Below are 144,179 nucleotides of genomic sequence, written 5' to 3'. Positions count from 1 at the left end.
AAAGGTATAATAAATAAACTAATGGGTGTTTTGAGCTGAAACTTTACAGACGCATTTTGGAAGCACAAAAGACTTTATATATTATATTAAATTTGGAAAAATTAATCATTTCAGCATTGACTCTGTATATATGTATGTATTTATGTAGGTATACATTACATAGTTAAAAAATATATAATTGAAAGTTTTTTTTTTTTGTTTTGTTTTGTTTAGGTGCAATAAATTCCACAGTGAAAACTAATAATGTCAAATACTTTATTAATAGTAGATAAAATTACTTCTGAATTTGATTATTTGTTAAATTATTGCATTTTTTTTTTTATTATTTTAATGAGTTATTAGGCATTAAATAAGAAATTAACATCACCTAAAAGTAATGAATGTCTTTGTAGTTTTATTTGTGAGTTCAGATTCAATAAATAATGTTAACAAATTGAGCCTTATTGTACAGTGTTAATGTGCAGTATGGGCAGATTAATGTTTACAACTATCTTCAAACATTGAACTTATAAAATTTGACAATCTGAACATTATTTAAAAATAAAAAATATATATAACAGTTTAGATAATAATGTACTGCATTTTGAAGTGCCCATCAAAACAAAACCATGCTTGTTCATTATGATAATAAAATGAATCAATGAATATCAGCCTATGTCTAAGTTCCTAAAATGACTTGGATGTGCATATTTGATTATGGGTCCACCTAAATTTATTAGCAGCTACAGACATGAAATATACTTGCTCGGGTCTTTTTCTGTATCTGAATTTGAAATTAAGCAGCATAAATTCTCCATGTCACAGACTAAATATTTTTACCACTTAAATTCTGTTGTTTACTTCGCTAGTGAGAAATCCCCTCACAGACAGGAGGTTATAGTCACTTCCTGTGTGGTTGGGTTTTACGTCAAATTTTGAGTCTAGGACTGAGCGAAAAATAAAAAGAGAACTCTTAGCCAAGATTAATGTTATTGTGAAACTATAGTTTGCTAATATCAATTCATTAAGCCAAGTGGCTCAAAGTGCAAGTTTCAGACTGATAGCTTTTTGACATCATTGTCTGTGATTATAATACTAATGTTTCCGTTTTCATTCAAACCAATCATTTGACATTATAAAAGTCATTTATCAAATGTTGGTCTTTTTACTCTTACTTCTTGCAGTGTTTATCTATTATAATCCAATGTGTGAATAAGATTTTTTTGTGTTTCTTTCAGTGAAGACTATTTTTAATCCAGCTCCTGCTATTGCGTACCTGGATTCTGATTTCTACAAAGCATCTGATGTTTTCTGCTGCAACGAGTCTGAGGTGAAAGACAATAAACAGCAACACAAGAAATTACATGAAGATAGGTTGGTCTTTAGAGTCGTCATTTACTCATTTCAAGCCTATGAGTTTCAAAGAACGCAAAATAATGTATTTTTAAAAGCAAAGTAAAAGAATGGTTTGAGTCAAAATCCTAACCTGAACCACTTTCCATACACTTTGTTTGCTATAGAAGACAATGACGAACAAGACAACTAGTTGCCGTTATTGTATAACGATACAGTATTTTACTCTTTGGCCCAATTCTATTTTCTACCCCTGTGCCTACCACTTCACCTTCCCCTTGGCCCTTGAAATAGAGGGTGAGGGGTAGGGATAAATATATTCCCCTAAGAAATCAGACACCAATAATACCCACACACGTATCGGCCCAATCCCAATTCTACCCCTTACCACTACCCATCGTTTTGCGCATTCACTTGAAAGAGTAGGGGTGTCCCAATTCCCTTTAGCTTGAAGGCTTATAGGGCTAAGGGCAAGGGGTAGATAACCCTTTCAGCGAAGATTTTTCAGGACCACACTCAAAACCAAAGGGGTAAGAAAATTCACAGAATACACCAGCCACAGTAGCACCCGTAAGTAAGTACAAATTAGTATTTTTTTGTTATTATTAGAAATTTCTACACCAAACAAGCACGTTTTAATACATGTACCCAATGCAAAATAGCCTACTGTAACATCTGCGATCATATAAAATAAATATATAGATGCAACATAAATGAACACATACAGACCCTTACAGTCTACGATATATTATTAATTACAGAAAAACTACACACAGCAGACATTTAGCACTTATTTAAGCTCAAAAACACACACAATATAGCCCACAGTCAGCGCAAACCTCTCATCTGTGTCTGTAATCTTCACCAGCAAATGCAAGCTCTGCTAGAGAGTAATTTTGTCATTCCCTGTTCATAATAGTCCACAAAAGTCAAAGATAAACCTGGCAGTTTGTTTATGATTCAGGTTGCTAAAACAATTTTGATCCTGAGTTTTGTTGGGCTTCTCCTTTTTTTCCGCGCTTGTCTTTTTCTTTTTGAATGGATCAGATGATGGAGACACTTCAATAATCGCGCACACGTTATTATCATCAGCTCAAGAAGTTCGGTATATCAAATATAGACGCAATCGCAAGCTCCCGGAAGAAAGCAAATACCACTCGCACTTTTAGACGGGCTCGTAAAGCAACAACAGGTCACGGCAGATTTTTCTTCTTGACTTTTGTGTCTGTTCATCAAGATGACGACAAGGTTTGTTTGAGCTTGGATCATCCATGGCTCGTTATTATATACATATAGTATTTGCATGTAATCACTCGGCTGTGTATTAGAACATGGCGGATCCTTTGTTTACATTCTGTCTAGCTCCACGAGCTCGTGACGTATCTCTGTAACCAGTCAGCGTTCAGCTGCGTGTGTAGCTCCACCTTTGGTACCCTTTCTCATTTTTGGTAACCTTTCGAAAGGGAGTCGCAAAAGTGGTATGGTACGGTTTAGTTCGGTACGGTTTAGTTCAGTACTGAACTGTACCCTACCATACCACTGAGTGGAAAAGGGGCCAATTGACACTCGAATACCCCGTCAGTAAATGTCTTGTGGCTGGAAATGAGCTTTTACAGTATCTGCTACAATGTTAATGTTATTTTGGATGTGTTTACAAAGATGAATATGGCCGCAGTGTCAATGCACAGTATAGTTATGATCTTATTGCCACATTACATCATTATGATAACATAATATATGCTTTCAGGGATTTGAATAACTGAAGATAAGTACCAAAAAATAGCACAACTGGAATAACTCCAGCAGTCATGATCGTCTGATCTCATATGAAGCAAGAGATCGCAGTGACATATAATGATGTGTGCAGGTACTGTAATGCTGTCCCAATTCTTAGAGGTACATTTTGAAGCCCTTCAAGGGGTAGCAGTATAAAAATAAAATTGGGATTGAGCCATCATCACTTTGTGAAAACAGTGAGTGTTTATAAGTGTCAAGTCTCGTGAAGGAGCTCCAGAGGAAAAGTTTTGTTTTGTGCTTACCTTATGGTTAAAGTTGCTGCACGTCTGCCAGTTCCTGTCTCAAAATGAGCGAATTTAAGTCACTTGTACATAAGGAAGCATTCGGAAAAAAAAAAAACACCCGCGAAGAAACTCGACACAGAGGAACATAACCACCTCACTGCCCGCTAGCATCACAAACAGGATCACAAACAGTGCTCAGAAGTATAAATGCATGGCAACGCGCAAGGCTTGCACCGTGTGTCACGCTGATCCCTTGACGCAGAAGTATAATCCAGGCCTAAGAAATGAGACAGCACTACAACACCTGCACACGTCATCATACTGTAGGTCATTGCAAGCTCGCACTTCAAATAAGTCGACGATGGCGACTGTTGTAGTTATTTCAGTTGTGTTATTTTTTTGGTATTTATCTTCAGATGCCAGATGTGTTGTGGGACTACTATATAAAAGTTTTGTTATGGATTATAGATAGCAAAATTGAACTTTTTCTTTTTAAAGCATGATGGTAAAACATGAACTTTATGTTATGAATGTATTAAAACATATGTTTGTTTGTTGTAAGAATTCGTAATAATGACAAAAAAATACTAATTTGTGGATCTCCTGACTTCGGTGTGCAGCCATGCTGCTGTTGTAGGTGGTGTTTTCTAAGAAATTTTCTCATGCCCTGGTTTCTGTGGTCCTGAAAAATCTCAGTTTCAAGGGCTATGTAGCCCTTCTCCTTAGTCCAATGCCTTCAAGCTAAAGAGAATTGGAACACCCCTACTCCTTTACATGAACGTGCAAAATGAAAGGGGAAGGGCTATGGAGTAGATTTGGGATTGGGCCTTAGAGTTGCCTATTGAGTTTAATGTACTGACAAAGCATTAACGCTAATCTTCTGTATAAATGAACTGAAAACCTTGCAGTTGCAACATAAAAAGCACAGATCACTGCTCTTTACTACTTGTCATTAAAAAAAGCATTGCATCTTGCTTGTTCAACTAAAAATGCATTTGATGTGATCGGTCCTACTCGCAACATTTTTTTTATGCTGTATTTGGATGAACACTGCTCATTTTCAGCCCAAAAGCCTATAAGTCTAAAGGTTTCCTCAGGTGGTTGCAAGAAGCACAAAACTGTATAGATGTGAACACAAAAAACATGTTGTGCTGTGAAAAGCAAATTTCCTGCCATCAGGCTTTTTTCGTCTTTTGTCAAGTCTGTCAAATGTCAGACTTAATTATGTTATTGGAATATATATATTAGAATAATTTGCAGCGGTTATTATAAGGAACTATCATTAGCAAAATGTTGCTTTTTTTCATGCACCTTTGTTACATCAGATTAATAGCAGTCAGTGATAGAGACAGAGTTGGATGAAGCTGAAATAAGGTCACTAGTCAAAAATACTAGGTAAGTTTATTTGATGTATTTCTGGTGGAGTCTATTCAAGCATTTCTGAAATGATGAGTCTCACACAAATGTCATTTGCAGTACACACACACACACACACACACATTTACTGAAACTATGTGGCCGTGGTGATTATATTGGTTAAAAATTAAACAGTGATTTAACTCTCTTTATTACTAACATGCTCTGCTTTGAACTTACAAAATTTATTTTTGAGGCGCAGATGATCACAGAGAGTTGTAACATTTTTTTTATTTCAGTTTCTTTGCAAAAAATGTTCTGTGGTTATATGTATACATGTTATTATGGATACATGGCACCTGTCAATCAATTTGATGGGTGGGGAAAACCGCACTCCTACGTCACGTTGCGGTGGGCCTCAAAACCACTGGGATTTGGATCCTATTTTAACATCAGCAGAAAAAAGAGACTTACTGTGTTTCTATCACTCCAGTATGACTGTGGATACACTATTCCTACACACATTTCTGTGCAAAAGTGGGTCTTCATTATAGGTGCCCTTTAAAATAAAAGCTATCCAATATTTATAAAACTAATCTGACAGTGTTCATCTGATATGAAGTCATAAACACCTGCAGACACAGAATAGCTTGAGGAAAAAAAAGGGGGCAGTTAAATTTTTGAATGAACTATTCCTAAAAGCAAACTATTGCACACAACGTAGGCTCATTCTGAAAACGTAGCCCTACATAAATTTTCGAAGATCACAAATTATGTAGCTTGAGGAGCTGCATTTCGTCTTTAAAATGAGCGCCACTATTGCTTTTTAAAACACTATTGGTTGGGTTTATGGAAGGAGGAGGGTGGGTCGGTCGATTAGTCAGTTAGCCAGTCATTGACACTGGCCTCTACGTGAGAAGAGCAGGCGCCAATGGCTCTCGCGAGAGAAATTTGAGATCTGAAAAAGCGTAAACAGGTGGATTCGTACACAGCCTCTGTTGGATGTTTGTTTTCAAAACAAAAACGGCAAAAAAACGTAGCTCCTGGGACGTATTTGCCACTCTCCAGAAATGTATATGGGGTACGTAATCAAAATGACCCTGGGTTGCTATTGCCAGTCCCCATTGACCTCAAGAGTAATTATTTAAAATTTAATTTGTGTTTTGCTGAGGAAAACAATTTAAGAGTGAGTAAGTAGTAGGAACATTTTCACTTTTGGATGAACAATCCCTTTAATATTTCTTGATGATCAGTTTGGCATTTTGACAGAACCAAAAATGAACATTCTGTCATCATTTACTCACCGCTCACTTGTTCAAAACCTATTTGAGCTTCTTTCTTCTGTTCAATATCAAATATGATATCTTTAAGAATGCTGAATGTTTTTTCTGACTATGAAAGTCAATGGGTCAACCAGCGTTCTTCCAAATATCTTTTTTAGTGTTCAACAGAAGAAAGAAACTCATAAACTTTAAAAACCACATCAGGGAGAGTAAACAATGAGGTCATTTAAATTTCTGAGTGAACTATCCCTTTAAACTAGGCCATAAGAGTAAAAGGACACATAAAGTACAACCACTCAAAAAAAGTCATCTACCTGCCAAGTGCCAGAAATGATGGGGTTGTATGTCGTGTCTTACAGTAACTGTTATGTTTGGAGCCCGCCCTCTTTTAAATCACGGCAGGGTGAGATGACAGACGAGGGCTTGGACTGATGGGAAACAGTAAACTTAAAGCATCCACGACCAGGCAGGCAGATGCACAGATGGTGTCTCAGTGCGGCCTGGGGCGAAAGCTCCAGTGTAACTAAGAGTTTGAAACGGAGTGCTCCGTCAGGGCAGCTTTGATGTGGCTGGGTGGTTGAAGGAGGGAGGAAAAAATGCACAGGTGGGACTTAAAAGCGAGAGCCCTCAATACAAATCAACCCTTCAGTTTCAGCCTTAGTCCCAGCACATGCATTTGCGTACACGTTGGCTTTCACCCGACAACTTCAGTTGCAGGAGTGAACAATGAATCATCGGCAGTTTACAGAAGCAGATAACCACACATGGATGAGTAATGTGTGCATCTTTTTTCTGTTTTGGCAACCAGATAGGACAGATTGATGGCAAACCTCAAAGTACACAAATACAAAGGCTATACTTATTGCCCTGATTTTCTTTGGTTTCTTCACTCACTTGGTGGGCTTGTCTGAAGGTTATCCTATATACACCTGTAGTCAAGAGCCTACAAAAACTTAATAATACTGATTACACTTGGTCATTTTAGACAGAAGTACTGCACTTTAGAGAATACAAAGAGGAAATAATGTGGAGGACAAAAACAGTCAACCCAAAAAGAGCTTTGGCCATGTATAGTTGAAGTCAAAATTGTTAGTCCTCTTGTTTTGTTTAGTTTTTTTCAAAAAAAATCCCAAATGATGTTTAAGGGAGATAAAAATTTTAACAGTGTTTTCTATAATGCATATATTTTTATAGTGCTGTCAAAAAAATTAGTCTGTTAATTTTAACACATTAAAAAAAATGTATGCAATTAACGAAGTTGCAGTTTTTTTTATTTCCTGTTGGTTGACGTGTGGCAAACATGCAAACAAATATGGATAAGACCAAGGAAGCACATTTTTAAGGCAAGTTTCTGGATACAACAATTAATGTCGCATTACCAGGCTATCCCACCCTACCTCCAGAGTTCCTCCATCTAATGTTTCATTTTTAATCTTTCGACTTTTGTTTTAATGGAATTTGATATCGCATGGTGATCGGAAAGAAAAACCTCCGCATTTCGTGACTTGGTGGTCCTTTAAGGTAATCAAAAATCACTGCTTATAGTAGACTCTTAATAAGAGTATTATCTTAATCCTATTGACCTTATTCTAAAATGCGGAAGTGCGCCTGTTTTCGCGATTGTCTTAGAACTTCCGTTTCAGTCACCTATGGGAGAAATGACAAGGAATAATAAACGGCAAAAAACGGTCAAACTACTTGCTCTACAAACAAATCTTTGCATGACTATACAGACCAAGTAGAATAATATAACCAGGAAATATCAGTTTGCAACATCAAACAGCGAAACGAGCAGTTTTTAATGTCTAAAAATGAATGGAAGAGAATGAGACCGGAAGTCTCGTGCCAAAAAGATTCAAATGGCAGCGCCCACTCGTCTGCGGAGAATAAGGTCAATTAAAATTGGAGTATTAGTGTCCATATTAAAATCGGAGTATTAGTGTCCATGTAAATGAAGTCGAAGACAGCACATTCCTTTGCCTTTCAGCAAGCGCCCTCCAATGTTTTATTAAGTTTGATGTGTTTCCCCCTTAAACACAAGTTTTGTAAAGCGGCTACTTCGCGTTGTTGTGTCAGAATCCTTGTGAAAGACTTTAGAATGCTTAGTTTAAGCAGATTTGATGAACGTGATCTTGCGTGTTAAATCTGAAGGGAGTCGCTCCGTGTGTCCGTGCGTGTGCGTGCTTGACAAACCTACCAGCAACAAACCTTACTAAACGCCGTAGCCACTAAATCAAAAAATTATGAATTGCCGTAAGATTGCATTGCACTCTCAGCTCACATCATTTAAAAGAAAAGGTCCACATTGTCCCCCAATAATGTCAATAATCTCTTAGCAACTAGCTGAAGGTAAAGGAGGACTAAGAAAAATTGTTTCTACTTTATGATTAATGTTCTTTACTCACAGCAATACAACTTTACAATGAGTGCAATTGTTTGTATTCAATACTTTATTATTATTTTTATAATTTACCATTTTCTGTATCTGCAATGCCTGTATTTTGGGATTTTTTTGCAGTCCACTTAGAAAATCTTCTTGGAAATCAGTTTTTTTCTTTATTGGCATTGATTGTTCTGAAATTCAAATGGCATTAACATGCCTGTGTTTTAATTTTTGTAATAAATATGGCTGTCAAGCCAGGATCTTGATGGTTTATTGTGGGTATGTAGTTTACATGAAGAAATCTGTGTTACAAGTTCAACAAAAATTCTAATAAACAATTATATTTTGAATTTAAATAGTTTTTGTCTTGCGTTTACATTAATTTTTCATTTGAATAGATAAAATGTTTCAGTCTTTTAAATGTGATTAATCGCGATAATTTAAAAAAAAAGTGTGATTAATTAGTTAATTTTTTTAGCGATTGACAGCACTCATTTTTTAACATTGTTAATAGGGTTTTTTTTTTTTTAACACAAAGTACAAAATAATCTAAATAGATCTTTCATTCCCACACATACTGCCCTATACATGCCCCAAACCTCCGACCAGTAGTGCCACAAATAAACCATGAATAAAATTTAACCAGAAAACAGTAAGGTTCTAAGGATTCTGTACTCTTATACCCAATTAAAAAATGAAGCTTCCCAGTATTTGACAAACAAATCTTGCCACCTTTCCAACGAAACTATTTTTTGCAAAGGCATATAGGATTGCTCTTCTTTAATCCATATGGAAGTATAAGGTGGTTTAGTACCTACATATTAGTAACTACAACTATGGCAAAACCTTTAAGAACTCTTTCCAATATTATTCTAAGTCAGGGCAAGACCACAGCATATGTAGGAGAGTCCCTCTATCTGCTTTACATCAAGGACAAAGCCCTGGATAGAAGCTTTTAAAAGAGTGCAATCCAACTGGTGTTTAGTAAACTATTTGTATCACATTAAATCGGATGAGTTCATGTCGACTATTGATAGAAAAAGTCTGAGCTTTTTCATATTGTTTCCCATTCGTCATCTGTGAATGAGTACTCCAATTCTTTTTCCCACTTAAATTTTATGCCACAAATATTACCAGCCATCAGCTGTAACAACTTGGCATAGATAAAAGACACGAGACCTTTTTTTCTCTGACAAAATAGCCTCAAGAGGTGAAAGACACTATATTCAGACCCAGGGAGTGGGTCGTTTATCTAAACTTTCTTTAACTTGTAGGTATGTAAAAAAAAAAATAGAAAAAAAGGCAAATTTCTGTTGTAGCTGCTCAAACGACAAGAGTATCCTCCTCATAAAATATGTCAGATGTTTGGATGCCTTGATCATACAACTGTTTGGCTATGCCATCTTTAAGAACAGGGGGTAGAAAAGGATTGTAATAAAAATCAGTGGATCTGAACATATTCTGCCTGTGTTTAATCTTTTTCCGGAGGTCTTTAACAATTTTAGAAGTACCAACAATTAGTGGGTTAGAGGTAAATTTCTTTAAACAGTTTATAGGAACAAAAGGCACTGCGGCAAGAGTTAATAATATTTTTGCTTCCGGAGAAAGTTTTGTTTGTTTTATTTTGGCTCAAATAAAAGCAGTTTTTAATTTTTTTAAAAACTTTTTAAGGTTAAAATTATTAGACCCCTCAAACAATACATTGTTTTCAATTGTCTACAGAACAAACCATCATTATGCAATTATTTGCCTAATTAACCTAACTCGCTTAACCTGGTAAAGCCTTTACATATCACTTTAAGCTGAATACAAGTATCTTGAAAGATATCTAGTCATTATTTAATGTCATCACGGCAAAGATAAAAGAAATCAGTTATTAGAAATCTTTTATTAAAACTAATCTATATAAAACTAATATTTATAAAAACTAATATCTTCTCTCTATTAAACAGTAATTGGGGGAAAAAATTGAATAAAAATTTATTATTATATATTTATCAGGAGGGCTAATAATTCTGACCTCAAATACCAAAAATGCCAAACAATATTTTTATTATGGATAAAAATAAAGTACGAATCCAAACTGACTATGAATGCTATAGCTGATCCTTATTATTTGAATGGATGTTTCCTAAACCAGAAGATAAACCCATACAGTGAAATGCAGAATAACAAATGTGGAGAAAATATTCTGTTTCTGTCATGTTTTCTGTCATGTGTTTATAAAGGGTTAGTTCCCTTTAGCACCCAAATATGAAAAAATACCAAAACTAAATTAAAAACACAAATTTACATTAAACTAGTGTTGGGGGAAATGAAACGCAATTAAACCCATCCAAAATAAGCTTGTTTTGACCTAAAATATGTGTGTGTGCTGTGTATATTTATAATTTATTCAATCATTTTCCTTTGGCTTAGTCCCTTTATTCATCAAGGATTGCCACAGAGGAATGAACCGCCAACTTAAGGTTGATTTATACTTCTGCATCAAACGCACACATATGCTCTGGCATAGCCTTCGTGCGGTCACATAGCACTCCCATGTGGCTGACGCCGGCGCTAATGCGCACCTCTCAAAAAATGTAACTACACGTAGCAGCGTCACATAATGCAAACGCTATGATTGGTTAGCTTGGTAGCTGTGACGAGTGTGGGCGGTGCTGAGAGCTGCAAGCCCAATGGAGCCAGAGTTTACAAGTGTTGAGTCCCGTGAATTAGCTCCAGATGTTTTGAGTTTACTTTATTATTAAAGTTGTTGAACGCCTGCTGGTTCTAGCTTCTGAATGAGGCAGTTCTAGCTACTTGTACATTGAGGTAGTGTTCTAAAAAAACGAGCTCGAAGAAACTCGATACAGAGGAACATACAAACCTACTGCCAGCTAGCCTTTTGGAAGTTATGCATACATTTTAATGTCTATGTAGCAAAATTGTTAAGAATAAAGAATATAAATAAATGATTATATGATCACATAACACACATAAGCTTTTTTTTGGCACTACATTAAACCAAAGCAACTGAAAAACCAAAACCTAAAAAAGTCAAAGTTACGTTAAAGCAAAACAATCAAAACAAAAATTCAAATTTACATTATAGTGTAACAATAGAAACCAAAGCAATAAGACAATACAATAAATACAAAACAATAAAACATATAACAAGAAATTCATTCATGTATCCTGTGTTGTTCCTCTCAGGCCGAGATGTTGACAGGTCTCTCCGTTACTTCAGTGAAAGACGCTAGTCAAGTTGGCCTGGAGCTGTTAAACAAAGGTTGTGCTTCAGTGATTGTCACCTTGGGGTCACAGGGCTGTGTGGTGTGTCAGTCTACAAACAAGACCCCTAAACACATTCCCACCATTGAGGTCACTGCTGCGGATACTACGGTAAGACTTCTAGTCATTCGACCTGCAACCTCACACAGTTATGTCAATTATAGACAGCACTTCAGTTTGGTTCAGTCCTAAAAATGGTGATTTTCCACAACAACAAAAAAAAAGAAGTCCAAGTAGATCAAGAAGAGTATAAACTGAGGTCGGCGCCAGCTCCAAGCGGGCTGTGCAAACTTGGAGTTTTAATGTATTTCATGTCTTGTACATGACACAGAGTCTACACCTAAACCTAACCTCACAGTAACCTGTTGGGGTTTATTATAGTCTACACCTAAACCTAACCTCACAGTAACCTTTTGTGTTTTATTATAGTCTACACCTAAACCTAACCTCACAGTAACCTGTTGGGGTTTATTATAGTCTACACCTAAACCTAACCTCACAGTAACCTTTTGTGTTTTATTAGAGTCTACACCTAAACCTAACCTCACAGTAACCTGTTGTGTTTTATTATAGTCTACACCTAAACCTAACCTCACAGTAACCTGTTGTGTTTTATTATAGTCTACACCTAAACCTAACCTCACAGTAACCTGTTGTGTTTTATTATAGTCTACAACTAAACCTAACCTCACAGTAACCTGTTGTGTTTTATTATAGTCTACACCTAAACCTAACCTCACAGTAACCTGTTGTGTTTTATTATAGTCTACACCTAAACCTAACCTCACAGTAACCGGTTGTGTTTTATTATAGTCTACAACTAAACCTAACCTCACAGTAACCTGTTGTGTTTTATTATAGTCTACAACTAAACCTAACCTCACAGTAACTTGTGTTTTATTAGAGTCTACACCTAAACCTAACCTCACAGTAACCGGTTGTGTTTTATTATAGTCTACACCTAAACCCAACCTCACAGTAACCTGTTGGGGTTTATTATAGTCTACACCTAAACCTAACCTCACAGTAACCGGTTGTGTTTTATTATAGTCTACACCTAAACCTAACCTCACAGTAACCTGTTGTGTTTTATTATAGTCTACACCTAAACCTAACCTCACAGTAACCGGTTGTGTTTTATTATAGTCTACAACTAAACCTAACCTCACAGTAACCGGTTGTGTTTTATTATAGTCTACAACTAAACCTAACCTCACAGTAACCGGTTGTGTTTTATTATAGTCTACAACTAAACCTAACCTCACAGTAACTTGTTGTGTTTTATTAGAGTCTACACCTAAACCTAACCTCACAGTAACCGGTTGTGTTTTATTATAGTCTACACCTAAACCCAACCTCACAGTAACCTGTTGTGTTTTATTATAGTCTACACCTAAACCTAACCTCACAGTAACCGGTTGTGTTTTATTATAGTCTACACCTAAACCTAACCTCACAGTAACCGGTTGTGTTTTATTATAGTCTACAACTAAACCTAACCTCACAGTAACTTGTTGTGTTTTATTATAGTCTACACCTAAACCTAACCTCACAGTAACCGGTTGTGTTTTATTATAGTCTACACCTAAACCTAACCTCACAGTAACCTGTTGTGTTTTATTATAGTCTACAACTAAACCTAACCTCACAGTAACCGGTTGTGTTTTATTATAGTCTACACCTAAACCTAACCTCACAGTAACCGGTTGTGTTTTATTATAGTCTACAACTAAACCTAACCTCACAGTAACTTGTTGTGTTTTATTATAGTCTACACCTAAACCTAACCTCACAGTAACCTGTTGTGTTTTATTATAGTCTACAACTAAACCTAACCTCACAGTAACCGGTTGTGTTTTATTATAGTCTACAACTAAACCTAACCTCACAGTAACCTGTTGTGTTTTATTATAGTCTACAACTAAACCTAACCTCACAGTAACCTGTTGTGTTTTATTATAGTCTACAACTAAACCTAACCTCACAGTAACCGGTTGTGTTTTATTATAGTCTACAACTAAACCTAACCTCACAGTAACTTGTTGTGTTTTATTAGAGTCTACACCTAAACCTAACCTCACAGTAACCGGTTGTGTTTTATTATAGTCTACACCTAAACCCAACCTCACAGTAACCTGTTGTGTTTTATTATAGTCTACACCTAAACCCAACCTCACAGTAACCTGTTGTGTTTTATTATAGTCTACACCTAAACCTAACCTCACAGTAACCTGTTGTGTTTTATTATAGTCTACACCTAAACCTAACCTCACAGTAACCTGTTGTGTTTTATTATAGTCTACAACTAAACCTAACCTCACAGTAACCGGTTGTGTTTTATCATAGTCTACAACTAAACCTAACCTCACAGTAACCTGTTGTGTTTTATTATAGTCTACACCTAAACCTAACCTCACAGTAACCGGTTGTGTTTTATTATAGTCTACACCTAAACCTAACCTCACAGTAACCTGTTGTGTTTTATTAGAGTCTACACCTAAACCTAACCTCACAGTAACCGGTTGTGTTTTATTATAGTCTACAACTAAACCTAACCTCACAGTAACCGGTTGTGTTTTATCATAGTCTACAACTAAACCTAACCTCACAGTAACCTGTTGTGTTTTATTATAGTCTACACCTAAACCTAACCTCACAGTAACCGGTTGTGTTTTATTATAGTCTACACCTAAACCTAACCTCACAGTAACCTGTTGTGTTTTATTAGAGTCTACACCTAAACCTAACCTCACAGTAACCGGTTGTGTTTTATTATAGTCTACACCTAAACCTAACCTCACAGTAACCTGTTGTGTTTTATTAGAGTCTACACCTAAACCTAACCTCACAGTAACCGGTTGTGTTTTATTAGTCTACACCTAAACCTAACCTCACAGTAACCTGTTGTGTTTTATTAGAGTCTACACCTAAACCTAACCTCACAGTAACCTGTTGTGTTTTATTATAGTCTACAACTAAACCTAACCTCACAGTAACCTGTTGTGTTTTATTATAGTCTACACCTAAACCTTACCTCACAGTAACCGGTTGTGTTTTATTATAGTCTACACCTAAACCTAACCTCACAGTAACCGGTTGTGTTTTATTATAGTCTACACCTAAACCTAACCTCACAGTAACCTGTTGTGTTTTATTAGAGTCTACACCTAAACCTAACCTCACAGTAACCGGTTGTGTTTTATTATAGTCTACACCTAAACCTAACCTCACAGTAACCTGTTGTGTTTTATTAGAGTCTACACCTAAACCTAACCTCACAGTAACCGGTTGTGTTTTATTATAGTCTACACCTAAACCTAACCTCACAGTAACCTGTTGTGTTTTATTAGAGTCTACACCTAAACCTAACCTCACAGTAACCTGTTGTGTTTTATTATAGTCTACACCTAAACCTAACCTCACAGTAACCTGATGTGTTTCATTAATATCTACATCACCCACACCACCTCAATCCAACCTACTTGTGGTTTAAGTCCCTCCACTTGGGGGTCACCCAACCTACTTGCGTTGTAACCCCTTCCACTTAGAGGTCACTGGGCTGCAGCGATACCTGGGTAGATCAGTTACTGAAGAAAAACTTTCATTTCTGACAACTTGATTTGGCAGTTGCTTTCTTTTAGGAGACAACAACTTTCTCATTGATTTATATTTGACCTACACTTTGATCTTCGATGCTAAAAAAAAAAAATATATTTTATTGTTTCGTTTTAAATCCAGTTATGTGTAAATTCTTGAATCAACATAAATAGACAAGTAAAACAGTTTTGGTTTCGGAAATAAGTCAAAATCAAGTGGATTTTGCCTCAAAACAAGCTAAATAATTTGATAATTGGGTAAGTAAAATAATCCTGTTCTCGTTTGGAAAAAAGTAAATAATGCATTTTTTTTACTAATTAACTCTTTTTTTTTTTACTAATTAACTAATAAACTTAATTTGGTTTTATTATTTCTGAAAACAAAATATTTTTGACTTGTCAAGAAAAAGCTTCTTAATTTAAGAATTTTTTAGGCATTTGGACTAGAAATGAGACCATGGCTGCGTCCAAAACCGCATACTTCCATACTATACAGTACGCTAAAATCAGTATGCGAGTCGAGTAGTACATCCGAATTCATAGATTTCGAAAATCAGTATGCGAGAAGTACCTGTATAACTTCCGGTGAGATTCTGAAGTGCGCATCTCATGCATTCTTCACTATCCCATGATGCCCCGCAAGAAAATTTATGAATGGTAGTGAAGTGACGCAACTGATGCAGGTAGGTCATATGACTATGACAAAATGATGGATGTAGTACGTTCGAATTCCATTCATATTGCTCAAATTCATACTTTATAGAACGTACTTTTCTAACGGCCGAGTAGTACGTTTAAATTCAAATGCAGTACCTACTGAGTAGTAGGCAGTTTCGGACGCAGCCAAAAACTCTTAAGAAAAGCTTTTATTTTGCAGTACTTCAACTTTGCAGAGCTTTTACATTCACAAAAAGCTACGTGAAACTCTGCATGAAGAGTAATATTTAAAAAAAAGCATTTTATTTACTAGCTAATTAACTTTTTAAACACACTGATAACAACAAGATAGACCAAACAGACTGTGTGAATATCCTATATTCAGTCCATGATTGTAAGTCTTCTGAACCTAAAACTGTTCAGCACAATGTAGAAAATCTAAACCTTAAGTGCTTAAAGCTGCGGTCACACAGCACTTTTCTCCCTATAGACTTCCATTCATACGGATGCGTAAGACCGGAAACGCAAGCTTAAGTGGCAAGTTTTGCAGTTCACTGCTGAAAACAAAACAATATTCTTTCTTGTCAAGAAAAAGCTACTTGATTTAAAAATATTTGGATATTTGGACGAGAAATGAGACAAAAACTCTAAGAAAAGTTTTTTGCAGTACTTTGCATTCACAAGAAGCTACATGAAACTCTCCATGTAAGATATTATTGGGGAAAAAAGCATTAAATTTGCTAGCTAACTAACTTTTTCACTCTGATAACAACAACGTGCATCAAACAGACTGTTCTATGTACAGAAAGTCCATGATTGTAAGTCATCTGAATCTAAAACTGTACAGCACAATGTCTGAGAAAATCTAAAGTGCTTAAGTCAGGAGTGCTCAACCCTGCTCCTGGAGATCTACCTTCCTGCTGAGTTCAGTTCATGTTTATTAATACAGCGCTTTTACTGTGTAGACTGTCAAAGCAGCTTAACATAGACCAGGGATGTCAAACTCAATTCCTGGAGGGCCGTAGCCCTGCACAGTTTAGTTCCAACCCTGCTTCAACACACCTACTTGTAGGTTTCAAACAAGCCTGAAGGACCTAATTAGTTTGATCAGATGTGTTTAATTATGGTTGAAACTAAACTGTGCAGTTGAGTTTGATATCCTTGACATAGACGTTCTAGTAAATTAAAACTGTGTCAGTCCAGTTTTTAGAGTTGAAGTTCAGTTTACTTATGTTCAGTGTGGTTCAATTTGCACTGCTGAAAGTCCAATAACTGAAGAGCAAATCCACCATTCAGCTCCAACCCTGATCAAACACACCTGAACCAGTTAATCGGGACCTGAACAGCACTTGATGATTACAGGCAGGTGTGTTTAATATGGTTTCCAACTGAAATCTGCAGGACGGTAGATCTCCAGGAGCAGGGTTGGTCACCCCTGGCTCAAGTCATGCTTCTACAGTGATGTAAATGAATGATATTGAGTCATCAGTTATAATTTGCCTATATCATATGATCAAGCATGATTCAGAGTTGGTAAACATGCTTTATTGGGAACACTTGACATGATATTTTCCCTTTAGCTAGTGTGATGTGAGCTTTAAAGAGTGATGCGGCGCCCTTGATGTTTCAGTTCATTTCTTACTAAAGCATCTGTTGATACGGGTTCAGTTTGACATTCTGCGTATGTTTGTTAAAAACAGCAACTTGTTACCTCACATTTTTCAGAAGTCTTACATCAACCATGTGTTAATTGTGGATGTGGCTTTAATGGTTTCTCTTCTGATTGTAATCTCTGAGGACGCTTACTCATTTCATACCTGGATTTGGTAGTTCTGGCGTCACAGCAATTCACACTTCCTGTTTATTTGTATTGCAAAATCTCAGAATGTTTAAATCACAGGTAGTTCTGTGGAAAACAACAAGTTCTGTGGAGAACAACTTTAGTCACATGGATACATCATAGTGCTTTTTTATTACTTTATATAAGGGGTGCCCAAACTTTTTCCTATAAAGGGCCAAAAAGCAAACTTGATTGAGGGCTGTGGGCTGAATATATACCAAACCGTTTATATTAAATTTGCCATGGGTAATTTTCTGATTTATTCGGTAATATGGCATGTAGTCATCATCGTTAACATGCTGCATTAACACGAGACTCTTATCGGGCAATTAAAAAAATATATATTAATAATCGATAACCTATTCTCAAAGTTGGGTTGGGAGCTGGGTCTTTTTTACGCAAGCTATAAGGACTTTCACCTTGATATTTTAGCACGGATGTATATCTGACCAGTGAGCCATCTGACAATAAAGTGCCCTTCTAAATCAAATCAGCAGAATGCCATTCTGGATCTTGCACTTACCTCGAAGACACTACTGACTATGTTTATATGGACATCTGTAATCTTTTTATTTGCCTTAATAGACAATAATATTATTAGGGTGTTCACTTGAAGTGCTTTCATGAAAGGGTTTCCTATAATTTTGTGTGACTTTAGCTGTAGTTCAACAGTTTCACTCATAAACATTTCATTCCCCCTAGACAAACTGGGGTTTTAGACACAAATAAGGTGTAAGGACTGGTGAGAGTGTTATGGAATTTAATAACTCACACCAAGTGGAAAGAATTCCATGATGATGTGCGTGTGTGTTCAGTCCTTTACTGACAGCCGCATCACCTGGGTGTGTGGATCTTGTCGGTAAATGTGGCAAAAAGTCCTACATGATGGTAATAGTTTGATCGCGGTGTTTACTTCAATATTGCCACTAATATATACATAATCCACATGTCTTAATTCCATTTATGTTTAGTACAGTTATGACTTTAGTCGGATTAAGGTAATCAATAACTTGGTGTTTGGAGCTTATGTAGGCCTACAGTTCAAAATTCATGTTTAACTGAATAAACAGTTAATAAACCAATGTGTTTATTAACACTTTTTAAAAAATCTTATTGAAAATCATTTATTTTCATCACCAATTGTCATAGTAGAACAGTTTCTCAAGCAGTTTGTGATGCATTTTGGAAACAGGAGATGAGCCCCTGGTCTAATGTGCCACCTGGCTTGAGAAACCTGTTCTCAAAGACTTACTTGTAGTCATTATTTGGGTAGCACACATATTCTGAATGCCTTCAGAATTCAAATGAGCCATTTTAATCTAAATTAATTTAGATTAATTCCAAGATTACAGTGAAATTAATCTAGATTAAAAAAAACAAAAGAAAAAAAAAAATATATATATATATATATATATATATATATATATATATATATATATATATATATATATATATATATATATATATATATATATATATATATTTAAATTCCTACCTATAATTAAAAAATGACCAGAAAACATAGCTTAAACATATCTTAAAACATATTGACTAATGCAATATCATTCCTTGTTGTGGTTTAGACCACGTAAGAAAAACTTACAGTATGATCAAAGTGATTGATGAGCTTGCGATCATTTTTAAACTTGGCAATTATTTAATTGTTGGCTTGAATTTGTCATGTGTGTTATAAAAATAAGCTGTCTAATCTGCTGATTAATTACCAAATATACTAAATAGGAGGATAAACTCACTGAACAATGAGAAACTTTGATTTCACAGTCATAAATCATAGATTACAGCAGACAATAATTCACATCTAATTTATAGACTCAAGGTGACCATGTAAACTTGTTTCCTGGTGCTGAAAAAAAGAACCTCTATGTTTAGAGTACATTTATGGCTCTTTTCAATTGAATTGCAGAGCAGGAAATAAAACCCCCGGTATATTTACTGATACGCTGTCTGAAATTTTAGCACACTGCTGCTGCAAACATAACAAAGATGAAATCCCCATAGAAGAAATCCTACAAACAAGAAAGCATTGTGAATGTGCTGCAAATTGCTAATACAAAAGACACTAAGGTATTTAAATGTTGAGGGTGAAGCTCCAGCGGTGTAAAGTAACAAATTAAAAATGCTTAAATTACTGTAATCAAGTAGTTTTTACTTAGAAATTGTAATTTACTACGTAATTTTCAAAATGTGTACTTTTGCAGTATTTTTACTGCAGTATCAGTACTGATTTCCTTCAACCTGTATGCACCACTTTACTTTTTCCTGTTTATAGGGATTAGAAAAATCAGTCCTGTGATTCCTGTCCAATCAAATTGTATATAGAAAGTAAATTGCATCATACCAAACTACCTTAAGACATGCAGCAAACTGTTTGGAAGCATTATAATTTTTCAAGAAGATGTCCAAAATCTTTACACGCAATAACAGAGAGACTGTTTAGACTGAATGTCAATGATGAGAAGATGATGGATGTTTTCTGTATAAATGCACTACAGAAGGTTACGTTTACACACACACACACATGCACAAATTACATGTAAACGCATCAGCCGTTCTCTGCAGAAAAAAGCTACTTTTTACTCGTACTTAGTTTGAGGATTATCTTCACTTTTACTCTACTGGCACTACATATTTGGGCAAGAAATGGTACTTTTACTTGAGTATGACTTGTTTGTGCTTTTTCCACCACTGTCAAGCTCATTGTATTTGGTATCAGATTGGATTTAAAGGACACCTATAGTGAAAAATCTGCTTTTCAAGCTGTTTGGACAGACATATGTGTAGGTATAGTGTAAAGACGGCCATATTGGGGTGATATACACCCAGTCCTTTTATTTTTTTTTTTAATTTAACAACATAAAAACGGTGGACCATTTAGAGGGGTTTTGGGATCGACCACAACTTGACGTAGGAGTGCGGTCCCCCCACCCACCATTATTGATTGACAGGCGCGCATTACCAAATCATCAGTTTAATGTTTCACGTCTGCCATTTTCAGCGTGTGAGTCGAAGCGATGTCACCAAAGAAACACCATTGCTCTATTTTTAGGTTTAAGGCTCATTGGGCTCAACACAAGATCAACATTCACATATTGCGTTTTTCTTAAACTTCAGCCATTTGCATTTCCTGCAGTCACAGAAAAACCGTCATCTAGGTGCAGCTAGAAAGTGTGAGCGCATTGCCTCATGTAGGCGTCCCTCTATTGGAAATAACAAACTTGCCTAAAGCTGGTCGCACACCAGAAGCATCACGCAGCCAGGGCCGGCACGTCCACAGAGGTGACCTAGGCGGCCGCCTTGGGCGTCGGTATAGAGAGGGCGGCAGTATAGAGAGGGCGGCGTCCGCGACACCTCCTTTACCACCCGCGTCCTCAGCTATATTTGCGCAAGAAAGGGCGGCGTCAGCGACACCTCCATCAGCACCCGCGTGTCCTCAGTTATATCCGCGCATATGGCGACAGAATAGAGAGGGCGGAGTCCACGACACCTCCCTCAGCACCCGCGTGTCCTCAGTTATATCCGTGCATAGGGCGGCAGAATAGAGGTCCACGACACCTCACTTCATTTTCATAACCGGTCACTTTCGTTTTCACATTGAGGTTGAGAGCGGCGTGATCATCCTCTGCCTAGAGCGGCAGTTCAGCTTGCTCCGGCCCTGCATGCAGCACCATCTTTCCAAGTCTAAACATAGGTTTATATCAGGGAACACACACCGGCGCCGCAAGTCGGCACCCAGCCACGACTCAGGACACTGTTTATATTTCTGCCACGCCACAGAGCACCATCTGAACAGTTTCATTTTAAACAACATGCGAATGTGCATGAACACAGAGCAGGGGAGCTCTTGGCTCTGCCCCCTTGTTAAGTTTTTTTTTTTTTTACTTCAACATATAATCAAAAAATCTGAACTGTGTTTTGAACTGAACTTAATTTGGCACACTCAGAAGAACCGTAATATTAATATTAAATCTTAAAAAAGGGGTAAACTAGGTGCCCTTTACCAGCCTGTGTGCCCAATAGAATTTGGTGACAGATCTTCTTATTTTAATTTCTTTAAGGGAATGAAGTTGTTTGCCAAGGTCTTTGTATGATAAGCACTTAGACGAAACTAATAATAAAAAGTATTGAAACCAAAACAAAAATGGTAAAAATCTAAATTCAGACAATGTGCTATTCAAACCAATCATAAAAAATGGGGTAAGACAGCCACTGCAGAATCAAGTCTTATGAAAAATTTGTTCATTAGACTAGTCCAGGTCCCATCAGAGCAGGCTGTCTCAGGTTCCACTGCCATCTCTGGGTGAGTCAGCGTTTAACAGGGGTCCATGTGGCAGCTGGCCCATTCACGCACACTTTGATGACCCATAGACTTAAAGTTTAACTCTTTTGGATCCTCTGATCCTTCTTCCAGTAACTGTTTTCCCCCTAGTTGATGAAACCTGGAAGGAGGAGGGAATGGGGCCAAGTGCCAGATTTTATCTGAAGTGGCTAGACAGAAGCAAGGCATGTTTCCATCAGTTAATTCTCCAAGGATGATGACATATTACTTTAAACTCAAGAGGGAAACCTGGATTTATTTAACACTTGGAAAAAAAAAACTGTGAACTGAAGACTGAAGTTTTTTTTACTGTGTGTTTATTTGTGAGGAATGCTTTCAGGCTTTAAAGAATCATATAGGAAGTGTTTTCTGGGCTTCTATCTGAGAAAAAGCAATCTGAGTCACAAAGTACAGTTCTGTGCTCCTTGGCCTGAATTCAGCTTTTCTGCAGTCTTACCAAATCTCAGCTAAACCAGATTTCTAGCTAAACATCTGCTCCCATTCAGACAAGATCCATGGAATGGCCCCAGCTCTGGTATTGCACAAAGAAAATGCTGTAAAGATTAAATTCTACACTGCGCTGTAGATCATTCCTCCATTAATCTTACGACAGCCTTCATACTCCCAACATTGACCCACTCTTTCATGAGAAAGCGATTCTATCTTAAGCCTCTGTGTATTTTTCACACAGAAACCAAGGTATCTGATCAACATCACACTCAGTTCTGAAGGATTGTGGGTGGCCTCTTGTGTTCAGGGGTCAGTCTAATTCCAGAACCTTGTTTTAGACAATCACAATCAACCCGACTTCACCTCCATAAAAAGAGACATGGAAGACCCACCGCATGGATCTTTACAGGAGATGGGGGTGGGTATTTACCGGAAAACTCTGCATGCCTCCAACCAACGTTGATGTCATTACACCAAGAGGCTATAAATGAGCCCCACACTGAGCCACATTGGGCAGCAGCCATTCTTTTGAGGGAAACCACCTCTTAGCAACATGTGCTGTGGTGACTATATGTCCACAAGTGTTACAAAAAATTAGATGTTTGACCATCGACAAACACAGAAACTTGTCGGTTACATACACACTCTAACTGTTTAAAATGAGCTGAAACAACACAGTTCTTGTAATTTCTTTAGCCAGTTTATGTTTTATGTTCAGTCAACTTAAATTTGTAAACCATTAGGTTAACTTAAGCGTTTTGTGTTGGGACAATACGAAGGAATTGTTTTGATCCAGCTATCTGGTTAGGGGATTTGTATTTCCTAGCATGCTTTGCCTGTGATTGATTTAAGATAGGTAATTGTTGAAAAAAATGTGTTTAAAGTTAATAGAAACCCTTGTTAGAATTTAATCTTCACTTTAGTTTGAAGGTTTAGAAGAGTTGCATGTAATGCTTTGAGTTTTGGGATTACCAACCTAGCAGAAGCACCCGTGATTTGCATGTTCAATTAGCAAAAATGCTTATCAGACTGTTGTTGGAGACCCCCCAAACCAACATATGATCTTTTACAATGCATAATATGGGTTATTTAACAATTGTTTTGATGTCACCTCACTCAAATCGTCTGACTAATCAAACGTTCTCTAGTATCTGACGTGTTCCGCCCTCTTCAAGATGCTTCTCATATGCTTTTCATTTGATTCGCTTGAGCTCAATCACTGTGACTGGCAGAGCTGTAATAAAAACTACACACTTTTGGCTATTTTTAAAAATGGGTGATTGTATACCAATGGATTACCAACAAAAGAGTTAATAGTAAATTACCATGTTGATTGTTAGTTGATAGTAAATCACCATGTTAATTGTTAGTTGATAGTAAATTACCATGTTATTTGTTAATACATTTCAAAAAGCATTAACAATTAAACCGATTGTTGGTGTCAGTGGTGTAGTGCGTAGTGCGTTGACACATGCACTCCGGTGCTCACGGCGACCCGAGTTCTCGTCTCGCAGTCCTAAGCCGATCCTTCCCCTCTCTCTGTTCCCCATGCTTTGTCAATACTCTATACTGCCCTGTCTATTAAAGGTGAAAACCCCCAAAAATAATTATAAAAAAAAATACAATTCCATTAAATTCACAGTTTTTAATTTTAATGTGCATATTATTAAGAAAAACTTTATCTATGCTGAAGTGCCACTTCATTACATATTTGGACGTTTTCATAAAACCCCTCCTATTCATAGCTGTCAACATTGGTATGTGAAAATAAGGGATATGCTCACTATAATAAGGAATTCCCCTGACCCCCTTTAAAAAAATCCCCAAATTACTAAATATGCTCATTTGGAGCTGTTTCATTGTAAATAAACAGTTAAATGGTCAGTAATATGTTTTATTATTATTATTATTTGCAAAATAAAAAGTATACATCTGCAGCAAATCAATTTCCAAACAGTTCAGCTTATTAAAATTAGTAGCTTTTATAATGAAATAGAATCAAATCTCATTAGCCTTTTCTTTACTGTGTAACGTACACATTCTGATTAAAGAGCAACGAATTAATGCTTTATTTAGATCTTTTCACTTGATTACATTAAATAACAGGTTTTCTAACTGTAGTTACTGTAGTAACTGTAGTTAGAAAAGGAGTCTAAATACGGTAAAAATATGGGAAAAATATCTTTACGGGATCATAGCGGGATAGAACTGTAAAATACGGGAGAATCCCGAGAAAAACGGGAGGGCAGGTATTCTCCCATTTAGCCATGCGTTTTATTATTATAATTAATCTACATGCTTAGCATCTACAGCTTATTCCCTCTGTATATCTCAGTATGAGTATTACTATTAAATATGTTGTATGCGGTTTTTTGTCAGATCGCTCCACAAATGTAGCAGATAACAATGTAATTTTCATTTGCTTGACATTGGTATAAAAAGTATTTTTAAAGTATGACACAATACATTTAAAACTGTTATGTTATGTTAACCACATATAAATTTATTGTATAAAAAATGTTAAAAGTGTTGCAGTTTTTATCACCACATCCTATATCTAAATTGTTAATGATGGCCTTGCATATACCCAAACAGATGAACTGTATGGCTAAACCGGACAAGGTGGAATTCGATCATTTCATAGGGGATTCTTCTCTGCATAGTTTTATTTCATTCGGTTAAGAAATCTGTGGTGTTCAGCCCTGTGGCTATATAGAGCAGACTGAAGGGACAGTAAGAGGTGTGTAATAGAGATCGATGGTAAAGAGGCAGGCCATTAAGATGAGTAATCTGGGAGACTTGTGAGAAGCAATGACAGGGCAATCTGCGGTTAAATCTGAGCACATCACTGCATTCCTCTGTGCTTTCCCATCATAAATTGCAGTATCAACCCTCCCCCAGTTCCCAGTCTAACCCCTGCAGGCATGGCCAAACACGTCAGTTTTCTGATTAATTTAATACAAAACGAGATAAAAAAAAATAAAAAAAGAGATTCATGTGTATTAATGATAACTTGCAAACATGATCAATGGAATGTGGAAAATGCACTGGGAAATCTGTATGCATGTAGCCAGGAACTCAAAATACTGCATGCTTAAAATGTTCGAATTTTAAATGAAGGTAAAACAGAAGGCTTTTTTAATTTTTTTTTTTTTGGACTAAGCAACTCTTTGGAAAAATCTTCCTGTAACCAAACAGCACCTTCTGTATTAACTCTTAATTCATTAGTTAAACCTTGTTTATTTGAAAAAGTCAGAATGTGTTAATTTTTATATTTTTATGTTGTTTACATTTTGATTACTTTTTTTTATGCACTGCTTAATTTATTCTAGAAAATCCTTTAATGTAGTTTAGGCAGTGGTGGAAAGAGTACTGAAAAATCATAGTACCACTACCTGCCTAAAAATGTAGTGCAAGTAAAGTAAAAGTATCTGCTGTAAATCTCAATCAATGTATGAGTAAAAAGTAGCCCTTTCAAAAGCAATCAAGAGTAGTGAGTAGTGAGTATTACGCTGTTAAAAGCTGATGCATTTTCATGTAATTAGTGCATGTTTGTGTAAAAGTAACTTTCTGTAGTGCATCTAGTGATTGCCCAGCTGGCACACAACGTCATAAGACGTTTTAATAAAAGGTTAAATTTAGGTTGTGATGTAAGGAGACCAAAATTCAATGTCTAGCATCTAGATGCCAGCATCTAAGGACAACATTACTTTGCTGTCCAATAACGACGTCAAATGACATTGTTATTTGGTTTATTTTAGGTTGTTAGAAAGTGACCAAAATCTGACATTGAGCCAGCATCCTTAACCAACATCATATTGACATTCAAATACTGATATTTATTCATCAGGTATGGCAACCAAAATCCAACATCTGATCGATGTCATAGTGGTAGAGTCCACACAATGTCAAGCTGTGACATCATTAGACATTGATATTTGGTTGGTTTTAGGTTGGACATTGACGTTGGCCTGATGTTATTCCGTCAACCTGATTTTAATTACCAAACAAAATGCAACGTCCCCCTGGCGTTGGGGTACAACGTCAATTTGACATCATGTTGAAGTCTTGTGCCTGCTGAGTGTTTAAGGCCATTTCGGTCATCATACAGTAAACATCCGTGATCTTCTCATCAGTGACATGCATCTAAACAGTCTCTGAGTCATTGCGTGTAAAGATTTTGGACATCTTGGACACTTTTAATGCTCCCAAACAGTTTGCCAGTTATAAATCGCCCGTGTCTTAAGGTAGTTCATCATGATGTGATTTTTCTTCTGTGTGTGATTTAATTGGACTGATTTTTCACTAGACTGATTTTTCTAATCCCCTTAGACAAGACAAAATAAAGTATTGACTGCAGGTTGAAGGAAAGTATTGGAGTAAAAGTAACAACACTGCCAACCCAGGCTCATTCTAAAAACGTAGTCCTGCAGACATTTCTGGAAACCTCGAATTATGTAGCCGGAGGTACGTATGGATGCATTTCATTTTTTTATGCGAACGCTAAGGGGCGGTGTGACGCCGTTCCCTTTCGCACTTGCCGGCTGACCGCTTACCTTCATGTGGAGGGCTTTCCCGCTGCAACCAGTTTGTCTGGTTAGCTTGTCGTGTGTGTCAGCAGACGACTGGGTTCGAGTCCAGGGAAGAGCGGTTCCAGAAATCAGGTAAGACAAAAACAGAATCCAAAAAATAAAGCGAACAAGTAAATAAGAGGCTGAAAATGGGGTCACATCCAAAAACTTTTTAAAATTCAGACGAGGGCTTTTCTATTTCTGGACGGCTTTTTTTTTGTAAATTGTTGGTTATGTTTAGGGAAGTAAGCGGGGAGTGGGTCAATCAGTAAAACTGCTTGAGTTTAGGGAAGGAGGAAGAGGGTGGGTCGGCCGATTGGCCGGTCGCCCAGTCAATCATTCAGCCAGTGGGACAGACGGTTGTTTGTCAGCGGCCTCTTGTGGGTTTACGCGAGAACGGTGCGGATGTGAACGACGCTCGTGAGAGACGTTTGAGATGTGAAAAAGCGCACATAGTGACCTCTCGCGGATTCGCGAAAACAAAAACTGCACAAACACGTACCTCCCAGGACATATTTTGCGGTCTCCAGAAATGTCCGCAGGACTACGTTTTCAGAATGAGCCACACTGGACTAAAAATATATTCAAGTGAGATTAAAAGTACACATTTTTAAAACTATTTAGAAAATTACAATTCCTGAAAAAAAAACTACTTAATTTCAATAATTTGAGTCTTTGTAATTAGTTACTTTACACCAGCGAGTTTTGGAGTATTTATGGGAAATTTGAACCATTCTTCTAGAAGTATATTGTGATGTCAGGCATTAACGGTGGATGAGTTGGCAAAGCTGACAGTCTCTGCTCTGATTCATCCCAAAAGTGTTCATCTGGGTTGAGGTCAGGACTCTGCGCAATGTCTTGGTACTTGATTTTACACAACTGTGCCATCTGGACGCGATTCGAACACCTGAATTGTCTGATTTGGAGGGGTGACTCAAAAGTAAGGCCAGACAGAATCTGCAGACATTTTTTGCTATTTCTGCTGAGAATTTTGTTAAAAATCTGCAGATTTATGCGGGATGATTTTGGCAGTATCACAACTAAAAACTTGATATTAAAATAAAAAAAATACCTTTTTAACTTTTTATTTTATGTTTACAATGTAAATCCAATTAAATCCACTTTATTTGGTAAACAAACAACATCTTTCATATAATATCTCTACTAAAAGACAGAAAATATTACTTTACAAACTGAATTTTAAATAAATCATTTGAAATTTTATCATATTAGTCAGTAATTATACTGAAATTAATTTAAAAACTGAATAAATATAAATTGACACACATTTACTCAAGTAAATAAACAGAATCAATGATGGGCTAAAAATCTGCGGAATTCTGCCCACGCAGATTCCGTGTGGGCCTACTCATAAGTTTAGGCAAAATAAATATACATATTGAAACATTATTCATTTTCTTTTCGGCTTAGTCCCTTTATTAATCTGGGGTTGCCCCAGTGGAATGAACCGCCAACTTATCCAGCATATGTTTTACGCAGTGGATGCCCTTTCAGCTGCAACGCATCCCTGGAAAGCAAAGACATACGCTATAGAAGAATTGAATAAACCAAAACTGGCTGTAGTGTATGAGTGTGTATGGATGTTTCCCCAGGCCCGTAGACAGCCTGGTGAAAGGGATGTTTTTTTTTTCCTTAAATTGTGGAAATGTTTTTTTGCAGTTATTTACCTCATTTTCTATTTAATTGTGATGTTTATATACTCCGATAATGGGCATTTTAAGCACTATTCTTAGCTGAATTAGCTTAGCTTAATTAGCTTAAGATTTATAATAAACAAATATAAAGAAACCTTCAAGTTTTTCTTCTTGAAAATTTATCTAACAACAGCATAAATAGTATAAACAGCAAAAGTCAGTCTAATGCACTCGAAAAATGTGGAAAAAAATATTAAAAAGCCTTTTCTGACATGGCTATTTCTTAAAACTGCACCTACACGTTTTGATAACACTTCATCTGGGTAACCTGATGTAGCCACAGTTTTAAGGAACAGCCATGTCAAATGTTTTTATTATTTTTTCCACATTTTTAAATGCCTTGGACTGATTTTGATGTTTATTCTGATGAATTCCTAACACAAAGAGCACCTGAGAACTTTTTGGTTGATTTTGGGTTTTTATACAAGTAGTATTAAAATTACCTCTGATAGGCTGCTTTTGATGCTTCGGACCTTTTCATTGGTCATTTATATTCTCTCAAGAAAAAGGGTCATTATTTAAACTAAAAGTAAGGCTATCAAGTTAGTCAATAGTGAACGTTGAATTCACTTGTCATATTGTGCGTTTTCTTCAAACCTTCGATGGGTTAATTCCACAATTTATGATAACAGCAGTCAAAATAGGTCAAAAGAGAATATAGTGGCAACAATTCTGGACCTTTGTCAGTGGGGGTTGGGGGGGGGGTCTTTCGGACCACCCGAACCCCCCAGGCTACGGGCCTGTTCCCCATAGTAGATTGCAGCCGGAAGGGCATCCACTGTATAAAACATATGCTGGATAAGTAGGGACTAGGAAAATGAAATCAAATGAGAAGTGTTTGTCTTTGTCATTGACATAATTCATTAAATTTTAGAATCTAAGGTTAGATATGACAAAAACACTCCATTAGATATGTCTCCATTGTCATTAGATATGACAAAAACAAGTAAACCAAAGCTGTGGAACATACGTCAGACGCAAAAATGTCACACTCTGTGTCTCAGTATAAAAGAGAAGTCTTTCCAAATAACTTTCAGCCATGCGTCTACACTTCATTACTGACAGAGGTCAAGAAAAGCTTAAAGCATGTGTCGTTTTACTCTGACCCCTGTCTAAGCCAGACTTACTCACCATGCCCTTAATAAAGGCAAACACAAATGACTCAACAGCACTCAAATGGAGTATGAAGGCCATGTCGTCATTAAATAATATCAAGATCAAGTGGAAGTTTAATATTTATTTAGAGTTTGTACATTATGGTGCACAGGCTTTCCTTTTCTGTGCAAAGTTACTACTTTTGGACTGACTATCTTTAAAAAGAATGACTGCACCACCTACTGTCACATTTGCTTCTCCAGCCAAATCCAATTTAATGTTATTTAATTATTTTACAATTTTCCTAAAGTTAAACAGTTGAGTTGAACATTTTTAACTAAGTTGTACTATTTAGCCAATGTCCAGGACTGGAAGGAGCACTTTTAGGTTAGTTTAATTTAACTCTCAATATCAGGCCCGGATTGGCTAATCGGGAGAAACGGGAGAATTCCCGGTGAGCCGGTCTGTTTTTTGACCGCGAGGGCCAGTGTCCCTAGCTGCTTGCACTCTCAGCTGTTGCACTTTTTTCATTTATTTGTTTATTTGACCATAACCTCACTGTTTTTATTCACTATTTTGCTGCAGCTCCGTTCTTTTTATTCATTTTCTCGCAGCCCCGTGAGCAAAATGCCGCCCGCAGGTTAAAGATGATCATCATTAACCTGCGAGCTGCTCCCACTTCCACCCCAAACAGCAGCACCTTAGTGAATATTAATTAATATTAATGAATATTACACCTGCTCAATGAAAATCAGATGATTCACTACATTAATAAATCTGACATAATGATCAGAAATCTAAAAAGGGGAGAAAAAGAGTAGGGTAAAAAATGAGTAGGCATCAATAGCAGCAGATAACAATGCAGTGCTTAACAGTGCCATTGTGGTCCAGTGGTTAGCATGGTGATACAACGCCGCTGATCCATGTTCAAACCTCACCAGAGTATAATGTTGTTGTTGTTTTTTTTTTTTCATTTTCAGTGTTAAGACAGTAAAATACTGTTTGGGTTACTTATGTAGGGGTACATATATATTTTTTTTTTTTGGTGTGACGACCGTTACAAAGGACTGGATATCTATAAAGAATTAATGTTCTCATATTTATGAAAAACATTTGAAGTTCTAAAGCAGCTGTGTCCTTGAAAAAGACATGATAGTGTCATTAGAAACTCAATTGGAAATGACCTTATTTTAATATAGTCAGTCGTCGACTGAGGTGGGCCGGTCTAAGGCTTGAAACTTCAGCTAAAAAAAGAGTCCCACTTCAGCCCTGCTCAATATTATATTATTATTTTGGATTTTTCAATGATAATACGCTATATTAAAATGATCGAAGTAATGCACTCTCTACTGTTCTCCGATTGATTACTTCCAACTTAGCGCAAAAACAGCCTCATGATCGCGTCTGCAACTAGTACACGCAAGTCTGTTCACTCATAAACTCTGTGTAGTGAAAGTGAACGTCTCTGTTTGTGTAATTTTGTGTGACCTATTTAATTTATCCACATAGTTGTCTAAATGAACATCCTGTGAGTGGGTTTTAAAGGATGCGCACCCATACAGGAGAATCTAGTGAGTGCAGGTTTATTTTACATTCTATGGTAAAACCTCAATTAAGTCTCACCAGATTGATCACACGTGAGGCTCACTGTTCCTGTCAGCGATCTCCCAATAATATCCAGCTGCTTACTCAACCGCCATCAGATCGACGCGTTTCAACAGATTTAGGGTGCTTTACTGTATTTTACATTTGTCTGTACATTTTTGAATAGTAGATATTTAATAGGACAGTGGTTCTCAAACTTTTTTCACCAAGTACCACCTTAGAAAAAAATCGTCTCTCCAAGTACCACCTTACGACGCTATTTTTTTAACCAGTATTAAAAAAATAGCGTCGTAGGCCTAATTAAGCAGCTACAGGTGTGCACAGTTTAAAAACGATGCAGATTACTTCCTATTATTAAGAATATGTATTAATGTCAGTCACTTTAAACATTTTAAATAGTCTGAACATTAACTGTGCTTGCAGATAAAAAAAGTTTTAGCTAAAATGTGCTTTTAAAAATTCATTAAAAATGGCGCTGTTTTTAAAAAGTAAAAAGAAAACTGCTGTACTTAAATCTAAAGTATTCATTGTAGCCTATTCATCAAAAGCTGGAAATGCTGCTTGGACCTTATGAATATAGGCTATATGTCACATTCCTACACTTTCAGACAAATCTTGAAATATATGTTAAATGTACATATGACAGGGTTCACACAGGCACAGCCTAATGAAAATCGATTCCAGCACCTATTTTTTTTTTTTCAAGACTGACATGTATTGAAGACCTGAAATGTATTCTCAGCAACCCATAAAATATTGCATAGGAATAGATACAAATAAAAACCATTAATAATAATATTTATTAATCATATATTAATGATATAATAAACCTGCACTAAATGCTTGTGAAATCTTTTTTGTACTCAAGTAAAAATACTATTACACTGCTAAAATAACAACATTTTTAGTAAATAATGCTAATATTTGGTAAAAGTACAAAGTACTCTTTTAAAAAGTACTAGTTGGTTACTTTTGAATAAAAAAATCAGATTTTCATTATGAAATCACTTTTTTTAAGTGTAAACCTGATTTAATGGTTTGATTGCTTAAATCCAAAGCTACGTGTATAGGAATATGCACTAACAAAGGAAGTATGGTTGATTTTTCCTTTCATGACAATTAATCTTTTTCAATAGCACTGGTAAAACTACCAAATAATCTTTAAGGCCATAGAGACACTTTTTGCCCATTTTTTAAAAAAGATATTATTAAGCTTTGAAAGGTTAAAGTATATGGTAAAAAGATTTAAATTTAGCCTTTTATTTACATATTTTACACTATTTTTCTTTACAATATGGCAAATTTGTTTCTTAAATAGCTGTACATCACATGTAGATTTTATTTTACACTTGATCTTAATCTAAAATAGAAACTTAAAAAAATACAAGTACACTGTCAGTAAAAAAATAAAACAAATGGCTTCATTTTACTTGAGGTATTTGAAATATGACGACACTACATTTATCAAAGCAGTGCTTTAAGAGCCTTATTGTAAATTTTGATAAATAAACAATAAGTAACAATGGATTGCTTTGACCTGTTATGCTTTAAGACCAGATTTAAGATCAGAATACAGCTAAATGTATAAATCACACAAATACCTCATCCAGAAACATTTCCAGCATAATTTTTGTCGTAAAGAAATAAAAAAGTTCAACCTTTGCTAAAAGTAAGTTTCACTTGACAATACAGCCAAATAAGAAGACCATTAGCATTGTCATCGATCATGCATCAATCTATTTCTAAATACTTGATAACTTTAAATACTTTTGACTAAATTTAGTCAAGGAGCAAAGATAAATAATGTCTACTTTAATAGTGGAAAGATCGCGATTGTATTCAATCTGAGCACACACACGATCATGAGAGGACTTGCAGTTAATTTTATAAAAGCATATTTAAGAGCTCGCATATCTGTTTTAGCGATTTGCGTACATGAATGCGCTCTCGTGTTAAAATAAAGCACTCGCCGCATTTGCAGAAATGAGTAATTGCGCAATACCTCCATTCCCGCGCCGCCATTCAGAATGTATTTGGAGGAGTGACAGGTCAGAGGCGAGTCGACTGGCTGTCGGAGAGCGAAACGTGTATGAAGATCATCAAATAGGCAGGAAATATGTCCGCGGTTTAATTACTCTGCTAGACATCTCTATAGTGAAAACATCCGAGAAGCATTAATCCAACAAAACATTTGTTTTTAAGTAGTTTTTTTCTGTCTCTGCAACACAGAAAGCATTTGTCCCGCCCTTACGTTTCACGCAACTAGACAAGGTCGACTGTGATTGGCTACTTTTCATGTCATGTCAGTCAAATCACGTCATGTCATGTCAGTCAAATCACGCTTCAGAATCAATTCTTAAACTTCGGAAACTGATTTTCAGCAGCTTATGACACAATGCACTAAAATAAACACTCTAAGCACAGCGCTGTGATCGTACACTTCACAAAACAGCCAATGCTGATCACATCGATGTTATATTACACATTTGAGGATTAAAAGTGTTAATTGTTTCTTTCATTATTCAGCGATTCCTCCGCGTACCACTAGGAGGAAGCCCGCGTACCACTAGTGGTACGCGTACCACAGTTTGAGAACCACTGTAATAGGAGATAGTCAGTCCAGTTTAAAGCGGAAGCTGGTCTTTTGCTATCTTCCTGTTGACCTGTAGTTCCCCTTCGGGGGGAACTCTAGCACTATAAGTGGATTTGAAGTTCTAAATCCACGTATGGGAGATTCGGTTCAGAAGCTACTCGTCTGAAAGAGTATTGAACGGGCCAATTAAGAATGAATTGGCAGCGAAAGCCTGCGCAGGTGTGCAGCATATGCAATCAACTGAGTATATATACACACCTGGCGCCAGCAGACGCTATCCTTTTCGCTTCAGAGACTTTTCTGATCGAGCTTCATGAGGGTTCCTCCTGCTGTCTACAGCCACTTCGAGCGAACGAGTGTCTCCCGGTCCAGAGCGAGTCCACGCAGCGGCAGACGGTCGAGCTGGGTTTCTCCCTTGCCTGGTGTCCCTTTGGGTCCGGTCCTCCAAGAGCGGTGCGTATTGCTGCAAAGCATCCTAAAAGAGCAACACAGTCGTGCAGCACGTCCTTTTCAGGACGGCGCTCCGACTGTGCGTTTCTGGTTGCGGGGTTTCCTGGCTCCGGATTATGGGCACGTTCACTGCATTATTTTTTTGGGGGTCCAGCATGTTAATGTGGTGCTCGGGGGCGGTTCATGTCGTCACTGCGATGCCATGACCGTCGCGCGGTTGAGATCGCGGCTAGCTTTCGTAAGAGCAAGCCACCCTAGTCGCCTCCTGCTCTGCAGCGGGTACTCGGGCAGATCTGAGGGTTCCAGCGAGAGATAATCCGCCGCCTAAGGGCTCGCGGACCTCTCGCTCCTCCAAGCGCTCCATCCAAGCTTCGGGTACTGGGAGTGATCCGTCTAATCAGATGGTAGCTCTCACGCTCGCTGACACCGGAGATCAGATGTCCTCCGCGGCATCGGAGGGTGGGCTTTCATTGTCCGACGATGATCCGGACCCGCTCGACCCCTTCGGGCAGGTGAGTGCTGTCAAAACGGATACTGAAACGGACGTGTTAGCCGTGCTTTCCCAGGCTGCTTCGGCCGTGGGTTGGAGATGGTTTATCCACCAGCTCCGCGGCCGACTGACTAGAGGGGCGTTCCCTTCTTCCCGGTGACGCACAGTAGGCTCACGCGGTCTTAAAGAGCACTTTTTTTCTGCTCGTGCTGCGTGTCCCTCCACCCTCACCACTCTTGGTGGTGGAGCGGCCAGGGGGTATGTGGCAACTCCTCAGGTTGAGTGCGCTATGGCGGTTAGTCCGCGCGGCGCCTCTTCTTGGTGGGGTCCGCCTCGTCTCCCATCCAAAGCCTGTAAGTTTCTGCTCCCCGGAGTCAGAGCTTGCAAAGCTACGGACCAGGCTGCTTCCGCCTTGCAAGCGATAGCCACCTACCAGCGCTACCAAGCGCAGGCGCTGGCCGAGCTGCACGAGGGTGGGTCCAACCCAGGCTTATGAGCTTCGCACCGCAGCCGACTAAGCTCCTCGGACTACTGAGTCCGCTGCGTGTGCTTTGGGGAGGACGATGTCCACACTAGTGATCCAGGAGCGCCACCCCTGACTAGAACCTGGCTGGTATGTGCAAAGTCGACAAAGTCCGCTTTCTTGACTCGTCCATATCCCAAGCTGGTCGGCGACACTGTCTGCGAATTCACCCAGGAATTCGAGGCAGTGAGAGAGCAGTCTGATGGGTGATGTCTTATCGGCGGATCCGTAGCCCGCTCCGCCCGCCGTGCCATCCATACCTGCTCCTCGCCGAAGGCGCCCGCCTACGAGAGCTGCACCGCCCCCGCACACGCCTCTGGCGAAGCGAGCGCGTCGAGCACCTCGGAAGCAGGCAGCTCCCCCTGCCCAGAACGCCGCTAAGTCCGGCAACGGACCGCGAAGCGTCCCTGGGACAGGTCATCTGGAGAAGAGGGAACTTGCTCTTCCCCGCTGGAGGGCGGGGCGCCATTTCCAACGGCACCTTTTACTGCCATGAAATGAAAGGGCACTTTTTCACTTCCCCGGATGTGACAGCCCAAAATCTGCCAGTCTGAGACACTGTGCTCTCTAGCTCGCAGGTTCGGTGCGCTCCGCCAGTGGCTCACAAGCACTGCAAGCCCTGCCAGTCTGGGACGCGCCGCCTCTCAGCTCGCAGGGTCTGCATGCTCCGCCAGCGGCTCACGGGTGCTGGGGGGACGGTCTCCCTTCTCCCAGCCCCCAAGCCCCTTTTCCGGAGTCAGGGTGCGGAGCCAGAGCGAATCGCTCTCCTCCAGCTCTTCTGTGGGACCCTCGCGCTCCCCGGATCAGCACACCCGCTCCATGCTGCCCCTCCGCGGGTACGTCAGTGATTGCTGCGATGATGTCATTAGCGAGGGCTCTGCCTGCCTGGTTAGCGCGGGCCAGCCCCTCGCGGTGGCTCATACGCACGATCAGACTCGGCTACGAACTTCAGTTCTCGAAACGGCCTCCCAAGTTCACGGGCGGGTATTTCCCCAGGGTCAATAGCCCCTATCCGCCCCTGTCTTGCGAGAGGAGATTGCTGCCCTCTTGGCGAAGGGTGCAATCGAGCCGGTACCTCCAGCCGAGATGAAGAGCGGATTTTACAGCCCGTACTTCATCGTACCCAAAAAGAGCGGTGGGTCACGGCCAATCCTAGATCTGCGCGTTTTGAATCGCTGCCTTCACAAGCTGTCGTTCAGAATGCTTACGCAGAGGCGCATCCTCCGATGCGTTCGTCCTCAGGATTGGTTTGCAGCCATAGACCTGAAGGACGCGTATTTTTATGTCTCCATTCTTCCACGCCACCGTCAGTCTCTGCGGTTTGCGTTCGAAGGTCGAGCATGGCAGTACAAGGTCCTCCCCTTCGGGCTCTCTCCGTCTTCGTGGGTCTTCACCAAACTCGCGGAGGGTGCCCTAGCGCCCCTGCGGCTCGCGGGCATCCGCGTACTCAATTATCTCGACGACTGGCTGATTTTAGCCCACTCTCGGGAGTAATTGACTGCGCACAGAGACGAGGTGCTCCGGCATCTTCGCCGATTGGGGTTGCAGGTCAACTGGGAAAAGAGCAAACTCTCCCCGGTGCAGAGGATCTCTTTTCTCGGAATGGAGCTGGACTCGGTCACCATGGTAGCGCGCCTCTCCGGAGAGCGCGCTCGCCTGCTGCTGAACTGTCTGAGGGGGCTCGACAGCAATTAGTGATCCCACTGAAACATTTTCAGAGGCTCCTGGGGTATATAGCTTCCACTGCGGCTGTCACGCCGCTCGGATTGCTCCATATGAGACCACTTCAGCACTGGCTTCAAGATCGAGTTCCAAGACGCGCATGGCATGCGGGCAAACACCGAGTCTCCGTTACTGCGCTGTGTCGCCGCACCCTCAGCCCCTGGAACGACCCCTCGTTCCTGCAGGCCGGTGTGCCTCTGGGACAGGCGTCCAGTCATATTGTTGTCTCAACAGATGCTTCCAGCACAGGCTGGGGAGCCGTGTGTCGCGGGCATGCAGCTGCGGGCCTGTGGGTAGGTGCCCAGCTGCGTTGGCATATCAATCGCCTAGAGCTGTTGGCAGTGTTCCTTGCTCTCCGGCTTTTTTTTCCGGTGCTGGAGCAGCAACACGTGCTGGTCAGGACGGACAGTACGGCGGCAGCAGCGTATATCAACCATTTGGGGGGTATGCGCTCTCGCCGCATGTCTCAGCTCGCCCGCCGTCTGCTCCTCTGAAGTCACCCGCGGCTGTAGTCGCTGCGCGCCATTCACTTCCCAGGTATGCTCGACCGTGCAGCCGATGTGCTCTCACGGCAGCAGATTCACTCTGGAGAATGGAGACTCCACCCCGAGTCTGTCCAGCTGATTTGGGCGCGGTTCGGGGAGACCCAGATCGATCTGTTGCTTCCCCCGAGTACGCTCATTGCCAGTTGTTTTATTTCCTGACCGCTCTCTCGGCACGGATGCACTGGCCCACGGCTGGCCTCGGGGCATACGCAAGTATGCGTTTCCCCCAGTGAGCCTGATCGCGCAGTTACTGTGCAAGGTCAGGGAGGACGAGGAGCAGGTTCTGCTAGTTGCGCCCCTCTGGCCCAACCGGACCTGGATATCAGAGCTCTCCCTCCTCGCGACGGCCCTCCCATGGCAGATCCCTTGAGAGAGGACCTACTTTCTCAGGGACAAGGCACCGTCTGGCACCCTCGTCCCGATCTCTGGAACCTCCACGTGTGGTCCATAGACACGAGGAAGACTTAGGTAACCTGCCTCCTGCAGTGGTTGATACCATCACTCAGGCTAGAGCCCCCTCTACGAGGCGCGCCTACGCCCTGTAGTGGAGTCTATTCACTGAGTAGTGTGTCTCTCGCAGAGAAGACCCCCGATCTTGCCAGATCAGTGTTGTGCTCTCTTTCCTTCAAGAGAAGCTGGACAGTAGGCTGTCGCCCTCCACTCTCAAGGTTTACGTTGCCGCCATCTCCGCTCACCATGACGCGGTGGCTGGTGGCACCGTGGGAAAGCATAACCTCATCATCCGGTTCCTCAGAGGCGCTAGGCGAATTAATCCAACTCGCCCCCCTCTCACGCCCTCTTGGGATCTCGCCCTCGTTCTCACGAGCCTGCGATTTGATCCCTTCGAGCCACTCGATACAGTATCTTTAAGATTTCTGTCCCTGAAGACAGCTCTGCTGGTCGCGTTGGCCTCCATTAAGAGGGTCGGGGACCTGGAGGCATTTTCGGTCAGTGACTCGTGCCTGGAATTCGGGCCGAGATTTTCTCACGTTATCTTGAGACCCCGCCCGGGTTATGTGCCCAAAGTTCCTACCACTCCCTTTAGAGATCAGGTAGTAACCCTGCAAGCGCTGCCCCCGGAGGAGGCAGACCTAGCCCTGTCCTTCCTTTGTCCAGTTCGCGCTCTGCGCATTTATGTGGACCGGACTCAGAACTTTAGATCTTCTGAGCAGCTCTTTGTCTGTTATGGCGGACGGCAGCAGGGAAGTGCCGTGTCTAAACAACGTTTATCCCATTGGATTGTGGAGGCCATTTCATGTGCTTATTGAGCAGAGGTCAGCCGCGCCCCCTGGGAGTGCGTGCGCACTCCACTCGGAGCGTCGCATCCTCTTGGACATGTGCGTGCGGCGCTTCTTTAACAGACATTTGTAGAGCTGCGGGTTGGGTGACACCCAACACATTTGCAAGATTTTATAATCTGCGAGTGGAGCCGGTTTCCTCAAGGGTGTTAGGTACCTTTGGTGATTGAGGAAACAACTCGGTAGGTGTTGTACACGCTTGCGGTGCCTTTTTTCCCTAACTCGGAGAGATATGCACCCTCCTGTCTGTCAGTAAAGTTCCCCATTCGGTAAGCCCTGCAGATTCCTCCGAGGCCCCCAGCACTGACTCAGCGGAGGAGTCACTTGCTGGACCATTACGTTGTAGGTCTGCCCGCTGGTCAGCCCGCGTTTTGGGTATAGGTGCCTGCTATGGCCGATCCCCGCTGGTGATCCCCATATGCTTTTCCGCCACGGTTAAGTTCCCCCCCCTGGGTGGACCTGTGCTTTCCCTATCTGCTAACCACCTTCTTATGCGCACTCCCCTTTCTCAGGGTTAGTCCATATGTAATTCCATTTGTTCCCCTATTGGGTGCGGATGGTCTCCGCAGCGTCCTCCCTACTGGGATGGCACGCTTCCCAATGTACTGTCGTATATTCCTAGAATTATCTAGACGTTAGCGACTCCCAAAAAAATATACCTATTCCGTAAAACTTCTTTTGAAGTGGGATAAGTTAGAGCCAAGGGCACGTTGGAGGACCGCGCTTCTCATGATCTGGGTGCGTCACGCTTGCCTGACCGCTCTCTCATGGTTGGTGTTGGTAAGGTGCAGTCTTTATGGCGCTTTCAATGGGCTCCCATACGTGGATTTAGAACATCAAATCCACTTATAGTGCTGGAGTTCCCACCGAAGGGGAACGTTCGAGGTTACTAAAGTAACCCTTCGTTCCCCGAGGAGGGGAACGGAAGCACTATACTCCGTCGCCATAATGACTGTCCCTTAGCTGTTAAAAGTCTCTTCAGCTTAAAAAGGATAGCGTCTGCTGGCGCCAGGTGTGCTTATATACTCAGTTGATTGCATATGCTGCACACCTGCGCAGGCTTGCGCTGCCAATTCATTCTTAATTGGCCCGTTCAATACTCTTTCAGACGAGTAGCTTCTGAACCGAATCTCCCATACGTGGATTTAGAACATCAAATCCACTTATAGTGCTTCCGTTCCCCGAGAAGGGTTACTTTAGTAACCTCGAACGTTCTCTTTGAATCTCTGTGTGTGTGTATATATGTATGTATAGATGAGCAATTCCAAGCAAGCTTAGACCCGGAAGCTGCTTTGCATGACGTCACACTTAACAAGCAGATAGCATCATGGCGTAATAATCAAAGAACCATAACCTGGCTGCAGCAGGCACAATGATATTAAGCAGCACCTGAAAATAGTCCCCAGCTAGATAACTGTGCAATGTAATCGCATTGTAACTACAGAAGGGTCCAGCTTAAAATAGGAAAGTTATCAAAACTATTTTTCTTTTAAATAATGGACCATTTTCGAATTTTCAGGTTTCTCAGTAGTGGAAGACGTCATAGCTGGGTAAACTTAGAGCACAGTGAATGGGAGAGAACAATAATATATTTTTTTAAAACCCTATTTACAAAACCACACTATGGTGTTATCAAGACTTTCAGAAAAAGGAAAAAAAAATAGTGTGTGAGACTGATGACAGCAGTCAGAGGAGAGAATAACGTCAAAGTTACTCTCAGTCCCATAGATGCTGCACTGGAAACACATCGCATAAGCGGTAATTTTTTTGTAATTCAACGCAAAGATGATAAAATACATGCATAAATACATATAAATGTTCATATGTTTTTTTTAAATCTAAATATTAAATAATTTAAATGATTTAAGTTTATGATGACCATTAAACGCATCAGTTTTGTGAAAAGGGTCCATGTTCTAAACTGACTCAATGATTTAAGCCAAACTAAGCTTAAATGTGCTTCTTTCAAACTGAGAAGTCATCTGATTGGATTTAAAAAAACTCAATTGTTTAACTCTAGGTGACTTGTAAAATGAGCCTATTTCCCAAGACAAAAAAGTGGAGTGTTACTTTAATAGCTCTTCTCCTAAACTGTTTGATTTTGTGTATTAACTGTCTCAACAGGGTGCAGGCGACAGCTTTATTGGGGCTCTGGCTTTTTACATGGCTCATTATCCAGCAATGCCAATGGAAGAGATGGCCAGAAGAGCAAACTTTGTCACAGCGGTGTCTGTACAAACTGTCGGCACTCAAACATCTTTTCCATTTCGGAAGGATCTGCCAACTGAACTATTCTGAAGGTGACCCCGAGGTTCTTGGCTTTTAAAAAGACATAACACATCAATCTGTGCACATTGTCTACACAATTGTTTTTATAACCAACAATACTAGAGCTCTTCATGATGTAACTTCCGAGCATTATTCATTTTTGAATGAGCGTACCATTGTATGACCCAAAACAATTTTTTTTTTTTTTTTTAATAAATCAATGCATCAAAAACTCTCATCATTTTCATCATCTCTTTTTTACTTGATAACAATTATGTACATGTTCTCACATTTTTTTTTATTAAATACCTTTTGCAGGGTAATTATTCAAACATTTCCCTTTAGCCTAAAGGAATCTGTCATTGTGTAGGTGGTTGATTATTTACAGTAGGTCAAAACGTTGACTTGGTACAAAAAAGGAAGCAAAACAACCAAACAAATCCAACATAATGCGCTTCTTTCTAAATGGTCTTAACAGCACATTGTCCTGACAGGATATATATCTCCTTTATGGTATCATAACACCAGTGGTCCACACAGCACTTCTTCCTTCATAGTTGTTTCATTCATTACCATTCTGTAGCAGTTCTTTCATTCCACTTTAAAGGTTCCATAGTGTCTATCAGCTATCGGTGGGAGTCTCTTCCATTTTAGAGAGATCGTACCTTCTTCTTTTCAAAGAACAGGACATGTTTGTTCACTGTGGAGAGGAACAAAGAGACAAAAACAGTAACTAAAATAAGTAACAACACCATTAATAAATTAATTATTAAAACAAAAATAAAATTGTATTAAATGTAATTAAAATTAAATTAAATCTAATATGATCGATCGCAAGATCGGATTTGGCTCGGTACCAGCTGACCGATAACTGATCCATTAAAAATATGCAGTATGGAACCGATATCTGATCCAAGTATCAGGATCGGTGCATCCCTACTTTTAGCTTAGCATAAAACATTGTATTAGATTAGACCGTTAGCATGTAGCTCACAAAAATGGCTCCTGTTTAAAGATTGACAATTCTGTAGTTACATAGTGTGTGTGTGTGATTAAAAATGAAAAGTTTTTATTGTGGCAAGGCCATAGCCATAATAGCAACTCAATATATGCTAGGAACTATGTTCTCATTCTGGCGTAATAATCAGGGAACTTTACTGCCATTCCATGACTGCAGCAGGCTTGGATATATGTATGTTGCCATGACACAGGGTCAAACTTTGAAACTCTCTTTGGGCGCTTTTGAAGCTCTTAATATGCTCAGAATTATATGAAATTACACAAATATCAGAGATGTGGACTGTTCGACATTGGAAAAAACATTAGATATGGGTGCAGTCGGGGGATCTCTAGTGCCAGTGTTTGTCTTTATTTATTATACTTAGCCCTTCCCCTCATTTTGTATGTTCACGTGAAGGGGTCCCAATTCTCTTTAGCTTGATGACATAGGGCTAAGGGGCAGGGGTAGATAGCCCTTCGAACTGAGATTTTTCTGGACCACACTCAAAACCGAGGGGTAAGGGGTGAAAAAAGGGGAAAAACACCTAATAAATTAAGTGATTATTTGCTTAAAACAAGCTTAATCATTTACTAATGGGTTAAGAAAAACAATCTTAATAAGATAGATATAATCTCGAACAGAAGTTAAGCATCATTTCATTTTCCCATGAAATTTTTCTTGTCTGTTCTTGATTTAAGATTTTCTACATATTTAGACTGGAAAGAAAGAAAGAAAGAAAGAAAGAAAGAAAGAATGAATAAAAACTTGAGTCTTTAGTTTTGCAAAGTAACTCTACCACCTCTGCTTTATTACTGTTATTACTCCTATTGCTAGTGGGTTTAAAATATTCTGGAACCTGGAGTCATTTTTTTTAGGTGACCATGTTTCCTTGGCAACGCGTCATGTTTGTCATGTGACACACCGCAGCCACAATAGCGCTGTATGACAGATGTATCCCTTTTAATTAGTTTTTTTCCATTTTAATTCAACACATTCACACGTTTGCTAATCATGTTATCAACTACCTGATATTCCAATTCACATGATCGTGTAAGTGATGGTGATCTATAACATGAGATGGGCATTGCCATGTTTACTTGCGGCCGCGCGTTTGCCTCAAAAGTAGAACATGCAGGATTCAGCATGTAAATTCTTAAGTTCCTCCAAAAACACATGCAAGTAAGTGGCTGGTGATCTTAGAGAAGAATAAATTCAACTTAGAGTTCCTTTCACTATGTGTAATGTGTATCTGATATGAATAAAACATATTGGCAAATTATATTTGAATAGATTTTTAGACTTCCCTGTGTGTTTTGCAAACACAATGTTTTGTTTTACTAGTACTTGTGTGTATTTGCATGTCTAAAAGTTAAACTAAGCATTAGGCGGTTAAAACGCTGCATAATTGTGATGATATGACACGTCTTTCTCTGACTCAGCGCCAGCCAATGCACCAAATCTCAGTTTGATTCTTTTCAGTAGCTACTCTGAAGGGTAAACGAGCTAACGCTAACTTGTCACGCTGGATAACAAGTAAAACACCAGCACCAGGGACTTAACGATCCTCACTTCAAAACGATACAAAAGTATGATTCTGTAGTGATTTACCAGAACTGAAGTGTTGATTTAATAATCAAACGTCCCCGTGTCACGCGACACAACGAATGGATTATAAAATTTGTTGCCAATGCTTCTAGTAATCGATTTTTATCAATTTAATCGATTCGTTGTTGCAGCCTTAAACTCCTTCACAGCAGTCCCACAACATTCTGTAACACGATGACACTCAAATCCCCCATCAGAAAAGTCTAGTGGCTGGGAATGAGCGTTTTAATGTTAACAACTATAATGTTAATGTTGTTTTTCATGCGTTTACATAAATGAATATGGCCACTATGTAAATGCACACTTTAGTTTATGATCTTATGCTTTCAGTGATTTCCTGAAACAAATACTTAAACATAACACAACTGGAACAACTACAGCAGTCGTGAGAGTCCATCTCATACAAAACAGAGTACAAAAGAGAATTGAGATAAGCCTTAATGTAAAACACATAAGCAGCTTTAAGGAATATAAAACTTCCTTAAAGATTTGGGAATTGTGTTGAAGTTTTAAGGCATGTGATTGGATGATAATAAAAAATGCCTTCATGCGGACAGTTTATGGCATCAGGACCAAAGCCCATGTTAATCAAGAAAGTTGATAGTCAGTAGTCAGTACTGTGACCATGGCTGTTTTTGCTTCTATAGTAACTGTTGCCTGGGATTTTTGCTAATAATTTAATCTTTATAATTACTAATAAAAGTGATTTTTATACAAAATCATACAGTGATGTATATGTATTCAAACTAAAAGTTCTAAAAGTGAAAGCATCACCACCATGAGCTCAAGGATTCAGTTCTTGAGCTCTCAATCTGAAGATGATTTTAAATATGAAAAGCGAATGTTCATCATTGTCAATATACAGTAATAAAGAATAAAGAAAAATAATATATATAAAAGAAATTGTGTTAGGCATCTGGTGAGGTTTTTTTTTTTAAACAAAGAACCACATTTTTGGAGTTTAATGATTGAACTAGTTTTGATTAGCCATTGGACTACTTTTGTTGTGAAAACCTGGCAACTCTGACCAGTTGTGTCTACATTGGGGGGCCAAATGGGGCTAAAATGAAACAGGTCACCCCACTGCACAACATATTTAACTTAAATATTTACATAATTAAACATGTTGCTCATTGATCCCCATTGGCAGAAATATATGAACGACTTTAAATCATTTTCATCAGTCCTGATAAATAATGCCTCCTCCCCTTGAAATTTGAGCGTTTTACATTCAGAGATGTTGTTTATGTTCACATAGCAACATTAAACATCAATTAAAGTTTAAAGCATAATAATAGTGGACCACCTCTTTAACATTATTCAAACCGTAATGGAAAAAAGTCATGATCTTATAGTGAACTGAGGTAACAGTGACATGTTTTGCATTTGCAAAAAAAAAAAAAAAGTGAAATAAAATATAAACAAGATGAAAACGTTTAGTTAGGTTTTTACGCAAAGATTAATGAATAAGGCACCGATTCACATGGAAATCAACAATAAAGAAAATTAAATTATAAACTAATTCTGACTGTCTCACCTATGGGGTCATTCTTCCGCAAAACCAGTTTTTCTCTCAGTCGTCCTCTTTTGGTGTTAAAAGAATAACCGGTGCCAGCAGCACTCACCATTTGAACCAGCAATGTCCTAAAACACAAGAATTAGACTCTTAAATGTACCGGTCTTTAAATGACACATTTACATTTTAATACATTTACATTTGACTGATACATTTAAAAATTCTCAAATGTATCATTCATTAAACATTAGACAAAGCAGCATCTCAGAGCTAACTGCATTTAACCATTACCAGAGTTTTCAAGTTGACTATTGTAGTTCTCAACAACAATTGAGCTAAAGTTGGTTTTATATTCGCACTTTTGTTCATTATTCTGACACTACTTTGAATATTGGGTCTGAAATCGCACACAAGTCTGGCTTGAAAACAAAATGAGTACTATTTAACGGTGAATTCCTAACTGACTATGATTTCCCCATTTAGAATTTGCAACGAATACTTTTCTGAAATTATATTATTAAGGAGAAAGTCTAAACGTGAGATTATAAAACCAACGTTACCTCTATTCAATAACAGAACATGTAATATTGCCCTTGAAATGTTTTATCCAATGCAAAATTGTATTTATTACTACTAGGGGTGTAACAATACACCAAAGGCACGATTCGGTTCAGTTCACAGTTTGAGCCACGGTTTGGTTTCTGTTTGCTGTGGGGTTAGGGTTGATGTCATGTTAACAGCAATGCTAGGGAACAATAGATTCACTTAATAACAAGTAGGGCTGCTCGATTTTTCGGAAAAATCATAATCACGATTATTTTGGTCATAATTGTAATCACGATTATTCCAAACGATTATTAGTTGAAGTCAAAATTATTAGCACTCCTGAGAGTTTTTTTTTTAAATAAATATTTTTCCCAAACGATTTTTAACAGAGCAAGGAATTTTAACAGTATTTCATCTAATATTTTTCTTCTGGAGAAAGGCTTATTTGTGTTGTTTTGGCTAGAATAAAAGCAGGTTTAAATATTTTGAAACCTCTTTTAAGGTCAATATTATTAGCCCCTTTAGGCAATATATATTTTTGATTGTCTGCAGACGAAACTACTATTATATAATGACTTGCCTAATTACCCTAATCAAGCTTTTGAATCACATTTTCAATTTGAATGTTTGTATTTAAAAAAATATTGTCTAAAATATTATGAGCTGTCATCATAGCAAAGATAAAATTAATCGGTTATTAGAAATGAATGATGTGCACGCTTTCGGTTTCATTTTCACTGCTAAGTGCTGTTCATACTTCGCGCGGCTCTCAAACGATCACTCTGTGCCACAAACTGAATATTATTTACAACTTTATAACCTGTTACTCACAGCATATGCAGGTTCTGTTCTCTAAAGTAGACGCGCGCGCATCTATCATTAGGTAGGGCATACACCCGCACAGTCAGCAGCTCACGTCACGTGTGTTTTTACGGCCGCGAATACAGCATAATATTAAGACAAAAATTACACTTTTAGGTGAATTACACCTTATAAATACAGTGTGTGACTCTTTTAACATCATTTGGAGGTGTCAATGTCACTGAGCAACGTATGTGAAACAATGAAAGACTCGTGCAGCAACCTTTGCTTCTCCCCTAAACTTGAAAATATGATTGGCACATTCGTAGAAATGCTGGATTAAGATCGTCTAGGGGTTGAATCGAGATTGCGATCTTTTAACGAATAATTGGGCAGCTCTATGATACAAAATGTAAAAAAACATGAGGGAATACTCACTTGGATTTGCTCTTGGCAACTAGATTGGGTAAGAAAAGGAGACAACAAACAAAAGTTATTAGCATTAAGAATGAACAGTGTGATAAATTGTAACACATAACATTGAGGTAAAGTTGGTTTTATATTTGCACATTTGTTTACTGACAACTTGTGACATGATCCCTAAACTGTTTACCATGGTACTTTGAATATTCGATCCGAAGTCACATGTAAGTGTTGGGGAAAGTTACTTTTGCAGTTACAATATTGAGTTACTCATCAAAAAAGTAACTAGTTTTGTTACATTTTTTTTTAGTAAGTAATGCGTTTTGTTACATTTGAGTTAATTTTACAAATCTTTTTATTACCTGGCTGTATTCTGTTCAGCAATTAAAGGCTCGTACACACCAAGGTGCTTTTCATTTGCGTTTGACATCAGTGTGTTTCAAGGTGCTTTTCCGCATTCAAACCCAAGCGATTTTTACTGGAGTCGAGCAGAAGAGTATGCAAAATCACTCCTTGACGTTGATGGCGCTTAATGAAAAACAGAAAGACCCTGGTGCACAGGGTGGCGCTACACAAATTAACGCTTCTGACACACACTTGTAACACAGAAGAAAAAAAAAGAAGAAGAGAGAAAGATTACACACTTGTTGTTGTTAAATTTACTGGCAATTCGGACGAGCATGGATGGTTAAAGTAGCAGCTCCAGCTCTAGCGATGGAGAAATGATTATTGTTGACCAGTGCAATAAGCAGCTTAAACATTCATATCGCCTCTGGGCATCTTCTTCAATGTGTGCTCACATTCACAGTTTTGCACTTGAGCACCTCCAATTGCTGTTTACTGTAACTTCAGCAGCTCCGTGCACGTGAACAAATATACCAATCTGGGGTGAGTTTCCAAAACAACGGCTAAACTATCATGGGAAAAGAACGATGTAGTGATGAGTGTTTACCAAAACCAGTAGTTTCTCTGTCACAGATCCATTGTTTGAACCACGTTAGTTAAAACGCAAAACGCCCATAATGATGGTCTAAATGGGGTGGTAACAACTTCTTTAGAGAAGAACCCCATGATGTATTTGTGCAAATTGTATTGTTTTACATGCAGACAGGTTTTTAAAAAATCCAATATTAGTTTTAGTTAAAACATGCATGTTTCCTTTACAAATATTATTAAGAAAATTACATTTTTTTTTTCTAAAACATACAATATTTTTCAAAAGCTAACACGTATTCTATTAACATATTTAAATCATTTAAATAAATAATTAATGAGGCTATTTATTAGGAAATTAAATTTAATATTTATTATTTATTAAGAAATGAAAAAAAATCCTATTTATTAATAATAATAATAATAATGATGATGATGATGATGATGATGGTGATTATTATTATTAAGTAGGATATTGTTCATTTATTTTTTTTTAAAGTCTACTTTTACATTTTGACACATGCAAACCACTGCAGAAATGTTCTAACCAACAGGCCTGTGTCATATACAGTACAGATACTTAGTAAGATACTTAATAAATAACCTACTATAAAATAAAAGCATTGTACGTATACGTATGGTGTGTTTTTTTGTTTTCACAAGCTTTGGAGACGTAACATAAATTCCGCTTTTAAATAATTGGTCACCTATAGCTTTCAACATGAGCCACAGCTGTGTTCAAAATGACATCAATGTTTTTAAAGTGCACCGCGAAGCGAGCACAATTGTAAACATGTAGATCGCTAAAACTGAACTGTAAAAGTACTTTGAAAGCAAATTACACATAAGAGTGATGATTTTAATGTTTTTTTTTTATACAAGTCTAAGTTTAAATGTTAGAATGTTCTAAATAAATAGGGCATAAGGGGGATAACTGGGAATAGAACACAGACAGGAACTATGTTTCTAACTACAGCTCCAGGGGTGTAGTCGTAAGCATACAAGTTTGCGACGCAGCTTGCGTCTGTTCGTTGGAACGATGGATTTGGAAACGTCAAATCTTCAAACTATGTTTGTAATGACACAACTTGCGCCTTTAGAAACCATAGTTTTCGGAAATGCGCCCCTGATTGGTGGAAAAGGTTTAGATGCAGCGCGTGAAAACAAAAAAAAAATGAGCACGATCACATTGGTGCCCATTATTTTGTCACAAGGCGTTAAACGTTGATGGATCACATTGGTGCCCATTATTTAGTGACAAGGCGTTAAACGTTGATGGAAAAAGTGAGCAAAAAAGCGTCCTGGTGTGACCAAGCCTTAACAATGCAATGTTTAACCTACACCAGGGATCACTAAACTTGTTCCTGGAGGTCCGGTGTCCTGCAGATTTTATCTCCAACCCTAATCAAACACACCTGAACAAGCTAATCAAGATCTTACTAGGTATACTTGAAACAACAAGGCAGGTGTGTTGAGGCAAGTTGGAGCTAAACTCTGCAGGACACCGGCCCTCCAGGAACAAGATTGGTGACCCCTGACCTACACCTTTATTTACCTTTAAAAACACATAAGAATAGAATTTTAAGATAATGTTATCGGAGAGCTTCTTAACCCTAGAACTATAAATGCCATATATAAAGATAAATGAAAGCTTAAAGCTGATACTTTTGTACTATTTGTATTACGTAAAATCACTGTCCAGTGTCCAGAGACTATATAATCCCCTTCTCTTTTTTCGACTGCGTGATTCATTGTGACTACTTTAGTTTTAATTTAGCAATTTAAAAGATAATTAAACTAAAAAAGTAACTTACATTACATTTTCAAAAAAGTAACTCAAATATTATTATTTATTTTTAAAAGTAATGCATTACTCCTTACGTTACTTAAAGTGATATTATTAATATTTTAGTAATATTATTATTATAATTGTTAACTCGCGTTGACTTGTAATGCGTTACCCCCAACACACAGTATAACTTCAAAACAACATTGGTACTATTTATTTGACTGGGAACATTGTAACTGATAGTCATTTCCTGCAAATATGATTTTATCATTTAAAATTTGCAAAGAATACTGGTCTGAAATCATATTCAGGAGAAAGTCAGAATGTGTGAATATAAAACCAATTTTACCTCAGTATATGAGGTAAAATTGGAAATACATTCATACATTTTGACTTTCTCCTGAAAAACCAAGCTTAAACCAGCCCAAGCTGGTTGGCTGGTTTTACCTGGTCAACCAGCCTGGTTTTAGAGGGGTTTTGGCCATTTCGATGGTCAGGCTGGAAAATGAAGTCATGCTTTGAAGTCATACTTGCATGCTATTTCTGATTGAATATTCAAAGTAACATGGTAAACAATATTGGGACTTCTAAATGAAGGAATGTGCGAATATAAAACCAACTTTACCTCTATGGCTGGTCAAGCTGGTTTTAGCTGGCCATCTCCCAGCCTGACCAGCTAAGACCAGATTGGAAATGGCTGAAAACCAGCCTGGAAATGATTGAGGTAAAGTTGGTTTTATATTCGTACATTCGTTCAGGGACAGCTTTATACAGTGTTTACCATGGTACTTTGAATATTCGGACTGAAATCACGTGCAAGTATGACTTTAACAACATTAGCACTATATAATCAACTGTGAACAATGCTGTACTTTGATTTTTGTTTGCTGCTAATATGATTTTACTATTTAAAATTTCCAAATAATACTTTTCTGAGATTATATTATTAATGAGAGGCTAAATGTACGAATATAAAACCAACTTTACCTCTATCTGGAAATGGCCCAAACCCCTCTAAAACTGGTAGACCAGCTAAAAACAGCCAACCATTCTAGTCTGGTTTGAGATGGATTTTTCAGCAGGGAGTCGTTTGTGTGTGAGTGTTTGTTTATAAAGAGTTAGGTTAATCACCAAATAACATCTAAAACAAATATTCCAACACAGCATTTAAGAGTAACTGTCAGACCCGGATATATATTCGATTATACGTGAAAATAATGGCTAGTTACAGTTAGCATTGGCTTCGCTATTCAATGTAACGTTAGCTTCTCTGTTTTAAAGTCAACATAACTGATCACGATTACTCTGTCAAGCAGGGCTTGCAGATACTGCGTGATTATAGGTGTACTCACGGTTCACAGTAGTAAGAAACATTGTTATTCCTCTTTAACAGATCGCAAATAACAGGTCTGAAATGTCACATTGAGCTCCTGTCGCTTGAGGCTTCCGGGAACACCACAGTACTTCCGGTGTCATTGTACGTCATTGCCGAATCATGAGTTTTTTTTTGTTTTTGTTTTTTATTTGCCTTTCAAAAACAACAATTTAGGCCAAACTCAGTCCAAACATAATCTTACACAAACTGACTGAGACATGTCAGATATACAATGAATCAAGTACAAAACCAAACAAAAATAAATAAAAAACAATGTTCGAAATATCTTAATAAAACGAAACAAAAACAAATAAATAACACCATACCATGCAGACATCTAACAGAAACTCTGTAAGGGGTTAAATAAAACCATATTCAAGAAATAAATCATATAATCTTTTAGCCTTTTTAGCGCATTTTTAAAGCTTCTACATAGGTGGCAAACTCCTTTTTAAACACAATCAATTGAGGAGCTGTTTTCATAATTTTACATTTGTGGATGAAGAATTTAAGTAAAATGAGTAAACAATTTGCAGTAAAGTCCTCATCTTTGCTGTCCAAATGCACACCAAATTTCACAATGTCCCAATAAATAGAAGGAAACCTTGAAATGTATTGTTTTAACCAGACTCATTTGACCAAAAAGGATTAACCAAATTACAATGAAGAAATAGATGTTCAACAGTTTCAATATCACTATTGCAAAATTGACAAACATTACAATTCACATTAAATCTCTTTCTCAGAAACTCCTTTGCAGGGTAAATATCATACATAATTTTTAAATGTACTTCTTTGTATTTTGGAGGAAGAGGAAATATCAAATATTTGCATCTAATTTTTTAAACTAAATTCTTATTAAAATGTTGGAAAATATAATTTCTTTTAATAGGACCAGGATAGCATTCCTGTATAAGACATTTTCTAATAAATATATTTGTACATTTCTTGTCCATAAAATTTAACTTACCAATTTTAATGTCCCGAATTTTTGGTGTGACTGTGGAATAGACTAGTATCTCTTTTAACATATTAATTAATGGTAAGGGAATACTTCTAATTACTTTCAAATAATCTTTTTTAACACAATTAAAATTAAATATATTACCAAGTTCATTGCAACTGAAAAAACAACCATTCTTATCCAAAATATGCAGTACTGACCAAATACCATTTTGTGACCATTCCTCCAAAAAAAAAGATTTACGTTGCGTTAATATGCAGCGATTGTTCCATAAAGACACATTATGAGGACTGAAGTTATGTTTGTACAACATTTTCCAATACAACAAAACCTGCTTATGAAAATTGGAAAGTTTCAGAGGAATTTTAGATAATTCAAAGTCACATTGTAAAAAAAACTTTATACCTCCTAGTTTTTTAAACAAATAAGATGGGATTACAAACCAATAAGAATCCTCATTTTTCATAAATGTTTGCAGCCATTTAAGTTTAAGTACTCCGTTCATAATATCAAAATCTATAACCTTTAATCCACCTTCACTATATTCCCTAATTATGTCATCATTCCTAATATAATGATACTTTTTTCTCCAAATGAAGTCATAATTAATTTTATTTATTTCTTTTAACTTTTTTGATGAAATTGATAATGAAAAGCATGGATAATTTAATCTGGAAATACTTTCAATTTTTGTTAGTAATATTCTAAAATTAATACCTGCAATATTTTCATTTTTAACAAGAATTGCTAATAGTTCTGCAACCAAAATAAATAATAGAGGAGAGCTTCCACATCCTTGTCTTATTCCTCTGTTCACCTGAAAACGAGGAGTTGTTTTTTTGTTAATAGCAACAGAACTATTTATGTCCTTGTAAAGCATTTTAATTATATTTATAAAATTTGATCCAAAACCAAAAAACTTTAGGGTCTGAAAAAGAAACTGGTGTTCTACTTTATCAAATGCTTTTAAAAAATCCAGAAATAAAATAAAACTCTCTTCTTTAATAAAATTATTGTATTCTAGCATGTCCAGAACAAGCCTTATATTGTTATGAATAGATCTGCCTTTTAAAAATCCTGATTGAGTTTCGCTAGTTATTTGAGGTAGACCAATCTTTAATCTAGCAGCAATCACCCCTGAGAATATTTTGTAATCTGTATTAAGAAGCGTGATGGGTCGAAGATTATCTAATATTCTTTTATCCTTTCCAGGCTTTGGTATCAGAATAATGAGTCCCTGCTTCATAGTAGGCATTAGATTGTTATTTTTTATGCACTCTTGTAATGCTTCATATAAAAATACTTTGAGCTCTTCCCAAAAAAACTTGTAAAAATTTGAAGTTAGCCCATCTGGTCCAGGCGATTTATTAGTTTTCATTTTTTTTAGGACAGATCTAATTCATAAATGGAGAGATGTGAATCACAAAGGTCTTTGAATGAATCTTCAATTTTGGGGATACATTTTTTTATTTTTTTAAAAAACAATTCAGCGTCATCCTTGGAGTAAGATGACGTGAATAAGTTTGAGTAAAACTGTAAAACTTCTTTTGCCATTATATTTTCATCTGAACTTTCTACTTGATTAATTAACAAACTACTCATAGCATTTCTTTCTTGGCGTCTTTTTTCAAGATTACAAAAATATGAATTATTTTTTTCTCCAGCCTCCATCCAATTTGCTCTTGATCTTACATATGCACCCTTTGCCTTTCCAATATAAACTTCGTCTAATGAAGATTGTAAATGAATAAGTTTTTCTTTATCTACCTGTTTTAAAGTATGTTTACTGCAACACTCATTTATCTCATGTAATAATTTAATTTCTTTTTCTAATCTAATTTGTTTCAATTGTTTTCCATATATTATAGAGTATTCTCTAATTTTGAATTTTAAAAACTCCCATTTACAGCCGCTAGACATACTTTTGCTACCAATATCCTTTATAATCTTCTTTATCTGTTCACAATATTTTTCTTGAGATAAAAGCTCTGAATTAAATTTCCAATATCCTTTTGAGTAACTAGAATCAATATTTTGCTTTAAATTTAGCTCAATTACACAGTGATCGGTTAACGGTGCACTAGAGATAGAACAATTATACACGTATTTAAAAACAGTGTCCGTGCCGAGCCAGTAATCAATTCTTTATCTAGCCTTTGCGTTCGGTTTGACCCAAGTAAACTGTCTAATTCCAGGATTCCGCTTTCTCCAGATATCAATTAAATTATTTTGAACACAAAAATTATTAATTATGTTATTAACATGAGCTAACTTGTGCTTAGAGGGCTCCCTATCTAGCCATTCGTCTGGCGTTAAATTAAAATCCCCTCCAATCAAAATAAATTCTGTGGGATAGGTGATTTTTAATTCACTAATAATATCAGTAATTAAGCAGAGTAAATCATTATTTTGGCTGCGGTTGTTATACCCGTACACATTTATCAAAATAAGGAAGTGTTTATCTAAATTAAGAACAATTACTAACCAATGTCCATCATCATCAGCTTTGTGAAAAATTATCTTACCGGGACATTTCTGCAAACAAATAGCAACTCCTCCGGAATGATTTGTGCCGTGACTAAAAAAAATATCATCATGCCATTGATTACGCCAAAACGGAACATCCACAGCTTCTGAATGAGTTTCTTGAAGAAAGATTATATTTGAATTTTGGCTCTTGCAAAAAAGAAAAATACCTTTCCTTTTAATTGAATCTTTTAGACCCCTACAGTTTAAAGATGAAAAAGAGAGATTAGATAATAACGATAACATTAGAACAACTGGAACAACAAAAAAAAAAGACCTTCTAAATAGTTTTTAAACGTGTGGAATTAAATTGTAGGAAAAACCCAAGTACAAAAAAGTTGTACAAACTGTAAAATGTCCCACATCATTTGTCTATCATCTTACTTAACCAATGATGCGGTCCATATACCCCTTAAATTTTCTGAAATACGTTTTCCATTTATGTAAGCAAAAGGACCTCGAAATCCAGCTGCCTTCCCCTCTTTTCTCGCTTGCTCAATCTTCGGCCATAGCGCTCTTCTTGCCTCTCTGTCCTCTTTCGTCAAATCTTCCGCAAATCTAATCCCCGCAACCTTGCACATCGTTGAGTTTTTCGTTCTCTTCCAAATTTCCTGTCTCATTCCTCTTCGCGCGAAGAGGATGATCACTTTTCTGGCCCTGTCAGCCTCCTTTCTCCCCACTCGGTGCACCACGTCCACCGCTTCGCTCATGCTGGACGAAAATTCAGGTGCAATCTTTATTAGAAGCTGAACCACATCTTCTCGAATGGATTCTCCTGGCGTTTCTTTCATACCTTTGATGCGAAGGCTCCATCTTCTCTTGTATCTTTCCTGTTCTAGAACTCGATTCTTCAAGCTGTTGTTTTCTCTTGTGAGAATCTCCACCTGCTTTTCTAACGTGTTTACTTTTCCTTTACACTCCTTAACTTCTTCTGCATTTAACTGTACTGCCTTTGCGACACTTGCGATCATGGCGCTATGTTGTTGTAATTGTGTGCTAATGTCTTCGTGCTGCTCATCCACTTTAACACCGAGAGCTTTTATTGCTTCTAAAATAGCGACATTCGACACAACAGCATCAGATGAGTTTGGATCCATTTCCAACGTTTTTTTCGCCTTTTTTCCACCCTGAGGCTTTAACGGGGTGGCAGGGTCAGAGTCCGTGCCCCGTTCTCTTTTACCGGAAAGCTCGGTGTCCATCGAGTAACCGTGTTCCTCCATACTATCTAATTAGACGGATGCTAAAGGGAAATCATATACGACCTTGAGGCAAACAACTTCGGGTATAACGACTCTAGACTTCAAAACTAACAAGATGAAAATATTTAAACCATTTAGGACTAAACTTGGGACATATATACCACACAAATGAAAAAGGTTGACTGCTCAGTCCGCCATCTTGCCGGAACTCCGAATCATGAGTTGAAACGGAGTTATGGGCAGGGGATATTTTAAGAGTTTTCTAAATATTAATCAATTCCCTGTTCGCTATATGCAATTTAAGTAACTTATAAAGGCTATACCTAGTGGATTTCTATGTCTGTTAAAAGCAGCTCTTAGTCATGTGGCAGATTAACTTACAAACAGTCACAGCTATGCCTAGGAGGACAATCTATTCTTTGTAAAGAATGTAATAATACGTTTATACGTCAATTGTCCCGGTCACAAAACTCAGTTACTCCTAGAGGAAAGTTTTTTGGGGGTTCCATAATTGTTAATATTCATTGTAGGAAAACATGGATGTTACCATATAAATTGTATCACTAATCAAATAAAAGAGGTGCACTTTAAATATTTGCACAACATACCATGTAATGCACTTTTATCCAAATATTGTGATGTTACTGATATTTGCAGTGTGAAGATATTTGTCACTTTCTTTTTCTTGCAATGTATCATTGTCACTGTTTTGGAATTATTTTAGTTCATATTGCTTTTCCAAGGTTAAAATGAGTGGTAATTTGCACCTCAAGGATGTTATTTCTTATTTTGAAAACAAAATAAGTTGTTAGAAGCCACTGTGAACTTTATTTTACTTGCTGGGAGTTTTTACTCTCACAAACAGAGGTTTCTAAAAAAATTAAATCTTTATAGACTTCTTAAGTGAAATAGAACATTTAATTAAATCACTTAGATTAATTGAAAAATAAATGTGCTTCTTTCTTGATCAAATATGATGAGATCTTTCACACTACTTCAATGTCTATCTCTTTTTTATTGCAATATTTCTTTTAACTTTTATTTTTTTAATGTATTGTATTTTAGTTTTGCTCTTTATCTTGTGTATCTTGATTATTGTGTAAAAAAAACTGTTCCCTTTTACTGTATTCTTAAGTTGTATTATACAGTTTCTTGAGAAAAAAACGGAATTATGAGCAGACTTATCGTTGTATGTCCATCAAAAAATTAGATTTTAGATCACTAAAGATTTTATTTGGTAAATTTCAAATATATAAGTGTAGATTGAATAACTCTAAACCTTGTTAGAGTTTAAAAGGTTTAAAGGTCCATTATAGATTTTCATTTGTATATCGACTCGCTCCAGTATATTAATAGAAAAAAAAATGTCAAGATACAATTATAGTTGCAAAGGAGCTGAAGTTAATTGAATAGTAAACTTGCTGTCAGTTGGTTAGGTAAAATCATCATATCATTGTAAAAATTTCTATGTTGAAGTTGTCTTTTTATTTATTTTTGATTATGTAAATTATATTTTAGTTTATGTTGTTAGTTACATTTGTATTTTGTGTCTGAGCCACCTCAGCTGACTTCTCTCGATTTGGAGGAGCAGCGGCTCTACTACTCCAAGCTCCTCCCGGGTGACAGAGCTCCTCACCCTGTCTTTAAGGGTGTGCTCTACCACCCTACGAAGGAAACTCATTTCAGCCACTTGTATCCGAGATCTTGTCTTTTTGGTCATGACCCAAAGCTCATGACTAAAGGTGAGAGTAGGAACGTAGACTGACCAGTAAATCGAGAGCTTTGCCTTTAGGCTCAGCTCCTTCTTCACCAAAACGGACCAGTACATTGACCGCATTACTGCTGCCGCTGCACCGATCCGCCTGTCAATCTCACGCTCCATCCTTCCCTCACTCGTGAACAAAACCCCAAGATACTTGAACTCCACCTGGGGTAAGGACTTTCCTCCAACCTGGAGATGGCAAACCAACAATGGTGACAATGGACAGCCCTGCCGGAGCCCAGCATGCACTGGAAACAAGTCTGACTTATTGCCTGCAATGCGAATTAAACTCGTACTCTAATCATACAATCAAATATTTGAAATACGATTAACATTATGCCAGTGTATTTTTTTCAAGAGTGGTAATAATTCATGGTAGAATAAACACGTTGTTCTCTATGAGATTAATGTAGTTAATCAAAAACAAACTGTCACACAGAAAATTATAATTGGTGGATTCGCGAAAAGAAACACTGCAAAAAAAAACGTAGCTCTTGGAAAGTAGATGGCACTTTCCATAAATGTAAATGGGGTCCGTAATCAAAATGAGCCTAGGTGGCAAATGGATATGAATGTAATGGGGTATATGCCGAGCTAATGTGTTTCCCATGCTAATACACTTCCGGTGACCCGTTATCGTGATTTTTTTTCCATTTTATATGGTTCCTTTTAAAGTAGCGATGTTGTAATGTAATTCAAATACAATCAGTTAAACAGATTTTGGCATCCATTTAGTTGCTCAAGCGTAAAACGAGACAAAAAGCCGTTTGCTCGCACGCGCCCGTCAGAATCGGCAGGTTAGCGCAGAAGCTCCAGTGAATATACTGGGGTAAAATAAATGCTCATATTATGAAGACATGGCGGGGAAAATGTAATTTAATGCAGTGCTTCTGGTACAATCTGAGTCCCACTTTATATTGGATATCACTCAACTAATGGAGATCGCTGATTTTTGAAGAGAAAAGACCTTAAACGCGCCGATTTTGCAATGGCATACAGTTCGCCGGAAACGATTAACCCATGTTACTAGCAAATTAAAAGTCCTATTAGCATGCTTCGGCATATACCCTATTAACATTCTGTACTATTCTGTACTTCTGTAAGTATTTTTAAGTCGAGGGGAAAGAGGGCTACTGATAAAATTTCTGTTATTTTTATACACTGAATTAGGGCGATTCTGTCATGCAAGATGATTTTTTAAATGCAATTGTCAGTCCAACAACCACACAGTATGAGCATGGCCTTAACGGCATGCTTTACTCTCTGACCAAAAGCACACACTCAAGATTGATCAATGCAGGAAGCAGATTCTCTAGAAAAGCAATGTCTGGTAGAGGGGAAATTATGCTGCCAAAAGGAAGACCGTCACAGGGTTCAGGAAATTAATTGTTGGATGGGCGACACTGCTACCAGCTGGCAGGATGTGTGTGAAATTGCCTGCGTCACTAGTCGATGGTTCTGTGGCGAGACCTGACAGAGGCAGAAGCAGCATTTCATTCAGGCTGCTAAATTGGCTCACATATTCCCAGATTTTATTGACGATCCCTCCCCACTTACTGACACAAGGGACGTGTCATCACGGCATGCTGCAATAGACAAATGCAAGAGAGAAGTTGCCAAGTTTGACCTGCCTACAGATCATTTTGAAATGCCAGCTATTCCACAATCACAAAATGAATGCAGTTTCTGAAGATTTTTTCCATTTATTATACTATTTTTTTTGTTTAGTATTATAGTTTTATATTTAATTCCTATAAAGATGTGATCATATGTAAGGCACAAGTAGGAGATATGGACTTAAGTGCATGATATTATTCAACAACAAAAAAAATTATAGGCCAAGCACGGCTTGACATTTTTGATCACCGGCCACTGTGGCTAGTAGTTTTCCAACATTACTAGCCACTCGCCATTTTCACTAGCCACAATTTTGTTGGGGAAAATATGTTTAGTAATTTGACATTGGCATGCTAAAATTTTGTGTTATGCCCACATGCCTCCTCTTCCATAAAACTTTTTTTGTGTGTGGTGACCTTGCTCAGTGAGAATAAGCATATAAGTGACATTTTAGGGCTCAACACTAAGGATTTACCAAATTTATCTCTGGCCACACCAAACTAATTATTTCCTTGCCAGAAATTTTAAATAATGTGTCAAAACTAGCAAACTATAGCTGTGTACATTCACGTTTTATTCAACAAAAATGTTCTTAAAAATTGACATTTAAAAATAATTACTGTCATGTACCTACAACTATGCCCTTCCAGGCTCTAAAGGTCCCAGATCACCAGTTAACTATCAGGGAGTCCGCGGGGTCTTAAAAAGTTTTAAAAGTTGATCAATCAATTATGAGAAAATCAAAAATAGTTATTAAAAAAGTCTCACACAGTATCACATATTTATAAGGTATTAAATTTTCTTCAAGCTTTGTCCAAAGTGTTTGACTTCAAAAAAAGCATTGATATATTTATTTTCCTCCTAATATTAAAAATGGCGTGCTCAATCCACACGATTGGTTCGGGCTGGGGGGTGTCCGGCCAAGCTTCTCCATCCAGGTGATTTCATGTATTTTGCAACAAACACAGGAAGGTGATGTGATGCTCTCCACATGTAGCAAAAGTATAAAGCGAAAGAGACGGCAAAGTGTGAAAATGTTCTGCAAAAAACTTGAATGAAACTTGAAAAAGTTTGCATGCTCCTGGTTGGAGAAAAACAAGTTTTAACAGTGGCTGAAGCCTGTCGCCGAAAACAACTGTGTAATTTATTATTTCAAGCTTTGTTTCTTCCGAGCTATCAAAAATGACATCATATATGTTATTCGTGTGTTAGCACATAAAATTTCGCCAGCATTTAAAGTTAAAGCTTAAACAACATATCTGTGGCATTTAAACAATGATCAACTGGCACAAATGGCCCAAAGTGTACCAAGAAAATACTTCCAGTACTATTAAATGACCAACAGGTAGGGTAAACCCAAGGCAGGCTAATTAAAAATATTTGCCTCGGCCTACATTTTTGTGTAATGTAAAATACATTGCTCCAGGTAAATAAAAAAAAATAAATTGTTGCTCATTTCAGATAACAAGTCTACTTGAGGAAACTATATTGTTGAATATGAAACACGTTACTTAGGGCCCATTTTTCATTCTTTTTTTTGTGCACATCTACGAGAAGGGCTTGTCTTATGCTGTGTTAAAGCCATTATAACTATTCAGTTATTCATTCATTTTGTTTTTGGCTTAGTCCCTTCATTTATCTGGGGTCACCATAGCAGAATGAACCGCCAACTTATCCAGCGCATGTTTTTACACAGCGGATGCCCTTCCAGCCACAACCCTTCACCAGGACACATCCACACACACACACAAATACTACGGTCAATTTTAGCATACCCATTCACCTACAATATACCACATGTCTTTGAACTTGTGGGGTAAACCGGAGCACTCAGAGGAAACCCATGTCAACATGGGGAAAACATGTAAACTCCACACAGAAAGGCCAACTGACCCAGACAAAGATCAAACCAGCAACCAGCTGAGTACACTATATCCTTTCAGAGGTGCGCCCAGCTCTGTGAGTTCATCAACTCCTCCAAAAATTAGCGGTGCTATAGACTGAGTCAAGCCCAAAATGCTCAACTTTTTCGAGAAAAAAATTCCTGTGAATTGCATTATTCGTGCCTCCTTATTAGTGCGAAATGCACCGCATGGATGTCTATTCTCATCTTTGCATTGACTTAACATGTAAATCACTTGTGTTTGGCACTTCATCCTTATCTGGTATAAACGCAGCAAAAAAGATCACTTTTGCTCACATAAAACCCTTCACTAAACCCAACCAAAAGTGTTTTCACAAGCAAATGTAAGATAAATCCATTGCAGTCATGTAGTTTCACCTTGTTTTTATGTTTGTTTGTGTTTCTTTTGTGAAACGTTGTTCTACTGGACTTGAAACTGAGCCCTTTGCATCAGAAGTACAAACCCATACAAGGTAATCTACTGAGCAAACTGACCGCACTGGAAAAGTTGTCCATATGAAGATAAACCAACTTAATCTCATGGCAATTCATAACTTTTTGAGTTAGTGGCTAATTCATATGAATTTGTATGATCTCATTTGTACATATTAGTATGATCTGCTCATCCCTGCTCAATGACGGTTGGGTTTAGGGGCAGGATTGGGTGCTATGCCTCCTTTTTTAAATCATACATTTTTGTACGACTGAACTCGTATGAATTTGTACAAATTAGCCACTAACCTGTCAAAACATAAAATACTTACATTTGTAGGATTTATTTGGTGTTGTGCAAAAAAACTTTGCGAAAATAGTCCTTTATTCTTCTACAATAATATGATCCTGTCAGTATTATTGATGTGAAAAGGATCAAAAGTTTTTGGCGTCATACTGCCTCATTCAGTTTACCTCGAAACTGCAGTTAAATGTACAGTATGTTGAAGTACTTTTTAGCGATTTCACAAAAAGGCATGCATTTCCAATGATCCTCTGTTGGTTGATGTTTATCATCATGATGTTTATTCCAAATTCTTCCCCTACCAACTGAAAGTTTCTGCAAAAACAGAAAGTAATTAGTACAAAAAAATAATCACTTTCAACTAAATGTTATATTTTTCCTGTTTCCTAATATTGTATTTAATATTTTCCACAGTATATTAATTTGGGAGTACTCCTCTTTTTCACTGTGATCTTTTTTTAAATTAGTTTCAATCAGCTTTCGAATGCATATGCACAAATATATTAGTGCAAAGCAATCATTTTAAAAGAGAGATCTGTGAGCGGTGTACTCACAAACACAAACACAATTTAGAAAATAATTGGTTAAAAATTCTTGTAGACCGCAGGTGTGTACTCTGGAATTACATTCTGTTCCCTGTAGATTTACTGAGTGGGCTGTGATGTCATACGGATGTGCATCGGGTTGCCACGGCAATGGCAATTCAGAGAACCAGATGATGTTGAACCCTCTCATCGAGTCCTGCACATAACAGGTTTCTGAATCAGAACAAAAGCCTTTCAGGAAACATATTTTTAGAATACTACTGCAAAACCAACATGTTTTCATAAGAGAAATCACTGCAAGGTAACCGTTGTCCATGGATGAGTGATTTAATGCTGTCAAAATGCATTTTCACACTGAAATTAATTATTTCATTTTTATTAGGTAATCTGTAATCATCCAAAAGTCGAATTAGGTAATTATCTTTAAAAAAAAAGAACAAATTAAATAAATAGTATTTGGAAATCTGACACGTAATACATTTGTACATGTGTGTCAACTGCCTCACTCGCAGCCTGTGTGGATTAAGCAATTGTCGGTGATGCCTTTCCTGTCTGTCTTCCACTTTCGGAAGCCTGTCTCCTTTCCATGACGCAAGAGGGAGTGGGAGTGGGCTGCCTCCTGTTCCCACTGAGGGGAGAGTAGGATGCTGACATCTGCCATGAGGAGAAAAAGGAGGCAAAGAGAAAAAAGATGAATGGAGAAGTGAAACGGAGAGGGAAAAGAAACCGGTACAAGTGTAAATTTGCTGCTGGAAATAATATAAATGCTTATATTCTTCCAAAACTTACCTGGTGGGTGGAAAAACAACGAACAACTAAACATAAACCACTTTTAAATTTGGTAACACTTTATTTTGATGTTAAGTATTAGTAGACTGTCTGCTTAATATCTGAAGATACTGCTCCTTCAACAGACATTTAACTGACTATAAGAAACTTTGCTAGTACATGTCAACTTACACTAACCTTAAACCCAACCTAACAGTCTACTTATAATCTAATGAGAATTAGTTGGCATGTAGATGCAATGTAACTTAATTCAACAAGCGGACCATCAAAATAAAGTGTGACCTTAAATTCTAATCACTGCATATCTTTGATTCATACTCTAGCTTATTGTAAACTCAGTTAGCTGCAATGTGGTATGTCTATAGCAAAATTATAATTGAATCAAAGAACAGTTAACCATTTTTCAAATCCTGTTCTGAGGTAAAAAGATATTTGACACTTTCCACTCCATGTATCACCTAGCAACTGATGCCAAGGTTACACAGGAAGTAGCACCCCAAACACATCCATGCCTTTATTAACCCAGCCGTAGATTAGTCACTGGAACACTTTTGATTGTATTGCTTACGTTCTCCCTGCTTGTAGTTACTCGACTTGTAAAAACATCACTTCCCTCATGAAGTGCGCTGAAGAGCTTGATCCTTATTACTCTTTATGTAATGTTACACATCATGATCATAATGCTACAGAGCAACTGTTCTGAAAAACAAATAAAGGTAACACTTAATTTTGATGGTCCATTTGAGTATTAGCAGACTGTCTGCTTAATATTTGTTGTAACTGCTCCTTTAATAGACATTTAACTGACTATAAGAAACTTTGCAAGTACATGTCAACTTACACTAACCCCAACCTAATAGTCTACTTATAATTTAATGAGAATTAGTTGGCATGTAAATGCAATGTAACTCAAATTCAACAAACAGTCCGACAAAATAAAGTGAGACCCAAATAACATCCTCAAATGTTCTGTCCTAGGAGTGAGATGGTGGGATTTTACTGCACAAGTAACGCAAACATCACTTTTACATAAAGGCTAATGTCAGGGATTGGAACAAATCAATACACATCTAGACCACCCGAGGAAACGTAACTATTTTACACTTTGTCAGTTTAGTGGCTAATCTGTTAAGTAGTATGAAAAATGTACGATTTTTAAAAAGGAGACATGGCACCGAAACCCATCCCTAAACCGGTAGCTAGCTCTCTACAGCTCTCACATGGAAAAGCTAGGTTGCTGCCGGAAGTGATGTTAGTGGGACAAGAAACAGACATCTTTGGAATATTTCTTTGCGTAGAGGAAAAGGCCCAGTGAACGACCAGTGAACTACCAAGGAAGAGATCCGCAACCCACTTGTCAACAAATCAGGTGAATCCACCATTGCTGTGCAAGAAGATCAACTGATGGAGATCGCAAATGATGGCAGGCTTTTAGAGGGCGTTAGCATATCGCGTATTTCTAGAGTCTGCACAAGTTTGTTGTTTCCAATGGAGGTGCACGGCTTGATTGCACAAGGAGCGTGACGCACTTGCACCAATGAACCCCGAGCCACGAGCGCATCGTAAGTCACGTGACAAGAACTGACCGATTAGCTTAAGCTTGCATGGAATATTCACATTTCGGTAAGATTTGGTAATTTTGTCAGACAAACACAGAACACACAAACATTGCAGTCTTATGTACTTTTCTCCATAAATGAAACTTGTATCAGAGAGTGACAGCAATGTTTTGTCAGTTTGTCATCCTCTGAGAAAACGGTTGATGGTTGCATAGCAACCTACGAAACACCCCCAAACCCCTGCAGTAAAATTGTCAAGCGTTGACCTGTGCGTGGTGATAAAACGGTTGAGAACCACTGCCACAGCCATGTCACCCTGCAGCCCAAGACCGGTTACTCACTGAAGCTAAGCAGGGCTGAGCCTGGTCAGTACCTGGATGGGAGACCACTAGGGAACACTAGGTTGCTGTTGGAAGTGGTGTTAGTGAGGCCAGCAGGGGGCGCTCAACCTGTGGTCTGTGTGAGTCCTAATGTCCCAGTAAAAGTGAAGGGGACACTAAAACTGTCAGTGGGCGCCGTCTTTCGGATGAGACGTTAAACCGAGGTCCTGACTCTCTGGGGTCATTAAAAATCCCATGGCACTTCTCGTGAAAGAGCAGGGGTGTAACCCCGGTGTCCTGGCCAAAGTCCCTCTATGGGCCCTTACGATCATGGCCTCCCAATCATCCCCTCTCCACTGAATTGGCTCTATAACTGTCTCTCCACTCCACCAATAGCTGGTGTGTGGTGAGCGCACTGGCGCCGTTGTCCTGTGGCAGCCGTCGCATCATCCAAGTGGATGCTGCACACTGGTGGGGGTGTGAAGAGACCCCCCCTCATGATTGTGAAGCGCTTTGGGTGTATTGCCATACACAATAAATGCGCTATATAAATACACATTACATTACATTACATTACATTTACATTACATTACATTTACATTACATTACATTACATTACATTACATTACACTGCCCTAATTTATAATCCGTCCTCCACAAAAAAGACAGAGTCTCACTGATCCGCCTCGCACTCGCAGCAATCCTCAAACTGATTGATAGAGCATAACAAATAACATGCAAGTAGTAAATTGTAATAGGCTATATAATTTTTTCCCTTATACACCAGTGTAAATACTGATATTTTTGTTATTGAATTTCAAATAGGGTCAATTTAAAGGCCAAAGGCTTACTTTTTTCAGTTACAGATGGCCTACTGATGTTTTGCTTTTATATTTTACATTAGGCTATTGTTCATTCATTCATTTTCTTTTCAGCTTAGTTCCTTTATTAATCTGGGGTCGCCACAGCAGAATGAACCACCAACTTATCCAGCACGTGTTTTACGCAGCAGATCCAGCTGCAACCCATCGCTGGGAAACATTAGGCTATTATTTGCGCATGAACATATCTAGATATAGCAATAAACATACCGTTTGTTTGAAAACAACATTTTTTTGTCATCATTAATGCAAACTTCTGTGAGCAGTTATATCATTAAATGTGGAGGGGGGCTTTACAATAAAAGGGGGGTCTCAGGCAAAAAAAAAAAAAATGGTTGGGAACCACTGCTGTAAAAGAAACCTTATGAAATTAAAAATAGACATAAAGCTTTAACCAGAAGTTCATCATTGGCTGAAAAATACCAGCTGTGCACATAGTCCATACCTAAACCCAACCAACTACTACCTTATTAACTAATAGAAAGCAGCAAAATAGTAGTTTATTGAGTTAAAGGGCTTGGTTAATAGGTTGTTACAAGCAAGAAATTTACCTTAAAATAATGACCAATATTATTTTACTAAATATTTCAACAGTACAGTGCATAACATTCAGAGATCATTCAGAAAACTCCAATGTCATTTCTTCATTTTTCCAACAGTTTCTATTTAGCAAAGAGGACTCGTTTGTGGTATGCACTCAGACATCACAATTGCACATTATTTTAAAGCTGACATTGCTTTATTAGTTAACCTACGAACCAGCAGCATGCTGATATGCAAACCCACAGGTTCTCCAAAAGGATATGGTCATTTCCTGTCATCAACAATGTCATCACGCTTTAGCAAAATCACACTGCTATGAATGTTCAAGATAGCACCATCAGAATGTCACAGTTTTTGCTATAAATAATCACTGACATTTGACTTTGTTGTTAAAAATAAGGGGAAAATTTAATGTTTTTCTGTCATTAAGTCACATGCTAGTATCTATGTGACAACATTTTTTAGAGTCAGTGCTCTTTATACAATTTATTTTATATGAATATCTTCACAAAAATGATTTGCACAAAATGTTTTTGAAATATTGATTTATTATTATTCTTTTTTTTTAGTTAATAAATTTACATGATCAAAAAAAATTTTGCTGCTTGTTTAGACTACATTTTTAAAACTTTAATATGATGGGACGCTGACAAAGGAAGCGCAGATCCAAATGCAGGGTTTATTAGGAGAATGATCAACACAGGGGCAAATGGGTATATTCAGATAATCCAGATGCGTAAACTAATAACAGTCAAGAGGTCAGAAGGCAAAAAGTAGACAATAATAAACAGTAAAACAAACAAAACAAAGCAAGGGTCAAAACCGGCAGCAAGACAAGGAAAGCGCATCATAATGTTCACAAACAGTATAACAAAACTGCAGAGCAGAGGTGTTCGCGTGTGTGCTGTGTATACAACGCTTGTAATCAGTTCATCTATCAGTGAAATCCAGAACAGGTGCGTGTGTGTGGTGCATGACTGGATCTATAGTCCATATAATGGTGGATTTGTAGTTCTATGCGATCTGTGTGTTTACCAGCGATCTGTAAGATTAGATCGTTGGTGATTGTGACAAAAACAATGAGTTTTTTGGGGGACAACTTAATTGTTCTTGTAAAAACAATGAAGTTAACTTAATCAATTTGTGTTGGGACAACATGAAGAAATTGTGTGGAACCCAGCATTTTTTACAGCGCAGATGTATGGTACACCATACCTGTCAACCCTTCCGTTTTTGCCAGGATTCTCCTGTATTTTGCCATTGTATCCCTCTATTATCCCGTTTCAGTATTTTTCCCTTTTTTAAAGTATTTTTAAAGGGTCATGAAACACCAAAACACATTTTTTGAGCTGTTGACAGTCGTATATGTGTCCCACACTGCTTAAAACCCTATTAGGACACCTATATTTCACTAAAAAGTGTAAATTGGTTGTTTTTGCGTTATTTCAAGCAAATTCGTACTTCCTGTTTGAAACTAATTTTTGAAGCTGCGTCACGGTCATGACATAATAGCCTGTATTCCAGCGTGCAGACTGGGCGTCTGTGCCAGAGTGAGTCTTATTACGTCTTACAGTGTGTTGCATTAATGCATGAGTAAGGCTTGGTTCAAACCAATCAGCGCACTCTATTGTGAAACTTCATTAATATTCATTAGTGTCACCGTGTGTACGCCACAGAGACGCACCATTGTATTGGCAAAACAAGCGTGAAGTGTTGCTTTTATAGTTTGCTGCCATTAAGTTTCGTTTTCATTTTCTCTCTGTGAGAGCTCATCTGGATCACGTGTGGATTAACAGTGTACGCGACGCTCGACAACAATAACTTACGTGTCTAAGGAGGATTATTGTTTACCTGAGTGCTGTTCTCATCTGCAAACCCTGAGATCTGGATTCGCTTGTAGTATTCTCTTCATAAAGACGCGGCTCTAGTTGCTGGTGATTGTCCTGTCTCTACAGATTTGGTAAGTGAGCGACCAGTGCTCTTTGTTTATTCAGTTTGTTCGTATCGAATTAAGTTAACTATTGCACTGAGTGAAAACATGTTAGCACCACAACCAAACTTTAACCTCGTGTAGGATTTTTGCCGCATTTTGTGACCGGAATAACACACGCGGCTTTTTGACGCTACCTGCCGTGTGCATTTAAGTTTCCGGAAAATGCAGAGGGTTTTTTTCTCTCATTCGCCGTGCGGTATTAAACATTGCATGAAAAATACACGCTTAGAGCAGATCCTCGAATCAAATATCTTGTTTGTCGCGAGGGGCATGAATGAATTCCCTGAATGAAAGAGCCAAACTGCAGTTAAAGTCCAACATTTAATAATTTGGCAAATAATTCGACTACAGAAGTCCCTGTAGGTTAAACACCATCACATTCTCCTGTGTGTATTTTGACTGAAACTTGCGCGTGCCCAAATAGACACTCCCACAACCTCCCAATTTAGTTACTTCAACACTCCCCCCTAAACAGAGCTGGACACGCCCACTTTTCTGACTTTTTCCAAAGTAGAGGTGTGAAAACACCCTGCTGAAACGAGGGGGTTTCATGGCCCTTTAAAGTGAATGAACCATCAACAGAGCCAAATGTGAAATAACTGCAAGAGCTTTTCATGAGAACTTTGCTTTATTTTGGCTTGAAAGCACTTGCTTCCAATAAAGCTGTGCGGCAATCATCCCCCTTGCAATCCCTGAATCAGTGAATGCACATATTAGCGCTGACTGATGGATGCACTGCATATGATAAACTGTTGCCAGTTCAGCTTCTGTACACGCCATTTAAAGAGAAGCGAAAGTGGACACTTTCGGATTTGGGTGTGTGTTTAAACAAACACACTTAATAATATGCAAACATGTCCGTCCTTGTGTGTTATTTTAAACACAACTAATTTTCATTAAATGTACACAAACAGTTACTAAAGTAAATAAATGCTTTCATTAGCTTATAGATTCAAATACCCTAGTAGCAAAGAATTCCAGATTTGGCAAAAAGCTGGCACAGCAGGCATTCATCCGGCACTGGCATACAGCATGTGGGCCAAACATGGCCCGGGTTTGGCAGAGGTGGCACCGTTTTTAAGGCGGCACACAAGATTTGGGCCAGATGTAAAACGTAGTATTGGCCCAGATTTAAAAATTTGATAAGTGGGCCATGTGAGTTTGGCCAGTCTTGACCCACATTTAAAATACACTAAAATCATTTTTGAGTAAAGAAAAAAAATTCTACCAATCAGGTCACTTTGAGAAAAAGCGTGCCCATAGTGTGCCTAAAGCGCATCACTCCATGGGTTTATCAATTTCATTGCAATCGTGACACACCAACCTATCTGGCCCAGTTATGAGTTATTAACTTGGCTGAGACTTGGCCCAGATATGGTCTGTGTTTGGTCCTTGTCTGGAAGCCAGATTTGGTCCAGTCATGTACTGTAATTCACTGCGGCATGTGGGCCAAGCAAAACCTGATTGTGTGGGACAGAACTGGGCCAGAGAAATTTTGCTATGTGGGTAGTGCTACATTTTCAGAATAAGCCTATATGCATTTATGGCGATCGCAAATTATGTAGCCTAAGCTGTATGGCTGCATTTCGTCTTTAAAACGAACGCTATGAGGCTGTATGACGCCGTTCCATATTGAGCTTTCCAGCTGATGCTTACCTCCGTTTGGACGGCTTTCCAGCTGTTACCAATTTGTCCAATAGCTCAACATGTAGATCGGCGGACTTGATACCCAGATTGAAATTGACCACAACGGGGTTCAAAAGAAAATGAATGAATGAATGAATGGTTTGAGCCACCTTACCTTGTTGGGTTTTACAGTGTAGGCTAAATCTTTTGTTATTGACAATATTAACTAATGTCAATATTAACTAATGCTTGCTATGTATACTATCATTTTAAGCTAATTGTTGTCCTGTTTTTTTTTACATCCCATTGTTGACAGGTATGAACTTTTACATCAGAATGATAAACAATTACTCATGAGAAAGTGTCAAGAAGAAAGAAAAAAAAAAAGAAATTAATTTAAAGGATTCAAAGATATCATGGAAATATAGTATTAAACTGCCATAATAATAATAATAATAATAATAATAATAATAATGTATATATACATCATTAAATCATGTTGTTCCAACATAAATTAATAAACTTTTTTTTCAGCAGGGGGCGCTCAACCTGAGGTCTGTGTGAGTCCTAATGCCCCAGTAAAAGCGAAGGCGACACTACACTGTCAGTTGGCGCCGTCTTTCGGATGAGACGTTAATCCGAAGTCCTGACTCTCTGTGGTCATTAAAAATACCATGGCACTTCTCGTGAAAGAGCAGGGGTGTAACCCCGGTGTCCTGGCTAAAGTCCCCATATTGGCCCATACTATCATGGCCTCTGAATCATCCCCTTCCACCGAATTGGCTCTATTACTGTCTCTCCACTGCACCAATAGCTGGTGTGTGGTGAGCGCACTGGCGCCGTTGTCCTGTGGCTGCCGTCGCATCATCCAAGTGGATGCTGCACACTGGTGGTGGTGTGAAGAGACCCCCCTCATGATTGTGAAGCGCTTTGGGTGTATGGCCATACAAAATAAATGCACAATATAAATACACATTACATTACATTAACAATTTAAGTTGTTTTCACATATTTAAGTGGATTGAACATAAAACAAGTAAGTTGTTCCCCCCAAAAACGCAAGAACTGTGTCAATTCAGCTCATTAAAAATAAGTAGTCTGAGCAAAACACAAAATCTAATCAAGTGGATTTGTTGCTTTTCAATATTCCAGTTTATTTTAATGAATTATTTTTAATCGTCAAATCATTTATAAAAGACTAACTGACAGGAGCAATGAAGCTTTTGTATGCTTCCTTTAGATCTCCCCAGGACCAGCATTCTAAGCAGTGGTAGTTTTATGTAAGGCTGTCCTTTTTTAGAGTGCTCGGGGAAGAAAATAGCCATCTGGCATTCTAAAAGCGGACTCTTGGACGCACCGTGCCCACGCTTTCCGCCAGTGGGTCAGTGGGTGAGAGAGGGAGGGAGGCCACAGGGGAGGAAGAGATGGGCTGAAATGGTCCAGAGAGCGGTGGGTGGTGTGGGCTGTGTGCACCTGGAAAGACAGTGTCGTTCAGGACATGTAGGCTGAGAGCGTTTGTGTTCTGCAACAGGGGTGTGAAGGTCACAGCACTCCACATGTCATCAGTTTTTTTTTTAGTTCTGTTTGATAGAGAGGGAGCCCAAAAAAAACACACTGACATAGATGCAACAGATTTGTTTGGTAGTTGCTTCCCTTTATTGGGCACGCTGAGTAATACGCAGGCTAAGAGAAACGGTTGTATAAAATGGCAAATTATTATTTTTTCCTTTATATAGAAAATGCTGTAAATGGATTATTATTGGCGACACTGAGGCTCAGTAGGTAGCACTGTCACCTCACAGCGATAAATTCGCTGCTTTGATCCCCGCCCAGGTCAGTTGACGTTTCTGTGTGGAGTTTGCATGTTCTCCCCGTGTTCATGTGCGTTTTCTCCAGGTGCTCTTGTTTCTCCTACAGTCCAAACATGTGGTATACATGAACTGAATAAACTAAATCTGCCATAGTGTATGTGTGTGAATGCGAGTGTATGGGTGATTCCCAGTTCTGTGTTTTGGTTGGAAGGGACACCGCTGTGTAAAATATTTGCTGGATAACTTGGCGGTTCATTCCGCTGTGGCGACTCTTAATAATTAAAGGTATTAAGTTGAAGGAAATTGAACGAATGAATGAATGAATGAATTATTATTTCTTCAAACAAGATATTGTTCAAAACTCTTTTCAAATGAGTAGAATTAACTTTCAGTAAATTTTGAGTTAACTACACTCATTTTATTTGATAAAGTTGACTGTTGGGTTTTACAGTGCAGAAATATACTGTATACAAGGTATATACATAGACACACATAGATGGATTTACTTATGCAAATGTCTGATAATCTGACCATTGGCAAATATTTAAGAAATTTATCAAAAAAATTTATAAATGAATAATTAATAATTATTATAAGAAACATATCTCATGACATGTATATATAGAGAGAGAATATAATAATGAACTGTATTTAACAATGTAGACGCAATATGCATGTACACTGACTGAATCCTTTTTAAGAACCGATTTGTCCAATCATGTTTTTTTTTCTTCTTCCGTCAATTAAAAATATTAGGCTACCTCAAATAGATTGCTTCACGGAAAATATGCATTTAATTAATGCTCTGCAGTAAGTATTATATTACAAAACCTCTGTCAACATTTTTAATAGACGTCATTAGTTTAAAGATTATCGGCTTCATTTTGACGATCTATGCGCAAAGTGCACAGCGCAGGGCGCAAACGCATTATGGGCGTGTTAGAATCCACTTTTGCTAACATATGGATGGAAAAATCCGCTTTGCGCCGTGGCGCTTGGTCTAAAAGGGTTGAGCTTATTTTCTTAATGAGCTATAGGTGTGTTTTGAGAATAAACCAATCAGAGTCTCATCTCCCATTCCCTTTAAGAGCCAGTTGCGTCGCAGCATAGCGCATTTGCTATTTATATGACGTAAAGTAAGTGTAACTGGAAAAACTGAGCATTTCACTAGCAAGAAAACAGTTAAACTGAGCATCTACAGCCTGAGAATGAGAGATAAGCCTCCTTATTCTTTTTCATATGTAAAGATGTTTGCGTATTGCTCTACATTTTATGTGTATTAAGCAGTGTGTAAGCGAGGTGCACATCTAAAACGCTTTGCGCTGGACAATAGACCGGGTTTGTTCTGGTCTTTTGAACAATCTATAAAAGTTTTTCAAAATAGCAATGCACCTGCAATGCACCTCAACACACCTCCATTTTTAGACCAGAACGCCTATGGGCACACAAATGAGCGCAAATGCATTTGCTATTTAAACAGTGTGGCATAAAACGTCAATCCAACTCTTGCGCTGAGCTAAAACTAGCAAACAACAATTGCGTTGCGCCTTGCGCCGGGTGTATGATAGGGCCCATGTCTTAATTATGATTACAACTTATTTCCTCTGTCAAACTAGAGGTTCATGCGCATGCTGCGTGTAATAAAAGACAATGACAACGAGCCTTAAGGCTCATATGTTGACTTTATGTGAAGTATAGGCTACTACATAACATCTAACAATTTTGTTGAGTACATATAATATTGCATTAATTTGCATACATGTTTTAATAGCTGTAAAATGAAAGGCTCAGTTTTGTGTGAAGTTAATGTTATGCAAACATCAAGAAAACCTTGTATTTGTTTGATTCGTAGATTAGGCAACGTAGGCTATTTATAAATGTATATTATATAAGAACTATTAATAACTGTAGTTTTCCGAATGGGAAAAGGTTGGTTTGTTGGTTGTAGCCTACATTAAGTCATCAATAGCCTATTTGTTAAGTTTATGACGCTGCTCCAGGCAGCACAGAGGCGATCAGCATCAGCGCTGCATGGTTTGTCAACTCCTCTGTGTCAAACTGTGACCAGAAATACCCTTCTTTCAGTTAATATAGGCTTCCCTGAAACTAAATATTTCACTTTAATTTTATTTAGGCTAGATTATTATTTTATTTAACAAACCAACACAGTATCACGGCAACTCGTGTTTTGGTGCTGAAGCATATAGCGGACTTGTTTTAAAGCACTTCACCCCAAAGGTTATTTGTTATTCTTTATTCCTTTAAATATTGTAGCCTAGATGTCTTTTTAATGATTAATGAAGGAATTAAAATGCTTTGTTTCTGTATCTTTATTTACAAGTGGCAGAGTATTCACATCTAATGTTGGCTATTTCTGTCAGTTCGCGTCCCATCCCTTTGTGTCACCTGGTGGCGTATTCACAAACTGCGGTCATACATTTAAAAACACATTCTAACCCATTTAGAGCAGCGACGCTACAAACAACGGCGATTATGGCCAAAATAACCTCTCACCTACTTTAATTTTATTTTTGGTGATAAAATAATAATTTTTTTTGTCATAAATATATAATAATAACAAATTATATAATACATTATATCACATATTAAGAAATATTAGCTACAGTATATAAACAAATACATGAAATGGTTTATATATATATATATATATAAACTTTGTAAACCCTGGATCCCAAAACTATATAATGGTAATAATGTACATGTAATGTAATGTGTATTTATATAGCGCATTTATTGTGTATGGCCATACACCCAAAGCGCTTCACAATCATAAGGGGGGTCTCTCCACACCACCACCAGTGTGCAGCATCCACTTGGATGATGCGACGGCAGCGACAGGACAACAGCACCAGTGCTTCACCACACACCAGCTATAGGTAAAGTGGAGAGACAGAGATAAAGCAAATTCAGTGGATGGGGATGATTGAGAGGTCATGATGGTTATGGACAGAATTTGGCCAGAACACCGGGGTTACATCCCTACTCTTTATGAGAAGTGCAATGGGATTTTTAAAGACCACAGAGAGTCAGGACCTCGGTTTAACGTCTCATCCGAAAGACAAAAAGTAGACAAAAATACATTGTATAAAACAAATCATTAGAAATTAAAGTAAATATTATCTTCCAGGTAATGTTTACATGTTTTGTAAATTTTGTTCCATAAATCAATTAATAAAATGCTTTGCTAAAAATGAAATTTGGATAACTTTAAAGAAGATTTTCTTAATATTTACATTTCTGAAACCTCAGATTACAGATTTTCATAGTTGTATCTCTACCAAATATGGTCCAAATTATACATCAATAGAAAGCTTATTAATTATTCTTATCAGTTTGTTTTTGTTTGTTGTGTTTTAATATATGAATCTCAATTTGCAAAAATTATATTACTTGACACTTAGTTTTGTGATCCACTGTCACACATGTGCATATTACATTGGCATACAATATGATGCAGCAGTTTATGCTATGTGGAGCAAAGTTGAAGTCAGTATTATTAGCCCCTCTTTGAATTTTCTTCTTTTTTAAATATTTCCCAAATTATGTTTAACAGAGGAAAGAAATTTTCACAATATGTTTGATAATTTCGTATTGAATTTCGTATTGAATTTAAAATATTACTTCTCAACTATAAAGCTCTAAATAATCTAGCTCCTGTTTATCTAACCAACCTTCTGTCTCGCTACAAACCAACTCGCTCTCTAAGATCTCAAAATTCAGGGCTTCTGGTAGTACCTAGAATAGCAAAATCAAGTAAAGGAGGTCGAGCCTTCTCTTTCATGGCTCCTACACTCTGGAATAGCCTTCCTGATAATGTCCGAGGCTCAGACACACTCTCCCAGTTCAAAACTAGATTAAAGACCTATCTGTTTAGTAAAGCATACACTCAATGCATCACCTAGCGGGTTCCACACAGGCTTCTGCATCTTGCTTATATACACTATGAACAGCAGCTACGCTAATTATTTTCTTTATTCTCTATTTTCACCTGGGGATACTCATCCCGAGGTCCTCAGATTAGGCGGAGTCACTGATTGGATCCAAGACCAGCGACGTGATGATCCCAAGGATTCCATATCCGGGACCAGGCCATATCCTGAGCTGCTGCTGCGCTGATGGTCGTGGGGAGTGGAGAACATGAGTCTGATTCCAGCGACGCTCCAGGGACAGATGAGTCTTCATTGAGGCTATCTTCCAGCCTAAACCACGACGGATGAAGTTCTGCACAAGACTTTTGGCCAGCGGAGAAATTAAAATGGTCGTGCCCAACTGAGTCTGGTTCCCTCAAGGTTTTTTTGTCTTCACTCCCATCAGGTGAAGATTTTTTTCCCTCTCGGCTGTCGCCACTGCCTCGCATGGTTCAGGATTGGTAGAGCTACGCATCGATGAATTTGCTCTTCAGTGTTTGAACTCTCAGTAATGATTAAATCACACTGAACTGAGCTAAACTGAACTGAACTGAACTTAAACACTAAAACCTGAACCACACTGTTCCAGTTACTGAACCACACTGTTCCAGTTACTATGACCATTTATGTGAAGCTGCTTTGACACAATCTACATTGTAAAAGCGCTATACAAATAAAGCTGAATTGAATTGAATAATATTTTTTCTTCTGCAGAAAATCTTGTTTTATTTCGGCTAGAATAAAAGCCAAAATTATTAGCCCCTTTAAGCTATTTATTTATTTCTTTAAATCTCTACAGAACAAACCATCATTATAGAAGAACTTGCCTAATTATCCTTAACTGCCTAGTTAATCTAATTAACCTAGTTAAGCATTTAAATGTCACTTTAAGCTGTATTGAAATGTCTTGAAAAATATCTAGTCAAATATTATTTACTGTCATCATGACAAGGATAAAATAAATAAGTTATTTGAAATTATTTATGAAAACTATTCTGATTATAAATGTGTTGAATATTCTCTCTGTTAAACATAAATTCGGGGGAAATAAGGGGGGGGGGTAATAATTCAAGGGAGCTAATAATTCTGACTTTAACTGTATATACAAATATAAATTCATTCATTCATTTTCCTTAGTCCCTTTATTCCTTAGTCCCTTTATTCATCAAGGGTCACCAAAGCGGAATGAACCGCCAACTTATCCCACATATATTTTACACAGCAGATGTCCTTTCCAGCTGCAACCCAGCACTAAGAAACATCCATACACTCATACGCTACGGCCAAATTAGTTCATTCAATTCACATACAGTATAGTGCATGTCGACTGTGGGGGAAACTGGAGCACCCGGAGGAAATCCACGCCAACCCGGGGACAACATGCAAACTCCACACTAGAAATGCCAACTGACCCAGCCAGGACTCGAATAAGTGACCTTCTTGCTGTAAGGTAACAGTGCTAACCACTGAAACACCATGTTGCCAATTAAATAAAAATGAAACAGTATTAAAAAAAAAATCCATAATGACTGTTTCTGGTAAGTTCCATTGTTTGAAAGCAATGATGTCCTTTGCCTGTGTCGTAAAACAAGAAATCATTATAAACCCGGCCTTGATCAAAGAACATTTTTGAAAAAGTTTAAAACTTTTTGTCCTTTATGCAGATTTTTTTTTTTTTTTGGTCTTACAGTGCATAAATATTAAGGATACCCATTAAAATGTATTTCTTTTTCCTTGTTGTAACTGCTCAGATATAATTTAGATTAATGTGGATGTGAATGTGAATAAAATACAGTAATAGACCATTATGAGGGATGTAAACAAAAACAATGGTCTGAACGTATTTCCTGTTATACATTTTTAATTTCTATAAATGCCTCTTGTTACAGTTATGAAATATTTCGAAAATGAAAGGGTCTATAGGTATATTGAAATGGTCTATAGGTTTTGAACAAGTAAATGGTGAGTAAATGATAGTAGGATTTCATTTTTGGTCGAAAAATCTCTTTAATCCAGCAGCAGATCTTCATTAGTAAGTGGTCATGCAGCGCCCTCTGTTGACAAACTTTGAAGTTGAGTTTTGTGTTCATTTTTGTCAGAATTTCTCCAATAGTATCTGGATGCAGGTGGCATGGTGGCTCAGTGGTCGCTGGTTCAAGTCCCAGCTAGGGCAGTTCACATTTCTATGTGGAGTTTGCATGTTCTCCCATGTTCGTGTGGGTTTCCTAGGGGTGCTCCCCTATAGTCCAAAGACATGCATAGGTGAATTGAATTAACTAGATTGGCCATAGTGAATGAATGAATGAATAAATGAATGAATGAATGAATGAATGAATGAATGAATGAATGAATGAATGAATGAAAGTGTGTATGGGTGTTTCCTAGTACTAGGTTGTGGCTGGAAGGTGCATCAGCTAGGTAAAACCTTTGGTGGAAGTTGACGGTTCATTATGCTGTAGCAACCGCTGAAATTGAGACTAAGCCGGATGAAAATGAATGAGTATCTGGAAGCAGCCTTGATTATGCAAGCTGAAACTATAAGCCAATTTCGTTGTTCATTTTGAGGACTTTTTAGTTCAACATCACTAAAACATATTTCAATATAAAGCTGACGTCAGATAGATGTTATATGGCCCTTTAATTCAAGATTTAATTCAAGATCCATGATCAAGATTCACCATAAGACAGTATCACCACTGTTCTATTCTTGTTAAATATAGTTACTTACATTTTGACAATTCATTGCATACAGTATACCAATATTTGCTTACAATTATTCATGCAGCTGCTCTTCCTTTAAGAGGTTTTATTCCATTAACCCCAGAAAGAATAAAACAAAACACAGAGTTACTCTCTCAACTGCAAGAGCAATGTATAGGCTACTGTAGTATTCCTAAACTGCACTCAATAAATCTGCATTTTTTAATAGTTTACCAACAGAGATTATTTTGCAAACAGTGTTTTATAATGGAATTGCTAACCTGGTTTTCATTTCAATTGCTAATGTTTATCTAAATTATTTAACATTTTCAGGAATTACCTTCCTTATACAGTTGAAGTCAGAATTATTAGCCCCCTTCTAATTTTTTTCTTCTTTTTTAAATATTTCCCAAATGATGTGTAACAGAGCAAGGGAATGCTCACAGTATGTCTGATAATATATTTTCTTTTGGAAAAAGTCTTATTTGTTTTATTTCGGCTAGAATAAAAGCAATTTTAAATTTTTTAAACACCATTTTAGGGACAAAATTATCAGCCCCTTTAAGCTATATTTTTTTTCGAAAATCTACAGAACAAACCATTGTTATACAATAACTTGTCTAATTACCCTAACCTGCCTAGTTCACCTAATTTACCAAGTTAAGCCTTTAAATGTCACTTTATGCTGTATTGATGTGTCTTAAAAAATATCTAGTAAAATATTATTTACTGTCATCATGGCAAAAATAAGAAATGATCATTTATTAGAAATGAGTTATTAAAACTATTATGTTTAGAAATGTGTTGGAAAAATCTTCACTTCGTTAAACAGAAATTGGGGAAAAATAAACAAGCGGTCTAATAATTCAGGGGGGCTAAGAATTCTGAATTCAACTGTATATATATACAGTTGAAGTCAGAATTATTAGCCCCTCTGATTTATTACCCCCCTGTTTATTTTCCCCCAATTTCCGTTTAATGGAGAGATTTTTTTAACACATTTCTAAACATAATAGTTTCTTTAACTCATTTATAACAACTGACCATCTTTGCTATGATGAAAGTAAATTATATTTTATTGGTTTTTTTTTTATGACACTTTTATACAGACAACATTTAAAGCCTAAACTAGGTTAATTACGTTAACTAGGCAGGTTAGGAATTAGGCAAGTTATTGTTTACCGATAGTTTGTTCTGTAGACTACGGGGAAAAAAATTGCTAAAAGGGGCTAATAAATTTGACTTTAATATGGTGTTTAAAAAATTATAACTGCTTTTATTCTGGCCAAAATAAAACAAACAAGACTTTCTCCAGAAGAAAAAAAAAACATTATCAGACATGCTGTGAAAATTTTCTTGCTCTGTTAAACATCATTTGAGAAATATTTCAAAAATAAAATAAATTGAAGGGGGCTAACAATTCTGACTTCAACTGTGTGTGTGTGTGTGAGTGTATATATATATGTATATATATATACTGTATATATATATATATATATATATATATATATATATATATATATATATATATATATATATATATATATATATATATATATATATATATATATATATATATATAGGCCCGTAGCCAGCCTGGTGAAAGTGGTGGCCCCATTTTTTTTTTTAAATTGTGGACTTTTTTGCAGTTATTCACCTCATTTTCTATTTAATTACGATGTATGTATGCTCCAATAAGTGCCATTTTAAACACTAATTTTAGCTAAATTAGCTTAGCTTAATTAGCTAAAGATTTATAATAAACAAATATAAAAAAGCTTCAAGATTTTCTTCTAGCCTCTCTTGAAAATTCATCTAACAACAGCATAATTAGTATGAACAGCAAAAGTCAGACTAAGGCACTCGAAAAATGTGGAAAAAATATGTAAAAAGCCTTTACTGACATGGCTATTTCTTAAAACGGCATCTACATGTTTTGAAAACACTTGACTTCATTAGGGTAACCTGATGTAGCTGCAGCTTTAAGGAACATTCTGATGAATCCCTAACACAAAGAGCACCAACACATTATTTAAACTACCCCTGAAAACTTTTTGTTTGGTTTTGGATTTTTATGCAATTAGTATTAAAATTAACTCTAATAGCCTGCTTTTGGTGCTTCTTTCGAACCACTCGAACTCCCCCCTGGCTTCAGACCTGATATAGGCCTAATTTAAAGGAGGTTTCAAATGTTTTCATGCCTGATTAAGCAATGGCTAATATCAAAGCAAATGTTTACTCTCTAGTGATGAATGAGTGTTGTGTATGTTAAGTGTGTGTGTTTTGTATCCTTAATGGGGAGATTTTGCATGTGTGTGAAGAATAATGTTGGTTGATATGTATATGTAGTTTTTGGACTATTGTATTACCAACCAGTTTATTTTAATCAATTGACACACAAATGTAGTAATAATTGGATTTATCACAAATACTAACATCACTATTTTGGTATTGATATTAATATTGATATTTCAGCCCCTCGTAGGACACCAAATAATAAAATAACAGATAAATATTTCCTTTAAACACGACACCAGACAGCTTCGACTGTCAAAATAATTAACAATCAAATATTGTTAATCGAATTATACAAATGTATAAAAAGGTGTTTATTATTTGGCCAAATATGAAGGATAATGAGATCGTCTGACTTGCTTTATCAGCACAAGGAAGACACAATTGTAATACATTTTTATTAACAAAAGAATATACAGAGGTAACTAAAATTACTAAATGTACAATAAATGAAGTGCATAAACAAGAGTCACGAAGAGGATTAAGCTTAGTATTGTGATTAATAGCTCTATTACCTTTCCTAAAGACAAGCTAGAGTCTGATAAGGTAAACCTAATTCTAAAATAAAGAACTGAGGAAGTTTTTGTTATTAATGAATATCAGTTATGAGCATCTAATTAATTAGAATATTTACTAAAACACAAAATGCCAAGCTCTCTGTTAAAGGGTTGAGACGTGCTATATTTACGCTTTTGCTGTTGATGCAGTGGTTGGAAGAAGCTGGGTATTCCTGCAGGCCCTGATGCATAGAACAAGCATATGTATGCCTCTTAAGCTTTGAGAAAAAAAATCGGAAGAATCTGGAACACACACAACTGGAGATTTCCGGACGTGGTGGTTCTGACACGCCGACGTCTTTATCCTTGAAGGTAGAGTTCCTTGAAATTTGGGGCACGCAGATTTCTGGAGGTGGTAGGCCTAGTCCTGGAGCAATAGTTTCAGATGCCTTGGAAAAAGCACTGTGAATCCAATCACTATGAAAATATAGCAAAGTTCTGAAGTCTTTGTACACTTTTGATAGCCTGGGATGTGCAGAAAATCCCTCAAAATATTAACTCTAAAAACATCAACCAAATGCTACTGGTGGAAGCTAGCATTAGCTTGCAAGCTACCATGCAACCTTCCAAAGACTGTAATAGGTTAAAATTTGTTGTGTATCTTCCTTCTACAAAATAACAACAACAACTAAAAACTGGTTCCCAATGACTAGGCCCACACGGAATCTGTGCGCGCAGGATTCCAGAGATTTCCGCAGATTTTTAGTCCATCATTGATTCTGTTTATTTACTTATTAGACTGCATTCTGCCCTACACCAACTCTACCACTTACAGGAAACTTTCTTTACTTTTTTTTTTTTTTTAGGAAAATGGAGTAAACGCAGCCTGCTGTAAATTGGATTCTGCTTTGGTCTATTTTTTTTTTCAAAATTACACAATTTTAATAAATAATTTGTGAAAATACTTTGTTTCATTGTGAAATTTCTCTAACTTCATATCTATCCTGCACAATAATCCTGCTGGAACTGTATATTTTAATATACATGTAGGATTGTAATTTTTGCAGGAATAATCCATGCATAAATGTTGTTTCCTTCATAAAATTCCTACATGTATTCCTACAGGAAAATGAGCTGAAAATCTGCATAATACTCCTGCAGGATTCCATTTTTTTTTTTTTTTTGGTAAGGGAATGTGTGTAAATTTATATTTATTCAGTTTTTAAATTAATTTCAGTACAATTATTGACTAATATAAAAATATTATTATTATTATTTTACAATACAGTTTGTAAAGTAATATTCTCTGTCTTTAAGTAGATACATTAGATCCGCTAAAAATGTCCACAGATTCTGTCTGGCCATACAAACAGCAATGTGCAACTCATTTCTTTTTTAAAAAGAGATTGTTCTCTAGTGGTCAAAATGTGTTCCTACATCTCCATTTTGTATATAGCAGACATATTAGCACTACAGTAGCCTGTCCCTGCTGAAAAATATATATTAATAGAAATAGAAAAATAGCCCAGGCTGGTTGGCTGGTTTTAGCTGGTTGACCAGCCTGGTTTTAGAGCGGTTTTGGCCATTTCCAGGCTGGAAAATGACCGGCCAAATCCAGCTTGATCAGCCTGGTTTAAACTGGATATAGCTGGTTTTGGCTGGACTCCCAGCTTGGCTTGGCTGGTCAAGCTGGTTTAAGCTGGTCATCTCCCAGCCTGACCAGCTAAGACCAGGCTGGAAATGGCTGGAAACCAGCCTGGAAGTGGCCAAAACCCCTCTAAAACCAGCCTGGTCGACCAGCTAAAACCGGCCAACCAGCCTAGGCTGGTTTAAGCTGGATTTTTCAGCAGGGGTACTTTAAAGCAGAAGCCACATGATCATAGTCCGTAGACCTATTTTCAACTAAAACTTACTTTACTTACTTATTTTCGTTATTGCTATAGAACTTTAGTTGCACAGACAAATCTAATTGTTTTCTGTTATAGGCCTATGGCCTATAGGCCTTGGCTATAGGCCAAGCAACGCCCATCGGCTCCATCAAGAAACATTTATTCATTCATTCATTCATTAATTTTCCTTCAGTTTAGTCCCTTTATTAATCTGGGGTCGCCACAGTAGAATGAATCGCCAACTTATCCAGCATATTTTTTATGCATTGAATGCCCTTCCAACCCAATACTGGAAAACATCCATACATACTCATACACTACAGCCAGTTTAGTTTATTCAATTCACCTATAGGTCATGTCTATGGACTGGAGAAAACACACGCAAACACGGGGAGAACATACAAACTCCACACAGAAATGCCAACGGACTCAGCTGGGAGTCTGGGACCAACGACCTTCTTGCTGTGAGGTGGCAGTGCTAAACACAGAGCCACCACGTCACCCTATTCTTTCACATTTTTCCCCCAACACTATGTTATTAGTTGCATTGTATGGTATATTATGTTTTTATTAGTGATCTGTCTTGACATTTAATTCAGCAAAGTTTTATATGTACAAAATTAATACATGTAGGTATGCTATAATAAAAAGTAACTATGACGAAGTGTTGAGCGGAGGGGTCATTAGTTATTAACTACTATATTTATTTATTTGTTTGCTTGCATTTTCAGAACCATGACAAAATTACAGCCATTTTAAAGACAAAATGACTACAAACAGTAAAAAAAACAAATAAAAATACTTAATTTATCTTTACTTTATTGCTATCAAAATAGTCTGGGTCTATAAACAACTGCCAGTGTGCGTTCCTTATTAGAACTTAATCAGCAAAGGTAAGTTTAGATAGTTTTTTTTATTTAAAATACATTTGTAGTAATATAAACAATAAATAAAAAGTATATACTGTACTGTATGTGTGTTTAGGTGGGCTTAGGGCAGCTGTCAAAAAAAAACAAGAAGGTTAAGCGACTTGAACTTGCTCAAGATGTCAGTACTGTAAACAGTGTGTGTGCATTCATGCGTGTGTGTGTGTGTGTGTGTGTGTGTGTGAATATTATCCCTTAATTAACTTAATTCGTTTTGTGGTATGTTATTTATCGACTATATATAGACATGGGACGATAACCGGTTACAAGGTTTACCATGGCTTTTTAATCAATTTTTTTAAGGTGCAATCTGTGGTTTTGAAACTAACGAAGATAGCAGAAATCAATGATTTATTTGACATGTTTATTGTTCCAAAATATTTTAAATCTTTTCTAAGATAAAATATATTGTGTTCAAGTTGTTGATGTTGTGTTTTACTCAAACATTTAAAAATAAAGTATTTTAGAGCAATAATCACAATAGTGATACCGTGATATTTTTATCCAAGGTTATCGTACCACCAGAAACTTATACCGGCCCATATGCTAATATATAAACATAAACATAAAGAAATTTTTGTCAAGTCTCATAACACCACACCAAAATACATGTTACTTCAGAAGTGTTTCTGGCCGGTTGACATATTTAAATAGCATCATATAAAGAAAATTACTCTTGCAAACTACAATACAATCAAAAGAACTAAAAAAGAATAATACTGTAGTACAAGGGTGTTCAATCTCGGTCTTGAAGGGCCGGTGTCCAGTAAAGTTTAGTTCCAATCCCATTTAGACACACATGGACTGGTTCAAGCTCTTACAAGGCTTTCTAGAAACATCCTTGCAGGTGTGTTGAGGCAAGTTTGAGCTAAAATCTTCAGGACACCGGCAATCCAGGACCGAGTTTGGCATGGAAGGCATTAAAATGAGCCTGTAAGCACAACTGCATCCATGAAAGTGCTCTTCGTGTGCCCAAAAACATGAGTTATTAAAAAGCTTTTCTTACCCCTTTAAGATATTACAGGCCCGCCTCATTCTAGAACGCAATGACATCAGTGGTTTAAGCAACCAATGAAAAAGCACGACGAGCATAAGATAGAGAGAGTAGTGTGTGTAGTGCGGATGCGTATGTGTGTGTGTGCGCGCGCGTGTGTGTGAGTGAGTGAGTGCGTTTGAAATTCTATAGAGACTTTTTATTTTAGTTATACACATTTCATCTTTCGTGTGTCGATTAAGATTGACTTTACACATCAATGGAATATAACAGCGTGTTTGATGAGTGATGTCACTGCCGCTGGACAACTCAACACGACACAGGACTTAAATAGTCATTTCTAATTAGTTTACCTTCGTCAGAGAAATGGATTTTCAGACCAATCGACGAGATTTTCTTTAAACTTGAACTTTAAAACCCGAAGCGGTCCCGCACGGATGTCTGGTGTTGTTTTGGCGCTGATGAACTCATGATATTTGTTTATTTGGGTTCCAGCACGAGTTTGTTTGCATGGAGCTGAACATCTCTGAATACACACATCATTATTGACTGTTCTTAGAAAGAGCTGATCAACTCAGGGCATGTGTCTCAGAGATGAATCTTTAATTTCTTGAAGTGATCTTAAACTGAGAGCAATCAAGGACAGGCAGAATGCTGAAGACCCTCACTAAAAAACTCAGAAGACACTCACTAAATGAGATCCACCCTTTTCAACTAAAGGTAAGCCAGAAAATAATTATATAAAACAATTTACTATGTTATAAAAAAAACTATGCATGTGAATTCACTGTAGTCACAATAATATGCCTTTCTAGGCCAAGATTCCTGTAGTGTAAATTAATATTTTTTACTTGGTATAGTTACAAATCTGGCCACATTTTTAAAATACAATGTCAATGTTTTTCTGCTTTTACATTAATAAGCGCAATATAATACTAATTAAATGATAACTTTTGTTGAACAAACAAACAACATGTAATAAACAGTTTATAGTACTGTATAAACATTATAAAATGAAGTGTTTCCACAAAGCTGCTGTATTGTGGCACATTGCATAGTCTTCCTATTTATCACATTCATGTACCATTGTTCTACTATTTGTTTGTCTATAGCTCAAGGTGGATTTGTTACAAGCACTAGAGACTGACTAGTTTAAAACTTACCCACTTATTTACACTGCTAGGCATATTTACCCAAGCTATCATCACACATACATTTCTTGTGAAACTGGGAGTTAACAAACATGAAAGACTTGCTTCAGAGACTATTGAAAAACAATAAACTACATTTAAAAATAATATATATATATATACATATATATATATATATATATATATATAATTACACACACAGGGCTTGGAAAACGAAACTAGTGTTGAAAGGCTCATGACTAAATGGCTAAACCAGTCTGGTGGCACATTGATTGCACATTCCACCAGTAAGAGCATAGTGTGAAGGTTTAATTAGCAATAGAACAGTCTTGCTTAAAATATTTCAATGCACACAACAATATGGGTGACTTATGAGTTCAAAGGAGACAAATTTGTGGTGTGTGTCTCGCTGGCACATTTGTGATGAAGTAAGCAAGTCTTTGTGATGTGAGCCACAGTATTCAGTGTAGGCATGGGCCGGTATAAGATTCTGACGGTATGTTAACCTTGGATAAAAATATCACGGTTTCATGGTTTTACGGTATTGTGATTTTTCGCTCTAAAATATATTATTTTTAATTGTCTGGGTAAAAGCAAACTCTTGTTTTATACAGTTCTTTTTATTAGCACATATATCTCACAAATGCAATGTTACATAAACAATGTTAAAGACAATGAGAGTGTCTCAATGTTTTAAAAGCTAAAATATAACATTTATACATAACATAAAATTATGCATAAAAACATAAAAACATGGAGAACTTTTTAACAAATGTCATTGTAATGATGTGAGGAAGAAAATTAAACCATTTTGCTAAGTAGTTAATCAATGTTAATTCTGTTAAACGTTTTTTTTCAGATGGATTTGTTGTTTGTACTGTGGCTATAGCTTTACATGGACCGTTTACATGAAAATTATGCTGTTGGAGCAGTAAACATGTCAGGCTGCTCTCTTCATTAGTTTCAAAAACACACATTTCTTTACAATTTAAAACAGCATCTTTTGGATTTTTTTTCTCTTTCTGCTGGCGATACTGTTTACCAATATTTTTTTTTTTTACACATACCATAGAAATGGTATAGGTATGGTATATAAAATGTTGGCGGTTTTAAAACCTTGACTTTTCCAAACTGCGGTATACCTTGAAATTGGTTATCATCCCATGCGTAATTCAGTGTAATGTCAGCATACCACCAAGAAGCATGAACCACATCCAATAATAGTAACTAGATTAGGGCTGCAAGATAATCGAAAAATAATTGAAATTGACATTCAAAACCTATAATCGATCTAATTTTACCAAGTTGGTTTTATCGATTATTTTCCCGACTGTGTGTGAAGTCACGTGACCCCGCTCTGTTAAGGATGATTTACATTGATTCATGTCGAGAGTCTAGCGCAGCCTTCAAGCGGTCACATACCCACGCACCTCTCAAAAATGTAACTACACATTGTGAAGATTGAGATAATCGATCTTAATCGAGATTTAGCTTTTAGGCCAAATCACCCAGCCCTAAACTGAATGCAAGAGGAAGCTGCCTGAAAGGGATATCCGGGTGCTAACTTAAAAACTTATGTCCAAAAAAACATAAAATCTCAGCTGACCAATTCACTGCTGAATTAAATGTGCACCTTAACTCTCCTGTTTCCACCAAAACTTTGTTGGGAGCTCCACAGAGGCAATATACATGGCCGGGCTTCTAGAGCCAAACCTATCATCACTCATGACAATGCCAAACATCAGTTTTAATCAGTGTTGGGCAAGCTACTTGAAAAATATAGTTAGCTAAGCTATTAGCCACTCTTCTTAAAATTTCCATTTTGTCGCAAGGAAATGTAGCAAGCTAAGCTAAAAGCTACATGACAAAAGTAGCTTAGCTACATCTAAGCTATTTTTGCAATTTTAATTTTTAAATCGAACTAAAATCCAAGTCAATCATATCAGTGATCAATAAAACGGTCAATGAAACATGAGGCACAATTGTTCAGTTCAGTTATTTACTGTAAATAATATACTCAATCAAACAGAAACAAATTATAGTATATAACAGCAAAAACTAAAAATCCAATAAAACCAAGTGTAACACAGGGAATATTTAGAAATGAGCATTATATTGTGCACGCGTGTGTGTGTGTGTATTCAAGGTGTAACGATACGCGTATTCGTATTGAACCGTTCGGTACGAGACTTTTGGTTCGATACGCATTACAAACCGAATTATTCAATTCAGACTAATATCTAAAATGATAAAAGACAAATTATAATGTTTTCAGTGCAGCAACCCTCAACATGGCATCCCAAATGACTTGGCAGACAACATGCTGCCTTCCCCGCTGTCATGTTAAACAGTAGACCATCGCTTTTAAAGTCAGAATATTACTTTATTAAAGCATACACTTAGTGGTCTTGCTGCTTTCTGTGTCAGCCTGCTCGTGCTGGCTCTGCCCTCGTTGCGTTGCCCCAGCAACCCTGGACCCCGACACTAAAGAGCCAATCTCAATAACCTGTTCACATATCACCACACCTGCCCACCTCTAAACACTACTCCAGTCAGGCACGCGCTAATCCCAGACATCCCAAGTCCCCAAGTCTCCCGGAAGTTGCGGTAGTCTTCCGCAAATGCATAGAGACTCCTAGATGCCCGCAAACAAATGACAATCTTCCGCAAATCGTGCACCCCCCCCCCCAGTACTTATAACCGTCGCACACCCCTCTCCACCGCATCCCTCCCAGCTCTTCAGGTACGTTGGGCACAACTCACCTCCGCCGCTCGGGTACATCGCACGCACATGCTTCCACAGCTCTTCAGATACGTCGCACACACACGCCCTCACCGCTCTTTAGATACGTCGCCCACCATCATCGCCACCTAGAGAGTGGTGGAAAAAAACAATGATGTCTACTATGACAGTAAGCTATTTTAGTGGTAATATTACAGCATATTAACTCCTTTACACTGACATCACGGAATCAGTAACTGGAACTGGAACAGGATTCAGACAGGCAGTTCTTACAGATTCGAACAGGGCAGAACAAATCACCGAGGCAATCGGCACATTTATAGCAGTGGATATGAGAGACCTTAATCGGAAGAGGAAATTTCAGTTTTAAGAAAATGTTAAATGTAATAGAGCCTCGTTACATTATTCCTTCATAAGCCCATTTCAGTCAGATAATTCCTGGTTTCAGATCCACTTAAATGTTAGGTGACAGTTAAAACAAGCAGATCTGTGCTGTCTAAAGAAAAGGTGGACACTCATCTTTCTGAAAATAGAAAAATACTTAAAAATTGATTGAAACTGAGTTCCATATAAAATTTAATTATTCTTTCTTTTTTTATTTGTTTAACTACTACAATATTATATTTATTTTTTTATGGGCAGCTTTTGGGTTTTGAGTATAAAGAAGGATTAGTTTCATTTGCTGCTAAGCAGCAACCCCGGAAGTATAGCTCTAACGCTTTAAGAAAAAGAAGAGTAAAAGAAAAAAAGAAAACAAGATCATACTTTTATGATGTTAGTTTTAATACATAAAAAATAAAATCAGAGAAATCCTGGCTTTTTTCTTTTTTTTTTTTTGCTGTATCGAAAACTTACTGAACCGTGACACCACTGTGTCGTATCGAACCGAACCGTGATTTTTGTGGACCGTTACACCCCTAATATATATATAAATTACATCAATTCTTACATTATATTACATTATATATTACATCAATATATAAAACATTACAACTCTTCATTAATGAATTACACTACATAATGTAGTATCATTAGTAACTATCATGAACTAACAGTAATTACTAGTAGTAATTACCAGTTTACCACTATTGTAAAAATAAAACGTATATATCTGCAAATATATAACTGATCTGCAAATGTAGCTTGTGTGGATGCTACTACACTACTTGCTTAAAATATAGCATCGCTACTGAAAAGCTATTTGATTTAGAAAGTTGCGATGCTACCGCCCCGCTACTGAGTAATGTTGTTAAGCTAGTAGCGTCACTACTTGTAGCAACGCTACTGCGCAACTCTAGTTTTAATGGTGCCAGCAGCCGTCAGCTGTGGACAGTGTGAAATATGTATGGTTCTCTCATTCCACCTTCACTGTCTTTCCCACATCCTGGAGAGTTACAGTGTGGAGAAGCACAAATGAAGCGTAAAACTCAAACTGTAGAGTGAAGCATGGGTGTGGATCAGTGATTGTTTGTTTGTGCTGCAATTATCATATCATTCCCTAGGCTCAATACTTGTGTTAGATGGCTGTGTCACTGCCAAGGTCTACCAGACAATTCTGGAGAACTATGTATACCCAGTGGTTCAAACATGGTATCCTGAACTCAGTGCTGTGTATCAGGATGACAATGCACCAGTACACACAGCAAGAGAGTGGTTGCATGAACATGAAAGTGAAGTCACAGGCACCAGATCTAAATATTATTGAGCCACTTTGGGGTGTTGTGTATGAGCGAGCACTGACATCATGTAGTGACCTGGCCACTATTCTGCAATGAGAATTTGATGTGCTACGCCAACTTTTCATGGAAACATTTGCCACAGTATGTTCTTGTTTGAGCATATGCTGTTATGTTTCATAAAGAATTAGACCTTGAATGAACATGAATGCTCTCATTTATTCAGTATTTTTCTTGGTTCGTTACAGTGAATGACCGAATTATAGCTTTCGCATTCCCCATTACTCTAGTTATACTTATTACACAGTTTCATCATTTGTCATGAAAGATCAGCTTGGTCCATCTATTGCAATGCTAAGTTCATAATAGAAGATGTGTGTGTATAAGTATTTAGATATTCGGATAGCTCTATTAGACCAATGAGAAGCTATCTAAGAAAGTTTAGGATCTTCATGGTATTGCCCCACAAACACAAGCAAAGACCCTTTCACATAAATTATCCTCTGTTGTAATACTCCTTCATTTAAGCATTGTGTTGCAGCTTTTGACGTTTAAAAGACTAGAGCAGTGGGGAATGCTGAGCACAAATTTAATTTTGAACACAAGTTTATCGCAAATGTGAACCAAACAACATTGTATAAGGAAGACATAAACAGATTAATGCTAACTGAGTACATTGAGTTATACAGAAATCCCCTTCATGCAAGAACAGACACACACCCACAGATGTAGTCGTCATGGCCCCTGAAGGCTAATGTTGTTGTCTGAGACTTGAAATGCTGCTTCTTGTACAGTATGTCTTCCAAAAGTCTAAAAGTGTTTTTTTTAAGTGTACCAGTGTAAAACTTTACAAGTGAAGCTGTAAGTGTGTGAGAACATTTTACAAAATTGCCTTTGCAAGTCTTGAAGGCAAACTCAACTAGAAGTCTTGGAAAGCACAATGCTTTATCAGATTCTTTTAGTCATTTGCAATCTACGAAACATTAGCTGACCCACATAAACTTTGTTTTAAATTTACACACTAGCCAAAAGCTTTGTCGGTTGTGCAGGGCTAATGTAAATATGTCATGAATCTTATGTAAGGACAGTTGGCTGAATTCACATACCCCCCCAAATTCAGCTGACAAACCGCAAACGCTTTCTCAAACCTTGCATTTCTATTAGCTAGTAGGGGAAAGACTGGAAATTCTACCTCAGTGTCATTTACATGTTGGCCAAGCGTTTAATCCAGGAGCCAGGATGTAGAAAGTTGGATTCTTGTTAGTCCGCTTGAGAAAAAAGTATTTAGCAATTCTAAGAAGTAAATGTGTCATCGTGGACCACATTTATGCTGGAACATGTACTGTAAGCCTGCTTCTCGAGTAATTTTCAAGCATTCTAAAGATTTTATTTTTTCTACTTAAACCGCAAAGGTACTTTGGGCCTTTAGAAGTACACTACTAGTTTTAGGCATTTGGTGTAATTATGCTATATAAATTAAGTATGTTTGTCACTGTAGTAACAATAAAACATCATGAGTTTACAGGTCTGTCTATTTCCTCTGTTAACAAGTGGGTGACCTGAATTAAATTCCAAACTTTCACCCCTGTCATTTGGATCTCTTATCAGTTCTACTCCCTTTATACTTTATAAAGCCAGAAAAGGCCATAAAATAATAATAAAAAAGCTTAGGGTTGGGTGATAAAATGATAACGATCATTATAGAAATATAGTTTCCCCTTAATAAAACAATAACAATGACATGATAAGTTGAATATATAAGTGGAGCTAAGCTCCACATGGACCATTTATCAATGCGAACAGATGGTTGTGCAGGTTTGTTTACATGCTAACATGTCATAAATTGACCCAAGCTTCAAAGACAAATGCTTCAATTGTTAGGTATTTTGGATTTGAAGCGGCACTGCGCAGACTAGGGCTTGGCGGTTAATCGAAAAAGTAATCAAGATCGACATTCAGAACCTATAATCGATTAAATTTTTCCAAGTCAATTTTTTTTCAAATACTTTTCCTACTGGATGTGGAGTAACGTGACCCTGCTCTCTTTACACTTTTGAGTCTGGTGCAACCTTCACGTGGTTGCATACTCCTTAACGTGACTGACGCTGATGCTGACCTCTTAAAAAGTGTAACTACAACCATACGGGACTAAGGCAAAATAAGTAGAAGAAGATACAGCGAAGCTCTGTGATTGGTCAGCTTGGTAGCGTTGAAGAGTGAGGGCGTCGAGAGGGTAAAAAAATAAAATAAATAAATGAATAAAAGAATTGGTCACTAATTGTAATCAAGGTAGAGTGTTTAATTAATCGAGATTTAAATTTTAGGACAAATCGCCCAGCCCTAGCGCACACCAATTAGTGTATGATATTAAGGCACATTGAACAGTCGGTAATCTAAAGGTTCTCGCAGTGCTTTGATGTGTAGACTCATTCAGGACACCTTATGGCTTAAGTATGTATCACTGCAACATATAGAGAACACCAATTAAGAAACAACTACGGTGCAGTACGGTATTCTGCTCTTCTTCTTGGCTTTGTGGCTGCTCATCAAGATGACGACTAGATTTTTTTAATCTCTGGTCAACCACGCCTCGTTATTATATGTATATATTATGTTGGTGTAATGTCTCGGCTGGGTATTTAAAAATGGCTCTTCCTTTAGTTTCATTCTCCTACTTGTGTATGCACTAGTGACGTATCTCTGTATACCAATAGCGTTCAGCTGTGCTTCTAGCTCCGCTCTTTTGCTACCCTTTTGTCGTGGTAGGTACATTTTCAAAAGGGTACCAAAAAAGTGGTATGGTACGGTTCACTTTTTGGTACCATTTGACAGTGGAAACGGCCATAAAATTTGCACCGAATTATATCATACTGTAATACTCCGTGGAAATGGTCCAATAGAGAAAGAGACTTGAAACAACTCCATTGACTCCAATAGAATGTTTAGATTAATAAGGATAGATTGGTTTTGCACTTTTTAAAGGTACAAAGTAAAAAAATAAACATTGTGTATGGTGTAATGTTATCTATGGGCATCACGGTAGCACAGTGGGTAGCACGATGACCTCACAGCTAGAGGTCACTGGTTCGAGCCTAGGCTGGGTCAGTTGGCATTTCTGTTTGGAGTTTACATGTTCTCTCAGTGTTGGCATGGGTTTTCTCTGGGTGCTCCAGGTTTCCCCCACAAGTCCAAACACATGTGCTTTAGGTGAATTGGGTGAGCTAAATTGTACGTGGTGTAGGAGTGTGTATGGATGTTGCCCAGTGATGGGTTGCAGTTGGAAGGGCATCCACTGCGTAAAACATATGCTAGATAAGTTGGGGATTCATTCTGCTGAGTGTAACCCCAGATTAATTAAGGGACTAACCCAAAAATAAAATGAATGAATGAATAAAATTATCTATTAATTAAATTAACCACAAAGCACTTCCCGTAACTATTTGAGTTTACTCTAATCACGTGAGGATCAGACATTTTAGTTGCAACTATCCCTCTCTTATGGCTCTCGATGGCCATTTCTAACAACATGGAGGAAGATTGATAAATTGACAAAAACAAGACTGGACACTGATATCTCTGCTAGAAAGACTTTCCTTGTGACCTGAAATAAAAAACGTTATTTTTGATGGTATTTGATAAAAGTTTGTGGAGGCAAATTACTTTTTACAAAATAATGAAGTGCACAGATACATCGTTTATAACACGCACAGAAAAATGCAAAGTGCTGGGATACAGCTGCAGCTATATCAATATAGTGCCATTCTTGTGACACTGTAGCCTGGAACAATAATGATTAATGTTTTTAGATTAGGTAGGTTTAGGGTCGGGGTAGGAGTAGATGTTAATAAATCAAAATAGGTTACTGTGGGGGATGCGTTTAGGCAGATTGTACTGCCTACAGTTTATGGAGCTCATGCCACTAGGAGCTGCCTCCAACCTCAGCTTATATGACTCTTATATGACTTGTTTATTTGATTGTTTAAAGTCACATGAAAGTGCCGATGTTCTCATAAACACTGACTAACAAGAGAAACACTGCCACGACGGATCCTTTTAAATGATCATTCCACAGATATGCCATGGATCTACTGTAGTATCAGTCACTGTAATGTGATGTGTTTTTATATAGAGTATGTATTGTGTATGGTAGGGGGGTCTTACATCAGTGTGCAGCATCCACTTGAATGATGCGACTACAGCCACAGGACAATGGCATCAGTGCGCTCATCACACACCAGCTATAGGTGGAGTGGAAAGACAGTGGTAGAGCCAATTCAGTGGATGGGAATGATTGGGAGGCCATGATGAGGGCCAATGGAGGGAAATTTGGCCAGGACACCGGGGTTACACCCCTACTCTTTACCAGAAATACCATGGGAATTTATTTATTTATTTTTTTATCACAGATTCAGGAGCTTGGCTTAACGTCTCATCTGCAAGATGACGCTCACTAACAGCATAAGACTCGCACAGTATAGGATATTAGGACTCACACAGACCGCAGGTTGCGCCCCCTGCTGGTCACACAAAATGTACCTGAAGCAACGTATTTAACATTTCACAAAAATGTCGGCTGAGGTGCGTGTTCACAATGAGCCTAGTTTTGTTATCTATATCATCCATTAAAGTTCATTTTGTATGTAAATGCCATTGCGTTTTTGAAACTCTGGTGTGTTTACTTGTATATGGATGTTTTAAGGGCCATGACACCCCCCACTTTCGGTTAAAGTCTATTTCAGAATTTTTTCAAAAGATGCATGATTAATGGGCGTGGAGCTCTGCGAGCATCGGGCAGGAGTGGGCGTGACCAGCAGGGGAGAAGGGTAGCGAACAACTGTTGTTGACAGTTAGCTCACAAACTGAGACACAAACCGTGAGAAGACGCATTAGTTTATAGTTAACAAAGTTAAAATGCAAAGAAATAAACAGTAATTTAATGCCATGCTACATTTGTTATTCGTAATTTCATATACACACAACCACAATTTATATCATTATAAAGATAAGTGTGTTAATGTAAACACTATAAATGAGGATTCTCCCTCGATCCCCGGGTCTAAATTATAGGTCTTGAATGCAGACTTAGTGCAGCAGGTCTCCTGACCTGCCTATTTTAACCATTAGTCCTGCTGAGAATATAGAAGATTTAGGCAAACACAGCAGCACGGTGATGTGTCTGAATGTAAACGAACTCCTGATAAAAGTCAACGTCCGCCATTCTTCAATTCTCGTACTGCTCTCCCGACAAAAATGCTTGCAGCACACACACAGCTTTGCTGTATGATCGGCCCTGACAGGATCGCATGCAACAAACCCCGTGGATCATGGAAACAAACACATACGAGCCTTCATGAACGGCTACGTGCCGTTGGTCCGTCTCAGCTTGCTTGAAACTGGCAGGTCTGTCTCGCCTTTGGAAAGCACGTGCTCTCATGAATAATTAAGCAGCTGGCTATTCTCATAGGATAAGAAAACTCCGCTATGAATAATAATGATAAACCGACGCGTCATTATTGCACTTGCAGTACTGCACTACGTCGCCGATTTTGATCCTGCCCCAAAAATCATTTTAAACCCGGAAGCTGAAATTAGCTGACAAAAGCTCAAAATTTTTTCCCACAATTAAAGCTGACACGTGCAAACATTGTCTTAACTGATTCTCAACACACACAAACCTGTTAATATAAAAAAAAGTTCTCCAGGGTGTCCCGAACCTTTAATTTGAAACAAATCCTAACATAAAATTATAGAAGGAGGCATATTACAGTAGTCCCACTTACTCGTTTTATGTCACACATATTATCTACAGACACAGACATGTTCACAAACATGCTGGCTAGCCATTTTTATAAGACCAACCACCATCCTAAACTGTTTAGCAGATGGTGCAGCTAGAGCTCATGTCTATGACACGCGTGTTGAAGCCCAGTATGCAACTCTCACCTACCGCCCACCACACAGCATACTGCTTTGACATCACAGACTCTTTTAAAACTCTAAGAGGAATTCTCTTTGAGGATGAAGATAATAGCGGGTTAGAACATTTATTGGCTTGTTGATAAGAGTTATCGCAATTAGATTTTCATGGTTTAAATGTGTAGACTTACACATAAGTTTGGTCCCAAATGAGGGGCTTGATATAACCTTCATTTGCAAAAGAGGTTAAACTGAGTCATCTATGACTTTTTGCTAATTGCAATAAAAAGTACTTTATTAAAATGGATGATTGTCTATAATAATTCACAGCACATAATTGAAGCAATTGGTGGAAAGATGGCAAAACACATGGAGGATTTGCTATCAGAAATGTAAAGCTTACCTTGGTTGACTCATTGTTTGGCTAAAACAGTTGAGTTATAAAGTGCACATGCAATGTTTTACCTGAACTCAAACCATACATCTAGTTCTCTTTTGTGACCTACCTAGTGTTTAATTTGTAAATTGCGAGGTGCCAGAACAGAACTAGGTAATGGATCCAGCATGTTACCAGAGAAGGTAGAGGTGTCAGGGATGAGTGAAGAACATTTTGTTTTTTATTTTTTTTTGTGGGTGGGTGTCAAAGAAGAAACTGTAGAAGGGGGGATGGCAGGGTGCATGTGAGGAGGGGGATCGATAAAATGAGGTGCTGGATCAGATTTCAGAGGTGCCAGGTCCAGATCTGGCTTGTTCTGCCACAAATTAAGCCCTGAACTTACTAGTACCAAGTTGGACCCCCTTGTGCCTTCAGAACTGCCTTTATCCATTGTGGCATTGGTTCAACGAGATACTGGAAATATTCTTCAGAGATTTTGGTCCTTATTGACATGATAGCATCATGCAGTTGTTGCAGATTTGTCGGCTGCACATCCATGATGCGAATCTCCTATACCACCACATCCCAAAGCTGCTCTATTGGATTGAGTTCTGGTGACTGTTGAGGCCATTTAAGTACAGTGAACTCATCGTCATTTCCAAGAAACCAGCCTAAGGTGATTTGCGCTTTATAACATGGTGCGTTGTCCTGCTGGAAGTAGCCATCAAAAGTCACTATGGTCATAAAAGGATAGACATGGTCAGCAACAATACTCAGGTAGGCTGTGGCATTGACATGATGATTATTTGGTAGTAATGGGCCCAAAGTATGCCAAGAAAATATCCCCCACACTATTACACCAGCATGAACGGTTTATACAAAGCAGGATGGATCTATGCTTTCATGTTGTTGACCCCAAATTCTAAGCTTACCATTTGAATGTTGTAGCAGAAATCGAGACTCATCAGACCAGGCAATGCTTTTCTAATATTCTATTGTCCAATTTTGATGAGCCTGTGCAAATTTTAACCTCCGGTCCCAATACATCAGCAATTTCTGAAATACTCACACCAGCCCATCTGGCACCAAAAAACCATTCCACAAAGTCACTTAAATCCCCTTTCTTCCCTGTTTTGATGCTCAGTTGGAATTGCAGCAGATCGTCTTGATCAAATCTACATGCCTAAATGCATTGAGTTGCTGCATTGTGATTAGCTGATTAGAAATTAGTGTTAACAAGTGGTTGGACAGGTGTACCTAATAATCGGTTGCCAGTGAGTGTAGGACAGTATAAGCCTGTTCAGTATCCTTTGTTAGAATAATAAAAATGAATGAAGAACTCACCATTTTTTTTACTTGAATGTTTTTCTTCAATGTAAAATATGTTATTAATTTTATTGTAAAAGGTTAATATTGACATTTGACTATGTAATCTATACAAATAAAGGCATGTTGTATATAATTAGCATGTGTATTTAATATGTATAATTTGTATTTAGTACAAAGATTTGTGCATGGAAATAGAGCACTTTAAGCACATTATGGAACTGCATTGTAGTGAAATTTTTACAATTTGGATTAAGATCACAAAACATAAAAGATATAAATAGCCTTTTTAATATTTAAAAATAAAGTTGGGGATGATAAAGCTAATATCATTTATACTTTGTGTAAAGTATGTACTAGTAGTTTGTACTAGTAGTAATAATAATAAGTATGCTTAATCTAATTTAGTGCACTTTTCCACCTTGCTATCTTCTGCTTTTTGTTTTCACATGTTTTCTGTTTTTAATAACTATTAAAAACACTGTATTGTGCTTCATAGGTATACTTGGTTAAAAATAATTTGGAGACATTGTGATGCATCAGGAATTTTTTTTTGCATCTAATAATTACCATCTGGAGTGTAATGTAACCGAATTGCGAGACTAATGAAGATCCACTAATATTCACACATCCACTTTCACGTTTATATACACACACACACACACACACACACACATATGCGCACGCTAAAGCCTGTAATCCATTACCGTCATCACTGACACTAATCTACCTCACACATTCAGATGAGAACAGGTAGTGCTGATGTAGCAAGCTGATCTGTCATCTCATCTCATTTTTGTTTGAGGTGTTGGCGCATCAGGTAACTAGTTAATAAACAACGGTTACTACAGGTGAAAAGTACTGATGGTTTATAAGAAGTTGTCCAAATAAGCTCTACTTCAAAGCTGCAGTTAGGTCCATCCACTTTTATAGGGGGTTTAAACACTGTTGTGTGGCAGCAGCATGTGAATATAGCCATATGCAAAGGGTAAAAATAATTCAGTTTTTTTTTTTTTATAGTCACACTTTGATTGGCATTCTCTCTTTGTATGTGTCATCAGAGGAAGTAAACCCCACCCATTAGTGACTATCTCTCCCTCATTGCCATAGGACAATGGCCTTGATTTTCCATCTGCATCTACATTGCATCTGACACATGGGCATTTATAGCTCCACCTTCTTTTGAAGCGAGTGTTGGGAGAACTATCTCATTTGAATTTAAAGCGACAGTCACCAAAATAACAAAATTCGGATCAAAACCTAAAGTGTGCGGTTTCAAAGAGCTATAAATCATTATTTATGAGGTATTTTAAGCTAAAACATCACACACACACATTCTAGGCATATCAGAGAATTATTTTACATCTTGTGCAGAGAGGCATAATGGGTCAGCTTTAACATCAAAGAACACGATCTAACTGAGTTTAAGAATGAAGAGTTTGAGTCTCTTGAAAGTGCTAATGTCTAATCTCATTATGTTTTAGCTGAAGGCCTATAATCTGTAGCATAAAATGGTTTAAAATGACAATAATATAACTTATGATAAAAGAAAACAAAGTTATGGTCCTTTATATAAAACAACGATCTGCTCTGTATACAGCTGGATCCAAAATTATGTGAACCTCAGGACAAAGACTGACTAATGAGAGTGAAAGGGTCACGAAACACCAAAACACATTTTTTAAGCTGTTAACAGTCGTTTATGTGTCCCACACTGCTAAAAACACTATTAGGACACCTATATTTCACTAAAACGTGTAAATTGGTTGTTTTTGCGTTATTTCAAGCAAATTCGTACTTCCTGTTTGAAACGAATTTTTGAAGCTGCGTCACGGCCATGACATAATAGCATGTATTCCAGCGTGCAGACTAGGCGTCTGTGCCGGAGTGAGTCTTATTACGTCTTACAGTGTGATGCATTAATGCATGAGTAATGCTTGGTTCAAACCAATCAGCGCGCTCTATTGTGCAACTTCATTAATATTCATTACTGTCACGGTGTTTAGACGACAGAGACGCCACGTTGTATTGGCAAAAGAAGCATGAAGTGTTGCTTTTATAGTTTGCTGCAGTTAAGTTTTGTTTTCATTTTCTCTCTGTGAGAGCTCATCTGGATCACGTGTGGATTAACAGTGTACGCGACGCTCGACAACAATAACTTACGTGTCTAAGGAGGATTATTGTTTACCTGAGAGCTGTTCTCATCTGCAAACGCTGAGATCCAGATTTGCTTTAGTCTCCTCTTAATAAGGCTCTAGTTTCTGGTGATTGTCCTATCTCTACAGATTTGGTAAGTGAGCGACCAGTGCTCTGTTTATTCAGTTTGTTCGTATTGAACTAAGTTAACTATTGCACCAAGTGTAAACATGTTAGCACCACAACCAAACTTTAACCTCGTGTAGGATTTTCGTCGCATTTTGTGACCGGAATAACACACGCCGCTTTCTGACACTACCTGCTGTGTGCATGTAATTTTCCGGGAAATGCTGAGGGTTTTTTTCTCTCATTCGCCGTGCGGTATCAAACATTGCATGGAAAAATACACGCTTAGAGCAGCTCCTCGAATCAAATATCTCGCTTGTTGTGAGGGGCATGAATGAATTCCCTAATTGAAAGAGCCAAACTGCAGTTAAAGTCCACCATTTAATAATTTGGCAAATAATTCGACTACAGATGTCCCTGTAAACACAGTCACTTTCTCCCGTGTGTGTGTTTGTGTGGATGTGTTTTGACTCTGAAACTCGCGCGTGCCCAAATAGACACTCCCACACCATCCCACTTTAGTTCCTCCGACACTCCCCCCTAAACAGAGCTGGACACGCCCACTTTTCTGTCTTTTTCCAAAGTAGAGGTGTGAAAACACCCTGCTGAAACAAGGGGGTTTCATGGCCCTTTAAGTGTTCCTAGTTTCCGTTGCCCTAATTAATGCAGCCTAATAGTATGATCATGTCAGACGCTAATAAAGGGTTATGCGTGAGGGATTTACATGTTCAGTTTACGCGAAGATGCAATAGACATCCTGTGGTGTGGTTAATGTAAATGAGGCAGTGAATTGCGTTTTGTCTTCAAGGTTAGGGGTTTTCAAACTGTGGGGCGTGCCCTACCAGGGGGAGCGCCAGCACCTATTAAATGGGGCGCGAGACATTGAGGCGTGCACTCGAGAAAATTATGATGACTATTTTTATGTGTTTACTAGAGGGAATATGATTAACGTCAGCCGCACAGCGTACTATTAGACACCTGTAGAGTTAATGCGTTTCAGTAAAATATACACAAATAAAATGGAGCAGGTGCTTTTTAAAATGACTGACGGTGAATAAATGAAAGTCAAACGGGTGAGCTGTCTGACATAATTGCCCTTCTGAATCAAATCAGCAGGATGCCCTTCTGGATCTTTCACTCACTTTAAAGACACTGACTATGTTTACATGGACATCAGTTGTTTGACTTAATAAGACAATAATATAATTAAGTTGTTACGTGAAATGTATTGTGAAATGTAATGTTTTTGAATGTTGTGTCACCAGGCTACTCACATTTCCTGCACTGCAGAGGCTCATGTAATTTTCGACTTTACTGCAGTTCGTTTCAAGTTTCACTTTCACTCATGAACATTCACTCCTTGTTGGGATCTGTGGTATTAGATGCGAATATAAAGTAAGGACTGGTGGAAGATTTTTTTATTAATGAAAAGCCAAATGGAAAAAAAACACTCCGCATTTCTTGATGTGTGTGTGTGTGTGTGTGTGTGTGTGTGTGTGTGTGTGTGTGTGTGTGTGTGTGTGTGTGTGTGTGTGTGTGTGTGTGTGTGTGTGTGTGTGTGTGTGTGTGTGTGTGTGTGTGTGTGTGTGTGTGTGTGTGTGTGTGTGTGTGTGTGTGTGTGTGTGTCCTTTACTGACAGCCGCACCCACATGTGTGGATCTTGTCACAAAATGTGGTGAAAAGTCCTACATGACGGTAATAGTTTGATTGCGGGTTGAAAACCCATTCCAAGTAATTTATTATAGAAAAAAGGAAAAAAAAAAGCACATTTTTCAATAGCTTTAAGTTAAAAGTACAATTTATCTGTATGTAATAAAAAAAGACATCATGATTGAGGCACTTAAACTGTAGATTCAATTGATGTAGCCTACATAAGACCTAGTCATCTGACCGAACCTGGTTTCTCCTGGGGTTTTTCTGTCTTCTCCAATTCTGTTGCTTTTTTGGCTTGCATGACTGGGGTCTAAAAGACATTGTTGAACACTTAAACAACTTTTAGGAATTAAATGAATTGAGCTGAATAACGTGTGTAGCACTATTTGGATTTACCTCAAGTTTGTCTCAATGATTCTCATGTTATGTCCTGTCATGTCATTTTCATCCGCTTATCTGGGGCCGGGTCGTGAAGGCAGCAGTCTTAGCAGAGAACTCCAAACTTTTCTCTCCCAAGACACACCCTCCAGCTCCTCTGGGGGGATCGTGAGTTGTTCCCAGGCCAGCCGAGAGACATAGTCAATGGGTTCACCAATGGTGCACCAATCTGCCTGTCAATCTCACGTTTCATCTTTCCCTCACTCGTGAAAAAACCCAAAGCTCATCAAGGCCTCCTCCCTGTGGGACATGCTTGAAACACCTCCTTAGGTAAGCGTCCAGGAGGCATCCGAAACAGATGCCCGAGCCACCTCAGCTGACTTCTCTCGAAGTGGAGAAGAAAACTCATTTCAGCTGCTTGTATCTAAGATTTTGTTCTTTCGGTCATGACCCAAAGCTCATGACCATAGGTGAGAGTAGGAACGTAAATTGACTGGTCAATCGAGAGCTTTGCCTTTTGGCTCCTTCTTTACCACAATGGGCCCGTACATTAACTGCATTACTGCTGCACCAATCTGCCAGTCAATCCCACATTCCATCTTTCTCTCACTCGTGAACAATACCCCAAGATACTTAACCTCCCCCACCTAGGGTAAGGACTTTCCTCCAACCTGGAGATGGCAAACCACCTTTTTCCGGTGGAGCACTATGGCCTCGGACTTGGAGATGCTGATTTTCATCCCAGCCACATCACACTAGGCAGCAAACCACCCCAGTGCATGCTGAAGGTCCATGTTCGATGAAGCCAACAGATTCAATGATTCTGTTTGAAACTCTCTTTTGAATATACAAATTATACAGATGAAGTTGACATTACTTAACTATACTTGTTTTTTTACAGAAATATTGTTAACAATTGGCACCTTTAGTTAGTAATAAAAATACTTGAGGGAAAGTTTATACCTTTGGTTCAGCTATTTTATGACAACACAAAAGTCCTTGCAGTCTACCATGCTGTGTAGCTGGAGATCCCAACTAAATGCTAAATATGGAACATGTTACTAAATGCTACCTAAACTAAATGCTAATTAGGAACATGTTTCATTGTTATTGAAAAGTGTTAAAAAATAAATTGGCAAAAGTAAATTCCACAGCCCCTTTTAATCATTTTTCATGTTGATTTAATATTTTTTTTATGTTTCACATAGACTGCCAAGTTTTATTAAATACTCATCATGTAGTAAATCACTCCTTTATGTACACATTTGCAGTTCAGTGTGTTACCTGGCTGTTCTTTGTAAGTGTTTGTGAAATTTGTGAGTAATCTCTGAGTGAAAATGATTGCTACACCCTTATTGTTTAGTGTGGTGACTTCACAGAAAGTTATGTGTTATGTTTTTTAAATACATCAGAATGCTTAATCATAACTGCCAGCGGCTACGGGACATTTTTTAGCAAGGGTTTTGGTGGTGTGCAAGGATAGTTTGTGGTGGCTTTGAGATTTGAGACCGAGACCGGATTTCAGTGAGTGGAAATGGCTCTTCTGGGGGTTGCCGTGAGATTCAAGTACATGTGAGAAAGAGTGACACATTTGAATCATTCAGTTCTTCTCACTTTTTGCTCGGTGAAAGGCAAAAGAGATGAGAAGAGAAGTGGGGTGTGTGTGTGTGTGTGTGTGTGTGTGTGTGTGTGTGTGTGTGTGTACTTGAGAACAGATGGCAGCTGGTTAGTTGAGCTTGGACAAGGTAATTACCGTACTTAACTCTATACTGGTGCAATCTGTTGGGTTTTCTCTGGGTTCCATTTTCTATTTCTTATCAGTTTTGCTCTTGATAATCCTGTCTAAATGAACCTTTTTCACTGAGACTAAGCAAAGCCTTAGCATTTTGACCTGTCTTGTTTTACTTCTCTTAAGTTCATGCTTTATTTTTTTTATTTTACACTTTTGGATCTTTACTCAAACAATGTGAAGAAAGGCTCAAACAAAACAAAGAAAGATTCAGACTCTGAAGATGAACTGAAATACAAATACATTAAAGGAACACTACACTTTTTGGGTTTTGAGTCTGGCTGTGAGCACTTTTAGCTTAGCATAAATCATTGAATCAGATTAGATGATTAGCACCTCTCTTAATGGTCAAAATAAGTCTTGAAACAATAGTCAAGGAACTTTGTCACCATACCATAGTTGCAGCAGGTGCAATTATATTATGCAGCGCCTGAAAATAGTCTCCAGCACCAAGATCTACACTTGCACCACCAGTAAGAATCTGCTTAATATCATTGTGCTGCTGCAGTCATGGTAAAGCAGCAAAGTTCCATGATATTACACCAAAATGAGAAAATAGGTCCTGTAACTGTGGAAGAGTCAAGCTTTTACATTGAAAAGGAAAATTATCAAAACTCTTTTTCGTTTTTGAACAAGATACTAATAATCTAATCTGAGTCAATGATCTATGCTAAGCTAAGCTAAAAATGCTTCTGCCAGACTCAGCTGAATGGATTACAAAAATGGTTAAACCCCCATGTTTATTTGCTAGGGGACTTGTGAAATGAGCCTATTTTCCAAAAAAAAAAAAAAAAAGAAAGTGGGATGTCCCTTTAAATAACTTTCTCCATTTGTTTGTTTTAGCAGTTGGACATGACACTCTTGAGTATGCTTGTTTTGCATCATGGTGATTCAGGTTTGTCTGACCTTTGCTTTGCCTTTAAAACAGATTTCCTACCATGGCAGTGAGGAAGGGTGGGAGAGTGAGGATTCAGAAGGGGAAAACCAGGAGCTGGCACAGATTGACAGAGGTAAGTGTGTTTTGCCATTTAATATTGGTTAGTTAATGCAAAGCTTTAACAACTTATTGATAAAAATAGTAATAATACTCAAATAAGACATCAAAAATGTTTACTTAATTTACTGTTATTTTTGTATAAAAGTGTAAGTATAGTTTGCTAATTTTATCTTGTATACAAGTTGAACTGGTTTTATTTACATTTCAAATAATTAAAAGTGAACAAAATTGGTTCATTGTAGTGTAAATACAGAATAGGTTAACTGAAATAAATTAAAACACCATTAGTGATACTAATATTTTTATCCCATGTTTTATACAGAAAAAATTTTCATATATATATATATATATATATATATATATATATATATATATATATATATATATATATATATATATATATATATATATAAATACAATTCTTCTGGAGTAGACTTGAATCGAAAGGGGGGTTTCATGGCCCTTTAAAAAAAAATCTAGGTTCTCCATACCAAACACTATTGCATTAACACTGCATAACTAAATGTATGTAATATGTATTTTATCTCAGTTGTTGCTGTGGTTATGGTGTCAGACATCTCAATTTCAGACTCAGACCTGCATTTTAAAATAGCTGAAACTTTTAAAACTTTTATTTGGTAGTTAGAACTAAAAAATGCTATTTTTTCAAATTCTGAATTAGTTTAACATTTATATTTTATCTTTTGGAGAACAATAGAAGTAATCAAAAAATGACATACTTGACATAACTTGCTTCTAATAATTGAATCATAAATGGGCTTTTAGGTGTTCTAGTTGATTGTTACCAAAAATCCCGAAGTTTTTCGACCCTTAACCATAACACTCTCATGTTGGTGGCTCAGCAGTGGTGGCCAGCCAATATTCCCTCTCTTTCTCCTGACTGCCAGTTAACTCCTCCCTCCTACTCCAGACCAAGCATGAGGCTCTCTCTGCTTCCTCCCCCATTCTTCGCACTGCTTTCTTTCTTTCAATCCCTCTCAGTGAAATATCTGTCATCAGCTTCCAGGCTGGGAAGCCCCTACATCGCACCAAGTCTGGGTACAACCATGTTTGTCTTTCTTAATTTTTGAGATCTGTTGTGCAGACATCAAACCTGTCAGGTTGCACCAAATTTTAGGCTGCCGAAAATTATAGACCGGAATTGGCATTTCCAATTGATGTTTTTGGAAAATATGAGTCAAAAAGAATATTATGCTGTGCTGTAATATTCAACACTCTTGTTTTTACTCTCCCTCCAGCTGTATGTCTACTCATTGTATGGAGTGAAACAGCTTTCACAGTGGGTGTGAAAACCGATGCGCTATGAAACCCATTCATTTTATATCGTCTAGGAAGTGTGGTGTGTTGCTTCGTCGACAAAATTGCAAGAGTAGTGGAGCATGTGCACCATGGTCAAAGTTCGGAATTGCTCAATATTTGGCTCTGTGAATATTCAGTTCATTAAACCGATACTTATCAATACATGAACTACACATGCTCCCCGGAAAAACTAAATCCAAATGACTACTGTCATGTCAACGCTGGTAAAATTATGCCTATTGACTCCTTTAATATCAATAAAATGTGGTTATTTTGTGGTTTTTGACGTCAATATGATCCAAGTTATTAAGTTAAATTGAAAATGCTTAAAGAATAGTAAACAATCTTTATAAACCAAATTTTTGGTTTTCTGAATTTGGATGAATCATGATTAAATCAATTACAGTCTGGTGATAGTCCATGCACCGCCATAAAACAAACATCGCTTTGTAATGAAGTCTGTAGCGTACAGGAAGCCAATGCAGATTAATTAAAGCAGGAGTAATATGCGCTCTCCCCTTTATGCCAGTTAGATGTCTGGCAGCAGAGGTTTAAACATGTTGCAAATGTGACAGGGAGAGCTGATTCACACCCAGGTACAGCACATTACATTCGCCCAAACAAGATGACACAAAATTGTGAACAACCTTCTCCAAGTCTCTAAGTAAAATGAGGGAATGGAAATCTGTTTTTGACGGCTCAATTTAACATCAGAGTCGAAGATGACACCAAGATTTTTTTACATTTTACATAGGACAGTTTCTTCCCTGGAAGTTAACCTAGGCAGTCATGGACTTCATTGACACGAGTCTTATTGCCAAATATGACTATACTTGTTAATTAAAGCTAACATAGAACAATATACATTTTAATAGCTTTGTCTTAAAAATGAGCAGTTCAAAGACTGGCCGTTAAAAAGTACTCTAAAGCTTGGCTCACACTGTGTGATTTTCATTTATTTATTTACTGTTATTTTTTAAAATTTCGAATCTTAAACAATTGTTGCTTTTGCAAGGAGCACGGATGGCGTGGCGCGAATGGCGCTGCACAAATTGTGCGAATGGTGCGCAAAGTTTAAAAATCTGAACTTTAGCAAACCTTCACGCCACGTTAACCAATCAGGAGCTTACTGTTGTGGGGGCCATCAAGTTGCTTTCTATGAACATTCCAAATCAAAGATCAGAGATTTCAGCCTATGATTTCAGGATTTTATTAGGAATTTCTAATTTTTTCTACAACCAAATTGTGCCTTAAATCCCTCAGTGTGAGCAGGGCTTAAGTTTGTAAAACTACTATTGAGCTTTCAAAAATGGGGGGAGAGCACTTTCCAGCCAAGCAAAATTATATTCAAGCTAAAATCATTTTGATATTATATTACTTAAAACACAAACAGTTAGGTCCATAAATATTTGGACATTGACACAATTCTAAGAAGCCAATTATTCAATTACTTTTGGACCCTTAACAAGTGGGAGGCACATACGCAAACCGTGGTAATTCCTACACCGTTCACCTGATTTGTATGTAAATCCCCTTAAATTAAAGCTGACAGTCTGCAGATAAAGCACAAAAATGTAATTTCGAATCTATTGTGTTGGTGTATAGAGCCAAAAATGTTAGAATTGTGTTAATGTCCAAATATTTTTTTACCTAACTGTACAGTATTTAAAATCAGTGAATTATTTATTTATTTATTTTATTTTATTATTATTTTAATTTTTTCATTTTTTTGATGTCATGAAATTTTTTAGGCAGGGAATTTGATATTTGACTTAAAGTGGGATTATTATTTATATAGCACATATTATTTTTATATAGCACAATAAATTAATTACTGACCATTTGTTTTCTCTTAATCACAACCTTTTACCTCCTACAGAGCATCGAAGGAACTGTGCCTTGACCCCTCTAGCCACCAGCCAGCAGCACAATCAGGGCATTCTTTCACCTGCCCACTTACGCCGTCTCCGTTTACTTCTGGACCCTGCCCTAGAGCGCCACAGTTCAGAAGAAGAACTGGAACGCATCGCAGGGGCCATAGGGGCAGAAGGGGGCAGAAAGTGGCACCGACATGGAGACATGAGTAGCGCTTCAAGTGATGAGGAAGTTAAGGACCTGTGTGGGCCAAATGAACCAGCGACTGGGACTAACTTGAGTGCCACTTCTCCAAGCCCTGTTCTCTTCAGTTCCTCTCCTCCGCGAGGGCTTAAGCCTTCTTACACACCAGCCCGCCTGCCTGTCCGGCCCATCATTCTCAGCCACTTTGAACAACCTTCCATGCCTTACTGGCGGCACCGGCCCATTTACACAGGAGAACCTGGTCGCCCCAGCCTAGACCTCGAGAAAATGCAGCAGGTAAAAGACACTGTTTTAAAAGATAGAGGGTACACGGTGTATGAAGCCTACATGTCAGAGATTTAGATATTACAAAAACATGATTGCTTGGGGCAAATAGCAAATATAAAAACACAAGTTACCAAAGGAAAAAATAATCTTGAATTTTAAATAATTCCATTATCTTTTTAGACTGTTTACATGACTACAATGTACCCCAAAATGGACAAGGTTTTCTCTTTGCGTTTTTAAAAATGTTTCACATTTACACAATGACATTTTCAAAACATTCTGCATTTACACATTTATGAAAATGACCAAGAACACTTATGCTTTTTTCACAAAAGATGCGGCATGTGTGAATATATTGCGATATTCATGCGTAAATAGACACATTAACATTTCGAGTTTACTCGCTTTATTCGCAGGTCAAATTCACTTTATTCTCGTGTGAAATTCCCTTCTCAATAGATGTGGATTCGCGTCATGGTCAAGGCTTCTATCTGCCCCGTGACACTAGCTTTGTTGCTAAATGGCTAACATAGATTTTTTTTAGATATTAACTGTGTTTATGTGCTTTAGGGAGTCTGAAAAACAGCATCATTAACGCATGTTGTGTACATGCATGACGTCATCATTTTTAAAGACTCTCGTTCTTGGATGGCTCCATGGACACAACAACAACTGCATTATCAAAAACATCTAATAATAATCCCATTAATCTAGTAACAGTACATGTCCCTGTTGAAGGTCAGTGAATTTAAGCTAATTATTTTTTAAAAAAAGGACAAGCCATTCTCCTACGTGACTTTATTCTTTGTGTGACTGAAATGCAGGTAATAGCTATGTTTCCATCCAAATATATTAATTAAATTTATGTGCAAAACTGGAATAACGCATAAAAGATGTGCAAATAAAGCAGTGTTTCCATCCAACGAATCAAATCGAACAAAATCGTCACTTCCTGATTAACTGGCGGCAAATATCAACAGTTAAACTGAATTTACTGATTTAGAAGAAGCTGCGTTAATCTTTTCTTTATTTAATAAATGTACTTGTGCCTCAGAAGACAATGCTGACACACAATGAACACATGGTGGCATTTGAAGCCATGAGCTGTGGAGAACAGACACTCTTAACACGCTCCAGATGCTCTGCAGGTCATTAATAATATAATAACATTAATACTGAAATGGTTAAGGTGTTTTAGAATGAATGAGCAAAACAACATTTCAGATGTGTTACAATGCCTGCTGGTTTGTTTATTCAGTAACTGTGTTTCCATTGTAGTTTAGGTGCATCTTTTCTATAGAATAAAAGTTTATTCTACTCAGTTATGCACATGTTTTATTATGCGTATTTTCAAAAGTTATGTGCATCATGACGTTTCCATTGATCGTTTTTATGCGCATATCCAAAATGAACATTAAAATAGATGGGTGGAAATGTAAGGCTAAGGTTAGAAATCGTTTCGTCTTTAAAAAGGGAAGGAGACCGACAGAAACTCAGAGTTTAGAGAATAAAACCTGCTCTTGACCAGGTTAGGTTCACAGAGTAAGTTACCACAGTAACTGACTTTGAGTTAAAGTTACCTCTCTTTCAAAAGGCTTGGCTTACCCTGCTTTCTCGAGTAACAAACCTGCCATTTTAAAGCAGGAAACCCAGAGTTTCTCTCATTTCAGGGTTAAAATACTTAGTTTTCACTTAACCTCTTTTCTGAAACGGGACCCCTGTTGTGCATTAATTTAGTTTATTATTGTTTTTAAAACTTACTTATAAGCTTTAAAAGGTATATTACTAGAGTTTGCTTGTTTTGACACATTATTTAAAATATGTGGCTAAGAACTAACCAAATAAACCAAATCCTTTTAATAGGGCATAAAAAATCTTTTTGCTGTACATTAGAAAAAAATGCTTTGCGTTTAGAACTGTGTAAGTCTGAAATTGTCTTCATTAATGTCTTAAAAATGTCTTAGTCTTAAATTTGACTTAATGAAACCAGCAGAAGCACTACAGCTAAAAATGTATTGTAAACTGCATCTTAAATTACTTTATTAGTCTAAAATTAAATTAATTGTAACTCTGAATTTAACAACAGTTCTAGACATTTTGCACAACCACGCTTATTCCAACAGCTCCATGTGCTTCAGGGCTCTGTGCCCGCCACCTCCAGAGAAAAAGAGAGGATGACAGATGTCAGCCCCCCCCTCTCTTCAGTTTGAACAAAAGCCTGATAGAGTGAATCTGTGAGTGAATGAAATGGGACAAAAGTGGGACAAGTAAAGCCTAGTAGTTTGGTTTTCATGTGTTCAAATACAGAGGCCAGATTGTGCCAAATGGAAACAACGTTATGTGGAGATGGATAAAGGTGAGAGAAGAGAATAAAGAAGATGGCTTTGAGGACAATGTAAAGCACTCAGTATGTGTGTTTGGTCAAGTCTTAGGAGTAGATGGAAAACAAATATGGAAAAGTTGCCAAAACTTCGCTGATAAACCTAATTTGTCTTTAATCTTTTACATGTAAACCTGTTTTAAAGCATAAAAACATGTATAAACCTTAAAAAAAACACATAAATTTGTTGAAAAACAATTAAATTGGTGTTCAGCTTTTTTCTGCAACTGTATGTAACGCACGTTTACTTATTTATGGCGGCTTGTGTTAATATATTGAGCCATATTTGGATTAGTTTTTATCAATATGAATCCTTACCAACTAATCCATTCCCTCGCTTATACATGATCTCAAACGTAGGGGTCCAGCTATTGTTTGTCTGACAGATGTCTAAATGCTGCCCTCCATGGTTGACTGAGCTTGACAAACATCTCCTTTTTTGGAAACCCTGAAATGAGGCTGAGCTGATTTCAAACTCCACTCGGGCTTTAACTATGACTGCCTTCCAATCACACAGATCTGGACAAATTAGACAATTCCGGAGTTGTTGTTTTTGTTTTACTGTGAATTTCCCTTTTAGACCAAAGAGATTGCTTGAAATAACTCCTGTCGTTGCCAGTATTTTTTACTAATATAGAAAGAACCCTATTTTTTGTTTTTCATCCGCTCTGGAAGGAGTTTTGAGAGATAATTTGACCACAACTTGCTCTGTTTTTCAGCAAATGAAATCATTTTTGATGACCAATCTTATTTGGTTGGATATTTTGGGAAATGCTTTGAAATTTGTCAAGTTCAACACAATCTAAGCAAATTGACTTCACTTTTGTTATGTTTGTGGCTGTTTTTGCCATTTATATTTGTGTGTGTGGAACAAAGGGGTTTAAATAGTCCTAATAATCAAAGATCGCGAGTATCAGCTGTGACCCTAAGTATCATGATCAGGAACCGGTTGTGTTTGTGTGTGTGTGTGTGTGTGTGTGTGGTGCATGACTGAATATTGTAGTCCATAAATGGCGGATTTGTAGTCCATTAGCGATCTGCAGTCGCTAGATTGCTGATAATCATAACACTATAGTGTAGGTTATTTTATCAAAAATCTGAAAAATTACAAAACACAGCACAAGGTTGGCTATACTGTGGTGTTGTTGTTAAAATTAACTTTAACCCTTTATTCCCAGCAGCCAGGGCCGGCACATCCTTAGAGGTGACCCAGGCGGCCGCCTAGGGCAACAGGATAGAGAGAGGGTGTCAGAGACATCTCCTCACTTTTGTCCGCGATAACCCCACCACCACCTTGGTTCTCACTATTGTATGCGCAATCACAATCGCTTCTCTCATTTTCACTTTCAGTTTGAGGGCGGTATGATCATCTTTTGCCTAGATTACCAGTTCAGTTCAGAATCTCTGTCAGTTACCGTCATCTTTGCGTCATGATCAGTCCCATAATACCCGCACCCACCATATTTGGAGATGTACCGTATCGAGGTCGATGCGATCCAACAAAAGATCCGAACCCATCTCGATTCGTTTATTCGACTCTGAGTCAAATGTTTCGCTAAAGAATCAATAGTTTTAAGCATGCTGCAATTTTAGATTTAAACCTCAGCTGAATGTTTTCATTCCCTTAGAGCTGTGTTACACACTGCAAGGAAGCTTTTTTTTTTTAAAAAAAATCAGACTCTTCAATGACAGTTACATGTTATGATCCAAAGGAAGAAGAAACTGGTCCATTTAAACTGTAAAAATTACTGACTAAGTCCCAAAATCTCTGCTGCTCCTTCAATGAATCCTGCAGCATAGCTTATTGTATTAATCATCAGAAAAATGACAGGAACCAACACAGAACGGGCTCATTAAAATAGTTGAATCTCGGCCAAATATTGTTCTATCTTGACTAACCAAACATCAGTTGAAAACTTTATTTTTCAGCATGTAATGTACATATCTCAATTAATTTTTTTTTCGGCTTAGTCCCTTTATTAATTTATTCGGCTTAGAAACCCTTTTTAGTGGGGTCACCACAGCGGAATGAACCGCCAACCAATGTTCTAAGGAGTGGAGCACATGTTCTAAGGAGTGGATGTCCTTTCAGCTGCAACGCATCTCTGGGAAACATCCATACACACTCATTCACACTCATACACTACGGAGAATTTAGCCTACCCAATTTACCTGTACCGCATGTCTTTGGACTGTGGGAAAAACCAGAGCACCCGGAGGAAACCCACATGAACACGGGTGTACACATCTCAATTTCCAAAAACTGACCCCTATGACTGGTTCAAATGTAATCATTAGGTAGCACTTTTCTATTACAGTACAATGAACAGTTTAGACTCTGCCCTTTCACTTTGTAAAATGAACTTTAAGGAAGCAGAGTTAACCTCCGATCTTGATTCACAAGGCTTGCTTTAGCAATAACAGCAGATGTCTTGATAGAGATAACAAACATAGTTCTGTGGTTGTTCTGAGTGAGTGCCCACCGGATGTTTTACTCCGCTGCACAAAAGACTCGATGGTTTTTCTAGCTACAGTGGCCCAGAGTTTCCAGGTGTCTTCCATGACAAATCAAGGGCAAAATAACTGTAAATGTTTATGCTGAAAATATGAAAACTGGTTTGCTATTGTGTGGAATTTGACTCGGCGTAGACATCATTTAAGGTTTATTGGTCACACTTTAGTTTACAGTAAGGTTCTATTAGTTGATGTTAGCTAATGATTGCCCATTTGCAGTTCCTGTTTGTAAATACATTAACCAACATTAACTAATGGAACCTTTATTTCAAAGGCTTATTGAAGGTGCTTTTTAACCCTGCTGTGTTTTCTCCTTTTTGCTTCAGAAAATGCTTTTAAGAAAGAACTGTGGAGGGAAAACGAGGACTATCAAGATTCGGGTAAGTGTCCCTAATAACTGCTTTCTCATAAAGTGCCATTACTGTTATTATTATACTGGTGTTATACAAACTTATTTATATTTATTATAAAGTATGCACTCTTTTGAAGAATATCTATAGAGGTATACACACACACGATACTTACTACATAGATGTATTGATTTCTCTTCTGTAAAACTGTAGTTTCTATCCAGCAACCCCTAAAACCATCCCTCACAGGAAACAATCAACATTTTTGCTTTACTTTGTGTGATTTTTTTTTCTTCATTAAGACCAAAAAAAATGTCCCCATAAGGTCATAAATGACTGGTATTGCTATACTTGTTGGGAATAAAGGCTGACTTATACCACGAGTATGCTATGGCGCAGCCTAATCATGGACGCATAGCCCTCGCCATGGCCATAGCCGTCGCTAACGCGCATCTCTCAAAAAATTTAACTTTTTTGAGCGCAAGCTCTGTGATTGGTCTGCTTGGTATCGCTGCCGAGTGTGGGCGAGACCGAGAGCTGCGCGAACCCGTTGGAAGGAATGTTTACAAGTGTTGAGACCTGTGAAGGAGCTCCAGATGAAAAGTTTTGTTTTGTGTTTACCTAATGGTTAAAGTTGTTGCACGTCCGGAGATTCCTGCCTCTAAATGAGCGAGTCACCTGTACATTAAGGTAGTTCAAAAAATACAAAACAAAACACCAGCGAAGAAACTTGACACAGAGGAACATAAACACCTCACTGCCAGCTAGCGTTTCGGAAGTGTTATTGCAGAGGAACACAAACTGCATGCAAAAGTATGAATGCACGGCAATGCGCAAGACATGCGCTGTGGGTCACGCCGATCACTCGACGCAGAAGTATAAGTAGGCTTAAGTAATACAAGCTACTGTAGCTACACTGCTATAACTAAAGCTACGCAGACTCAAACCAAAATGCAATAACAAATTATTCTCAATACTTGTACAACATTAACTACTTTGTAGTGAAATTTCTTTGTCTGATGCTATGGCATTGAACATTACCGCAGTGTCCTAACAACATGCAATACAGCACTTCAACATGCGATAAAAGGTCCAATGTTAGAGTTTAATATGTATTAAATAGATCTTTAAAATCTTTACCATTTCCATGGGAGTGCAGTGTCTGATATTTAATTGTTTTTATCATTTTGTGTTATGTATGGCAGTGGTTCCCAACCTTTTTTGCCTGAGACCCCTTTTCACCTAGAAATATTGCAAGCCCCCCCTTCCAGATATTATCACTCGTATAAGTTTGCAGTCATGATGACAAAAATGTTGTTTTCAAACAAATGGTACATTTATTACTATATCAATATATGCACAAATAACAGCCTAATGTAAAGTATAAAAGCAAAACATCAGTAGGCCATTTGTAACTGAAAAACGTAAGCCTTTGGCCTTTAATCTGGACCTATTTGAAATTCAATAACAAAAATATCAGTAATCACACTGGTGTATAAAGGAAAAATATAATATAGGCTAATACAGTTTAATACTTGCATGTTTTATGTTGTGCTCTATCAATTAGTGTGAGGATTGCTGCGAGGCGTATCTGTGAGACTTTTTTTTTGTGGTGGTATAATTATAAATTTGTCCATGTTTGCAGTGGTCCTCAACCTTTTTATCATCAACGCTTTTATGGTCAACGCTTGACAATTTTACCGTGGATGGGGGGAGGAGGTGTTTCGTAGGATGTAGATTGCTAGGCAATCATCAACTGTTTTCTCAGAGGATTATAAGCTGACAAAACATTGCTGTTACTCTAATACAAGTTTTATTAATGGAAAAAAATTACAAAGCTCTTCAGATTTTGGGTGTTCTGTGTTTGTCTGAGAAAATTAGTCTTAACGCAATGTGAATATTCCATACACGCTGAAGCTGATCGGTCAAGTCTTGTCACGTGACTCGCAGTGCGCTCGTGGGATTCATTGGAAACAACAAACTTGTGCAAACTCTAAAAATACGTTATATGCGAACGGCCCCTAAAAGGCCGCCGTCATTTGCGATCTTCACCTGATGTTGACAAATGGGTTGCGAATCCATTCCTTGGCAGTTCACCTTCACTGGACCTTTCCCCTTTAGCAAAGAAACTTTTCAAAGATGTCTGTTTCTTACTTGTTTTGCTAGATTGTGGGTTAAATTTTGGCGCTCAAGGTGTAGACGAGAAGATATAGTCTTTTTTCAAAATAAAAGACTTTTCAAAATAAAAGATTGTTAATAATAAATGAAATAAAAATAATTAATGATTTCTTGAGCAGCCTGGTGCCAGCTGATCCCGGTGGTTGAGGACCACTGAGTTAGGGGATAAAAAGAATTAAGGCAAAATGAACATTCTCCTAACTGTCCACTGCTAAGAAATTTTTTAAATATGGCGCGATTCCCCCACAGGGCTCGCTGAGGCCCCCTTTTGTGTCGGGACCCCCCTGTTGGGAACCACTGTATGGTAAAGACAGCCATATTGCTTGTCTCAGGAATCCTGTCATGTTGCGTATTGTTAGGACATGGTGTAATTTTTAAAATCAGTTTAAATCAGATTTATCTAATTAGAGATTACAGTCGAATTAATGAAACTGGTTTGAATGCTTTGTAAAAACTCTGACCCATGAGGATGTGGGGTTTTTTTTTTACGTTGCACTGGAGCCTGGCCATAGTGCGCCCGCTGATCCTCATAGCCGTGGCTGTGGACTCCGGGTGTTTCTTTGGCGCTCCTCACACTGCTCCAGAAGGCCTGTGCTGAATAATGCCAGTGGGTGACGTCATTAGTCCTTTCGGACTGCAGAACAGTGACTCCTACTTACCTCCTCTCACCATGCATGGCACAGGAACTGAAGATCTCATGGGCAACCCTGATATTAGATGATCGTTTTATTACATTAATGGAAAGAGATGAGGAGACGAGACCTGCAAGAGATGAAAAGGAAGTGTGTGTATGTGTGTGTGCGTGTGCGTGTGCTTGTGTGTTAGAATGAAGTCATTTTCCTTTTATAGAGTGCCGGCTGTTGCAGGATCTTCAGTCAGAAAAAAAAAAGATGCTCTCCACTCCTCCGTCTTGTTGTTTTCAACTTATTTTTGCTCTTCCCACTCTCTCTTTGCTTACATACTCTCTGTGACTTTGTGGTTTGCCCTTGATTGTTGACTCATATAACATACTCTCATATTATGTATATCTGTTTTATCAGACCAGCTCCAGAAATCCTCTTTGGGAGGATGTATTTTTCAACCTCTTTTCTCCATTTTTCTCCATCTCTTTTCATTCTTTACCACTTCTCACTAAGCATTTTATAGTTTTGTGCTGTTTGTTTTCAAATGCACTCTTGTAATAGTTTAAGATTTTACATTTTATTTTAAAACATTATATTTTCAGTATGGTTAATTTTATAGAATTATAATTCAAAAAGGATTATTTAGATAACAAATAATATCACTTGTTTATTAAAGGGCACCTATAGTGAAAAATCTACTTTTCAAGCTGTTTGGACAGACATGTGTGAAGATTTAGTGTATAAACCGTCATATTAGAGTGATACTGTATAAACACACTCACTCCTTTTTGTTTTTCAATTTAACTACATAAAAATGGTGGACCAATTGGAGCGGTTTCCAGATCGACCGCAACTTGACGTAGGAGTGCGGTCCCCCCACCCACCAAATTGATTGACAGCTGCGCGCATTAACATGTCTCCGTAGTAACGCCTATAATCATGTCAACAAAACAGGACGTGTGCAAAGCAACCGGGAATAAAAGGTCCGTTCAGTTTGCTAGGATCAGCAATCATCCACAAATGTGATCAAGAGTGAGCTTTACAAGTTTAAAAAGTTTTGAAACCTAAAACCGTGCATGTGTGTAAAGAGTTACAGCGATTTACTTCTACAGCACAGCTGTGTGTCAACACAATAAAAAAAACAAAAACGCTTCAATCCCAGTTTGTGGACGTTGAATCAGGTTTATTTTGTACATTAACAGCAGATATCCATACAGCAGTGGATATGAACCTGTATTCTGTCACATATGCATGCAAAAAGAGTGCAAAGCTAAACGCACGTGCTGTCTGTGTGTGTAAGTGAACTGTAACGTCAACGTGTCAGACTCATCGTTGCAACTCCACAACAAATGCATCAAATACTCATTTGTAAATTTCTTACTGTAGTATTTCTTACAAACGTTACGTAGGATCTTCTTCCTTTATGTCATTCTGAGTCAGCTGAGGGAGCAGATTAAGGCACACTGACATGCACGTGGAAACGATGGGCGTGAAGGACTAGCCTTAAAGTCCCAGTACACAAAAACCGCTACCTGCTTCTCAGAAGTATACAATAGAAACTTATAAAAGGTATAATAAATAATCTGATGAGTGTTTTGAGCTGAAACTTTAAAGACACATCCTGGAGACAAGAAATACTTTAAATCTGGAAAAAGGGGTAACCTAGGTGCCTTCTAAATAAAAAATGTATGGGTTACTGTCACCGTACTGCGTTTACATCACTTTTTTGTAATCCTAGTCTAATCATAACAAGCTATAAATTGTTGGAAAGGTGTATGACTTTTATGGAGTTAGTTTAATTTCTTCAATATTCAATAAAAAAATGTAGTGGTAAATGCATAAAATAGCAAAAGTATTTTTTTAATTCTATTTTTTAATTTAAAAAAAATATTTTTTTAAAATTACATTTACAGTCTATCTAGTTTTGTTCTAAAACTACATTTGTTTGTTTGAAAAGAAAGACAAAATTAACCACAGCATACATGTTTTCAAAACTTTTTAACTTGCAAGCAGACATTTCAACACGCAAGCAAAAATTCTAGGCACTAGGTGCAATAAGTTGCAAGATGTGTTTGGAGCAATTTGTTGCTATTTTCAGACCGGTGCAACCCTAATTTTCACATTTTGCACCACGTTGTTAAATAGCACATCCATTTGTGCCACTTCGTGGACTCATGGTTGTGCCGGTCTATAAAGGAGGTGTGTTAAGGCGCATTGTTGGCACGTTGCTATTTTGAGAGACTAAATTAGATAGAGCCATTGACCAACTGAAAGTCTAGCACAGAGCGGGTTAGTTATGCACCTATGCAGGTCCAAAAGGCTAACTTATTGCTTAAAACACAGGATGTACAGCAATACACAAATATCTTTACATATGTGAAAAACTAAAGGATTTAAATGCAACAAAAATGATTATTTTGTACATTATTATAAAAACCACTGCATCCATACCTTCATGTCGGGGGTCTTTTTTCAGTTTATTCTTGAAAATTTGCATTTGTACAATGTTGTTGTTATTATTATTATTATTATTATTATTATTATTATTTTTAGCAGTATTATTTATTATATGCATATTTATATTTGTTTTAATAAAAAAAAAAAAAAAAAAACAAGTTTAGATTTGTGCACCTGTTGGGTTTTGGACCATTTGGGGCACAAGAATAGGTGTGTTTGAATATATCTTAATATTTTTCATTTCTTCGTTTGCTGGAAAATAGAAATTAATTTAGAAATTTTTGAAAAAGTTTTAAACCAATCTTTGAGCTTCACAAACAAAATTAAATATGTAGGCTAATAGATGTCTTCAGTGAACATTGTGTACAACATCATTGTGTACAACATTGTTACAACACACGAAAGTAAAGGAGTAAAGAGTAAAAGTAAAGTAAAGAGAAAGTAAAGAGGCCAAGTAGTGGAGGCTCGTTCTTTATCTGCGCACTGCAGAGGGCTTGTTTAACTGTTTTCTTGCAAATGAAGCATTCGGTTTTTCCACTTACAAAATCCGCCATGTAAATAGCCAATGCGCCATGGCGCAACCCAACTGACTCTTAAAGTGAATGGGAGATGAGACTCTGATTGGTTTAATGCAGGTTATGCTCAAAACACACTTAAAACTCATTAAGAAAATAAGCTCAACCCTGTTAGACCATGTGCCGGGATGCAAAGCATATTTTTTCATCTTTAAAATAGCAATGGTGGATTCGGACACACCCTTAATGCTTTTGCACCATGTGCTTTAGACTTTGCATCTAGATTGTTAAAATAAGATGTGCAATAAATGAAAACAAAACAATTAAGTGTGCAGTGAAAATTGTGGGAACTGCATAATATGACAATATTTTATTTTTTGCAATGCAAAACATTTACTATTGACATAATTTTTTTTTTATTAAACTTTTTTTATTTGTATCGTCCTATATTTTAATTACTATATACTTATTTTTTCCTTAAAACTATATATTTATGATTGAATAGTAAAGAAACAAAACTAACTGCATAGACTTTGGAATACATATTTTACTAGTTTTTTTTGTTGCTATGTCGGAAGAGTAATAGATCAAAACACATTTACTGTCAGCCTAAAACCTGTGTGACCAATTATGATTACATTTTTAAACCATAATATTGAAGTCATATGTAGTTTATTTCTGGTTTATGATAGGGATTACTTAGTAACAATGATAAGGATACTCGGGTAATCCGTGTTGTAAAACATTCCTTTGCTACAGCAATCTGAAACGGTTTTTAGAGGTTTTAAGCTTTTTTTAGAGGCTAAATACAAACCAGGTCACATCAAACTTACCATACTTTGTTTTGCCTACTTTACAAATATTGTCAAAATTATGACAAAATATGTTTTATATTCCTTTAAACTTAGGGGGGCCCTTGTATGGACACCAATGGAAACTGGATGTCATCTGGTCATGTTTGGTACTGCAGCCAAACAAAATTTTACTGAAAGCTAATTGTTTGAGCTATCAGCTTCAGATTTGGAATATCATTTCTTCAAATATGTAGCTTTTTTTGTCAATTTTAGGCTAAATCAGTTTTTGCAAAACACATTTTATGTTATATTTTAAAATATACATTTTTAGTTTTCATAAACATAAATGCACATAACTTTTGATTTATTAAAATTGTTGAATTGTTTTCACTTCAGCTACAATCCGACATCTGTCTTTTTAAAACAAGACCAAGCTTAAATCAGTGCACCAGAGCCTTGAAGATTGGCATTAATTTAAAAAAAGGGGGGCTACAGTTAAGAGGTTAAGTTTCATAGTTTCTGTCTTTTAGATTTAACCCTGTTTCTCTCCTACTCCCCCTCTTCTTTCTGTCCTTTTCCAACAGCACATGTAGTAGTTGGGGCCCTGGTTTAATCTCAGAGCCCCCATTCTCTGCTGGCCATGCTCCAGGTGAGGGCTAGAGAAAGAGAGGGAAGCAGCTACAGTATAGTGTGGTCTGTTAGGATAGAGGGAAGAAATGAAACCAAAGAAGAAGGGACAGGAAAAAAAGAAGTCATTGGTAGATGAAGTCAGATAATATAAATGGCCTTATTGCCTTGGTCCAAACTTGTTGACAAGACAGATGTTAAGGGTCGAGGGGTTAATTTGTTCCCATGTATATGTACTATAGTATAGTGTGTAATGTTTTAAAAGAAAGACTTTTAGAATGTGTTTAAAAGTGGTTATGATATGTATCAGAAAGGAAAGGATTCATTTGTCATACTTAGTTGCTGGTATACGTCAGTCCGGAGCTCTATTAATAGATAAAAGAATAATTCACCCAAATTTGAAAACTACCACATAATTTACTCACCATCGAGCCTTCCTAAAGGCTCCAATATACACCACCTGATAAAAGTCCTGTCGCCTATCCAAGTTTTAGGAACAACACATAATAATTTGACTTCTAGTTGATCATTTGGTATCAGATTTGGCTTATATGAAAGGCAACGGCCTGTAGATTATGCTTATTTTACCAAAAGAAAATATGATCCTTGATATTTAATGATTTAATTAGGAGAGTAAGGTCTGTCTTTGCTAAGACAAAAGTCTCGTCACTTAACATAAATAATGTACAGTGTAGAATATAAAGTCATGGTGCAGTGGAAAAAGAATTAATATTGTGTTTGACTCCCATGAGCTTGGAGGACTGCATCCATTCATCTTTGCAATGACTCAAATTATTTAATAAAGTCAACTGAAATGGCAAAGAAAGCGTTCTTGCAATACTCCCAGAGTTCATCAAGATTCTTTGGATTCATTTTCAATGCCTTCTCCTTGATCTAACCCCAGACATGCTCAATAACGTTCATATCTTTTAATTGGGCTGGCCAATCCTGGAGCTCTGGTTTCCCCCACATTCCAAAGACACGTGGTACAGGTGAATTGGGTAGGCTAAATTGTCCGTAGTGTATGAGTGTGTGTGTGAATGTGTGTGTGGATGTTTCCGAGGGATGAGTTGCTTTTGGAAGGGCATCAGCTGTGTAAAAACTTGCTGGATAAGTTGGCGGTTCATTCCGCTGTGGCGACCCTGGATTAATAAAGGGACTAAGCCGACAAGAAAATGAATGAATGAAAGAACTCCTCCAAAAAGTTTCGAACTTACCAAAACAAACTCAAAAAGTACTTTGTTTTGGCCAGATTTTGTTAAAAATTTCGTTTGAAGCGCACCGGGGCTTTAAGTGTATATGACACTTTTTTTCTGCCAGATAAACACAATAGGAGTAGTTTTAAAATGTTTTAAAGTTGATATTGGCTTTTATTGTAAAGCTTCCAAAAGTGCATACATCTGTTGTCAAACTAACACTAACACATTACCACACAGATCACTCATTACCACACAGTTTTTTTGCTCAGAAGACGAACAAGAAAACTAGTTGGCTTAGCATTACTATATAATGCTATACTAAGTGGCAACATCCTGTTCTCCCTTGTGAAGCCAATACGCAAGTAACTGAAACTGCAATTCATCGACTTGCTTTGGGGGCGGGTTCCAGGAACTTCAGATGTTCATTGACTGCAAAATGGTCAATTGGCCATTTTTACAGCTAATAAATACAGCCTGTTTATGGCCTGGTACAAAAGATGGATTTGGTTCATAAAGCTAATATTACTCTTCATGACAACTGTGAGGGGGTGAATTTTTTCATAACTGATCCTGAAAAAAAAAACTGATTTTATTAAGTTATATTAAGTCTGCATAATAAGGGGCGGGGCCACTTAAATGACAGCTTGGCCTTGCTGGTTGCTGTCATGTCATTCTGGCTGATTAGCCGCTGAACTCTGCATAGACATCATATTTTTGTTTTGTTTTATGTGGTTTCACGCAGTCAATTGGTTTTTGGAATTGTTTCCTACAATTATCATATATTATGAGATGCTGTGCAATTAATTGTGCTCTCAAACCATTCGAGTTGCCACTATTTCCCAGGTGAGTGAAATTTGTTAATGCTTGTAAACCAAGTCTATAAATTTATTTGTTTTATTTAGGATCATTCATCAATTATAATTTGATTTCGAGTTTGAATGCCCTTCAGAATCTGACAGATTGATTAGCTGTAGGCTCTAGTACAGTCCTCTAAAACGTTGTCATACAGTCTTATGCCTAGATTTCATCAACAGCCTTGCATTTACTAATACAGTATTTCAAGTATTTGGAAGACCTAAGGTGCGTCCCAAATGTTATACTTATGCACTATTCTACGCCATTTTGTAGTGTAAATAGTGTAAGTAGTGAGTTCACACTAAAAACTCTAAAAATAGTAAGTGCACTTTAATTACCCGGATGATGTACTTATTCAACCAGTAAAATGAAGTGTGTAATGATGGACACTTCATGCACTCAATGACCGCAGATTGTTGGCTGTCTTGCTCACACAAGCTTTTTCAACTCTGCCCACAAATTTTCTATAGGATTGAAATCAGGGCTTTGTGATGGCCATGCCAAAACATTCACTCTGTTTTCCTTAAAGCACATTTTAACTAATGCCATATGCCAGTTGTGCATAATGTGCAGTCGTTTGCCACAAAGTCAGTGTTTGGAGTTTTTAATTTAAAGATTCAAAATATTTTGGTTACAAAAACAAGTTGATCTGCTTCATAAGACATGCTATGAGTTTTTTTTTTATACAGGCGGTGTATGGGTTAGTTTTATGATGGATTTATGTGCTTTTGAAAGCTTCAAAATAAAAGTTACTGTCCAACACCATTTTACAGCATTGAAGAGCCAGAATTACATTTAAAACTACTCTGACTGTTTTGCCTGACAGAAAAGAAAGTCATATCCACTGAAGAAGGCAAAGAACACGCATCTAGTATATACAAACTTTTGCTTTTTAGTAACCCAGTTGAAGCTCTTCTGATAAAGTGAAGTTTTATGAACAAATTTCGAGAGTATCACATGTGTATGATTGACCACGGCTGGTCTCGCATCATCAAATAACTAACCAACCAATCAGACATATTGGAATGCATATAAATAGTCCGCCTTCCTCACCTTTGTCATCTTCATTTTCGACGAAACCCCCCTTCCACCCCGACTCTTCAGAGCTCAGGGTTCTCTCCTGGGATTTCATGCCAATTACGCTTTTAGTTTCTTGAACTGTATGCTGTTACAAAATTGTCACGGTTAAGGTCTGTTTTCTTTAAAAGTCAATGATCCTCACTGTATGATTGATTTACAATATGGTTGAAACCAGAAGTTTACATACACTCTAAAAAAAAAGGAACACAAATGTAAACAAATGTATGTAAACTTGACTTTCAAGACAAGTTATAACAATTTCTGGAAAAATGTCTCATTATTCTGCTGTAAAGCATAGCAGAAACAAATGTGATAATCCTAACTTGCCTAAAAGAGAAAAAGTTTAGTCACATTTACATCTTATGTGCCTTTTTATGCAATGTATATAAACTTCTGATTTCAACTGTATGTGTGTGTATGTGTGTAATCAGCTCTTCATCTCATGTTATGCTTGAATAGCTAAATGAATGCTCAAGTTTATTTAAATGATTATATTTTAATTACATTACAACATCGATGCTGTGGAATGAACTGTATAAAATTAAAAAAAGTCACATCGGAAGTTTATCAGTTGGTAATAAAACCCCTAGCTGTGCATAGGCCCTATTTTATTTGATAAATCATTGGTTCCTGAAGCGAGACTCATGGAAAACAGCTGCTTGTAGAAAGTACATGGAATCATGTAGCACTGCAATGAAACCCAGAGGTCTCCTCTTTTTATTTTGATGAAGTGTTGATCTAGCCCCTTGATGGATTTCAAACAGAGTGGCTTTTTTGACAGGAAAAGAGCCTAACCTTGTGGTATATATATCTTTGTGAGTACTCGCAGTTTAAGCCAAGCTAGATTTAGCGGGCCATATGTGAAACAAATTAACTACTTCTTTCATTCCGTAGGGCTGGAACTCCTCCTTTCTCATGCTTCTTTTCTCATCTGGTGTTTCTCATCTTTCTTACTCAGGTTTTGTTTTAAAGATCATTTTGGTCATCCAAGTCGATAACGATACACTAGAGAAGGATTTTATACCATGTTCAGATTACACAATATCAGCCAGCCTTTGTACCGTATTTTCCGCACTATAAAGCGCACCGGATTATAAGACGCAGTCTCAATTACAGGGTCTATTTCTGTACTTTACCCATACATAAGGCGCATGCTAAAATATACTGTCTGCAAAAAAAGGTATTGGAAGCAAAACAGTTAACATAGTTTAATTGAACTTTATTGTACTATTTAACAATACACTCACATTATTATTTTTTTAATCAGTCTTCTCCCACAAATCCATCAAAGTCCTCATCTTCTGTGTCTGAATTGAACAGCTGGGCAGTTTCGTCATCAAACACGCCGGGTTCTCTCTCATCATTGTCGAAGTCAGTCTCATTGCCGGGTGGCCGTTCAGCAATGATGCCGGCTTTTGCGAAAGCTCGGACAACAGTTAAAGCAGACACCTTAGCCCAGGCATCCACAATCCATTTACATATAACTCGCCCGGCATGCCTACCATTCTAAAAGTGTGTTTGCCGTCTGTCATCCATTGCTCCCACGCAGCTCGCAACTTCACTTTAAACGCCCTGTTTACACCTTTTTTTTGTTAGTCCTCCCGAAATGACAGCAAGCTCCAAATTCATTCAAGTTGGTCTTCTAACTGTGGCCACCTTGCTTTGTTCCCGCGGAAACTCTGTTTCGTCTTCTTAACTTGGCGCAGTTCATTTTCTTGTTTCCTCCACTTCCGAACCATAGATTAATTTATGTGGAATTGTTTCGCAGCTGCTCTATTCCCATTTACAACCGCGTAACTACACAGAGACGTTTTACACAGAGACGTTTTACGTCTCTGTGTCGGCAGGAAATGCTCCGACAGCCAATCAAGTGGAGCGCTTTTCGAAATCACACAACATTTTTACAGATTTTTGAACTCCATGCACACATAAAGCACACCGGATTATTAGGCGCACTGCCGTTTTATGACAAAATTGAAGGCTTTTAGGTGCGCCTTATAGTGCGGAAAATACGGTATATATCAAGCACAGCACAGTCTGTTTGACATGCCATGTTCATCCATGAATGGGTATTGTAATGTAAGAATGTAAATGTAAAAATGTTTCATCATGAATTTTTGACAAAAAGACTAGCATGTTTTTTTTAACCCTTTATGACTACTTTTTGGCAAAATGAAAGGAATACAAAAGAGATATATTGGTGCTTCTGTAGGTGTAATGATATGATTTTGGAAATGTTCTTAGAGCTAGGGCTGCAATCCTCCTGTATTTATAAGGATTGCTCTATTGTACGCTTACGATCATGCTTAAAGATAGCTGCTAGTTCCGCTTCTATGACATAGAGATGGTGCACATTTAGACCACGCCCACACTGCAGGCAAAAACAATCCAACCTGCTCTATTGACTTTTATGTTGTGGGACATTGTTTCCCTGTCATTCCTAACTTACTGTTAAATCATTTTTAATACATCCCGGACGAGCCCCCGATTATATGTTACATCCTTTAGAAGTTAACTATAAACTAATAGTATAAACTAACGGGATGTATGTTAAGTCCTTTAGACATAGATAGTTAGAGGTGCTTAAATCAAATAAAGGATTAGAACAAATACATTATGGACAAGCCCCCAATTATATGTTACATCCTTTAGAAGTTATTTAGAAACTAAGGGTATAAACTAACGGTATTTATGTTACGTCCTATAGACATAGATGGTTAGAGGTGCTTAAATCAAATAAACAAATAGAACAAATACATCCCGGATGAGCCCATAATTATATGTTACATCCTTTAGAAGTGATTTATAAACAAACGGTATAAACTAATAGTATATATGTTACGTCTTTTAGACATAGATAGTTAGAGGTGCTTATATCAAATAAAGGATTAGAACAAATACATTATGGACAAGCCCCCAATTATATGTTACATCCTTTAGAAGTTATTTATAAACTAAGGGTATAAACTAACGGTATACATGTTACGTCCTTTAGACATAGATAGTTAGAGGTGCTTAAATCAAATAAAGAAATAGAACAAATACATCCCGGATGAGCCCCCAATTATATGCACTCTCCTGAACCTAATGACATACTGCATAAGTTAATCTGGGTGTTGCAAATGTATATTGTGCGACTTGCTCACTTCTACACCATCTCTGAGGTATTAGTTAAAAAGTATCAGTTAACTAGACAAGTTTATGAACAAACACATTGCAATCTTAGTAGATTTTAGACAAGAGTATTTATCACAAGCCAAACAAAACCAAATTCTCTCATACAGAATTTGCTATTGCAGATTGAGTCTGGCTTTTTAAACGCTATGCGACCAAGCAATTTGTGGTGCAATCCCAGCACCAATAATTTGCATTAGCACTGGTGACAGGTAACAATTTAAATCTAAACGTCTAAACGTCTGTTGTCTTAAGATGCATCAATTATTTCAGGTGCTTGACTGTTAATATGGCCCTCCTATGGAATGGAAGAGGTCAAAGAAACTGCAGGTTTCTGGAAATCTTGATCTTGACCTTTTTTTCATTCAATTAGAAAAAAAGCTTTTGATTGAGTGAAGCTTCAATAGTTTTGGAGTACACTTGATGCTTTTGGCTTTGTGTCTACCTTTAGATGAAGGATCAAAGCTTTTTAATAGATGGATTTGGTCCCCTGTTGGTTGAAAAACAATGATTTTTGGATTATTTGTGATTTTTATTTTCTATTTTTTTGCATCACAAACACACAATGTAAAGATTCTGGTGCTAAACAATTAATATTTTTATATTACATGGGTAAAAATAAGCTGGAATTGACTTCCTTAGTATTTGTTTTTCCTACTATTGCTGTCACTATGACATCTACATATCTACTATGGACATATCCTTAAGACAGCTTTGGAACAAGTGAAGAGAGAGTAAATGATGACAGGATTTTCCTTTTTGGGTTTTTCCTTTGTCTTTACCCAATGATCTTGCTTCATTTTTCAGCTTGCAGTCCCCATTAAATGTTTGTTTTCTATGTGGTTTCCTTGCAGAGTCTGACTGGTGGCCGTCACACACCTCGATACTCCTATGATCCATCCATCTTCGCTTTCCGCCCCGTCAGCAACGTTCCACCCTGCAGCCCTGTGCTCCCTGCTGAAGAACCTCCATGTGCTTGAGAGAATGGACTGGAAGCCTGCATCGACAAAACATGACGAAGTCGTGGACCAAAAGTTCCCAGCACAATGACAGTGTATGTTTGCATTACCTGAGATATAAGTGTGAACAAAGGCCTTTTGACAAAACAGGAAGTGTGGTCAGGGCCAGAAGTGAGAGGAATGAAAGACGGCGACCTACCAACTTTAGACATTCCTTTCTCTCGGTCTCTCAGGAAACCCACTTAGAACTTGTTGCATTGACAAGGCTATGATGACCACTGCAATATCTATAAAAGTACAACCAAAAAGTTTGTTTTTTTTAATGTTAAAAGAAGACTGTTTTTTTTTTTTTTTGGAAATTGCCTCATTTTACAAGTCTCCTAAAGTTAAACAGTTGAGTTTTGCCATTTTTTATTTTATTCAGCTGATATCAGGTATGTCGGAAGCATTTTTAGCTTAGCTTAGCATAAATCATTGAACTGGATTAGATCATTAGCATCTTGTTAAAAAAACAAATTCCAAAAAGAGCTTAGTTTTGATGAAGAGTAATCTTAAAGAAGAAAATCTTCCAATTTAAAGCTTGACTCTACTGTAGTTGCATTGTGTACTGTGACTGACAAAAAATAGGGAAGATATGGATAGGAACTATACTTTAATACCAGCGTATTAATCAATAAACTTGCCATAGCATAATTGCAACAGGCGCAATGTTACGACGCACTGTTAACCTAGTTACCTAGCTTGGGACTATTTTCAGGCGCTATAAAATGTTATCGTACCTGCTTCACCATTGTACAGCAGCAAAGTTCTTTGATTTTTGACAGCGAAATGCAAAAAAATAGTTCCTAGCCATGTTGACTATGAAAATAGAAACTTTTCTGACAGTCTTCGTACACGATGTAACTACAGAAAATGTAAGATTTAATTAGGAAAATTATAAAACTCTAAAAGTGCTCCCATCAGATTGAGAGAATGGCTGAATGGATTAAAATAATATACAATTGTAAGACTTGTAAAATGAGCCTATTTCCAAAAATAAAAAATAAAAATGAGCTGTTGCTTTAGACAGGAGTGAGCAGACATAGGTAACAGTCCAGTGATAAGTATAATCCTCCTAACTGGGCCATATGGTTATTGTTGAGACTCAGTTTGAGGGTGAAATGCAAGAGCACATTTAGGTAAGGCATTAGGATGTTTAGACAGCAAAACATGATAGGAGACAATCAGTTTGATTCCTGAACAGGCCTTAATAAATAAAGCCATTTGTTATATTGCTTAGAGTAAAGAGTAAAGCAGAGAAGTAACAATCAGACACAACGAAACGCAGGCTAGATTTTCATGCTAGAAGTCATTGTTCGACTTCTGATGTTACGTAAGTCTGACCATAATTTGTCAGTAATCACAGAATGGACTGTTTGGCTGCGTCCGAAACAGCCTACTACTCAGTATGTACTGCATTTGAATTTAAAAGTATTACTCAGCCGTTAGAAAAGTACATTCTATACAGGATGCATTTTAAGGAGTGAAAAGTATTAGTGGAATTTGGACGTACTACACCTGCCATTTAGTCATGGTCACGTGACCTACCTGCATCAGTTGCGTCGTTTCATTCCCATTCATGAATTCTCTTGCGGAGCATCATGGGATAGCGCAGCGTGCATGGGATGCGCACTACAAAATTTAGCCAAAAGTAGTAAGTCATCCGGGTACTTCTCGAATTCTATGAACTCAGATGTACTACTCGGCTCGCATACTGATATTAGCGTACTGTATACTATGGAAGTATGCGGTTTCGGACACAGCCTCTGTTTTGTCTTCAAAAGCTATCAGTTCATAAGTGAAAAATGAGGTTAAACAAATCAACACATTACTAGATTTTCTTAAAGGAACACATTAATTTATTTGGGAAATACTCTCCTACAGTTTTAACAACAGTTGAGTTTTGCCGCTTTTAAATCCTTTCAGCCAATTGTTCCACGTCTTGACTCTTTGGTCTTTGATTTTTGAGCAAGATGCTAATGGTCTAATCCAGGGGTGTCAAACTCAATTCCTGGAGGGCCGAAGCCCTGCACAGTTTAGTTCCAACCCTGCTCCAACACACTTACCTGTAGGTTTCAAACAAGCCTGAAGGACTCAATAAGTTTGATCAGGTGTGTTTAATTAGGGTTGGAACTAAACTGTGCAGAGCTGCAGCCCTTTTGGAACGGAGTTTGACACCTGTGATCTAATCCAATTCAGGGATCTAAGCCAGGGGTGTCCAAACTCGGTCCTGGAGGGCCGGTGTCCTGCAAATTTTAGCTCCAACCCCAATTAAACACACCTGAACCAGCTAATCAAGCTCTTTCTAGATGTACTAGAAACCTCCAGGCAGGTGTGTTAAATGAAGCTGGAACTAAACTGTGCAGGACAGTGGCCCTCCAGGATCGAGTTTGGACACCCCTGATCTAAGCTAAACCAAACATGGTTAAACTCGACTGTTTAAATACAGGGGACTTGTAAACGAAGCTTATTTTGCCCAAAAAAGTTATGTTCCTTTAATGCCATATATAAAATACACGCCTTATGTAGCATACTCAGAAATTTGTACATAAAATACAATGAATGTTATCGTCAATATTATGTAATGTTTTGACACTGAACACACACCAGGGATGTGACTAAAGCCTTTACACATTGTTCAGAATGGAATACTAGTTTACTGCTTAATACAAAGTAAACACTGCATACATTGTGTAAACTAGGGGTGCTCAAACCTGTTCCTGGAGATCTACCTTTCTTCAGGGCTGTTTCTCAATATGCGTTCTTGCGTCCTTGTGTAATGTCGACATCCACTGCCAAAGTTCTTTTCCAAAACTCAAGAATGGAGGACGCGTGAAAGTTCCCGGATGTGTTCTTGATATCGAGGATGCATCGATGCAGAAGTCATTGTGGGCGAATAAAGGAGATGGGAAGTGCAGCATTTTATGTATCTTTATAAAAGAATAAAAACATTGAGGGTGTTAATTTGCTGAATTTCATATTAAATGAGTTTTATTTGTATTGTGCTTTGTATATTTGTATGGTCTTTATGCATAGGATATATCAGGGGTGTCAAACTCAATTCCTGGAGGGCCGAAGCCCTGCACAGTTTAGTTCCAACCCTGCTCCAACACACTTACCTGTAGGTTTAAAACAAGCCTGAAGGGTTCAATTACTTTGATCAGGTGTGTTTAATTAAGGTTGGAACTAAACTGTGCAGAGCTGCGGCCCTTTTGGAACTGAGTTTGACACCTATGGGATATATAGTAAAAAAGGGGAAAAAACAATATTTGTATGAATGCTGTAATGTTAACATAATTTTCGGTTAAAAACGCGTGAGGGTCATCAGAAAAGAACGCAGCGTTTGATTTTTCACAGGGCGCGTTGTCTGTTCTCAAAATCTCCCGAGTTCGTTCTTCTGAGGTAACTTGGCAAGACCAGTCTCCACAAGATTGCAAGTCCAATCTTAGCGTTCTTGGAATTAAGAAAAAGCCTAGATTTCAGCTCCAACCCTGATCAAGCACACCTGAACTAATTCATTAGGTCCTGAACAGTACTTCATAATTACAGACATATATGTTTGATCATGGTTGGAGTGGAAGCGCAGGAAGGTAGATCTCCAGGAACAAGGTTGGTCACCCCTGGCACACACTCAGGGCTTAATTTGTGCCGGAACACTCCGAATCCGGTACCTCTTTTTACCAATCCCCCTCCTCAACCGCCCTCCTCCCCCATCCGCTGTTCACTTTCGTCCGCAACAACCCTCCGCTCTTCACTTTTGTCCTTTGTTCGCGACTCCCCTCCACCATCCAACGCCCCCTCCCCCTTATCCACTTTCGTGCACGACACCTCTCCAACCTCGGGTAACATGCCGGATCCGTTACCCCAATCTTTTCCAGGACCTCGCAATTCACAAATGAAGCACTGCATACACTGTTTAAAAAAATACATTACATTTGTAATAAATGTTGTGAACTGTTTTCTATAGTTCCTCTTATGTACTCATTTAAATAATAAAGTACATTTTACGCTCACACTTTAAACACTTTATACCCAATTTAAAGCTACGTCATTTGAAATGTTAATAGCTTGAGGGTGTAAATAACTGAAGAATTTAAGACATAAATATTAGTGTGAAAACTTAATGTGTATATAAATGTAATATCACATTAATATTTTTTTTATTACAATTCTAATTGACTGATTAAAAAAAAGTTTATTATTTTTTAATCCTTTTTAAAGACGTTGAAATATTGACTTAACCTCAGGAGAGACAACTGAATGGAATTAGAATGATATAACCTCTCTACATCAGTAATATATTCCTATATAATTGATTCTTATGATTACAAAGATGTGCAGCATGGTTTTGTGGGTAGTGCTGTCGCCTCACAGAATGAAGGTTGCTGGTTCGAGTCACGGCTGGGTCAGTTGGCATTTCTGTGTGAAGTTTGCATGTTCTCCCCGTGTTGGCATGCATTTCCTCCGGGTGCTTTGGTTTCCCCCTACAAGTCCAAAGAAATGCACTAAAGGTGAATTGCGTAAGACAAATTGTCCGTAATGTATGTGTGTGAATGGAAGTGTATGGGTGTTTCCCAGTGATGGGTTGCGGCTAGAAGTGCATTCGCTAAGTAAAACATATGCTGGATAAGTTGGTGGTTCATTTCGCTGAAGGAAATAACCTGAAAAGAAAATGAATTAAAGATTAAAAAGATATTATTAACTTCATAAATTTAAAAATATTATGACAAAATAATTGTATTTGATTTTTGCCAGTCATGCAGTCCTATTTATAAGAAACTAAAACAAAAATCTACAAAAAACACTTAAAAATGCAAGATTTTGTATGACTTATGTTAACCAACATAAAGAACAGTCCATGTGTTGATAAATTATTGAATAATGAATAATATTCTACAAGTTAATATTTTATATTAAGGCAGTTTGCCATCTTCAAGTTGGAGGAAAGTTTTTACAGAGGGTGAAAAAGTTTAAGTATCTTGGGGTTTTGTTTACGAGTGAGGGAAGGATGGAACATGAGATTGACAGGCAGATCGGTGCAGCAGTAATGCGGTCAATGTTGTTGATGCACACTGTTGTGGAAAAGACAGAGCCAAAAGGCAAAGCTCAAAGATTTACTGGTCAGTCTGCGTTCCTACTCTCAACTATAGTCATGACATTTGAGTCATGACCGAAAGGACAAGATCTCGGATATAATTCCGCAAAATGAGTTTTCTTTATAGGGTGGCCGAGTGCACCCTTATAAATAGAGTCAGGAGTTCTGTCACCTGGGAGGAGCTTGGAGTAGAGCCACTGCTCCTCCACATCGAGAGAAGTCAGCTGAGGTGTCTGTGGCATCTGTTTCAGATGCCTTCCTAGGAAGGTGTTCCAGGCATGACACACTGGGAGGAGGCTTCTCCAAGTTGGAGGAAAGTCTTTACCCCAGGTGAAGGAGTTAACTTGGGGTTTTGTTCACGAGTGAGTGAAGGATGGAACATAAGATTGACAGGTGGATCGGTGCAGCAGTAATGCTGTCGATGTATCGTTCCGTTGTGTTAAAGAAAGAGCTGAGCCGAAAGGCAAAGCTCTCGATTTACCAGTCAGTCTATGTTCCTGTTCTTACGTATGGTCATGAGCTTTGGGTCATAACCGATAGGACAAGTCCTCTGATATAATCGGCCAACATAAGTTCCCTGTGCAGGGTGACAGGGCACACCCTTATAAATGGAGTGAGGAGCTCTGTCACTCAGAAGGAGCTCGGAGTCGCTGCTCCTCCACATCGAGAGAAGTCAGCTGAGGTGGCTCTGGCATCTATTTCAGATGCCTCCTGGACGCCTCCCAAGAGAGGTGTTCCAGGCATGCCCCACTGGGTGGAGACCTCGGGATAAATCCAGGACTATATCTGGAGGGACTATATCTCTCGGCAGGCCTGGGAACGCCTTGGGATCCCCTCAGAGGAGCTGAAGGAAGTGTCTGGGGAAAGGGAAGTCCTGGGGTTCTCTCCTGAGACTGCTGCCCCAAAAAAGTGGTTAAAAATAAATGAATGAATAATGTTTTACATTGGAAAAAATGGTAAATCCTCCCTTAAGCTACATCCGAAAACACTGTTCACATAATTTATTCCCAATGTGATGTAGTCGTTTTCATTTTTTAAAACATCATAAAATTATAAGAAGTAATTTTGCATAAATTATTTTCTGAAAGTCACTTTTCTGAAAACTTCACATTTTCAAAAACAGCTTAACATTTTTCATAGGTCTTTTTTTTTTTTTTGCCAAAGGAATTTTTAAATACATAACACGATTGTATTCGTTCATTCATTCATTTTCTTTTCGGCTTGGTCCCTATATTAATCCGGGGTCGCCACAGTGGAATGAACCGCCAACTTATCTAGCACATAACACTATTTATTAAAATTATATATATTATTATTTAAAATGATATTATTTAAATACTATAGTTATCTGTTTTTGCAAATCAAATCTATTTGTGTATATTATACTCGAGCAAGAAAACACATGTACAAGCATAGTATAGCATTCTGAACACAAACTAATGCGATATCCTTCTGCTGTGTGTAAAAAAAAGAAGTACATCAGTCAAAACATGATCATAATATTGACAACTGGAATCCTATCAATGCAGTATATTTTAGAACCAACGATTGAGGATTTAATTTTGGGTGTAATTTTCTTCGCAGTATACTTATATACAATACATTATGAAAACTGCAGTTTCTGATCTGCGAATGAGTAAATAAGCTAGAGCAACCATATGGTGAACAATAAGGACAAATGTTAATAGTTGTTGCATTGGTTTCACCTAGGTGTTTTGTGTATCTCTCTCTAACAAATACAACATATATATATTTTTAAACATAGCTATGGGACAAACAGTACTTGCTTTCAACGTGAAAAGTTGTCCTTTACTGTCTCAGTGCCTCAAATGAGGGAAATAAATGTTTTTTTTTTTCTTAGTTTGTGTCTTGTTACTTTACTGTTTTTCAATTTATTGTTTTGATTTTTCATATTGCAAAAAACTGTTTGAAGCTCTTAGAAGAAAATGAGCTCCCTTTGACCATTTGTTTAACCGTGGCGACGCAGTGGCGCAGTAGGTAGTGCTGTCGCCTCACAGCAAGAAGGTCGCTGGTTCGAGCCTCAGCTGGGTCAGTTGGCGTTTCTGTGTGGAGTTTGCATGGTCTCCCTTTGTTTGCGTGGATTTCCTCCGGGTGCTCTGGTTTGCCCCAGTCCGAAGACATGCAGTATAAGTAACTTGGGTAGGCTAAACTGTGTGTAGTGTAGGTGCGCGAATGAGTGTGTATGGATGTTTCCCAGAGATGGGTTAAAGGTGGAAGCGCATCCGCTGTGTAAAACATGTTGACGGTTGATTAATAAAAGGGCTAAGCCGAAAAGAAAATTAATGAATGATGTTTAACCATTTTTTTATCTATTCAGCAGATCTCTGGATCTAGTCCAGGGGTGGGCAAAATCGGTCCTGGAGGGCCGGTGTCCTGCGCAGTTTAGCTCCAACTCTAATCAAACACACCTGCTTATAGATTTCTAGTGATCTTGAAGACACTGATTAGTTTGTTCAGGTGTGTTTGACTAGTGTTGGAACAAAACTCTGCAGGGACACCGGCCCTCGAGGATCAAGTTTGCCCATCCATGGTCTAGTCTGACCATTTTTAGCTTAGCATAAATGACGGAATAACATTAGACTATTAGCACATCAAAAATCTGCAGTACGCCTATACTCGCATTCACATACATGCATAAATTACACGTACAGGTACCCTCAAACAAACACACATATGTATATCTATGTGTACCGGCCACTTTGTTAGATACACTTTACTAGTACCGGGTTGGACCTTTTTTTGCCTTCAGAACTGCCTTAATTCTTCGTGGCAAAGATTCAACAAGGTACTGGAGATATTCTTCAGATTATGGTCCATATTGACATGATAGCATCACGCAGTTGCTGCAGATTGGTCAGTTGCACATCCATGATGTGAATCTCCCGTTCCAGCACATCCCAAAGGTGCTCTATTGGAATGAGTTACAGTGACTGGGGAGGCCATTTAAGTACAGTGAACTCATTGTCATGTTCAAGAAACCAGTCTGAGATGATTCACACTCTATGACATGGCATGTTATTCTGCTGGAAGTAGCCATTAGAAGATGGGCACACTGTGGTCATAAAGGGACGCTCATGGTCAGCAACAATACTTAGAAACTGGCATGGTGTAAAATACAAATAAGCAACACACATTTCTAAGGCGATTTTCATGGTCTGAAAATATAGACTGCAGACACGGTAGGTTCACTGAAAATATTTATTCATTAGATTAACTACATTTTTTTTAAAGGCAAATGGTTGCAAACAATTTGTATGGGCCGAATTTAAACAAACTTAATGTAGTAATTGTTAGCTGTCGCCTTACAGCAAGAAGGTCGCTGGTTTGAGCCTCGGCTGGGTCAGTTGGCGTTTCTGTGTGGAGTTTGCATTTTCTCCCTGCGTTTGTGTGGGTTTCCCCCACAGTCCGAAGACATGCGGTACAGGTGAATTGGGTAGGCTAAATTGTCCGTAGTGTTTGCGTGTGAATGAGTGTGTGTGGATGTTTCCCAGAGATGGGTTGTGCCTGGAAGGGCATCCGCTGTGTAAAAACGTGCTGGATAAGTTAGCGGTTCATTCCGCTGTGGCAACCCCTGATGAATAAAGGGACTAAGCCGAAAAGAAAATGAATTGTTAAACTTAATTTGTTTAAATTCAGCCCATATAAATTGTTTGCAACCAGTTGCCTTTAGAAATTGTAGTAAATCCAATGAACCACGTTTTCCTGTTATATTAAGTTTTAACAATAAAATATAAACTTTAACACGGTATTTGGTCTATATATTTATTTTATTTTTTTTAAATAAATTAAATCATCACAGAATGAAAGCCAAATATAAAGTGCTTATGCAAAGAGAAACGTGTGTGTGTGTGTGTGTGTGTGTGTGTGTATGTTTTTGTATGTCATATCACAAAGCAGGCTTTACATAGTTAAGGCTTTAATGATCCAAAAACACTCAAGCAACCACAAATTAGAGACAGAAGCAAAATGTCTATTTAAGTAGACATACACACAAAATACAAAAAGTCTCCAAGCAAATGGAGAATTCAATAGAACTAAAAGTGATGGACAAACTGAGAGAGACCAGTGAATAAGTAGGCCTAAAAAAATCCAAGCCAGCTCACACTCTCACACATCACCAACAGTCACTCTTCATTAATATGAAGAAACAGCGAATACACACAAATGATGTGCACAGAGCTCACTTTCACTGCCTTTTATGCAAACACACACACACAGACGGACTGATTCATTAACAGCTTGCTCCCAATCCTAGAATGCCAAGGAAGTGTCCAGATGGCTGGTAAAGCCACCTCTCTCTGAGGAGGCATCGTTAGTAGTCAACAGAACTGCATCCAAAAGCGAGCTCTTGCCATACAGTGTGTGTGTCCACTCAGCCAATCAGAGCAGGGAGTGTGTGCAGGGATGACCAAACAGCCAACGGAGTGGTCAATGAGTTTGCTTTATGGGATAGTTCACCCAAAAATGAAAATTTCCTGTTAACTTACTCCCCCAATAGGTCATCCATATGTAGATCCGTATAATGCTTTCAATGGTGGTAGATTAAAAATAAAGACATACAAACAACTCCAAATCAATAGCCATGGCTTCTGATGACACATTGACGCCTTCTAAAGTAAAACGATCACTCTGTGTAAAAAATTAAACAGTATTTACATTATTATGAATCTTAATCCACAGCCTGGTCAAACTGTTCACAGCATGTCTAAATGTAGTCCTGACGTTTTGATGACAAATACATGAGGATTAGTGACAAAATCTCCGATATGAATTGATTATGTACAGCAGGCTTTAAATTTTGAGAAATGCCCTGTGAAAATAACATGACCTGACACGTTACAGGGTCTGAAAGGTTTAAAGCAACAGGAATACAACTGGACTACATTCGCATAATCGCGCCAAGATCTGTTCGACCAAGCTGTGGATTGAAGCTAATCTTGTAAATAATGTCCACAGACTGATTGTTTGGCTTCAGAGGACCTCTGTGTCATCAGGAGCCATGGCTATTGATTTGGACTTGTTTGTACGTGTTTATTTTTAATCTCAAAAGACTGTCCCCATTGACTGCCATTAAAAGATTCACAACAGATTGATAGAAAAATAGTCTTTAATGATCTACTGAAGAAAGAAAGGGCACCTAGATCTCAAATGACCTGTAGATGAGTACATTCATTTTTGTGTGAACTGTCCCTTTAAGATTATTTAAAATGATCCCAGAACGGAAATTTGTGGCTAGAGATTTTTGTCACCAACGACAGTGATCAAACAACTGACATGATATTGTCATTAAGAAAATATAACGTCAAAATGAAATATATTGTATCTGAAAGAACAGCAAAAAAATAAAAATAAATCCAAAATACAGTTTGAGAAATCTTCTAGACCAGTGGAGCATTTTTGTTTTGCTAGCATATAGGACAGTATGCGGAAGTAAATGTTGATATAAACAACAATGAAAATAGACCTTTTTGCAAACCTTAAAGTGATAGTTCACCAAAAAAAAAAAGAAATTTATTTCTTTAACTACTCCCCCTCACGTTGTTCAAAACACAGTTTAAGAAACTTTAGGTGTAAACGAGAGCTCCCTCATCCTCCATTTTCAGAGAAGTACTGAAAAAACTCCTCAGAAACAGGTCATTATGCCTTCAGTGGATCAATCGGAATAATATCAAGCTAAAAAACACAAATAATATTGACAGTTTCTTCTCCTCAGTGTCAGTATAGGGCGCACACTCACATATCATGCTTACCACAAATACGCCCATGCTTTGTTTCAAACAGAGAAGGTTTTGCTTGAAAGTGGCACTTTAGAATGCGCACAATATACTGACACTGAGAAAAAGAAAATGTTGAATAAAGTTATTATTTTTGTTATATGTGTGTGATAAGTCAATAGTTACAGACATTCAGCTTTCTTCAAAAATATCGTCTTTAGAGTTCAGCAGAAGAAACAAACTCAAAGATTTGGAATCACTTTAGGGAGAGTAAATAGTGAGTGAATTTTCATTTTTGTGTGAACTTTTCATTTAAGCTTATTAAAATGATCCAAGAACAGAAAATTGTGACATGAGATTTTTGTCACCAATGACAGTGATCAAACAACTGACATGATATTGTCATTAAGAAAATATAAAGTCAAAATAAAATATATTGTATCTGAAAGAGCAGAAAAACAACAAATAAAATCAAAAAAATCAGATTCAGAGAAATTAGTTCTTCTACACCAATGGAACATTTTTAATTTGCTAGCATATAGAACAGTATGCGGAAGTGCTGATCTAAAAATAGACCTTTTTGCAAATCTTAAATTGTTAGTTCACCCAAAAGTGAAATGATGTCATTAATTACTCCCACCTCATGTTGCTCAAAACACAATTAAAGATATTTTAGGTGTAAACCGAGTGCTCCCTCATCCTCAGTGTCAGTATAGGGTGCACGCTCACATATTATGCTTATCACAGATATGCCTGTGCTTTGTTTCAAACAGAGAAAGTTGCGCTCAGAATCGGGACTGCAAAACAACAAATAAATCCAAAATACAGTTTGAAAAATTAGTACTTCTCAACCAGTGGAAAGTTTTTGATTTGCAAGCTTATAGGACAGTATGCGGAAGTAAATGCTGATCTGAAAACAGACATTTTTGCAAACCTTTAAGCATAAATTCACCCAAAAATGAAATGTCATTAATTACTCCTACTCAAGTTGATCAGAACACAATTAAAAATATTTTAGGTGTAAACCGAGAGCTTCCTCATCCTACATTTTCAGAGAGGTACTAAAAAGAGTCCTCAAAATAGATCTATACGCCTTCCGTAGTTCAATCGGAATAATATCAAGCTACAAAATTCAAAAATATTTTTTTGATTAAAGTTTCTCAGTGTCAGTATAGGGCGCACACTCACATATCATGCTTACCACAGATACGCCTGTGCTTTGTTTCAAACAGAGAGAGTTGCGCTCGGAACTGGAGCTTTTCAATGCGCACAATATACTCACACTAAGAATAAGAAAATGTTGAATAATTTGTTATTTTTGTTATATGTGTGCGATAAGTCAATGGTTACAGATTTTCAGCTTTCTTCAAAACATCATCTTTAGAGTTCAGCAGAAGAAAGAAACTCAAAGATTTGGAATCACTTTAGGGAGAGTAAATAGTGAGTGAATTTTTATTTTTGGGTGAACTATTCCTTTAATATCATCACAATCAACAAGGGGGAAGAAAAGTATATGTTTACCTGATGGAGGAACCCAAACACAGTAGTCTGGGTCATCCTCTGGGTACTTGGACATGGTCACGGGCGAGAAACAAGACTTTTGAATGTGCACAAAAAACTGACACTGAAAATAAGAAAACTTTTTTAGAAAGTAGTTATTTTTGTTTTACGTGTGCGATAACGTTTTCTCATAATCTGATAATATTCCAATTGAAGCACTGAATGCAAACTGTAAAAAGCAATTACTTAATAAAGTTTATTTTACTTAAAAAATAATTAAGTATTTCTGTTGTAACACTTAGAAGTGTTACATTTACTTGTTTTTAAAAGTACATAGCTCATTTTCTCAATAATTTGAAGGCAATGTGTTTACTCACTTTTTCAACTAATCACTTTTTATAGTATAAAACTGCCTTGAATTTATTAGGTAAAAGAGCTATGTGCCTAAATCTAAACAAACAAGTTCAGTGAACTTAACCGGTTTAAGAATTACTTAAATGTTTAAAGTAAAATCAACTTGTCACTTTTAAAGAGAAGGATTTACTGTTTATTACAGTGTATGATCTGTTTTGAGGATGGTTCTTTTCTGAACTTTCAGCAAATAGGGGACCTTGCAGTCTATGGAAGATGAGGGAGCTCTCGGATTTCACCTAAATAACTTCATTTGTGTACTGAAGATGAATGAAGGTCTCAAAGATTTGAAAAGACATGGGGATTACCAATTAATAACATAATTTTCATTATTTTTGTGGTGAACTAACCCTTTAAGCAATGTCCACTCCAAAACTCTCCCAAAAACATCCTAGACATTTGGCTAACAGGCCAGTTGTGGAAAATGAATGCATTCGAATGAAAATCGCATGATGTGAAAATCAGTTTCCATGTCCAAATAACATCTGAGCTCATCTGTGCTGCTTGTGTTCCTCGATGTTCCTTGTATGGAGTGAAAACGCAGATGCAGAGAGAAAATGATGTTCACTTTTCGAAGTCTAGAACATGTGCCTCAAACTCGATTTCTGGAGGGCTGCAGCTCTGCACAGTTTTGGTCAAACCCTAATCAAACACAGCTGATCCAACTAATCAAGGTGCTCAAGACTTTAAAGCAGGTGTGCGTTGAAGAAAGTTGAAGCTAGACTATGCAGAGCTGTGGCACTCCAGGAATTGAGTTTAAGACCACTGGACTAGAATGAATGTTGAGTTGACTCCATTTTAGTGAAGATGGCCTCCCCTTTTCGGTTTTCAGTATCCATACTTATCATTCAGATGTGTCCGACCATCACCAGTCTGACCTATTCAAAGCAGGGTAAAATAAAGTCCAAATGTCTGGTTAAAGCCAACATGAAATGACATCTGCAATATAAATAATTTCCATAATTACACAATGTACATTTATTAATACGATAAATGGAAATGACCTTAATGTATAGATATTGTAGAATCGCATTAAAAACATAACAGAGCAATGAACCTGACAGACAAGCTATACAAAAATTGGTCTCAATGATACTGTACACACAGTAAAAAGTATTTCATAGCAGATTATAGACAATAAAATACACTTTAGGCCAATGGTGAATCTTTGTCTATCGGTTACATCATCAATTGCCAGATTTCTAACAGACTATAATACTGAGAACAGTTTGTTTTCTTTATGTTAGCTTAACATTATTCCAACATAATCAACATACTAACAAAATGGAGGATCTCTTTTTCTCTCACTTTTTTATTTATAGAAATTAAGAAACTCTAAACTTGTAATAACCTCCAGCCATTAAAGCAAATCCCTTTGTGCAGTCTTTAATGTGTTTTCTCATAATGAAAGTACCTAAATCCTTACAAACTTCAAGATTGTTTTGAAGTGTCTTATAAACAAAGCTATTAATCTCTGTTTGTTAAATTTAGTATTCAGTTACAGTCTATAAATTGAGTTTAAAATGGTGCAGTGCTTAAAATTTTAGATTTTTTATGTACTTTTCTAACTGCACAAATTGACTAAGCCACTTAGAGATTTGTATATCAGCACAAGTACTATTTAAAGGGATAGTTCACCCAAAAATGAAATTTGTCATAATTTACTCACCCTTTGCTTGTTTCAAACCTTTAGGAGATTTTTAGTTTTTTTTTACTGCCGAACACTAAAGAAGGTATTTTAAATAATGTTAGAAAACTGTAACCATTGACTTCAATAGTATCTGTTTTTCAGTGGAAGTCAATGGTTTTCAGCTTTCTTCAAAATATCTTCTTTAGTGTTTAACAGAAGAAAAAAACTCTTCAAGATTTGGAACCACTTGGGGAAGATTTAATGTAGGTACATTTTCATTTTTAGGTGAACTACTAATTTAATATCATCAACAAGGGGGAAGAAAAGTATATGTTTACCTGATGGAGGAACCCAAACACAGTAGTCTGGGTCGTCCTCTGGGTACTGCTTGGACATGGTCACAGGAGGCTAGAGGAAAGGGTATACATATGAATATAGCTGGATGGACACAACAAAACCCCATACTAAAACCGTAAGTTTTAAAAACATATATAAAGTTATATATGCAAGGCATATACAGGAATCAGAGAGTGAAATTCAATGCTTTTTAAGACCTCTTTTAAGACTCTTTGAATACATTTCAAAACCTCATCATCACTTCAGGTTTTAACCAAAGCTGACATTTAACTTGTAGTACACTTACTAAATACTAAACGCAAGAAACAAACCCTAAACTAAAACTGTATTTATATAATGAATAAAAATAACGGCGGCTTTACAGCAGCAGGGATAACAGC

At 37.5% G+C, this 144,179-nt stretch overlaps 4 protein-coding genes and 2 long non-coding RNA genes across 15 annotated transcripts in view; 4 read left to right on the top strand and 2 right to left on the bottom strand.

Annotated features, from left to right (window-relative positions):
• Positions 1–41,641, top strand: part of rbks (ribokinase) — an 82,601-nt gene extending 40,960 nt beyond the window's left edge. Inside the window, exons 7-9 of one of the 4 annotated variants that reach the window (XR_015512523.1) lie at positions 1,218–1,353; positions 11,571–11,759; positions 41,259–41,640. Coding sequence is in view for 1 of the 4 variants with exons in the window: in NM_001002117.1 (NP_001002117.1) it covers positions 1,218–1,309; positions 11,571–11,759; positions 41,259–41,432 (455 nt within the window). In the remaining 3 variants the exon portion in view is untranslated. 4 annotated transcript variants of the gene reach the window in all.
• On the top strand, positions 14,506–19,135 carry LOC147840034 (uncharacterized). Of its 2 annotated transcripts, none has more exons than XR_015513728.1 (2): positions 14,506–16,786; positions 17,319–19,135. It is a non-coding gene; the product is annotated as an uncharacterized LOC147840034 (long non-coding RNA). The 2 variants fall into 2 exon arrangements; XR_015513729.1 differs by having other exon boundaries at positions 16,357–16,786; positions 17,325–19,135.
• On the bottom strand, positions 41,615–51,502 carry mrpl33 (mitochondrial ribosomal protein L33). Of its 2 annotated transcripts, NM_001303122.1 has the most exons (4): positions 51,368–51,502; positions 47,309–47,327; positions 45,545–45,651; positions 41,615–42,102 (listed from the first exon to the last, which is right to left on the bottom strand). In NM_001303122.1, the coding sequence occupies exons 1-4, from the start codon at positions 51,387–51,389 to the stop codon at positions 42,053–42,055; spliced, it is 198 nt and encodes a 65-aa protein (NP_001290051.1). In that variant the 5' UTR covers positions 51,390–51,502; the 3' UTR covers positions 41,615–42,052. The 2 variants fall into 2 exon arrangements, 1 of the variants encoding a protein (NP_001290051.1); NR_130124.1 differs by lacking the exon at positions 47,309–47,327.
• Positions 51,503–71,966: 20,464 nt separating this feature from the next.
• Positions 71,967–76,785, top strand: LOC141378445 (uncharacterized). Its single transcript, XR_015513727.1, has 3 exons — positions 71,967–71,994; positions 72,090–72,186; positions 74,911–76,785. It is a non-coding gene; the product is annotated as an uncharacterized LOC141378445 (long non-coding RNA).
• Positions 76,786–85,515: 8,730 nt separating this feature from the next.
• si:dkey-16j16.4 lies at positions 85,516–129,340 on the top strand. Of its 2 annotated transcripts, none has more exons than XR_015513718.1 (5): positions 85,516–86,114; positions 105,593–105,674; positions 108,861–109,336; positions 114,548–116,505; positions 116,912–118,250. XR_015513718.1 is itself a non-coding variant. In XM_087290975.1 (5 exons), exons 1-5 carry the CDS (start codon positions 86,046–86,048, stop codon positions 129,051–129,053), a joined length of 807 nt encoding a protein of 268 aa, XP_087147101.1. In that variant the 5' UTR covers positions 85,516–86,045; the 3' UTR covers positions 129,054–129,340. The 2 variants fall into 2 exon arrangements, 1 of the variants encoding a protein (XP_087147101.1); XM_087290975.1 differs by lacking the exon at positions 116,912–118,250 and adding an exon at positions 128,928–129,340 and having other exon boundaries at positions 114,548–114,601.
• An 8,746-nt stretch (positions 129,341–138,086) lies between these two features.
• Positions 138,087–144,179, bottom strand: part of slc4a1ap (solute carrier family 4 member 1 adaptor protein) — a 24,177-nt gene continuing 18,084 nt past the window's right edge. For 2 of the 4 annotated variants that reach the window (XM_087290973.1, XM_087290974.1), the window contains exons 13-14: positions 143,781–143,850; positions 138,087–142,690 (exon numbers count right to left, since the gene is read on the bottom strand). In XM_087290973.1, coding sequence (XP_087147099.1) covers positions 142,641–142,690; positions 143,781–143,850 — 120 coding nt within the window. In that variant the 3' untranslated portion in view covers positions 138,087–142,640. The remainder of the gene's footprint in view (positions 142,691–143,780; positions 143,851–144,179) is intronic. The other 2 variants (XR_015513716.1, XR_015513717.1) reach the window with 1 other exon arrangement.

The sequence above is a fragment of the Danio rerio genome, chromosome 17 (assembly GCF_052040795.2).
Source record: "Danio rerio strain M-AB ecotype USA chromosome 17, GRCz13ab, whole genome shotgun sequence".
Taxonomy (NCBI): domain Eukaryota; kingdom Metazoa; phylum Chordata; class Actinopteri; order Cypriniformes; family Danionidae; genus Danio; species Danio rerio.
Note: the sequence above shows the minus strand (reverse complement) of the source record. Positions and strands in the feature narration are given on the sequence as shown.

Bases quoted from the DNA above. Each gene is read 5' to 3' on its own strand.
- mrpl33 (NM_001303122.1), bottom strand. From the start codon at position 51,389: ATGTTTCTTACTACTGTGAACC. The intron at 42,103-45,544 runs GTGAGACAGTCA...TCCTCTCCACAG, and splicing joins GCGGAAGAATGACCCCATAG to TGAACAAACATGTCCTGTTC.
- si:dkey-16j16.4 (XM_087290975.1), top strand. From the start codon at position 86,046: ATGCTGAAGACCCTCACTAAAAAACTCAGAAGACACTCACTAAATGAG. The intron at 86,115-105,592 runs GTAAGCCAGAAA...CCTTTAAAACAG, and splicing joins TCCACCCTTTTCAACTAAAG to ATTTCCTACCATGGCAGTGA. The intron at 105,675-108,860 runs GTAAGTGTGTTT...TACCTCCTACAG, and splicing joins GCTGGCACAGATTGACAGAG to AGCATCGAAGGAACTGTGCC.